This window comes from Strongylocentrotus purpuratus, unplaced genomic scaffold, assembly GCF_000002235.5.
Source record: "Strongylocentrotus purpuratus isolate Spur 01 unplaced genomic scaffold, Spur_5.0 spur5_scaffold_19, whole genome shotgun sequence".
Lineage (NCBI taxonomy): Eukaryota > Metazoa > Echinodermata > Echinoidea > Camarodonta > Strongylocentrotidae > Strongylocentrotus > Strongylocentrotus purpuratus.
Window position 1 is genome coordinate 31,070,835 of NW_022145604.1, and position 132,651 is coordinate 31,203,485.

At 38.1% G+C, this 132,651-nt stretch overlaps 8 protein-coding genes across 8 annotated transcripts; 4 read left to right on the forward strand and 4 right to left on the reverse strand.

Moving 5' to 3' along the window:
• Positions 1 to 11,415: 11,415 nt before the first annotated feature.
• LOC581028 (cyclin-dependent-like kinase 5) lies at positions 11,416 to 23,916 on the forward strand. The gene is made up of 8 exons (XM_030990878.1): positions 11,416 to 11,587; positions 13,611 to 13,699; positions 16,573 to 16,758; positions 17,512 to 17,607; positions 18,930 to 19,101; positions 20,209 to 20,339; positions 20,798 to 20,878; positions 22,661 to 23,916. Exons 1-8 carry the CDS (start codon positions 11,551 to 11,553, stop codon positions 22,751 to 22,753), a joined length of 885 nt encoding a protein of 294 aa, XP_030846738.1. The 5' UTR covers positions 11,416 to 11,550; the 3' UTR covers positions 22,754 to 23,916.
• A 4,508-nt stretch (positions 23,917 to 28,424) lies between these two features.
• Positions 28,425 to 43,453, forward strand: LOC115918797 (SH3 domain-binding protein 5-like). The gene is made up of 7 exons (XM_030990879.1): positions 28,425 to 29,052; positions 35,668 to 35,730; positions 36,604 to 36,732; positions 37,366 to 37,551; positions 38,592 to 38,722; positions 39,218 to 39,474; positions 41,322 to 43,453. The coding sequence occupies exons 1-7, from the start codon at positions 28,996 to 28,998 to the stop codon at positions 42,011 to 42,013; spliced, it is 1,515 nt and encodes a 504-aa protein (XP_030846739.1). The 5' UTR covers positions 28,425 to 28,995; the 3' UTR covers positions 42,014 to 43,453.
• Positions 43,454 to 53,505: 10,052 nt separating this feature from the next.
• Positions 53,506 to 61,996, forward strand: LOC100892376 (methyltransferase-like protein 27). Its single transcript, XM_030990880.1, has 5 exons — positions 53,506 to 53,709; positions 54,786 to 54,908; positions 58,735 to 58,870; positions 60,582 to 60,674; positions 61,640 to 61,996. Exons 1-5 carry the CDS (start codon positions 53,587 to 53,589, stop codon positions 61,825 to 61,827), a joined length of 663 nt encoding a protein of 220 aa, XP_030846740.1. The 5' UTR covers positions 53,506 to 53,586; the 3' UTR covers positions 61,828 to 61,996.
• Positions 61,997 to 62,361: 365 nt separating this feature from the next.
• Positions 62,362 to 66,258, reverse strand: LOC100892504. Its single transcript, XM_030990882.1, has 2 exons — positions 63,146 to 66,258; positions 62,362 to 62,406 (listed from the first exon to the last, which is right to left on the reverse strand). Exon 1 carries the CDS (start codon positions 66,056 to 66,058, stop codon positions 64,124 to 64,126), a length of 1,935 nt encoding a protein of 644 aa, XP_030846742.1. The 5' UTR covers positions 66,059 to 66,258; the 3' UTR covers positions 62,362 to 62,406; positions 63,146 to 64,123.
• On the reverse strand, positions 66,134 to 67,810 carry LOC100887877. The gene has a single exon (XM_030989920.1). The coding sequence runs from the start codon at positions 67,808 to 67,810 to the stop codon at positions 66,134 to 66,136; it is 1,677 nt and encodes a 558-aa protein (XP_030845780.1).
• A 133-nt stretch (positions 67,811 to 67,943) lies between these two features.
• On the reverse strand, positions 67,944 to 70,644 carry LOC105444782. Its single transcript, XM_011679477.2, has 2 exons — positions 70,411 to 70,644; positions 67,944 to 69,684 (listed from the first exon to the last, which is right to left on the reverse strand). Exon 2 carries the CDS (start codon positions 69,551 to 69,553, stop codon positions 67,970 to 67,972), a length of 1,584 nt encoding a protein of 527 aa, XP_011677779.2. The 5' UTR covers positions 69,554 to 69,684; positions 70,411 to 70,644; the 3' UTR covers positions 67,944 to 67,969.
• Positions 70,645 to 76,746: 6,102 nt separating this feature from the next.
• Positions 76,747 to 83,911, forward strand: LOC754331 (methyltransferase-like protein 27). Its single transcript, XM_030990883.1, has 5 exons — positions 76,747 to 76,998; positions 78,540 to 78,662; positions 80,363 to 80,498; positions 81,704 to 81,796; positions 83,383 to 83,911. Exons 1-5 carry the CDS (start codon positions 76,870 to 76,872, stop codon positions 83,568 to 83,570), a joined length of 669 nt encoding a protein of 222 aa, XP_030846743.1. The 5' UTR covers positions 76,747 to 76,869; the 3' UTR covers positions 83,571 to 83,911.
• Positions 83,912 to 99,529: 15,618 nt separating this feature from the next.
• On the reverse strand, positions 99,530 to 99,937 carry LOC100126188 (bursicon subunit alpha-related polypeptide). Its single transcript, NM_001110249.1, is given in 1 exon segment — positions 99,530 to 99,937. A coding segment is annotated over 1 exon segment (408 nt).
• Positions 99,938 to 132,651: the final 32,714 nt, after the last annotated feature.

Consider the following 132,651-nt stretch of genomic DNA (forward strand, 5'->3'; position numbering starts at 1 on the left):
ACGATGCATTTTATATGTACATGTACATTTCATATCATGGTGGTTGTGAGATATTAAAGAAGAAGAAGAAGAAGAAGAAGAAGAAGAAGAAGAAGAAAGAAGAAGAAGAAGAAGAAGAAGAAGAAGAGAAGAAGAAGAAGAAGAGAGAAGAGGAAGAAGAAGAACAACAACAACAAAAAGAAGAAGAAGAAGAACAAAAACAAAAAATAATTTAGGTCAACAATGCATTATTTCACAAGTACGGGAGTTTTCTGTAGACAATATTTTAAATGGTCAGATACAATCTCCTTACCTTCGAATGAGAAGACTGCTCGGCCATCGTGGTGTAGAATTCTTCTCCCAGCTTCACTCCAGTCATACATAGCTCCTTTAGTTTCGGCATCGAGAAGAGGGCTTTCGCAAGGTGTTCGGACGCAGTTTGGCTGATGTCATCGTCCAGATGGAAGACCTTCTCGATCTGCGCGATGGGGATAAGATGGAAAACATCTGTTTTTATACTCAATTGATGAATAAGAAGCGGTTCAGCTGAAAGTAGAAGGTTAAATTTGCTCCTGATATTAAAAGCTTATTACTTGACTGGATTTGATTTGATTTGATTGGAATTCATTTTCAGATGTAAAAAAGGAAATAATAATGTAACAGCAGGCACAAATGACACACGAAGAAGTCATTTAGAATTTTATGTGGTATTTATTTTGAGGATGGATCAACCTCCTCTTGAGCTCTCGAGGAGAGACTCCTACGAAGACACCAAGACTATTAAGACCAACTAGCTAGTGCACCATCTCCAACTAAATGCCATCTCCAACCAAATGATGAAGTAAGAACTCATATATGCTGCAGAAATACAGTTCTACTCAGAGTTAGCTTCTCTGTCAACTCAAACCTCCTAATTCATGAGTGGATGCATGGTCTATGCTCATCCCTCTCAACCTGTGATGTGGCAAGAAATCCTTTCTCTGTATAGTACCCTATACCCTCTCTGACCCAAGGTCAAAGTGCACTTCCCCTGTGATGTGGCAAAAAATCTATTCTTCTCTCCAAGTCACCCCATACCCTCTCTGACTTAAGGTCAAAGTAAACTTCCCCTTTTTGGGACCACCTCAGAAGTACACTTAAAGGGATCTCCTTATTCAGAGACATGGATCCCTTCATTCAGGGACCTCCTCAACAAATAGAATTAAGAAACATTTCGACCTGTCACATTATCCCATGTTAAATAGTTGCTGTCTCAGCAACAAATATTAAGAAACATTTCAACCTGTCACAATAACATGATTGAATCATAAGAAACAATATGGATGGATAGCCATTCTCATCAATTTTGTGCCATTAAAACAGAGCTGTTCTACAGACGGGTCCAAATAAAAATGAACAAAATCATTACCCAATGAACCTGTGATATATACTACAACTTGCAAAGTATTATTTACCCCCAGTAACATGGGAGAAACATACAAGAATTAATTGCTCATTGGCCAGAGATGATTTGAAGTTATAAATTATAAATTGGAGCTTAATTAGAATTTGCTACTTCAAATTTAGTCGATTAAATGAGGAACAGAGAAATTGGCATAATTTGTTTTCGATAAGTGAGAATGAAACGGCGTTAAATGAACGCATCACTTCGGACAATTGATAAACCCTCCATTTTTCGCGTAGAATATTCTTTTTTATTACTACAAAAAAACGATATTTAAATATTTCTTGCCTCTGTAGTTGTCGATCTGTTCGCCATGGTCGAGATAAACTCATCACTTCCCGAACCACAATCACGCAAGGCCAGACTACGAATCTTCGGTGACGACATTATTCGTTCTGCCCCCTTCCTCAGAATTGCTCTTCCTTTTGGTAACGCATTTAGGGTGAAGATGTCCTGTATGGAAAATAGTTTGAAAAAAAAATCAATTGCAACAAAGAATTGTCACTAGTTTTAATGGCAAAAGCAGGAGGTTTAGCACCGAGCACATTCAATACATGGCCACAAATCGAGAAGGTGCCTCTCAGGCGACGGGACTTCTGTAACGAGAAAATGCCTCTCCCACATCCATGACATTGAAGGGGCATTCACCCTCACCTATTCACCATTCTATATCGAACATTCCTGGCAACCACGGGCTCATTCTTTCCCAAGAAAAATGAGCTTCGATGTTGTTCTCTAACTCCTCTATATATGATTTCAAGTGCTTTCTCCCCTCGAAATAGGAAACTGTTCTTGATAAAAGAGGGACTATCAACATAACAAGCATCTCTCCCATTTCCCTGATTTTATGATGTCTTAGAACTCTGTCATCGCACAGAAACGAACCACCTTTTTGGGCCCCTCCGCCTTCTCATCAAATCAGCTCTCGATTAACATAAGAAAAAGGGGACCATGGGGACTAATGGTCACCGATTAGGCATTGTTTGCTATATAGAGGGCGCCAGTAGCTATAAGTAGTGCAGTGGGGTTTTAATTAAACTCAAAGAAATGCACGTACCAGGGTTTCCACGGTGTCAAGTGAATGGATATGAGCAGCAAAGGATCGCTCCTTCGGGACACGAAGTGAGTTGTTTTTTACGGCAGCTCTCGTGATCGGAGAAGTGATCTCCTTGTCCTGGCACTCGAAGGCCACACGGAAGATGAAGTCCGTGTCGTCAACCGTCTCGCTCAGGACTCTAAGCGTGGTCGCACCGACCTCTCGTCCCCGTGACACAGTGAAGTACCAGAGATACTCGAACCGATCTGGGTGCTCCTCTTCAAGAAGCTCGTGTCGAAGCCTCCTTTCAAACTCGTCAGGGTCATCATGGTGGAGGGACGCCAGGTGAAGGGCTGCCAGGTAATCTTGGAACATCATATGGGGGAACCGACACTCCACTTGGTAGCGCTTTCCATCCTGCATTCGGAGGTGAACAGGTGCAACTCGCTTCTCCCTTGTCAGTATTCCCATTTCACACGCAGTTGAGACGGACGCTCCGCAGTCAGACAATACCTCTTCCTTGAAGACAAGCTGTTTCTTCAAGACACCCTGGTAGGCTATACCTCCAACATCTTTGAAGCATCTGGCAACCTCCTGTCTGCATTCCTGGTACCTCTCTTCCGACGTGTCCCCATCCTTTGAAGCGTAATGGTCCTTGAGAGTCTGGGCCATCAGATCAAGAAGTTGGGAGACAGTCTGCAGCTTCATGACGTTGTCCCGCCTCTCCTTGTATCTCCACATGTGACACAACATTGCTAGGTAGATCGGGAATGATGCCATGAAGGTCGAGAAGACACCCTCGTCACTTCTGTCATCCTCGAGGAACTCCACCAAGCTGTCCGCAGATTCTTCTTCATCGATGAAAAACTTTCTCACGTAGTCTATTGTTTTGTCCTGATCGAACCCTTCAATGGTTACATAAGTGAACAGTTTCCGTAGCTTTTCGTCGCCGAGGATCTGGTCTGCTCGCCATGGTCGTGTTGTTATGACAACCACAGTTCTCTTGTACTTTTCACCCCTCATGATTTGAACGAATTCATTTTGTGAGTCCCTCTCCCTGATGTCAACCCCGAGTTCATCAAGACCATCAAGGAGAAGCAGTGCTCTACTCTGATTTCTTTTGACATGTTCCCCTATGCGAGATCCATACTCGATTTCATCTGAGAGGTTGTCTTGAACGACTTCCCCGAAGGTCTGTTCTCTCGCAGCCTCTGTAAGTGGAATTCGGAACAGAAGTTGGATATTCTTCAAGTCTTTCCCTTCTCTCCAGTCATGCGCTAGTTTCGCAAGGAACGTTGTCTTCCCAACACCCGCTTCTCCAATTACCAGTATTCTGTAGGGAGGTTGTCCAGGAGTGATCAGTCCTCGAAATTCTTCATCAGGCAGAGGTTTCTTGAACATCTTACCGTAATGCGTTTTAGGACTTCGTCGGAGACCTATCACCTTACCTCGAGCATTCCTTCTTCTGTTATAATCCTCTTCTTCTTCTTTGAGCAGGCAAAGGTTGGTGTAGATGGAATCAAAAGGAACCTGTGACTGAGGATCTAATGGATCTGTCTTCAATTCCCCGATGTCTTCATGGTAGTGTTGCATCAGATCTTCTCTACACTCCTGCTCTTCTTCAACGGTCAGTACGTCTTTGCTTGGTTGAGAAGATTGGGATACCTGCGGGATGGTCGGCCCTAAGTGAAAACAAAAATCAAAGAAACCGTTTTCAAATTTCGATTTCCAATCACAGATATCTTGATAATTAAACAAGTGATTGGCTTGTAAAAGTCATGGGATTCCTGACCGACTTAAACGTTTATAATTATGACTGCAGCATGAACTGAATGAATGATTTTGCTTGGGATCCGAGGCACAGTTACCCACTACCTTTAAGACACGCATGAACAAGAAATACATGCATATTTCTATTGCATTCATTTATATCACAGTGTTGAAACAAGGAAAGTCCTACAGAATATAAAAACGCAGAATATAAAAACGCAGTAATGACCATTTGGATTTTTTTTTTCTTTTTCTTCAGAACTTTCATCAAAGAGAAGATTTGTTACACTGTGTGGTTTTCAGATTCATCTCATACAATAATATTCTGAATGTAGTGCTTCATCATTGTTCATAAAAACCTAATCACAATTACAATTCAATCGCCTAACGATGCTATTATGAATATTGCTTCACTTTTTTTCTTCATATTTTTCTCAATCAATATCAAGTCTTATACCTTTAATAACAAGGCAATATTTGTTATCCCTTTACCTTTTTCTGAAGGCAGAGCGTCTGACAATGGTGACATAGTGAAGTGTGAGCCAGTGGGATAGTGATGATGATGGTGGTGGTGGTGGTGGGAGGAGGCATGACCCAGAGTATCATCAGATGATGACGATCCTGTATGATAATCAGTAATATCAGTCTCTAAATTCATTAAGTATTTTTATATCGTGGTCATGCAGGAAAGCACCTAAATATTTTGAATTTGTCTTGTAATTGAAAAAAAAAAAAAAAAAAAAAATCCGTGAAGGGTTTAAGAAATAGTCAACGTTTAATAAAAAAAATTGTAAAAAAACAAAATGCATTTTTAATAACAGTAAAAGGTCGTTTAATTTAACCTCGGTACAAATTATTCTAACATTATATGGGCCTACGTGGTATATATTATCATGAAATAGAAGAATAGTTTCAAATGAATTACATGAATTACACAAGTTGAGGACCAATTAAATTTCTTTCAAAATTCAATAGAATGGCAGCACTCAACATGATATTCAAAATGTTTCAGTAATCATGAAAATACACTTTAAAATATTAGGTAAAATTTTGCCACGAAGATAATAAATGTGTCCGACCAACTTAGGAAGTATTTTGCCTATTTTGAATTAAACATTCTTTGTTTTGACCGTACTTGGATACTAAATTACTCAAGTTAAGTAACATGCCCAAAGTTTGTTGGATAGATATTAGCTTCTCTCGTGCAGGATATCTTTTAAACTCTACCTGTATCCGTGGAATAGTCACATCTTGATGACTTTGGTAATGATGTGAGAATATCATCTAAATCCTTCCTCGTTCTCTCTTCTTTTATATTCCAATCGTACAGCATCTTGATAACACCTTCAGGACTAGGGAGATTCTGTTTGTTGTGAATCATGTACCTCTCTATGGCAGTCCAGTTGAATCCCAGTTTGAACCCCAGATCTGGTATTTGGGACGGGGATATTTGTTTGGAAAGTTCCAGCAGATCGGTTTCTTCGATTTTCTCAGACAGGTTAGAAGATGGTTTAACATCATCGTTGCTAGGAGATCCCTGTGAGGAGCTTTGAGGAAGTACATTCCCATGATCTGTCAACAAATTAAAGGACTTGTTGAAATCGATTCGGTCCATTTTTTTCCGGGGGGGGGGGGGGGGTATACGTTGTTGCTTTTTCCCAACTTTGGGCTGACATTTTTAGTTTTTAATGCTTTAAAGGGACTTGGTAACTTTGTTCAGATGAGAGAAAATGGTGCTAAGGTAGTGACTTAAATGCGAGATGTATATACAATTAAAAATAATCTGAAATTTTGAGCGAAAACATACCATTATTAATGATAAAAATAGGGAACACTGATCTGATCGATTCCTTAATTCTCCCAACTAAATTATTACAATTTAATAACATTTTAGGAGAATGTAAATCATCACAAAGAAATGTACTGGCTCTATAAACCATTTCAGACATTTAAGTGTCGACATATTTTAAAAGGCTGTCTTAACTCTTATGTCTTATTTTCATGGAAAAACGGTTGGAAAAGTTCAAAAATGATTGGAAGAATTTGACGTTAGAGGGTGTCGTACAGTGACACCTTCAAAGAAAACCATAAACATCTTTGTGGTTTGAGAATTTTTTTTTTTTTTTTTCTTTGCATGTTAGAGGTTTAGTACAGTAGAAAGAATATAATATGTAACATTTCTGAATTGTTTTTGTCTTCAACCTTTAACAATGTTACCGAGTCACTTTAATACATATTTTTTAATTCATTGAACTTTTTCTTCTAAAAAACGGTAACAAAAAAAAAACTTTAATAAAAAGCTGACCGTAGATTTAAGGATTTTGGAGTCGGTCGCAAAGAGCAATACAATAATTTTTTTTGTTTAGCCTCATGGTTACTCAGTAGAAGTAAAGTAAAGTTGAATTCCTGAATAAGGTCTACATTTTACTGTAGAAATCTCGTATAAGCAGAAACAAACTGGACCACATTAAGGTGCACCCTGCTGATGTTTTAAGAGATGTGACTGATACAAAACTGTCTTACCAAGGTCCTCAGGTACTCTGCAGTCCAGTCGTCTTCTCTTGGAGTCTGGTGAATCTAGACTAGCCATTTCTTATTCTTCCCTCATCTATTATAAACAAACAATCTCAAGCTTATATCACAGATCATCATCTCGTCTAGAAGGGGGGGGGGGGGAGAAAGAGGAGGAGGAAGAGGGAGAAAAGGAAGAAGAACAAGATAATGTAAATAAACAAATATGATTGAGAAGAAGAAGATAGATCAAGTAAAAAATAAATGGATTTAATATAAGTTTGATATATCTGATCATCACCATCTCGTTTGAAATATTTTGTTTTACAAAGTCCAGGGAACGAATAAAAGATTAATACTACATCAATTTCATTTTGGCTGAGGTTATTACAGTTGAACATTTGAAGGAAAAAAGGGTTCCTTTAGGAGCCCTCCATTGAAAAAATATATGCCAAGCAAAACACACAAGCAGTAATACAAACATTGTTTCTTTATCTGTTATTTTCATATTTGTTTTTATACAATGTTTCATAAAGCAAATTATCATGAATCATGAATCAAACGAAGAAATAAAAAAAAAAAAAAAAAAAACCGCTACTGATCGCGACTATTAATCACCAACATAAGAAAATAACATACTCGCACTGACATGTTTTTTGTTCATTCTGAGTTACAGACACGGAACCTAATCAAGAAATACATTCGGATTCTTCCCAAGCAGGTGCGTAAGCAGGGGGGGTGGTTTTGGTGTTAACCCCCCCCCCTCGAGTTTTTTTTATGTGTTATGTTTTTTGTATGTTATTTTGGAAAACCTTCCCCTTTCGATTTTTTTAATTTTTTTTTTAAAATAAATTAAAAAAAAAATAATAATAATAAAAAAAAAAAAAAAATTGCCAATAGGTGACCTTAAAAAGGTGACCTTACCCCCCCCAACTGGACAAAATGTCAAATTTTCAAATTTCGAGACCCCCCCCCCAAAAAAAATAAAGTAAAAAGTGTCCTCTTACCCCCCCCCCCCCCCCCCCCCCCCCCCCCCCCCCCCCCCCCCCCCCCCCCGCTTATTCAGCGGCTGGCTGAGTCGTTGGGATTTTTTTTGGGACTCGTAAAAAAAAAAAAGTGTACGCTTACCCCCCCCCCCCCCCCCCCCCCCCCGCTTATTCAGCGGCTGGCTGAGTCGTTGCGATTTTGAAAACCCTCCCCTTCAAAAAATCTTGCGTACGCCACTGTTCCCAAGTAAATACATGTATGTAGGCCGAATACATTGGGACATCTTGGCTTCTGAATCTCTTAATGTATTTTTCATTTCCGCGTTTGTCAATTAAAAAATGCATGCTATATGAACTTTGATACTTGATATGTGAAATTTCGAGAGATATATTTGGCATGGATGACAATTCAATAGGCATGCATACGTCAACTATGATTGTATGTTTTTATATTCTATCAATAAATGAAGTAAATAACAGGTTATTTACTTTGCGATCAAACATCTTTTTATTTCTCTTTTCTTGTTATTTGTGAAGCTACATGCAGACACAAACACTCTACATAACGAGTCAATATGGAATGTCGTGCAGATAGATTAATACGTGGTGATGATGGTGGTCATATTCACATTAGTATTACTTAAACCGTATAAAAGAAATTCCGTATACATTATTTGTAACGCTCAATAAAACTGTTTGAAATAACATGATCTTTAACAAAAGTAATCCAACGATAAAGTACAATTTCTTTTCTTTTTCTTCCTAAGCGCAAAATAAATCACAATAATTAAATGTTTCATTCGCTATTATGTCAAAAAAATATTATTATCATCATTATTATTATCATTGTTATTATGATCCGACAAAGTATATACTTGCTTTGTATTTTAATGTGATCTATATGGTTTAATAAATTCAATTCAATTGGCATCAGCCAATGCAGGCAAACTGGAATCCTACACAATTATATCTATGGCGTAGCGAAGACCCAGACATCGAGGGGTCCCCCCCGTCTTACTCACTCGATTTAATTCAAATCTAGACTGATAGAGAGGGTGATGGAGAGTGTCGGAGGGGCCAGATTATCTCCTTTTTATGTTGCCTTCTCATCTCCTATCCCCAATTTCTTTCTCATGTTCTCTTATTTTCTTCTTCTTATGTTGTGGGTAGGGGTAGGAGGGTGCGGGGCTACACCACTGTTCTGAATGTTATTTCATTTATTCAAATGAAATAACATGTTACAGGAGAATGCAATTCTTTTGGACGAAGTGCCCGCACCTTAACAAAATTACACTTGTGGACTGGCCCTGTGACCGACCATGTTCGCCTATAGCTATATCGAAACTAAATAATCGTGTATCGAAATTTGTTTATGGAAATTCGTTTCCGAGAATCCTTGGTGGAAAAACCGACATTCGTGATCAGATAAAAATAAATAAATTAGAAATGAACGCCCGGTAATATCTGAAGTGAAAATTCGTTTGGTTGTCTGAGAGCAAAACCTTGGCAAGTTTCGATTCTTCAAAAGCAATTTTAGGTGTTTCCTTGATGATGTGTGAGTAGCAATAATTATGCTTTAAATTATAATGACATACAAAGTTGCATTGATTGATGATCAAAGTGTTATGAAATAATGACTCTGAAAACACCAGCAGCGTCCTACTTACCAATTAGAAAGAATCTAATATGGCGTCACATTACTGAAGAGGCAACGGAACAGAGCGACCAATGAGCATTGAACAACTGTTGAACGTGAACATGGCGGATTCTAACATGGCGTATACAATCTCTCTTGGTGTGGGTCTACTGTAGACGAACGAACCATAATAATCACATTAGTTGTGTCGACATTGTTAGTATTAAAACAAGCAAGTTATATGCAGAAGAGATAGGGGATGAATTATCAACAAATCATCCAACTCTAGTGAAATATAGTCCTCACGCCCACACACCCTCATGAAGGTTTAATGCAATTATTGCAATATAACGACAACTCTGGTATTATATTACGTGTACGTTACCTGAAAGAATTATGGCGTCGTAACGTAAGGTCAAAGTGAGTCTGGGATTCCCCCTTCTTAGCATAATCATAACAAATTCAATGCATTGTGCTTCTTGCCACCTGCTATTTTTGTTTGCCTTTTATTCAGTTTAGTCTATTGTGTTTTTCTTGTATGTTCCCCAATCCTCCTTTCAAGTATTCTTTCAATTCTAGTATTGCGCTTGTAAGTAATATCATATCAGCCCAAAATGATAATGCTTGCAGTGGTGTAAGGGGGGGGGGGGGCATGTGACCCCCACTCCCCCGGGGAGTCAAACCAAACTTGACGTACACTTTGTGAAAGGAAGGAGGAGAAAGAAAGAATAAATATTGTTAAAAAGGCAAAGAGAGACAAAGTGTTTGATGTGCACCAGACATGCCAGAGGAAAACGTGCAGAAATTTAAGCTCGTGTACTCCTTACCATTTTTGTTTCAACTTCAACTTTCATTTTCACCTGAATTATCTTAAGTCACATGCAAGTTTTTTGGATTTGCAATAATACGGAAATAACTATATCGTAATTGTTGGAAGTGGAGAAATACATTATTTGTTCTGAAAGAAAACATTACCATCAGTTGATTACGGTGATACAGATTACCAACGGCTGGGGGAGGGGCGGTGTGGGGGGGGGGGCAGGTCCAGGTTTTTTTAAATTTTTTTTTTAGGAAAGGCAGAATTATTCCGAGAAGAAAAAAAATCCTAACAATATAAGAGTGGGCATTTCATGTTCCAAACGGCGGGGGAGCACGGGCGGGCTATATGTCGCAATATATCATTAATGTTTATAAGGTGGGGATTAATGTCAAAACGATTTGGGGGAGAGCTAATGCAAAGTTTCCACTCATGCCTTATTCCTTGTGATCAATAAATTAGCTTAAAATATATATTTATTGTTTTATCATGCCTATATAAAGAGCAAGACTGGGCTCAAGTTTAGTATCATTCATGTATACTGTTTCCATCACTGCCTTTGTAAAAGGTGAGCGGACCAGTCTGTTGTAGAACGATTTGCCCATCGAGCGTCAAACATTTAGAAAGGCTGCTGATAACCTATAATAAGCGATTGTTCAAGGATTTCCTGACTTTTGGAACAAGATAATATATCAGCTTTTCATTGTTTGAAGAAAAAAAATACACAATGGTGTTGTGTGTGATTTTTTTCCCTCCTGCCTCTCCTTTGAGAATTATGTATTTGTTCATTGTTAAGTGTTTATTAGGCCCTATTATAAGTACCCTGTGCATAATAATTCAAAATTTTCTCCATCTTCTTCGCTTGTTTATTTTTCTCCTCCTCCTATTCTTCTTCTTCTCCTTCTTCTTCTTCTTCTTCTTCTTCTTCTTCTTCTTCTTCTCCTCCTTCTTCTTCTTCTTCTTCTTCTTCTTCTTCTTCTTCTTCTTCTTCTTCTTCTTCTTCTTCTTCTTCTTCTTCTTCTTCTTCTTCTTCTTCTTCTTCTTCTTCTTCTTCTTCTTCTTCTTCTTCTTCTTCTTCTTCTTCTTCTTCTTCTTCTTCTTCTTCATTCTCCTCTAATTCCTGTTATTGCTGTTTTGTTGTTTTCATACTAGACTATATATATACAAAAACAATAAAAAAAGAACACTTGAGCTGACGACGATCTTTCCGCGCGCGCGAGATCCGATTCCAACGGTAAATTTATGCGCGCACCGATGCTCATAGATCTGTAAAGCTAGTGTAATCCGGAGGCTATTTTCCACAGCAAAAACCACGGTTTTCTATAAACGACCGTGGGTGAATGCTGTTTTCTGGTGCCAAGAGATCCGGAAATGCAAAAATATGAGCGACTTGAGAAAATTGGAGAAGGTAAGCGTTATGATAGCTGAAAATAACTCGTATTTTAATAGGTGTATTTGTGATGTAGTCCCATTCATAGGTTCCAGTGTAGTTTTAGTGTTTATTTATTTGAGTTGTTTTTGTTTTGAGCCAATTCGAATCATATAGATCTACTAGTCAACTGAATTACAATGAATCGAACGACACAACCAGGATTAATCCACTTATTGAAAATCTTGTTCTTACATACGTATATTGGATAGATAGACCTAGATGTAGATCTAGATTATATTAAACTTGAACTGAAGTTGAGTGATGTCTGATGATGCAATGATGAGTCGAAATTTGAATCGGACACATCAGATTTTTTTTTCTCCAGATTTCAAATGATTGAGGTTGTTGAGTTATATAAATGAAATTGAGTTACAAGATGAAGTAGCCCTACTCGCAAAAGTTGCCAGGCATGTAAACGATCTTCATAAAGTTGCTTGTTACTTGGTAGGATTCCTCCTAATGACGCCTTAAAGCTAAAGGTGTTTAAATTGTGTCGTCATGTGCGGCCACCAACTTAAAGGGGCATGTTCCCCGTATTCCAGAGGGCGTTCAAAATACGTACCCGCTGGCGGACGGTGCTAGCTGCCTATTGACACCAACAGAATACGGCTCTTACGCAGATGGCATGTTCCGAATGCCCGCACAATGCCGATTATCGCATACATGTGCCGAAGTAATAATACCAATCGCAGTTCGGCTCTAAGATTCGGCTGCTGTTTCCGCCCACTTTCGTGACGTCACAATCGGCAGCGATCAGCTGGCTTGGCGAAGGCAGACCAGGACGCGCGTACTTTGATTGACAGCTGTATGCAAATAAGAAGTCGATCTTCGGAACCAAGATGGCGATGACTAGAGCAGCGATAACTACACTGGCGGGAACGTGCCCCTTTAAGGTGCTGGTTTTAAGTTGATTTTTTTATCGGCCCAGTTGACCAGGGTGTTAGGGTCTGTTTGTAGTATTTCCTCATCTTTGGGTGATCTTATGGTGTAGTACTTGTTGATTAAGCAATCATCCGCAAAGAGTCTGGTAGGGGTAGGACTCTTACTTACTTTGGTTTACTTTGGTGTTGAGGCTTGAAGCTTCAGCTTATGTGCCCCTCTTTACTGCATCGGATTCGCCTTGGTATTGGTGGTATTTCAGCGGATGGCGCTTCCAATGATTTTCGAGTTCTGACTTGAACTTATTGATTGATGAGGCATTTATGGCAATTTCAGGAAGGTTATTCCAATTATTTATGCTCCACACTGAAAATGACATCTGCCTCATCTTAGACTTGCAGTGGGGCTTCCTTATTTTGAGCCTGTGTCCCCTTGTTCTGGATTCCTCGATGATATCAAACATATCTTCAGTCGTTAAAGCGTATAAATACTGTAGGAAGTCACATTAAAGGTCTTAGATTTTTGTAGATTTGTACTTTATGTTGCAAAAATATCTCTTGTGAAAAACGATAAAATCATCCACTCCTCCAGGCCATGTAGGCCTATATGACTTTGCGGTTTGCACAATATAAATATAAAAAGAGCAATAGACATATTTTCATTACAGAAAATGTGATGCCATTGTTGAAATCTTTCTAGCTCTATAGACTTTTACAGGCTTGGTTTATGTCTGTAGGCCTACTCAATGAGAGGTGACAGAGATCTATTTCACAAGATGGTCGCAGAAGTTATATAAGAATTCTTTGCAGTACTTAGACTCTAGACTGAAACAAAAGATGTGAAAACAAAGTTCAAAGGAAATTTGGAGAAAGTAAGGGAAAATGAGGTTGAGACGCCATGGGGTCTCCCACAAAAGGAAGGGAATAATTCAGGAGAAAAAAGGATTTGAATCTTAAATCACGTAATTCAACAACATCAGAGAATGCAGCTTTTTTAGGGGTACTCATTTTTCATCTATGAACTATTACACTTGGACTTTGTAGTTTGGGTACCCTGTAATTGAACTTGTATCCTTTGAAAATCATGAATTGTCTTTTTTGTCTTCTAACTTTTTGTACAGGAACATATGGAACTGTTTTTAAAGCGAAGAATCGTGAAACACAAGAGATAGTAGCACTTAAGAGGGTGCGACTAGATGATGATGATGAGGTAAGTATAATTTACAGCAATACCAAGAAAAATACAAAAACAAATAATAATTAAGCATGAATACTACAGATTATACAGAATGATAGACCTGGATCATGGTAGCATTATTCTGAAGAAAAACATTTAAAAAATATTGACTGTTTAGAGCCAGGGCATCATTTTACGAAACCAACACAAGTACAAGATCACCAAAATCTTGATAATTTTAATGATATGCATTTCAACAGATTGTCCGCAAACTTTATAATTTTTTTTTACTTATGACAGTTTCTTAGAGTGCCCTGATACCTTGATATAATATGGTAATCCCTTTTAGCAGCTCCTAGAAGCTGATATGCTCTGGATCAGAGTGAGATGCCAAGGTGAAGAAAATAGAAGTATTTTCACATATATCGTCCTTGTTTTCACAAAGTTACGGTAGTGAGGAAAATCGTCACGCAAAGTGAATGCAATTTTTTTTCACTACCGTCACTTCATGAAAACAGCGACGATATGTACAATAAAGTGTGAGTGTGCACCATGCAAGTCAAACATGCCTCTGTGCTTATAGCATTTGGGACCCAACAAGAGGTTGCATTTCATGTACGACTGGTAGTGAAGCCTCTCTGAATGCAGATGGGTTGGTGATTCTAACAACAAATTGCCTTTTATACAGTAGGTTTACGGTTGCACCATGTTAGAGAGGGGGGAGGACTACACACACACACACACACTCAAGAAAGAAAGATTACAGACAGTCCTTTTCAGTACTCCCCAAATCCTCCCCCTCTTTCTCACATGGAGCAACCATAAACCTACTGTATATCTACAGTGTGTCTCTAAAAAAAGTAAACCCAACTTCAACGGCAAATTTTCAGAAAACTATAAAATATTTACACATTATTTTGTCATGGTTAGATAGTCCAATAAGTCCTCTGTCCAATTATATCACTTAGGTTATCTGACGCTCATGCATGACTGAGCATGATTCAACTTAGTGAACTGGTGTCAAATCATCACTGTGGCAAGTTATTTCTTGCTATTGTCATGCATTCAGGGCCTATTTGAAGTTAAATCTTTGTCACATGTTAGGCCTATGATTACATAACAACTTCAGCAAAGGTTGTTCCTAACACAGGCACACTTCACATGCTTTCCAAACATGGTACAGTTGACAATTGAGCAGAGAGTATTCCTGGTAACTCGATACCAGGAAACAAGAAGTTTCGTGGAAGTTCAAGATGCTTTTCGGGTGCAGTTCCCCGAGAGGCAGCCTCCAACAAAAAGAGCCATCTGGTACAATGTGAGAAAGTATGCTGATCACGGAACCAGTTTGAACAGGAATAAAGGACACTCTGGCCACAGACGAACTGGGAGGTCTGCTGAAAACATCCAAGTGGTAAGAGAGGCCATCCAAGCCAACCCACGCATAAGCACCAGGAGAAATGATACTGGAATACCACGCGCAACTTTTAACAGAATAGCAAGACTGGATTTGCATCTCCATCCATATCATGTTCATGTTCAGCACCAACTTCTACCAGCTGATTTTCCCAGACGACTTCAATTTTCACAATGGTTTGTGAACCGGTGCAACCGAGATCGACAGTTCCTCCAGTTTTTTACCATCGGGGATGAAGCAACGTTTTCCATGGATGGAATGGTAAACACCCACAATGAGCACGAGTATGCTGAACTCCATCATCCACCGGGATATGCTTTTAATAAGAACATGAGCAGGGAGAAAGTGAGTGTCTGGATTGGTCTTTGTGGCAATGGTTCATTGGTGGGACCTTACTTTTTTGAAGGCAACATCAATGGCAGGGCGTACCTTGACATGCTGAACAATTTTATTGTGCCTGAGATGGAACAGATCTTCCCCCGACAACGACGGGGAGCATTCCGCAGGGCCTGGTGGGCTCAGGATGGGGTCCCAGCCCACAGACTTATTGCTGTGAGGAATCGTTTGACTGAACTCTTTGGCAATCGCATCATTGCTCTTCATTTCCCAGTTGAGTGGCCTGCACGTTCACCAGATCTGACACCATGCGATTTCTTTCTTTGGGGGTATCTTAAAGGAAAAGTGTTCCAAACCCCACCGGCCACAATTCAGGAGCTGAGGCAACAGATAACAGGTGAAGTGAACCGATTACGACAAGATCAGGGAATGATCAGGCGTGCTGTCAGGGACATGAGGAGGCGTTGCGAGCTTTGCATGGAAAGGAATGGCGGTCATGTCGAGGGTACACATCCCTAAGCTATGCTTGTAAGAAATCAGACATTTCCTATGTCATTTGATTGATGAACTTCCAGTGCAATTCTAACTTGCCACAGTGATGATTTCACACCCATTCACTAAGTTGAATCATGCTCAGTCATGCATGAGAGTTACATAACCTACGTGGTATCATTGGACAGAGGACTTATTGGACTATCTAACCATAAAAAATAATGTGTAAATATTTTATAGTTTTCTGAAAATTTGCCGTTGAAGTTGGGTTTACTTTTTTTAGAGACACACTGTACATCACCAGGCAAGCCGATACTTATAAGCAGCATCTGAATTGCCTTTTCGTCGGCCGGGTGGCAGAAGGACGTTGCGCGAGCGACTCATAAACTACTTTTTGAATTATTCGCATTTAAAGATTTGTGTTATATTTAAACTGCTTTCCGTCCCGAAAATTGGTTTAAAAGATAAAAGACTAATAGAAATGTTGTAGTAGAACACGGCCACAATTTTTTTGTGGAAATAAGTCAGTTTTATAAAAGTTTGAGGTGATTTAGTGCTAACGCCCTTCTGCTTAAAGTTTCATTATTGACCTAAAATTCGAGCTAACGCCCTTCTGCCAGCCAGGCGACGTTTTATACTCACAGTCTTTCTTTCACTTTCTCAGGGAGTACCAAGTTCTGCGCTGAGAGAGATCTGTCTCCTGAAGGAGCTGAAACACAAGAATATTGTCCAGCTGTATGATGTCCTTCACAGCGAGAAAAAACTGACCCTCGTCTTTGAGTACTGTGATCAGGACCTCAAGAAATACTTTGATACGTGCAATGGAGAGATTGACCCTGATACTGTGAAGGTATTGATGTTGAGATGATGAAGATGGAATGATGGTGGTAGTGATGGTGGTGGTGATGGTGGTGGTGATGATGATGGTGATGGTGATGATGATGAAAGTGGTGATGATGCTGCTGCTGGTGATGGTGGTGGTGCTGATGATGATGGTGGTGGTGCTGATGATGATGGTGGTGGTGCTGATGATGGTGATGGTGATGATGCTGCTGCTGGTGATGGTGGTGGTGCTGATGATGATGGTGGTGGTGCTGATGATGGTGATGGTGATGATGATGAAAGTGGTGATGATGCTGCTGCTGGCGGTGGTGGTGGTGCTGATGATGATGGTGGTGGTAGTGGTGGCGGTGGTGGTAGTGGTGGTGGAAGTGGCGGTGATGGTGATGGTGATGATGATGAAGATGACATTATGTTTATACCTGTTATGTAGGGTGAATGTCATAGTGGAGATGATGATGATGAAAATGTTGAAAATGCTGCTATATCATATGATAGTGGTGATAGATATAGGAAACATTGTAGTTTACGGTGTCAATAAAAGTCATGATTAATGCGTTGATAGTATTGCAATATTTTGTGACAATGATGATGACATGTAGGAGATGATGATGATGATCAGGATAACAATGACAATAATGATGATTGATTGGATCACATTCATTTATTCCTTTGCTCATGTTTCGCTACTTTGTTGTGAGACAGTGTATAGCCTATGAAGTTTCCATGCTAATCTACCCCTTTATGTCTTTCTTCTAAACAGTCATTCATGTACCAGCTGTTGAGAGGCTTGGCTTTCTGTCACAGTCATCATGTTCTTCACCGTGATCTCAAACCACAGAATCTCCTCATTAACAAGGTAAGTCAGCGATCAAAATCAAAATCGGTTCAGAGACGGCTGAAATATCAATAAACGATTTCTAATATTTGTGTACCACCACAAATATTCGATAATTTGAAAAAGCCAATGAAAAAACGAAATAGCGCCTTATACGTTGTGTTTCAGCCAATGCTGTTGTTGGATTTTTCATTGGCTTTGTCGTGTTGGTTATATTACACACAACCAGCCGGCCCATGTTTTGTTATTATTAATTAATTAATTAATTAATGGTCACCATATTTTTTTGAAAGTGGAGCTGAATTAGTATGATCGTATTGGCTAAATTGTACACATTTTGGGGTCTAATATTACCTTCATAGCAATTTAAGGTCCCAACAGGGCACTAGAAATGTCATAGATAAGAATAAGAGCAATAAGCATCCACTTTGAAGGCATTTGCGGTCTGAAACGGAACTCAACTATCCCTTTAAGATTGATTCATTACAATCAATTGTGACATTTGGCCAATTTCCCTATTATAAACGTCCTTGGAAATCAAGCGTAATGTACTCTTAATTTGAAGAGATATGCTTGATTTGTCAAAGTTACGCTTGATTTATTAATCTTACGCTTAATCGTAAATCTTTATAATGCGGGCCCTTATGTCAGAGACTGCTTATGATTTACTTAGGTCTATTAGAGAAAGACACTTGTCTAGCAAGGCATGAACTTCCAAAGATTGTGGAAAATAAATAAGTAGACAAAAATATAACCACAAACAAACTTGCCAAGTCAGTGGGAGTATGCTTGACTTAGTAGTATATTAGAGTCAAACCTGTCTATAGTGACCACCCAAGGGAAACTCAAAAAGTGGTTCTTGAAGACAGGTAGTCTTTGTAGACAGGTTCCTTTAGTATGTGTTTCAATGAGAAACCATTTTCAAGGGTAACACAATATGTGGTCTTTGTAGAGAGGTGGTCACTAAAGCAGGTTTGACTGTATTTATACCCAGTGCCAGTTGATAAGAGTATGTAATGACTGTAATGAGCAAGGAAAGATATGGAAATGGAGCTAGTACAGTCTTCCTGACCAGATGTTTGACATATTGTATTCCATGTGCATAATCTGATTTGTGTCTTTCAGTGAATGAATTTCAAGCAGGTTTTTGTAGAAGTTTGTTGTACTGGTAAAAACAGACCTACTACATAAGAAATAATTCAGAGTTATGTTTTGTCTCAAAATTATTATTACCATGAGACAAAATTGGTTGTAAATTCAATTATTTTCCTTTGATGCTTCACTTTTCCAGTATAGACTCTATTAACATCTCACTACATTTATCTCAACTTCATGCCACACAGAATGGAGAGCTTAAGCTAGCTGATTTTGGTCTTGCCCGTGCCTTTGGCATTCCAGTGCGTTGCTACTCCGCGGAGGTCGTGACCCTGTGGTACCGCCCACCTGATGTCCTGTTCGGTGCTAAGGTCTACACCACCTCCATTGATATGTGGTCTGCTGGATGCATCTTTGCAGGTAAACGATAGTTGGCTCATTATTCTTATCATTGCGGGCCATTCCTAGGACAACCATTTCAGTTACGAAAAAAAAAATACATACACTACCTTTTGTTAATTCAGTTTCAGAACAGTGCAATTATGGTGTGATAGATTTTCCTACAATTGCTGGCAGTTTCTAAAATTAACTATTGTGTGATAGAAAAATGACTTACATATATCAATACACTCGATGCTCTTATGGATGTAAAATAACAAAACTCATTTAGAGTTTATGGAAGTGAGATCAGTGAAGCCGAAGTATTGGCCCGAAGGGTCATCAAATTTGTATAGCATTAAGCCTGCAGACTCGCATGACAATGACAAGCTTGCGTTTTCTACAAGTTAAACCTTTTGCAAATCTTGCTTGATTCCATTTTTTCTTATATATGTTGTGTAATTGCAAACAATAGCAAACAACAGCTAATTGTTGACAGCTGGTAACACCAGCAGTCCCTGTACTAAATGAGAGACCGAATAGACCAATCAGATTGATTCGCTGCTGCTCAGATGATGTAATGTAATCTATCAAAAACAAAAGGTAACTAATCAATTTTTAACATTTATGTAAAATGAGAAATTTGTGGAATGCACAAGGTAATGGTATAAAAGTGTACACTTATATCGGAGAAAGGTAACATTGCATGAAACAAAAGCAACTAGATTTAAAAACTAAACTGACCCTACCGGAATAATAAAATGAAAAAATAATAAATGAATTAAAAAATAATAAGGAAACAGCACCAGGGGAGTGTTTCACAAAGACTAAGATCGACTTTAAGTCATACTTAACTATGGCAGGCCATTAATGCCACTGTTTGCTCTCACCATTATGATCTTTAGATAATATTCTTTTCCTTCAATAATGAATTAAATAAAAATGTAGATTTGTGACCACGATTATTTTGAACATCCCTTGAGAGACCAATGCCAGTAAATGGTGAGAGCAAACAGTGGCATGAACAGCCTGCCATAGTTAATTTTCGCTTAAAGTCTATCTTAGTCTTTATGAAACACATTACCCTGTTCCTGCTCCATTCATGCCAAGTTATCACCATTACTTCCTGTATCTTTGTTCTTTATTCAGAGATGGCTAATGCGGGGCGCCCTCTGTTCCCTGGTAATGACGTCGAGGATCAGCTCAAGAGGATCTTCAAGCTCCTTGGTACACCCACAGAGGATACATGGCCAGGAATATCAAAACTCCCTGATTTCAAGGTAAGCAATTTATGACCTAGTCTACCCTCTAACCCTCCTTTTAGATGAGGACAATTCAACATACAGCTATGCAAAAAACATAAATGTAGATATCATAATTGTTTCACTTATTTCTCATATGTAAGTCTCGTAGTATATCAGAGCATCCTCCTGTGAGCAAACACAGAGAGAAATAATTAATGAACAAATAGACTTTGAGCGCAACTGATCTATAATTGCCTCTTGTTGAAACTTGCCTTCAATTGTACCAGCCAGCCATTAAATGCAATTCAACAGCAATATTGTACTTTAGGATAAACTTTGGGGATCTTTTTGTGTGATTTTTCATTTGTTGATTGTATTTAGTTGAATGAATGAATGCATTTCATTGAATGATAGGAAAAATGTTTTTTTTTCTATTTATCAAGGCTCATTCAGTTATTGACTATAATCCATTTATAATCTGTTCTCTCTCACAGCCATACCCTATCTATCCTGTGACCACACCCCTGGCCTCTGTCGTGCCCAGTCTATCAGCAACAGGAAGGGATCTCTTGCAGGTCAGATATGATGCGTTTTTGTTTTTTTGCACAATAATATTAAAATACACTGCCACCTATCCACCACAGACTGTTAAATGATTTACTAATAATAATTATCCTTGCTTATATAGCGCCTAACACCTACTTTATCAGAAGTCTCTAAGCATAAGCGGGACTGCACTACTTGTAGCTACTTGCGCCCTCTATATATCCAACAAAACTTAAGTGGTACCCGTTGACCCCCCATGGTCCCCTTTTTCTTATGTTAATTGAGAGCTGACTTGATGAGATAACCACCTGTCAGTGACCATGCAGGGAGGTCTAATTCCTCCATTCCAAAGTATGCATATAGGCTTTAAATGTTGTACTACCAGTAAACATAATGCTTCACCGTTTCATTATATTTTATTTGGCGAAAGGATGATGATGACATATCACCCTTAACCAATTGACTGCATTAGATTATTTAGATATTCTCTTATTCCCATAGACTCAATACAGTACGATCTTTTTCTAGTCAGCAATTGTAAAGTAATTGTAATTTTGATAAAACAATACATCCTGAATGATTTTTTGAGATGGTGCATATATTCTAAGCTTCCACTCCATGCCTTACCCCCCCCCCCTCCACACACACACACACACACATGACCCTGAAGATGAATCAGTTTTCTGAGTCCAGATTTTTGTTCTTTCCAGCATTTTACTTGTATGAGCGCAAGAGAAAGTTGTTTGAACTCCAATGCAGGGTATTCTTTGACACTACTTCAGATTATGCTGCTATCTGCTTCTCACAATGAACTGATATGTTAACAGCCATGTCCCATAATGCATCACTTACTGAAACTTAGGTAGAAGACCCTGGAAATCATTCTATGTAGCCCTTCACGGAAAGATGGTGCAATTGAAAATACATTACAGTTGTAATATCAATGTTGGTAAAATACCCTGCCGTAAAAGATTTCTTCAGTTCTGGGGCCCGTTTCATAAAACTTTTTATCAATAAAAAATGCTAAATTTCTATGACAAATTTGCTCTCAGTCAATCAGATGCCATGATTTCAGTAGCTTATAAAAGTAGCTTGTAACTTGTTATTGATATCAAGTTTGCTCTCAGCCAATCAGATGCCATGATTTCAGTAGCTTATAACAGTAGCTTGTAACTTGTTATTGATATCAAGTTTGCTCTCAGCCAATCAGATGCCATGATTTCAGTAGCTTATAACAGTAGCTTGTAACTTGTTATTGATATCAAGTTTGCTCTCAGCCAATCAGATGCCATGATTTCAGTAGCTTATAACAGTAGCTTGTAACTTGTTATTGATATCAAGTTTGCTCTCAGCCAATCAGATGCCATGATTTCAGTAGCTTATAACAGTAGCTTGTAACTTGTTATTGATATCAAGTTTGCTCTCAGCCAATCAGATGCCATGATTTCAGTAGCTTATAACAGTAGCTTGTAACTTGTTATTGATATCAAGTTTGCTCTCAGCCAATCAGATGCCATGATTTCAGTAGCTTATAACAGTAGCTTGTAACTTGTTATTGATATCAAGTTTGCTCTCAGCCAATCAGATGCCTTGATTTCAGTAGCTTATAACAGTAGCTTGTAACTTGTTATTGATATCAAGTTTGCTCTCAGCCAATCAGATGCCATGATTTCAGTAGCTTATAACAGTAGCTTGTAACTTGTTATTGATATCAAGTTTTATGAAACAGGGACCAGAAAGCACACATCCATACTATCCTATGTCTACATTGCATTGAATTTTGTCTCTTGTTTTTTATTTGCTTTTCTCAGCGTCTGATGATGTGTAATCCAGCCCTGAGGATGTCAGCGGAAGAGGGACTCATGCATCAATACTTTGCGGATCTCAACTCTGTTGTCAACTAGAGGGGGCAGTATTTTTATTGTGCAACTCGTAAATCAATTAATGTCATTCTCAAGAAGCAGAGCAGTAAGAGAGTTTATGAGATTAAGAACTAAGAATATCCTAGTGAAAACAAATGCAGTCAGTAATATTACTCAAAATGTGAAAACATTGGAGTTGAAATTAAGGGACAGCATGGTTTATGTATAAAAGATTATACATATGTATGATAATTATCGTAAGGTGTGTCAATATTTGAACTTTCCTGCCCAAACTATTGATACACCCTATAATTAAATATTTGTGAGTAAAAGAGATGTCGCAATGTCATATTATGATGGTATACTTGAGATATTCAATATTTTGAAAAGGAGAATATTACTATTTAACTATAAAGATGCAGGAAACCCTATTGTGCTTTAGTTTTTAATGTAAGAGGAGACGCAACACACTGGCTCCAGAGGGCTCTAAACTCTCCGGTCACCGGAAGAAGAACTCGCGGGAGACCCAGAAAAACTTGGAGGGAAACCATAGAAGAAGATGCTAAAACATCAGGCTTTAGTTAATAGCTACTTGGAAAGCAGCCATTAAGGAAATGACATGTCCAACCCCACAAAGTGGGACAAATGGACTCTTAACGCTGATGATGATGATGTGACTTTTGTTGAAGGCAGATCCCTTTAAAATGCTGAATTTAAAGAGTCATATTTTGTGGATCCTACCAAAGTTATCCAGTGAACCCGAACACCATCAAACATTTCCCATCAAACTTAATGAAGTGAGCCAGAAGGTTTAAAACTCACATATCTAAATTCCTTCTGACTCTCAAATTGAAAGTTTTTTGACGATCGGTTAATTCATCATACATTCCTGCTGTTCAGTTGAACATGGACGTTAAAAAGTGGCAAGATTAGACAGATGTATTAAAATGCTGTGTGTATCTTTGTTGTGGTTTAGTGAATTTGATCGTATAATGATGTCCTATTTCAAACCAGCACAGCGTTAAGCATTATTTGTTGTTCTTAGGATTGTGGTCCTCATGGTGGTCATTTAAGATCTTAGGGGAGTATGAAATGTTTATAAGTGGGGGTAAAGACATTTGATTGAATGTATGTACTACATACAAGTATACATCTGTAATAGATCTGTAAAGCACTTAGAGGCACCGTCGATGTATGAAGAGAAATATAAGTCCAGAATATTATCAATATTATGAGATGAAATGGGGGGGGGGGGGGGGGAGGAGGGGAGGGGTGTGGTTTTGACACTGACCAATATTTGTATGTTAGGGGTCACAGACTTATCAGGAATGACCAGAAGGATAAAAGGTTCAATAATATAGAGAACTGCTTGCCTGAACTCTGATGCAGTATTGTGATGGTTAAACTTTTTTGTTGTGGTACTTTTGTTGTTGTTGTTGTAATTCACTTGAAATTTGATGTTTATCTTTTGAGTATTTGTATTTCCTGAACTTTAGTGAAGTCATTTTATGTTTTGCCTGATCCTAACTACAATCAGTGTTCAGATGATAACAAATGGCACTGTGTGCCTGACTGAGAAGATATTGCTTAGAGAAGTCAATTTTATTGTATGTTGTGAATGTTGCACTGTGCCCAGTTTGTACAATATATCAGAGATAGGTGTATGAAGGAGCTCCCTATGTCTGTGTACCTAACATATCATTTAAATCTGATTAAAATTATCCTTTGTATTTCCCTTATGCTTTATCTCATCTTATCCCTTACGCTCTAGAGAGTAAGTGTGCCGAAAATGTTGTCAACATTTAAGCAAGAATGAAGTCATTTTCACTGGAAAATGCTGTGATGGCATTTTATGATATGGTACAAAACAAAGAACATCCCTATGAGAAAACAATGTTCTTAACAAAGATATTTGAATGTGATTAGAGGTAATTAAACTGAATCCTTTGATTGAGCCGCAATGGGGACTACAACTCTTTCTATTTCTCTTTCTTTATGTCTATATGTTATGCCCTATTTTGGCAAATCCATTTTCATTTGCAATGTTATTGTCATATACATGGATCTCTGTATAAGTATGATCTATATGTTCCAATGTCTATTTCGATTATGAAATGAATGCTGTTGCAATGGCATTTGTATATTCAAGCATACGATTTCCAACAAAGATAAGTTAAGGGCATTTTTTGTACAAAAAAAAAATACCTTGCACTTTACAACTATTTAAAAGAATTAAGAGGAGAGTAAGAAGATAATGTATAAAACAAGAAATGTATTTATATTACATCAGGAATCTGCTGTAAGCACCTATGCTATTCCACACTAGTGTTATAGTATTTTAACCAGGAGAGATAAGGATATCGCTTTATGAACATGATTGCAAAGATTATAAAGAAATCTACTTGAGGGCTATATTTCCCTATTGTATATCCCATAGAAATCCTGCTATGATTATGTAACACATCATTATAATGTGGCATTTTACAATAGATCACAAACGAAGCGATTGAAATTGCCTTGGGGTGAGTTGTTGAACGTCTTTGGGATCGTGTATATGAGAATACATCAGCCAAAAGGATGTAGGCTCTGTCAACCCTTATGACTCTCGTAAGAAACTAAAGGGATTGGTTTTGTATCCGCTATGTTTTGAGTGTATTTATGTGAATAGAATATACAAGGGCCAGCCAGACATGGCTGTTGATTGTATTGTTGTTGTTTGTTGCTATTAAATATTAAATCATCTGTGAAATTTTAACAGATAATATCTGGAGACAGTGCTTGTTTGTTTGTTTATTTATTTATTCATTCATTCATTCATCATCATCATCCTCATCATCAACATCATTTTCATCAATATCATCATCATCATCATCATCATCATCATCATCATCATCATCATTCTCACCATCATCATCACCAGCATCATCATCATCATCATCACCATCATCATCATCATCATCATCACCATCATCATCATTCTCACCATCATCATCACCAGCAGCATCATCATCATCATCATCATCATCATCATTCTCACCATCATCATCACCAGCATCATCATCATCATCATCACCATCATCATCATCATCATCATCACCATCATCATCATCATCATCACCAGCATCATCATCATCATCATCATCATCATCATCATCATTCTCACCATCATCATCACCAGCATCATCATCATCATCATCATCACCATCATCATCATCATCATCATCATCATCATCATCATTCTCACCATCATCATCACCAGCAGCATCATCATCATCATCACCATCATCATCATCATCATCATTCTCACCATCATCATCATCACCAGCATCATCATCATCATCATCATCATCATTCTCACCATCATCACCAGCATCATCACCAGCAGCAGCAGCATCATCATCATCATCATCATCATCATCATCATCAATATCATCATCATCATCATCATCATCATCATCATCATCATCATTCTCACCATCATCACCAGCATCATCATCATCATCATCACCATCATCATCATCATCATCACCATCATCATCATTCTCACCATCATCATCACCAGCAGCATCATCATCATCATCATCATCATCATCATCATCATCATTCTCACCATCATCATCACCAGCATCATCATCATCATCATCACCACCATCATCATCATCATCATCATCACCATCATCATCATCATCATCACCATCATCATCATCATCATCATCATCATCATCATCATCATCATCATCATTCTCACCATCATCATCACCAGCATCATCATCATCATCATCATCACCATCATCATCATCATCATCATCATCATCATCATTCTCACCATCATCATCACCAGCAGCATCATCATCATCATCACCATCATCATCATCATCATCATTCTCACCATCATCATCATCACCAGCAGCAGCATCATCATCATCATCATCATCATCATCATCATCATCATCATTCTCACCATCATCACCAGCATCATCACCAGCAGCAGCATCATCATCATCATCATCATCATCATCATCACCAACATCATCACCAGCATCATCATCATCCACCACTATTATCAGAATTACTGGCAATTGCTTGTTCTGCATTCTATCATCTCTAAAATTGATTTTGTTGTTGTTGTTGTTGATTTTTGTTGATTTTTTTTTTTTTTTTGGGGGGGGGGGTCGTTTGATTTGATTTGATTTCATTTATTGGTTTCTGCATCTTTTTTCTTTTTTCATCAACATGCTCATGAAAATAATATGGTTTGGTACAATATTTTAAGTGTATATAATTTTATACAGATAATAAACAAAATTAAACAAATATATTGAATGCATAATTAACATACATTAGATGCAGGAGGGCTACAGAAATAAGCAAAGTAGCTTATGATCCCTGCAGTAATACTATATTCTTTTTTTGCTCCTAATTACGTATCTAACAATGTAACAACGATATTTTTATGACACATTATTTATTTAGTGAACCCCTCATGTTTGGTGCTTAACTCCCTCCCTCCTCCCCCAGATATCATGAAGTGAATTAATTAAATGTAATACAAAATAGTGAAAAACCCAAACAAATTATCAGATTAATATGGTTTTGAATTTGATTAATCAAAACTACAATGAGGTATGAAGAAATCAAAGATAGAAGTATCATAGTTCCATAACAATTTCTTCATATTCCATTTCCAATTCAATGTATTTGTGTTACATTACAAATCAATTATAAACATTTACAGCAATTTAGGAATGCATATTTGAAACGGAGGGTTTCACTAAAAAGCAATGCTTGCACAATTGTGGACCCCTCATATTAATCTCCAACTTTATAACTTACCTGTCGACTCCAATGTTACATGGTTCTTTGGATATATTAGGTTGGGTGGGGGTAGGGGTAGGATCTAGAAGAATATGTATATATATATATATATATTTTTTTTTTAAATTTATTTATTTATTTATTTATTTATTTATTTATTATTATTATTATTTTTTTTTTTGGGGGGGGGGGCTGGTGCTTGGGGATTCTTTCATACATTTTCTACATGTACCTTGCTTGAATTAATTTACAATCAAGATAAATGTGGGGGGGGGGGGGGTTAAGTACCGAAGGCCCCCCCCCCCCCTCTATCTCCCCTAGAATCGACCTGTACAACTAGCCTATTTGTCACCCATGAATTGTTGATAACAAATAGAAAATAAACTCTTACACCCGGAAAAACACATGTACCAGGCAAACGAAAAAAATGAATAATTCATGTAACATAATAAACCGAAACAACAATGAAATCGAATTTCATCATGAATGCAATTTGAACATAGCATTACTTTATTGTTCTAGTAGGTGTAAAAATCCTGATACCAATTGATCTCTGACAGGGTTTGTGCTCATCGATAAGGACAATATTTCCCTAGCTAAAGTGTGCGATTTTATTTTTTGTTTTGAGAATATTAATTACCGATTTCTTTATAACTTACAGCTCACTCAATATATTGCACCTCTTGTTGTTTTGATGTTATGCATGAACGGTACACCAGTCCGAAGTCCATACGAGGCATGGACCATGATAGAGGCATGGACACCAAAAGGGGCGTGTACGAATAGGCAGAAACAAAAGATTGTCTATAATCAACGGATTAGGGAATCTAGTGTGAAACGTACAATTCTGACAATTGTCACTTCTGTAAAACAGTACTGTCAAGAGGCATCCATAGCGTTTCTCTCCTCATTTAGCTCTTGCTTACAGACATGAAGATAAGATAAGCTACGAAATTAGCCATCGAAGTGTACTTTGATGGATCAGAATTTTTGTTAAAGAGGATTTTATTGTGGTGCCAATCTGTTGTACCAACATCCCAAAATAATATGTTAACCAAACATAACGTAGAGCACAGTGCTACATCCTCGCTGTGTAGAATCCTTTGTTCTCATTTTCGGCGCACAAAACAAAGTTCATAAATCTGGTACAAGCCTATGACAGTCACCTACCGGCGAACTTGCTCCGAAATCAACTTCTGATCAGTGTATCTGGAAAATCACTTTGTCTACTTCAAAGACTAGTTGACATTGGGATCGCATTAGAGACGTCACTGGTCCGTCCCCAAGGGGTCCGTCTCCCAGCTCAACTCCCCCAGAAAACAGAATTCACTACCTTCCTACAAGAATATATTAGTACAGCATATATTCTTGAACGAGAGGAAGTTTTTGGAGGTATTTCTTGCTGAGTAGACTCTTACCGGAATCATTGATGATTGTATTGTTGATGTAGAGAGTGAAGAGGAAGGAAGATGTCTGAGAGCAGTATGGATTCAAACAATGGGGCAGTCCTAGATCCAAGGATTAAGGTAAGTTTATATTTAATTGTTTATTTCGTTAGTTCTTGGTTTCGAAGACAAAAGAAACGATGCTTTAAATTGAAAGGTGACTTTGATTAAGCATCAACTATTCGTACAAAAGCTTAATAACAAAATTCCAAATTTTAGTTCTTTGAAGAAGAAATTTATTCAATATTATGAAGACGAGAGATATATTCATTCTATATCTGGTATGTTTAACAACATTTGTTTGTATGTAGAACAAGGAGAGAAATGTGAAAGCATTCTCTTTTGTTTGACTTAATTTCATTGAATCGTAAAATGTTATGTTTGACTCAATTCATTAGCCTATGGAGGGCTAAAACGTTAAAAATATATTTATCCTCATCTTATGACCTTTCGAATAGTAATGGGCAATATCATAAGGTGCACCTTGAAAGACTTGGGCTAATTCTTGGCGATGTCTTTTATAATGTAGATACACCCTACCTCTCTCTCTGTCTGAAGGTTAAACATTCATTTATATCATATATCTTTTTATATTATTTTATATTATTTATATCTTTTTAGACATGCAGTGATACGTTTAATTTGTGTCACTTCTGGTTATTGTCATCTTTACTCTTACACTCATTTATCTATGTATGATTTATTATCCAATGTATAACAAAACAATAATAGAGAATGATCTTATTTGTGTGGATTTAAAGCAATACAATTTAAATTGAATTAGATCTTTTAAATTTTACGGGGTGGGGGTGGGGAGGAGTCTTCAACTTTATTAAGTGTCAACATTTTCTGTAATGTATTTTATACTTTTCTATACTTTTCTGTCTCTTTCTGTCTCCCCGGCTATCTCCCAAGCCCTTCTCTATCTTTCCCCCATTTCTTTGTTCCTAAAGTATATTTTTTTCCCTTTATCATTACAATGTGCTTCTTTAAAAGGTCTTACATTCAAACGTATGTTCAATATAATGACCTCAGTAATGTCTGTTACCTATTTCAATGCATTTCGCGTGAAAGGGTTAATGGTAACGTATGATGTGCATTAAAAAAATGAAAACAAAATAAAAATAAAAAGAATACTTCGTACCAAAATAAAGTAACTGTCAAATTCATTTTAATATGTGAATGCTAAAAATAAAGTGGACTATCGTATAGTGCAATTGATTTTTCGTTATATGTTTTACATTACTTCGCGGATAACATGGGCGGAACTTGAAAACCAATTAGGCTAACTGTACACGTAGTGTTAAGAGGAAGGTGGTAAGAGCAATACTTCCTATATACAAGATTCATTGACCCATTATTTCCTTGTAACTTTACATTTCATTCTAGTGCGTGACACTGAACATACTGTTTTGTCTACGATGTCGTCATAATATACAACAAAAATCAGCATGTACTTAAACGAGGGGGGGGGGGGGTACGGCAACCAAAGATAAGAAAGGAAAGAAAAAAGACCGCTATCATTTTTTCAGGACTCCCCAATTCTCCCTCTCTCTCTCTCTCTCTCTCTCTCTCTTTCTCTCTCTCACACACATGGTGCAACCGCAAGCCTACTGTATATAATGAAATGTGTTATAACATTTTACGTAACATATTGTCATCTACATGTAAATTAAAGGAAGTGAGATTATATTAAAACAAAATAGATCGAATGTAAATGTCCCAATATCAAATGGTAGATATATTGGTCAAAATTAACGAGGAAATGTAAGAAAAGATTGTATTGCCACAAGTGCAGATTTGCTTAATCGCTTAATAATTGGGTAACATGGAACGTACAATTTTACGTACCATACAGAGATGTCTTACACAAGCATTAATTGAAATGGTCACGTAGCTATCTTAGCAATGTCACTTACATAACGTTAAACTTTTATTACCCAAATATTTGAAATCTAGAGGTTCGTATGACCGAAATAAAAGCAGAAAGGTCACCACGGGTGTCATTAAGTAATGACCTTTGAAATTTGAACACATCTTCTATTTTTATCAGTTTCTTGCTTCGTCAACAAATACTTGTCTAGATAATTATGTGGGACCAAAGGAACGAAGGTCAGATTTGCATAGACAATGAAGGTTAATTCAATATTTGCTAAGGAGATGCTGAAACTGAAGAAGTGTAATGTTTGCGTATTTGTTGGTGTACACAAAAGGGCAATCAAGGGGTCTAAGAGGCTTTAAGATTATTCAACTAAACCTCATAGAGGTGCACACTACCAATCATGTCAGTACATTTATAGGCCTATGTTATTTATGAGAACTGTTATTTTTTTCTCTCATATATGGCGCGACAGTTTGTCATCGTGTTTAACACTCATCCCATATCTCATTCTAGCTCTAGTGATGCAATACAGGCTTTGGGCATGAAGTGTGTGCGTGCGCGTGCGGAAGTGTGTGGATGTGGGTGGGTGGGTGGGTGCCTGCGGGGGGGGGGGGGGGGTTGGGGTGGGGGTGTACAGCCTGGAACAAAATCAGTGGCTAACCCAAAGAGTACATTATGAAAATAAGTGTCCCCTTTCAAATATTGGACGGGGGAGGGGGGTAGTGTGGGACAGCCGATAAAACTATGTTGGTATATACCAGAAGTACAGCCCCTGAAAAGATGTACCCTTTTACAATATTTGATCCCAAATGCACTTTAAATATTTTAATTCCCCTTTTTGCTTGTCTGCGGAGAATCTTTTCAAGTTTCAAATTTCAAGTTTATTTCCATAATCTGATAAGAATACAAAACAATCAAAAGACAAACAAGAATACACCATAAATATAACATAACATATATGGTGGGATCGACAATAGGCCTACAGGCCTGTCTATGGTCAATCCCTTAAGTATATACATCAAAGTCAAATTTAACCCCAAAAAAATGAATAAGATATAACCGAAGGAATGTGTGCCCCCGCCCTTACGAAAACCCGCATCCGTCTCTTCCCTTGGATGATATGATGAACAATGAAGGTATTGAAATAAACGTTAGGTTTGATAAGTAAAGCTGATTTACACCTTTACGAGGACATGTTTCAAAATTAACGTACAGTTGATAGGATTTCCGGCTCAGTTCGTGCTCTGTTATTTAATCAAGTATACATCAACTGTTTTAGAGGGGGTTTGGGGCTCAACCCCTACCCTCATCAATATTCAACATCCAAAAATTGACCATACACGAATTTAAGCGAGGCAGAAATGAATTCGAGAACATCATAGTGAAGCCCCCTCACGACTGTTCTTCTAGAGCCGCGCCTGTATGTACGCGTTCACCACTTGCTTTGATGTTTTGATGTAAACATTTATTCATTTTTATATATTTTTCCCCATTTTCTATGTTTTATTATATATATATATATATATATATATATATATAAATATATGTTTTTGAATGATATTTTTATATGATTGTATATGTTTGCTGTAAACTTGCATTTTTAGTATTTGGACTTTTTGACAAGTATTGAATAAAACCTCATTTGAATCTTGAATCTTGAATGTCAAATAAATGTTAGCTTATCAAAAGAGAAGTACAATTCACTGGTTTATTATTTGCGGATACAATACACTGTGTGTTTAAGTAACTTGAGTACTAATTTCTTCATAAGTTATGCTTAAAGCTGCATCCAATTTAAAAAGCATTCTTTTAATCTCAAATATTATATCATGACCGAGCATATAACGAATGTCCATAACAAAGGACGTTTACAAGTATTAGTCTAAATGAAGCACGAAGCGATATCATCTTTTCTTTATGTTGCCAAAAATTATGTTAGCGGTTAGCCGAGTGTCATGATTATCAGGGAAAGGACGATGTTAAAGATTAATTGCTTAACAAATGTGGACTTTCGCGCTGTCACCTAATTTAGGTCGGTACTATCTATGATCAAATATATATGTTAAGGGCAATAATATTGATAAATGCTCTCTTCCTTCCATTTAGGCTATTACTTAAACAGATCAGAGTACATGTTGATCGTTATCTTGGCATGATTATTTATTTAATAATGTACACTGTGATTGTTCAGAAGCAGAATATTTCGGAATACTGGCGCAGAAATAGAGGGGTGGGGGGGGGGGGAGCTATGTGACCCTTTCATATAATTAAACAAGAAAGAAAACGAATACAATAGAAAGAGAGATGGAAAGAAGTGGGGAAAAGGATTAGAACCGTGTAAGACTGAATAACGATCCTCCCTCTCACTACTTAGTGGCTTTGTTCCCTCTCGTGACAGTCATCACTCCCCCTTTCTTAACTGAAGTGGGCGTTCCCCCTCAAAACTAAATCATTGTATGAAGATTTAATTGCGTTGTGACTTTAATAAAAACATCTCCTACTTTCTGTCTGGTTCGAAAAAGCTCCCTGAACTCGCCGATTTGCTGATAATATACTCTCTCAAAGTATTATATATTCATCAAACAACGCTTTCTATGTGTTTTAAGTCAGGCGCGGATCCAGGATTTCTTAAGGGGGGGGGGGGCCCAAATTTGAAATTATGCGAGCCAAATATTGGTACGTAATGGCGACCAGCAGTGACGTAATTGGGGAGGGGGGGGGTGCAGGGAGGGGCTAGTTTCCCCCTCCCTCCTCCGCGAAGCGCGGAAAGCTTTGACGTTTTATTAAATTATTAGAGAAAGAAGACGTTTCGTTGTATTGGGACCATCCCACCAGCCCCCCCCCCCCCCACCCTGACTACGCGCCTGCGGTCAGATGAACATGTGTTGATACCTTGTCCGCCCCCGGAAGCTTAGGAGTTTAATGCAATGATTTACGGTCAGATTAGCATTCAGGGGTCCGCCTTAGGACCCTAGGCGGGGTCCAGGGGGCAGAGCCCCGGAAGTTCAGGGGTTTTAAGTATTTAATTACGGTCAGATGGGCATTATTTTGATAACTAATTGTGACACCGGCAGGTCACTAATTGGCGTGGGGTTCAGGGGGCGGAGCCCCGGAAGCTCAAGGGTTTTAGGCACTCAATTACGGTCAGATGAGCATCAAGGGGCCCGCCTTAGGGCTCTTGGTTGGGTCCAGGGGGCAGAGCCCCCGGAAGCTCAGGGGTTTTAGGCGTTTAATTACGGTCAGATGAGATTTTTTGATACCTTATTATTTTGTGACACTGGCAGGACACTATTTGGCGTGGGGTCCAGGGGCAGAGCCCCCTGAAATGAGGGGTTTTAGGCATTAAATTACCGTCAGATGAGCATCTAAGGGCCCGCCTTAGGGCCCTGGGTGGAATCCAGGGGGCAGAGCCCTCGGGGTTTTAGGCATTTAATCATGGTCAGATAAGCATATTTTGAAACCTCATTATAATGTGACACTGGCAGTTAAATATTTTTTCTTTCTTGCTCTCTTTCTTTCTATTTCTCTTTAATATACTTTTTTCAAAACAAGTGGGGAGGGGGGGGGGGGGGGAGGGGGAGGGCTCGATGATCCCGATTCCCGTCGTTCCGCGGGCCCTGACATGTAGGCATCTCAAAAAGCATTTTCTTGACTGGCTGTAAATTTAGGAATTTGTCATTTTCCAACAAACGCATATAAAAGTATAATTTACTTAAAAGTGAGGAAAAATCTCGGAAAATTATGTCATTTCAGCTTTTTTTTTTTAAACGACCGTTATGGAATTAGAAGTAAGCCACGTTTGAATTTCCCAAGGCCCCCCCCCCCCCTCTCTATAAGTACGCCAGTGCCGCCCCCGATCTACACTTTGTTGGCGGGAAAATTGCAACTGATATCCCTTACCTTTCTTCATTCTCTTTTTTTCCTTCTTCCCTTTCTCTCCTATTTCCCTTCCCTTCTCTTTTTTTTAAAGCTCGGACGGGGTGGGGGGGGGGGGGTGGGGGAGGTAAGGGCCTTTTGCCCCCCCCCCCGATCCACAACTTGTTGGCGGGAAAATTGCAACTGATATCCCTTTCTTTTCTTTTCTTCTTCCTCTTTTTTCCTTCCCTATATCTCCTCTTTTTTCTTTTTTCTTTCCCTTCCTTCCTTCTCTCTTTTTTTTCGATGGGGGGGGGGGGGGGGGGAGGCAACAGCCTGGGAGGCAAGTCCTTTTGCCCCCCGATCTCCTTCTTCTCTCTTTTCTTTTCTTCTTCCTCTTCTTTTTTCCCTTTCTCTCCTCTTTCCCTTTCCCTTCTTTTCCTTCTCTCTCTCCTTTTTTTTTTTGCGGGGGGGGGGGGCAAGGCCCGCTCGGCCCCCCTGGATCCGCGCCTGTTTTAAGTAATACAATGTACCATTAAAGAGAAGGTTGAGTTCTGGGGAAAGATGAGCAATAATTGTGAGCGTTATCATTGTTATTATGTAAGTGTGGAAGAACATCAGAGAAAATATTCCCTGAAAAGCATGGCTCTTCAAATGCCTTCATATTTTAAATATGACAAGTACAACAGCTAATGAATGAGGCCAGATTTTTATGCCCACATGTTTGTGTATTTCCATATACATCTTTCTGTGTAAAGTGCTTGTGACTTTACCAAGACTGGGCCAAATTTCTCTTCATTTTGAAGTCTTTAGTAACTGCACACGAATACTTATATGCTATATACATAATCGGTTCCACACCGTTTCTTTCACAATGCAATCGCATAACCAGAACTCAACTTTATCTTTAAATAAAGATTACCTCCTTTTTTTTTTTTTTTTTACTTCCGTCTACACAGGATGAGCTTGAACTATTGAATACAGCCTCTGCGGAAATCAACCGGCTAGAAAAACAATTAGATGTAAGTATATTATTGTATGCATTACGTTTACTGGTTTACGTCCTCACTCTTTAAACGTTATGCGGATATTTTTGTTTTATGATCTTTAAAAAAAAAAATCGTCTTGGTGCGCTATTTATCTTTTTGAGGAGCTGTATATGTTACATCTCCGGAGTGTTGGCTCAGTCAGTAGAGCGTCCGCCTCGCAGTCGGGAGGTCGTTGGTTCGAACCCCGGCCGCGTCATACCAAAAGACGTTAACAGATGGGAGTTGTTGCTACCTTATTTGGCGTTCAACATTAAGGGATAGAGCAACGTCGATCTGGCGCTGCTCAGTGGCTGCCGGGCTCACGATCAATTGGGCAAAAAGAATCTCCGTTTCGGTTTAATAAAATTTGGAGTGGACTATTAGGCTATTTTTATTATTATTATTATTATTATCTAAGTCTTAGAAAAGTAGTAAGCGATTCTGTCGGGTTTGTATGAGCCGAATTTATTTTTCCATGTATTTGATTAAAAAAGAAAACTCTGAATTAATATCATAATAATATGAGTTCAAATTTGTATCCATTTCATTTATGATCATCATCGGGAACTGAATGTGAATGCACTTCTTTGATATAGTTAGGAGGTTTGACATTGAGGAGACGTGATGGCTCAGTGGTAGATCAGTGGTCTAAGAAAACCGGGAGGTCTCGGGTTCGAAACCAAGCCCGCTCGTGGCCTTTGGTAAGGCATTAATCCTCAATATCAAATCCCTCGCAGAGGACTTAAAGCCGTTGGTCCCATGGTTGTTTACATCAAATCATATGAAGGATTTCTTAGTAATCAGGTGAAACAATCATCATCAAACATTAACATTAACATTAACATTCAATGAATTTCTCTGTGGTAGGAATCTCGGCAAGCATTTCGTCAGACATTAACGGAATCAACCCAAAGCCTAAACGAGAAGATCAAGAAATGTCGCAAGTCAGCTCAGAAGGCTCAGGGTTACTATGCAGCCAAGGAAGAAGCTAGAAAAGTGAGTAGAAAGTTCAAGTGAAACAAAATCATTATGCCCTGTAATTAGTCCAGAATCTGTCATTTTGAATTTAGATCTCCACCACACCAACGCAATATGCGACCTCCCCTTTCTTACTTTCTGCCAGCCGAAGATTGCGTGATCGCCCGGCGAAAAAAAAAACGTAAGCTGAACTGGTGAGCATATTATAATGAGTCGTTGATATCAAACGCCATCTTCGGTGGGGAATAATAATATGAAGAACCAGCCAGATTCTGGACTATATGATTATGTGCACGCTGATCCTTTGAAGGGGCGAGCAAGATAGAGAGAGAGAGAGAGAGAGAGAGAGAGAGAGAGAGAGAGAGAGAGACAAAAAAGAGAGAGAACGAAAGAAAGGAAAAGAGAGAGAGAGAGGGGGGGGGGGTATAAATAGTCATTTGAATAAAAGACATTACATTTTGCTTGGGTCATTCGTCTTTACATTATTTTGTCAGTATACTCTTCCGATTTGTCTCCACTTATTTTTGTGTTTCCACTCTATTATATATCTTGCATACTCACAACTCTTCCCCTCCCATCCCATTTACTAAGCTTTGATTTTACTCATTCCTGTTTATCGCCCCTCATCCATCTTTCCCTCAACTCACGCAGGCTCAGGAGCTTGCCCAAGAGGCGGCCCTTCGCTATCAGCGAAGCTCAGGGATGTATTCAGCAGCCAGAGAAACCATTGGAATCGCTGAAGAGGCGGCTCTTAACTCCAAGAAACAACCGATGCAGGATTCAAGAAGAAGATTCGATTCGGCTCTTCAAGAGATGCTTAATCTATCCACAGAAAAGGTATGTTAAAGCCTCACTGCACTACTTGTAGCTACTTGCGCCCTCTATACAACAAACAATGCCTAATCGGTGACCATTGGTCCCCCATGATCCTCTTTTCTTCTGTTAATTAAAAGGTAATTTGATGAGATAACCACCTGTCCAGTGACCTTGCAGGGTGGTCTAATCCCTCATGTAAACTAGTACAGATGGGCTTTAAAATAGTAAACAATGCTTGCAGACTGTCTCGAAGGTTACGTCCACTGCACACGAGGCGTTATGGTCGTTATGACAGCGTCATTGGTGTACGCAGTCTCCCGACGCGCCTAGTGAAAGTGATAATATGTCCATTGAAATGTTGCAAAATAAACAGAGGAACAATGCGTTGAAGTATGCGCTAAAAGCCTTCATATTGATTGGCGCATATAATACATAAATGGCCCAATCGAAACAACGCCTTGTGCACAATTGGCATAATGGATCAATGAATATCTTGCTTGACGCTTGCGGTAAGAAACGAGCCATCTTTCTCTACAGTTGTATTTGGGTTTAATGTCCAGTCTTACAATGATGTGTTCTTTGGGGTTGATCAATAGACCTAACTAATATTGATACTCAAATCTGTCTATACTGATTTAATAATATTATGTTTTCCATCTGCTTCCCATTTTTTCTGCGAGCTATGTCGATGAGATGACTCGTATTCTAGGTCGGTACAGACTTGTACCACATTCGGCAAAGTGTCGTATTTCCTAATGAATCAAAGGGGGGGGTTATATTTTATGTATATAATGAAAATATAGAAGACCCAAGGTAGCCTGTTTTACTATTACCATAGTACTCCCAGGTGCCCATTTAATTCACCTGGATCGAGAGGGACACTTTTTGGTAAAACACCTTGTCCAAGGATGTAAAATAGGAGCGAGGAACGTACCCAGATCCTTTTGTTTGAGTGTCAAGAGCCTTTACCAAGTATACTATTCAGACTTGATGTAATGATATTGTCATGGTATATACAAATATGTCAATGATAACATTCTTTGTTATTCCCTATTTTTAAGCTCAATGCTGCCGAGCGAGAGAAGCGAGAGAGCCAACATGAACACGAGAAGCGATCCAAACATTACATCACGACTCAACAGGAAGTCGACAAGCTTGCAAAGAAGTTCAAGAGATCCATCGGCAAATCAGCGTGAGTAATGACTGTCCAGTGGGGCGTTTCACAAAACTTGTCATCAGTGACAAATGACAGTTTTTATTAAAAGCTACTGAAATCCTTGGTTCTGATTGGTTATCAGCAGATTTGTCACTGGTTTTTGTCATTTGTCAAAACATATACACGGGGACGGCGGGGGGGGGGGGGGGGGGGGCGGTGGGGCGGGGTTGGGTAGGGATCCTTGTAGGCGTGAAGGGGAGGGTAGAGGGGTATATTACCTGCTTGATCCGTAGCATATATATAATGCACAAATGCAAAAAATGCACACACACAATCAAAACATTTAATGATTCCTTTTCTACAGCTGTTTCAAACTGGTGACAGGGGAAGGGGCTCGAGGATTCACCGTATCCTTGATACCCCGTTCCTGCCTATGGTCTGTTTTCCATTAAGATGCGTTAGGTTTGGGCGTATGTAAAGATTTCCCTGCTCAAAGACCACTGTTCTGACTATTTCATTTCTCAACAACAGCGATTACTACGATCTCAAGAAGTCCTTTTTCTACGAGCTGAATGACCTGAAGATACGAACAGAAGCCTTACAAAGCGCCCTCACCGAAAGCAAGGCCAAGTATCGAGGAGCTCTGAAGCACTTAGAACAGATCTCAGACGATATTCATCAATCTCGTCAAGTAGCCGTCATCTTGGCTGGAAGTCGACAAAGTGGAGTCGGTGCTGAGACAGAGAGGGATTCGGAACACGAGAAACTGGACATCACATTCCATATCGGTCAGTTGGGTCTGTTAGTCTGTTACCTTTACCGTAACCACGGACCTGTAAAAGGTCCATGCCGTTATTCAGGTTTATAAGATGATGACGTGGATCCTAATCAAATGATTGGTTGAGAGCGTACACGTGACTACGCATTTATTTTGCCTAACGCGTAATTTGGATAATGACCAGTCATTATCAAAATCATGTTATAAAACATCATTTTATAAGACAAATAAAACATAATCTTATAAAAAAAATAATACACATCATTTTGTTCGGGCATTATTTAAAATTACCCACACGAGGTACCTTTGGAACAGTCTAACACGCCCGAGACGATATAGATGTGTATTATTTGTATATTACCCTCGACTGTATACTACATGTACTTCGCGTTGGTCCATGGAAATCTACCTAATAAGCCATTTTGGAGATACTAGATAAAGATAAATGTCATTTGTACAAAACTGTAAAAATCCATAGAGACGACTGATGGATACGATTTCATGAAAAGTTTTGTAATCATTATTCATTTATGCGCAAGTATTCTTTTTAAGAGGGAACACAAAAGGTTTTCATGAAGCACCTTCATTACTTTGGCAGTAATTATTCTAATTTGCACTATTAAAGTGGGACCTCTCCATGTGTGGAATATCTGTGAATGTGTTAATCATTTATTTGGTTAATTTGTACAAATGCTATCTCTAAAGTGGCTTATTCACGAACACAAATAAGTTGATGGACAGCTGCCCATACCGCAACGGGATGGCTCCTGTTTTAAGCCTCTTGAAATGAAGAAAAGCTATAAAGGGGGGGGGGGGGGTAATAATAATAATAATAATAATCATAATAATAGTGGGTTCTTGTATAGCGCTCATGTCTGTCAGACTTGACACTCTGGCGCTCCCGATTATATATGTTCCAATTGATCTTCATACTCTGGGCCCTCGGGCGATAACTTGCTTGTGGACCATGCGACTTCATCCTAACAGTGACGCCAACAATTCCAACATTAATAGTAAAATTTGTGCTAATTCTCAGGCAACCAGGGACCCACGGTGCTCGAATTCAAGTAAAATGTAATGGTGAATAGATTCAGAAAAAGTCTAGATCTCAGCTAAAACACGCCTCTGGTCTATATTACTATAACTATAAAGACCAAAGTGTTAAGTACGAAATTCAGAATGGCTGAGGAGGAACTAAATTTTCAAAATGGTAGATGAACTATTTTTACATGAAAAGATATTGTGAATGAAGAAAGCAATAAGGGAAGTCTATAAAATGAGGAAGATATTCGAGACAAAAAAGGTGGAAGGAGGGAGTGTCATCATGATGCCAAAGTCAGTGACCCCTGGTATGAAGGAAAATGCTGACTTTAATCAAAATTAATGATGATAATGAACATACTGGATTATAGTTTTTGACCCATCTTGTTAAACGTGTAAATCTGCCATTCTGTCACTGTTGTCTGTCACTGTCTTCCCCTCTAAATGGTTAGTCATGTTTTTAGAGGGATGCTCTAGTATTTACATTATATGATGGATACACCTGTAATCATTCCAAGTTGTGTTTTTTTTTCAGGGGAAATATACCGAGTTCAGAAAAACCCATTCCGTTCTATTAAGCGGGACTGCACTACTTGTAGGTACTTGCGTCCTCTATATAGCAAACAATGCCTAAGCGGTACCCTTTGGTCCCCATGGTCCCTCATTTCTTATGTTAATTGAGAGCTAATTTGGTGAGATAACCACCTGTCAGTGACCACGCAGGGAGGTCTTATCCTTCCTGGCCAAACTAATGTAGATAGGCTTAGATATATTTTTAGTAAAATCTTCCAATTTATATTCTCTTATTATCCGCAGATGATAGCACTGATGGTGAGAGTGTTATCACTGATTCATCGGAACCCTCAAGCTGTGCCTCATCGACCTCCCGAATGCAATCGAGGTCAATCTCAGGTTCCAGCCTTCCATCTCCTGCAGAATGGGACAATGACAATACGAACAACCGTTTCAACTTCGCTGTCGGTTCAAATCCCGAATCAAACAACGGCCATAATGGAAATTCCAAAAGAGATTCAGTTCCCAAGATATACATGGAAACAGTGGACGATGTGGAAGACGACGACGATGATGACGATGATGGAGATATTTTTATCGGCGTTGATATTGACAGTGATAGTGACAATGATACCAAAGGTAGGCTCGATGTCACCCGTAAGCTAAGAACTATTAGCATCGGCGACCTCAAGTCCTTCAGCGTCTACGATGATGGTGAAACCATCGACATCAATTCTTCGACCACGGCTGATGAATCGAATAGATCTGACACTACATCAAATCAAACGACATCGGAACAGGTTGGAGATCAAACAGTCAATGAATCTTCCAATACTCCCGTCCATGACGCCCTCAACGACAGTGTCGATGAAACCAACGATGAAACCATCACTGAAATCGTTGACGGCGATGTGCCGTCTCAGCCGGAAAAGAAAGATGACGTCGCAGATACAGCCGTCGATGATAAAGCGAATGACGAAGTCGTCTGGATATGAACGAGGGGTTTAGCATAGCTGCCGTAAATGATTATTGACTTGAAAGCGTTTCAGTATTTGAATCAAGAGACGATCATAAGCGGGTCCTTTATGGAAGCTGTGGTATATAATCGATGAAGGCTCTGAAGTCTCTGTTCATTGTAGGAAAAGATTTTTGCCCAAGCAAACCAGTCCCTCTCCACCCAGATGTAAAACGTACCCTGCGGGATTAATATTAAATGTAGGGCCCTCAGAAAGAGCAGTATTAATACTGATATTGTTACCTTGGAAGACCGAATTGTTATTAATCATTATTATTCAACGAGTGAATTCTATGCAAGCACTGACGGATGGATGAGTGGCGAGTTCATTAGAATTATCAAATGTCGATTATGTCAATATAAAAAGGGGAAATTATCATTAAAGTTCTTATTTGCCCTATTTAATGATATGTTTTTTTTTTAATAACAGAAAACTAATTCGATGTTCAATAGAGTGGTCAGAAAAAGTTATTGAGGGGGATGGGTATCGATTCATTGGGCATTGAGTTGGATTTTTTTCTTCTTCGAGATGTCCATGTTTTCAAATCTGCTGAATAATGTCGAAGCCTTTGATAATACGTGCCAAAGATAAGTTTGAATGTGACTGTTAGACCAAAGTAAGGAGGTGTTATTTTACTACACTATCGTCAAATCATGTCGACCTGCAGGGATAAACATATTATGAATATTAATGGAATCACAGTAGTGATAGAAGAAGAAATTGTAAACACTGCTGACTTTCTGTGACGAAACTTTACTTGCATTTTTCGCACAACTTTAACACTCTGTGAAATCATGTTTACGTTCTAGTTTTTATATGAAATAATATAATTCTGTTCTTTTGTGTATATGAGATTCTGTTAATGCTTTATGCTATAGCTAAATGAAAGAAATTCAGGTTACGGATTTTTTTTTAGCCAGATAGGTCAGTCATTTTATGGACCCCAAATAGTTCCCCCCATCCATTGTACATGGGAGTGAGCTAATCGGAGCTCCATAATTTGAACTATGACATCGCTTGTGTCACAACTCTCCCTCTCAAATACGCTATGATCTATGCAAATGCTTATACTACGTCCTCTCTCGTTTTGTTTATATTTGTATATTTACTATTTTACTTCGGAATTCGGATATTTGCTTTTAATGAAATCATTTAACCGCAAATATACTAATTATTTTAACCAGCTCGAAGAAGAATACATCCTGATCAACTTTTTGTTGTTCATACATACACTTTTAACATGAATTACAATATGTAGACGATGCTTATAATGTTGTTGATGATGATAATCATAATGATTTTAATCATCATTATCATTAATATCATTATTATTATCATCACCACCATCATGATCTTTATGAAGTATGAAGGCATGTATATCATAATGGTGGAATCACGAAATAAAATGTAATTGTATCTCCAAATGATTGTGTATTGAGTCTGCTTTAGAGTTTACATCCAATACGATTAGATATATGTGTATGCGTGTGTGTGCGTGTGTATGTATGTGATTTTTTACAGACGTGTATCTATTAGATATGATTATTTACGTCTGTGGACCGACCTTTAAACGTCACCGTCCGAAAGACGTGACTCAGTTTCGAACCTGCGTCATCGGCTGTGGTTCCTTTTTTTAGGTTTTAAACAATCAGCTCCCATCGACTCTCATCAGCTCTCATCGGCTAAACACCTGCAACCAGCCAATAAGGATTAATTTACCGAATAATCCACATGCAGTATCCATGCAATCCCAGCTATACTACGGGAGTACCCCAGTGGGAAGCTATCGACAACATAATACAAGCTTTATGGATACTACTGATGTGTGCTTAAAGGTAATACAAAGTTTTGGAATGGGGTCATGAATCTGGTTCAAATGAACATATTGGAAGCATATGCGATCCTACAATATTCAGAGATCGTTGTCTCGGTTGAAATCGAGTCTAAAGTGATGAAATTGTAAATAATAAAGTCTTTATGTTGTATAGCGCCCTCTCAAGGTCAAGATATTGATTTAGCTATAAAAAAAAATATACAATTAATATTTTTAAGACTTAGAAAGTGCACATTGAATAGTAAGCTTAGAGAATTTCAATTTAAAATGCTTTATAATATTATATATACTAAATTACATTTATATAAATTTAAAATGGTTAATAGTAATTTATGTTCTTTTTTGGTAAATATGAGGAAACTTACGAGCATTTATTTTGTCTTTGTGAGAAAGTAAAACCAATTTGGGAAGAGTGTGGGAATTTATTTAATTTAGTAGAAATTACAAATATTAATTGGAAAGGTATCCATGTAGGGATGGTTGAGTTTAACATAGGGAAGGAACAGTTACTAAATCATATCATAATTTTGATAAAATATATGATATTTATAGATAGTAAAAATAGACAAAAACCACCAACTTATTTAGAGATTAAGAAAAGATTATTAGAAAATAGAAAGGAGGAGAAGAAATTAGCTGGGGACCGAGGTACACTCACATATCATTTTAGAAAGTGGGACAATTTTAGAATAACTTCGTGCAGAATAAATAAAATAAGGAAGGCGAATAGAAGCAATGAAATGGACATGGCTGATATAATGGTCGAGATTCCCACAAAATGTAGGCATGTTTTATTAAAGTGGGTGTTTGTGTGGGTGTGTGTGCACGTGTGTGTATGTGGGTATGTAAGTATTTTTTTCCCCTTCCCTTAATGTCTTTTTATGTTCATGCCTTCTTCATGCATGCATATTTCATGCTTTATTTGATGTAAATAGTAAAAGTTCATTTGTATTATTTAGATGTGAATGTAAAATCATATTCTATATAATAATATTAACATGCAGATTATTATATGTATTGATTTTGTTATTGTTTGTGAAAAGCAATGGAGAAAATAAAATATCATTGAAAAAAAAAAAAAGTTATTTGACTAAAATCGACCGATTTGCTATTACCATTTGGAATATATATATCACAACTGCATATTCTGAGATTTTCATGGTCGCAGCTACCATCGTATGGCCGTAGGCGCTATTTGAAATTTATCAAAATTTACCGGGAGCACCGGTAAATTTTTATATTCAATTTTTCTCGAAAGCAGAAGTGTTTTAGGGGCCCATTTGTTCAGTGCTTATAATACATCCACAGGGGCATCCAAATATATCAACATTGTAAAGAATCACTATCCAGCCACTTTTGCTGGCTGAAAATTTGAAATCATGTAAATCCTATGGTAAACAAGAGATAATACCAACTAGACATTCCTCTTAAACGATTAGAACTAGTAATTGCCTCTATGTGGAATTATATCAAACCATATAATGCATTTTAAAAACGCGTTGCGAAAATACGTCTAGAAGGTAGTTATATTGTTAGACCCTTGTATCGCAAAGTATACGTTTTGTGCTGGGTAAAGACTCGATAACTTTAATTTCGGTCATTATAAGAAGCGAGTTATCGATGTGTATTAACGATAATGTACCCTTAACATCTAATTTTATCCATGTTATTAACAAATTAATATAAGTAAATCAGTCACTCAGCAGCGTCTGACAGTGAAGTCTAGATAGTAAACGGTTTCCCTTGCGTAACTAGTGACAGTAATTTCACTGATAGGACATGACCTACTTGACCGTTCTCATGATTCCTACAAAGTTCTACAGATTGAATTTGATGTTGGCTGCAAAAGGGATACACTACCTTTAAAATAGGACCTGACGTTTACCCGTTACGCGGGAGGTGTTATTGACTGACGCACGGGTGCGTCACCGACTGACATGGTGTATGACGTTCGGGTGTTAGTCTACAAGCTCAGACCCTAATTTGACACTTTATCAAAAAATCATTGTGCCTTGAGAGAAGCCTAGCCCAGCTACCTACTGGTTGTGTCAATATAGGTCAGGAGCAGCTACAGTATGGCCTATGGTAGTCTTATAGTGCAGACTCACTTTTACGACTGTGCTTGCAGACTATTCGGGTGTGACGTCATACAAGTGACTACAAATTGAGCAGTGTAAATATTAGCCTTCATAGGCCCCTTACCCTTATTAGCGCAGGTAACATTTAAAAGGGAAGTCTATCCTGATATTAGTTGGTTTTTAATAGAAACGGAATATAAATATAAAACGAAGAGGTCAGTGAAAGTTTTAGCGAACATATTTTTACACAGGAAAATACAACTATTTTGCAAGATAATGGATAAATTAGGTAGTGCATAACGTGTACAATTATTTCCTAGATGATATAATGATACCTTTTGCTTCTCATTTTCTTACAGTTGTATAGTATATCAATTAAGTCAGGACTTGACTATTAAATAAACCCAGATACATGAAACAAATGCATACATGTATTCTAAATAAGCTTTCGGGTATGGGAAGACAATCTTATTGCTCATCAATACCTAAATTGCACAAATTATGTTTAGTCATATTAAAGAAAAAATATTCATGCCAGGAAACTGTCACATAGACTCCATCATGCTCTTTGGAGTAAATACTTGCCAAAAAATGAATAATTTCTGGTGAAAACTTGTCAAATCAGTTGTCAAATCACGTCATGTATATTTCGAAAACAAGAAAGCCCGGCTGAGGAAATGAATATACAAGCATCAATTATCAGAGTGAGGAATTGTCTTTGTGTTGCGCCGTTCTTTGTTGTGTTGTCCTGTGTTGTACCGTGTTCTGTCACTATCCATGTACTAAATATATTTCAATATTCTGGGCTAGGAAAGCTTTTCTAACAATGTTGAGAGGCAGTCCATCTACACCATAAAATTAATTTGATGTTTCTACTTTCAAGTTTATTTGTTTCACATTTCACAAAAAAATAATTCACATAATTGACAAAATTAGAACATTATATGAAATGAAATATACTAAAAGTGTCACATTATATAATTAATATTATTTTGAGCAAACTATTGCTCAAAAACTAAATGAGTACTTTGTCAAAAAAACATTCCTTCTGCAAATAATTGTGTTAACGAGGCTTTAGTAACACCGGCACACCATTCTTTTCAGTTTAGACAAGTGGATTCAAACGCTGTTTTAAAGGTATTAAATAGCCTATCGTTGAAAAAGGCAATAGGGTGTAAGCTGATTAGAATGGCCACCCCGTACATTGTGCAGCCTCTGACGTCTATAATTAACTCGTCTTTGCACACAGGAATTGTACCTAATACGTGGAAAAAAGCCCGAATTGTTGCGATTCACAAAGGAGAGTCTAAGGAATTGTGTAACTATAGACCTATTTCGATTTTACCCATACTATCAAAAGTTTTAGAGAGAATGGTCTTCAATCAAATCTATGACTACTTAAACGCCAATACATTGTTGAGCATTTACCAGTCAGGATTTCGACCCAATCACTCTACAGCTACTGCTCTACTAAATGTAACAGATGACTGGTTAAAGATGAAGTTGAGTTCTGGTCATGCGATAGCATTGTGAAAGAAACGGTGTGTAACCGACCAGAAAAGGTTGATCATCTAGCATGTAAGAATTTGTGTGTATTGCAAGGTTCTGGAATCATCAAAATGATAAGAAATGTGACCAAGTCTTGGTAAAGTTACAAACACTTGCACAGAAAGATGTATATGGGACTACACGAACACATGGCGTAAAAAGCCGGCCCCCGATTTTTACGATGTTACATGCATATTTAGAAGATGAAGGCATTTGAAGAGCCATGCTTTTCAGGGAACATGTCTTAACTGATGTTCTTCCACACTTGCATAATAAGAATGAGTAATGCTCACTAATTATTTTTCACCTCTTCCCAGAACTCAACCTTCTCTTTAACAAGCATAAATGAAGGTCAAATTGTATGTGCGGTAATGCTAGATCTAAAAAAGGCTTTTGATACCGTTGACTATTATTTATTTATTTATTTATTTATTTATTTCACATCTTTAAAAAGGGTAGCCCGATCAGCATGAGCTGGTTTTCATCAGGGCCCTTTACAACATACATGGTTCAATAATAATGTCAATCAAAACAACAATAAATGCACATTATAATATGAGAGATAATTCGGACATGCAATAAAAAGGCGATACAGTACATTTCATAGTATACGAAGTTCAAATTAAGATAAGGTATGCTATAGATATTTATAAAATTGTTGCGAATATTTCAATGTTAAAAAAAGTTTACCGTCACCATTGAGTAATTATAAAATGTATACAATTAAATACTTTCCCAGTTTATAATTAAAACTATTGTAAACAAACAACAACAAAAACCCACAATTAAAATATATATATATATACATGTAGTTGACATTTGTACGCAATAACACATAGTATTAGGTTAAAGTTAAAACAAAGTATGGTATAAATATCAAAACAAATTATTGCAATATATTTCAATGTTAAAAAAGTTTGCCGTCACCATTACGTTATACCATATATACTATTAATACTTTCCCATTTAATAATTTAAACTATTAATTATAAAAACAAATAGTTGACATATTATGCACATAAATATAATAACATGCATATGTTAGTATCATAGTCAATTCATAACATGGTATTGCTTAAGTACATGAAATACAATTTCAAAGATTCCTTGATTGAGGTTTAAAAAAAACAACAAAAAAAACATCAATGATAATGTTGTTTAGCATATTGATAAAATAAGTAAGCAAGATTCATTATTGGCGTGTGCTAATTAAAATAAAATGTTAAAGGAGATTGCAACATTCATATTGCACGGCAATGAACAAGAGCGTTCCAGACTCAGTGTGATAAATTGCTTTTGAATACGTTCAGATTGGGGGAGAACCTGGTTTCTATGGGTAAATTATTCCAGAGTGTTATTGCAGAGTTTACAAAGGAGCGCTTAAAAAATTCTGTATTGCACCTATTGGATTCCAGCTTAAGTTGGTGGGAATTACGTGTCATGCGTTGTGCTACATCATCATGTAAAATAAATTTGTTTGCCAATAAGGCAGGTGCAAGATGGTGAACACATTTAAATGCCATAATCCCCATTGCTCTTGAATACAATGCCTCAAGTGTTGACCAATTAAGTTGTAATAAAACCTCGTGTGAAGGAGTTGACCACGAACATCCAGATATAATATATGCTGCTCGTTTATGTAATTTATTTATAGTTTCATAATTATGCAGGGATCTATTTGTCCACACAGTGCAGCAGTACATAGCATGAGGTAGAATATAGCCCCAGTATATCATACTCAGATAATGTTTATTGAACGTGCCTTTGAGTCTTCTTAGAATACCTAATTTCTGTTTCATTTGTAAAGCTACTTTTTCGACATGCTTCGAAAATAAGAGATTGCTGTCTACTATAACACCGAGGCATTTGTACTGTGTCACACATTCAATCGGTGTTGTCTTTATACGCACATTTAAATTATTTTCGTTTAGCGTCTGTAACTTTTGCTTCGACCCAATAACCATTACCTTTGTTTTAGTAGTATTCAATAGAAGTTTATTTTTTTGCGTCCACGAATACACTTCATCTAAAGCAAGATTTAGTTTCGTTTGGATCTCAGATAATGTTTTGCCTTGTACCGACATGGTCGCGTCATCTGCAAATAAAAACATGGCCGCACTATGAATACTAGTGGGCAAGTCATTAATAAATATCAAGAATAACAATGGCGCTAAGACAGAACCTTGGGGTACACCGTAATTAATTGTTCTCGTTGATGACTTTTTACCTTTAATAGACACAAACTGGCTCCTGCCTCCTAGATAGGACCGAAACCATTTTATGGCTCTATCCGTGCAACCAACGTTTTTTAACTTCATTAATAGAGTTGAGTGATTCACTGCATCGAATGCCTTCCTCATATCAATATACGCAACACCGTTTAAGTTGCCTTTGTCCACGTTTTGGGCCCATACATCTACCATACAAAGCAGGGCAGTTTCGCATGAATGGTTGGGGCGGAAGCCAAACTGCCTTTCTGTTAATATCTTATTTACTTTTAAATATTCTTGAAATTCCGTGTTCACAGCTTTTTCCAGTATTTTGGATGGTATGGACAATAACGAAACTGGTCTATAATTTTCAACGCTGAGTTTACTTCCAGCTTTATAAATAGGTTGGACTCGTGCGATCTTCCATTCATCAAAAAAAATTCCCTGATCCAAAGATGAATTAAGTATATAAGTAAGGCTTTGTATTACATTTTGAGAATTGCATGCAAATTTTAGTAATTTTATTGAAACATCGTCTGGGCCGGTGGCTTTTTTAATTGGGATACGTTCGATTTCCTTCATAACAAATTCATCTGTTGTAACTGGGAGATCAAACGAATTGACTGGAGGAACGGTATCAACAGTATCGCTGTGCACAGATGGTTCACTAGCTCTATCAATGGTGGAGTTGTTAACATCATTTTCAAAGTTAAGAGGATTAAACATAGTATCAACTGCGTCCACAAAGTAATTGTTAAAGTGATTGGCTATCTTCTCGGCATCAATTACTTCTTCACCATCTACTTCCAGTTTAAGGTTACTCTCTTTTTTAGATGATGATATGAGTTTCAAAGTTTTCCACATGGCGTTAGGAGTTCCGCCGTTCTCATGGAGTAGAGCATTTATATAATCATTTGTTACTATTGAGAAAATTATGTATGTACGGGTTGGATGAACCATCACATGGTTTTCGAACTATTTACATGATCGAGTACAATCTACATCTGTTAACGATATAATGTCAGATTTTTTGCCAATTGAATGTGGAATTCCCCAAGGATCCATTTTAGGACCCCTGCTCTTCATATTACATGTTAATGATTTGCCACGTGGCCTCACCCACTGTAAAGTAAGCATGTATGCTGATGATACGTTAATATATTGTTCGGCAAATGATACTATAGAATTGAGTGAGAAGATAAATGAAGACCTAGAATATGTTATAAAGTGGTTGATACAAAACAAACTAAATTTGAATATAAAGAAAACTGAATACATTGTATTCGGTACGAAACAACGTCTGGATAAAGTTAAAGATAATGATTTAAACATTACTATAGACAATACTGTGTTAACTCGAGTTAGTAAGTGTAGACACCTTGGGGTAATTTTAGATGAAAGGTTATCATGGCAAGAACATATTAATACTATTCATAAAAAAGCAAGTAACGGATTATATATGCTGAAATCTATAAGAAATATAGTCAATTAATATGAAATGAAATTGGTTAATAATTCACTAGTATTGTCTCACTTAAATTATTGTGATGTATATGGGGTGGATGTGGAAGTACACAGAAAAACAAATTACACAAAATTCAGAATAGAGCAGCACGAATAATTAATAGGTCCTCTTGGTATTCCTCATCAGATGAAAATTTAACAAGACTAAATTGGAATACACTTGACAATAATAGAACAAAGAATGTAGCAATTATGATGTATAAGATTGTCTCAAAACAAGCTCCTGAGTATTTAGTAGAAAGGTTTATATTTGCTGACCATACATACAACACACGTTCAAGTCTGTATAATGTGAAAACAATAAGACAAAAGACTGAGACTATGAAAAGATCTTTTAAATATAGAGGGGCCTTAACATGGAATAACTTGCCACATGATGTACAAGGTGCTAAATCGTTAAATATTTTTAAGGCAAAGCTGACGTAATACGAAATAAGTGTGTGGGAGGGGCTAACTTATTAGCTTAAGAGAGCTTTGTTGTTGTTTGTTTTTAAGGTTTTATAGTTGCATACATATCTTCATACTTTCAACCTATTCATCATTCTTATTTATGTTATATTACTCCTACGCATTATGTTTTAAATGTCTAATCGTGTGCAATATGATCTTTACAATACGATATCAGTTTTTGTCTCTTTAAAAACAAAAACAATTTAACTGATCCATATTCATAATGCTCTTAAATATTTATTATCATTCCATACTTCATTTTACTTCTACTTAATATGGAATACGCATTCGTCTTAATTTCATAATTATTACACATTCTACATTATGTGTGTTTTCTTTTGTTTATTGTTTTAAAGTTTGATTATTTAATATTTAACATGAATACATAATATGTTCTTAACTTATTTATAATCTTGTAAAACTTCTTTTTGTTTTTATTTTATATATATGCAAACAGATTATGATGATCATAACTTATTTCAATTGTTTATCTTTTGGGTCTACCAATATAGTTCTAATTAAGTAAAGTGTTTTCAGCTTATTTCCTATATATTGTCATGTTATGGTTGTGAATTTGTCAGTGTTATATTACTTTTGTAAAACTCTGCTGCCAGGCTTGTAACACGCACGCGTTCTTGTGAACACATCACCCCAGTACTTCGCGAATTGCATTGGTTGCCGGTGACATACCGCATTATGTACAAAATCTTAGTTTTAACTTATAAATGCATTCATGAATCGGCACCGATTTATCTGCAAGAATTAATCGAGGAATACAAACCCTCACGCAATTTACGGTCTTCTTCACAATTAAACCTCGTATCTACTTCTGTGTCAACTCTCTCTTATGGTAATCGCTCCTTTCGCAAAGCTTCTGCTGAACTTTGGAACAGATTACCTTTAAATGTAAAAAACTGTCAAACCGTTAACCTATTCAAAACTAGTCTCAAGACACATTTATTCAAAATTGCGTTCGATGATTAATTAACTCTGTTCACTTTGATGTGCATTCCATATGTATTGTAATTTGTATGTCTATTTGCATTTTTAGTTTTGTATAAGATGTAATTGTATATCATTCTATTTTGTTTGTTATAGCGCTTAGAGACTTCGGTGGTAAGCGCTTTATAAGTAACGTTTTTATTATTATTATTATTATTGTTTATATGTCATGATTATGTTGTTTTTTTATCGACACGGCCCTGATTGAAACCAGTCTGCGAACTGTTTCGGGCTTTTACCGTGTATAAATAAAATAAACTCAAACTCAAACTCAATTCTTTAAAAAGACGTCGAAATTAATTGTATTGAATAGAAGGTTATACAGGGTGAATTGTGAGGAACCTATTAAAAAGCTTAGCTTGTAGATTATAGGTTCCCATAAATAAAACTAACATTTGATTGAAGTGGTTGTAATGGTGTAGGACGTAACAATAATAATAGGTGGGCAAGAAGGCCTTGACATAAGATGATATACAGCGTGAAACAAGCAAAAATAGCAAATAAAGCAAACAAATTAATTTGTTACCAAAGAAATGACTCGATAGTCACTATCGAGTTTCATCAACATTTGTCCACCGACAACTGTCAGCCCTGGAAAATAGACGCCCCCCCCCCTGATCGACCGTGACCCTTGCCCTTATCAAAAACATATACATACAATATCCACTCTGTTTGTGCTATATCGCATGCTAAACTACTAATTACCATGCCATTTCTGCCGGCTATGACGTCATAGCCGGCAGAAATGGCAATTACAGCGCAGGACGCGCGGAACGAGATTCTCTGCGAACTGACTTAGGGAGCATATAGTTTAGCAGCCCCAGACCAAGTCCATGCTCAGAACATGCCAGTCAGCAGCTGTTGTCCTCAAGCGCTTTATTGGAGAATTGGATATATCACAACACAATGTCAATGGCGACTGGTGAAGATGATTTACATTGGAAGAATTTGTATTCTGCAACCTCTGGGGATCTTGATCTAAAGCGCCTTGAGGAAGCCTACAAGGGATGGTCAGAGACATATGATGAGGTATATATTTTTCATTTATTATTCATCTCCGATAATATAGCATGCAAGAAATCTATGCTAACGGCTTGAAGAGCTAGATGTCATAGCATAACGCATATCTAACTCTTTAATTTTCAATTATTTGATTTGTATTCTTCTTTAATGGTTTCACAAGCCAGTTACATTTTACCTAGCGTAAAGGGTTCGGTAATAAAATGAAACATGATATTAGTATCACCTAGCTATAAAGAGTAAGTCAACCATGATATTAGGTTGGTTAGAATAGAAGCAGAAAAATAATAGAAACAGGTCAGTCCTAGTTTGAGCAAATTCTGATTGAAATAAGAAATATTATGAATTTTTGAAGTTGCGATTAATCAAACACAAATTGGCAACTCTGTGAATATCTTACGAGCTCCCCTCCGATTTGCTCTGTAATTAAAAGTCCATAAACTTTCATATTCTTCGTTAATAATGACAGAATAGATTTTTTTCACTCATGGGTTGTATAGAAATTATGTAGTGACATACTATTTATTCATTGTAAAATGTAATTTTAGCAAATTTCGTTTAAATTTAATTTCATATTATCACCTTATTATACCTACTTTTCTTTGGATTAACACTTCTCGTATGTCGTCATATCTCAAAATCATCATTCACCCATTGTGTAAACATGTACAGAGCTCTCTGAATATGATATACAAGTACTATGTAAGCATTTATATCAGCAATGTTATATGTTTTGATTGTTGTTTGGTTTGTTGTTTGGTTAGTTTGGTTTGTATTTTGCTTTTGTCGGTGAAAAGAATCTTATTAAAACTCCGATAATGTTATTCCCTTCCCGTTGTCCTGCTATTCTCACTAGCGCTGGACCTAATATATAATGATGATGATGATGATGATGATGATGATGAAAATAATGAAAATAACAACACCAGTAACAATAGACATTAAAGCAGAACATATATAGAACACGTACTAACGTTAATACTAATACTACTATTAATAATGATAATGATGATACTACTACTACTACTACTACTACTACTACTAATGATAATACAAATAATGATAAAACCGTCTTTTCGTTTCAGGATCAGGTCAAAATGAAATTTAACGGCCCTCATCAAGCAGCACAAAAACTGTCCAGCTTGATGGCAGATAAAAGCAAGAAGATCCTAGACGTGGCTTGTGGAACTGGAGGGGTCGGCAAAGAGGTAAATAATACAACCCATCTTAAAGCCCCGCTGCACTTCTTATAGCTACTTGCGCCCTCTATACAGCCAACAATGCCTAAGCGGTACCCGTTGATCCCCATTCAATTCAATTATTTTTATTCATCCAAATTCACAAGAATACATGGGAATTTTTTTTGGTCACACATTGTACAAACACGTAATATATATCGAAAATAATATCGTTAGTGACTTTCGTTTGTCTCGCAATGTATGGTCAGCAAGGGATCAAAAGATCATATATATATATATAATAATAAACTATATCGTTGTGTTTATAATCAAAGAAGAACCATCAAAATAAAAGATAGACAAGATAGAAATATTCTTATATTCTAGTATTACACATTGAAAGTGATGAGAAGAATAGAACATCAGTGTGAAGGAAGGAAGGAAAACCACGCCAAGCCGATACTTGGGCCCACATGCCCTGTTCATTATGTTAATTGAGAGTTGATTTGATGAGACAACCATCTGCCAGTGACTTGCAGGAAGGGATAATCCATCCATGCCAAATTAGTGCAGGGAGGCTTTAAAGAGAAGGTTGAGGTCTGTCTAAAAAGATGTAAAGTAATATGTGAACTTTCTCGTTTTTTTTATGTCATTTTGGAAGAATAGGCCAATTATTGAACAAACATCACTGCAATGGATTGCTCTCCCATATTCAAAATTTGACAACAATCATCTGAAATGCTTGGATATTGTGAAAGAAACGTTGTAGAATTGATCAGAAAAGTTTGATCATCTAGCATATTGGTACGTAGTATTGGTGTATACTGCAAGGTTCTGAAATCATCAAAATGATAAGAGATTTCTGCCCAGTCTTGGTAAAGTTACAAGCACTGTACACATAGAGATGAATATGGGACTACGCGACACGTGCGCGATATCTATCCGGTCCAGATAGATATAATAATTTACCAAATATATCAATTAGTAGGCGGATTCCCGGAAAAATGTGTTTCATCACGAATTATTCAAACATATTCTTTCACATGATTGGTAATACGAGCTTTCATTTCTTTTCTTTTTTGAGAGGGGGGCGTTTCAAAAACTGGTCTATACCTTAAACTTAAAGATAAACTTGAGTTCTGGTTTAAAAAAAGAAAGAAATGAATTCTCACACAATCAAACGAAACTTACACTGAATGTTCAAGATTACAAATAAATGTCATTTGCACAAAAAAATTGGTAGAAAATGTATACTGGCTGAGTAATGAGCACAGAAAGATAAGGAAATCAAGATACTGTAAGTAGGCCCGACACCATTTGTGACATCTTTCTGTGTACAGTGCTTGTTACTTTACCAAGACTGGGCCAAATTTATTATGATTTTGATGACTCCCCTTGCAGTACACACCAATATTTACATGCTACATGATCAACTTTTTTTCGGATCCATTCCACACCTTTTCATTCACGATGCAATCGCATGACCAGAACTCAACTTTATTTTTAATCGTATCAAGTTGGTACGAACAGGAAGAAGGTCCGAGTAAGAGGGTGTGAGCAACTAGTAATGGTGTAATTGAAACAGGGGCGTAAATCCCGGGGGGGGGGGAGGGCTGCATCCCCCCTGGTTTGAAGTAGGGGGGATGACCTGTACAATCACCCCCCTGATATTACCAAAAAAAAAAGAGAGGAAAAAGAAGGAAGAAGAAGAAGAAGAAAAAAAATGTGATTTTGTTCAGTTGCAGCATAATGCATGAGAAATGAGTTATTTTGTTTATGTATAGCCTACACGTATACAGTATGTCACGATAAGGAAACGTCAAGGCTTCCGCGCTTCGCGCGAGAGGGGGAAACTGAGTTCAGATGAATAGGGCTTATTAAGAGTCAAAAACGGTGCAACGAATCGTCTTCTTTCTATAATAATTAAATCAAACGTCTAAGCTTTTCGCGCTTCGCGCGGGAAGGGGAAACTGAATTCAAACGAGAATTAAGAGTCGAAAACAGTACACTCAATCGTCTGCTTTCTCTAATAGTTTAAGGAAACGTTAAGGCTACCGCGCTTCGCGCGAGAGGGGGGGGGGGGGAACTGAATTCAGATAAATAGGGCTTATTAAGAGTCGAAAACGGTGCAACGAATCGTCTCCTTTCTATAATAATTAAATCAAACGTCTAAGCTTTTCACGCTTCGCGCGGGAAGGGGAAACTGAATTCAGACGAGAATTAAGAGTCGAAAACAGTACACTCAATCGTCTGCTTTCTCTAATAGTTTAAGGAAACGTTAAGGCTTCCGCGCTTTGCGCGAGAGGGGGAAACTGAATGCAGATAAATAGTGCTTATAAAGAGTCGAAAACGGTGCAAAGAATCGTCTTCTTCCTATAATAATTAAATCAAACGTCTAAGCTTTTCGCGCTTCGCGCGGAAAGGGGAAACTGAATTCAGACGAGAATTAAGAGTCGAAAACAGTACACTCAATCGTCTGCTTTCTCTAATAGCTTAAGGAAACGTTAAGGCTTCCGCGCTTCGCGCGAGAGGGGGGAACTGAATTCAGATAAATAGGGCTTATTAAGAGTCGAGCACGGTTTAGCAAATCGTCTACTTTCTCTTATAATTTAATGAAACGCCAAAACTTCCGCGCGGGAGGGGGGGGGGAGGGGGGGAACTGAATTCAGAAAAGGATTTACAGTCGAGAACGGTACAGCAAATCGTCTCCTTTTTATAATAATTTAATGAAACGCCAAAGTTTTCGCGCTTCGCGCGGGAGGGGGGGGGGGGGGATTCATTCAGACAAGGGTTAACAGTAGAGAACGGTACAATAAATCTTTTACTAATAATTTAAGGAAACGTCTAAGCTTCCGCGCTTCGCGCGGTAGGCCTATCACCCACACACCCCTAATGAGCGAGCGTGTGTGTGTGTGTGTGTTGTGTGTTTGTGCGTGATTAACTTACGCCGACTAGCAAGCATCTGTCTGAACATGGCTAATGTCAGACATGCTGTAGCATCACCAGGGAGAGAAACACTATCACTATGAACATGACGGACAAAGAAAGAGGACAAAATATACAGTTCCTCATTCTACCCTCAACAATTGCTCTGGTAGACAAAGGAACATCCTTTACCGCTATTATGTAAAAATGTGTAGAACAGGTGTCACATGCATATTCACCTGTGAAAAATGAAATTCTTTTGTGAGCATGTGCTGAGCGGCGGAAAGTTACATAGCACTGTCTCTTGTTAGCTCACAGATGATGTCACAAGATGAATGAGATCTGTAGCATTTTTTAAGGGTGGAGCTTAGCAGGTCGGAGCAAATTATTAAAAGCAGTATTTAAATAAATATATGAAACATACTTAGATGTTTAAATAACAAAAATATGAGTTGAATGCAGCCCTGCACATTAACCGGAATCAACTTATATTTAGATTTCACCCAACCTTTTAAAGGTAAAGACCAGTATTGGAAACGCCCCAATTTCAAAAAATGAAATGGAAGCTCTCATTACCAATCATGTGAAAGAATATGTTTTGACTAATACATGATGATAAAAAATTTGCCGGGAAACCGCCTACTAATTCATATATTTGGTAATTTTTTTCTCTCATGGTCTGTGAGAGATATAGGGTAGTCCCATATACATCTTTCTGTGTATAGTGCTTGTAACTTTACGAAGAATGGGCCAAATTTCTTATCATTTTGATGATTCCAGAACCTTGCAGATGCTAGATGCTAGATGATCAACCTTTTCTGATCGATTCCACAACGTTTCTTTCACAATGCAATCGCATGACCATAACTGGTCTTTACCTTTAATGGTGTTACTAACTGTTTTTTCCATTACGATTCCCCTATTATATTAGCTTCATTCACAAGGCTATGTGAATATAGATGGTGTTGATCTGGTTCAGGACATGCTCACTCATGCGGAACAAACAGGAGTATATTCCCGACTCGAGGCTTGTGACGTCATAGGTCAAGGGATTTCTTGTCCGGATGGTGAGGCTAATCTGGAGGAAGCAATGACGTAGAGTAGATCATGATCAATTTATTCGTTGAAAAGGAACAGATGACTTAAGCCCCTTTCACACTGGATCTGCGTAGTGTGGAGTACCGAGTACGCCGAAATTAGGCTGCGTATTCATGAACAAAATGTTGCTTCGGCGTAGTACCTGCCGGTTATGCATAGGCTGGCGTACCATTGCGTATATGGTTACGTACCCTGTGCATATAGACCGCGTACCTAACGCGTATGCAATTGGCGTTGGCGTACCTACGCCTATCATTGAGTATAACAGACGTAGGGTTGCGTATGTTTACGTAGGCCTGGCGTAAAGGGTACGGAGGTTAGCTTAGGGTAGCGCACGGTTGCTAACTGTATGCGCAAATAGGATCTAGGACACCTTAATTAATTTATACGCTTTGACTGCTTTGTCACACTGGCGTAGGGAAGCTTACTATTGCGTAGGCATGGCGTACAGTAGCGTAGTGTTGCCTAGACTTGCCTACGAAATGCATACGTTTTGGGTCTAGTGTCTACGCCGAAAGTACGCGATCCATATCGCTACCCCTCTGCGTCCATCAGCGTATAGTTACGTAGGCCAGCGTAAGACAACGTACGCTCGGCGTAGTCGGTACGCAACACTACGCAACTAAACGTATGGCCCGGTACGAAAGGGGCTTTAGGATTGATTTAATTCGTAATGCGTCACCTGTTAGGAATGTCGGGGAATAACGTTTTCTATTGGCTGGTCAGTTCATCATCCAGATCCAACTTTGTCCGTCGACCGTTTATCCATTTTGTGGGCTTTAAGATGTGGTGATTAATTGGCAAAAAATCACTTGTTACTTTATAAAACAAATATTTCTCATACTGTTCTGGAAATTATATTTATCCTCAATTTCATCCATCCTCGGCGTCTTCAAAACAGTCCAAGCTTCCTTATTTATTGGCGAACTCGGTTCTGTATCGATTTCCAATAATTTAAAAGGTAAAACTTAAAGGGACTTGGTAACATTGTTCATATGAGAGAAAATGGTGCGAAGGTGATGACTTCACTGCTAGGCCTACAATTAAAGATAATCTGAAACTTTGAGTGAAAACAGACCATTATTAAAAATTGGTTCAAAACTGATCTGATCGATTCCTTAATTTTCCAAACTATATTATTACAATTTGGTGAATGTAAAGTGTTGAAAGATTTTTAAAAGTCTGTCTTAAATCCTTTTTCATAGAAAAACGGTAGGAAATATTCAAAAATGGTTTGGAGAATTTACTATTAGAGGGTGTCGCATAGTGACGCCTTCATAGAAAACCATAAATATCTTTGTGGTTTGAGAATTTGTTCAGGATGTTTTGTATGTTAGAGGTTTAGTACAGTAAACATTTCATGCACAAATTAAGCATTTCTTTTGTCTACCTACACCAATGTTACCGACTCACTTTAAACTCAAGTGGAAGTTTGTTTAGGGTGTTAAATTTTTTGAGAACAAGTTGAATGACACTAACATTTTTGAAATATTGATTTGAATATTTGATTAGATTATTTTACAATTTTTACCAATGAAGGCCATGAAATATGTTTAGGCCTTTATTAACAATCCATTCAGAACACGACAATACACTATGCATCGCATCTGAAATCCCAATTCCCTCTAATAACCAATCATGTTCTTGCTCATAATGTCCTCCTTCGTGGTTGTATTACAGGTACCTATGACGCTATCGTGTGTGTAGGGGCATTCAACCAGGGGAATATAACACAAGCAGTGTTTCCAGAACTGCTCCGGGTAGCAAAGAAAGGTAAACACGATTTCGGTCGGAGTAAAGGTCGTGTTAAGAGCTCGTCTACTTCAACCCAGCTTCCGCATCCAAAACCACGCGAAATCTAATTTTCATTTTCGATTGTAAATTAACAACCCTTGTGAAAGGTCACAGATACTCCGAGTGCCAAGTGAGAACATCCACACGGTTAACTTACGCTATCCTCTAGTCGCGTTAGCGCGTCACTCATGGGAAATCCAGGAGTAAATCAGTCGGCGTAAAGGTAGGCGTAGCTAACACGACTATCATTCAGACGATCACTACGCCGACCTTTACGCCGTCCTTTACGCCGACCTCACCATTATGTACGCCGACTAGCTCTAAACACGACGTTTACGCCGACCAAAAGATACATCGTGTTAACACAGCTATGTTTGATTAACCAAAACGGCATATTAATTTGTATGGATGGAAGTCATTTTGAATACATTAGTCTTTGCGTTGTCGGGCATGCCTCTGGCAAGCTTTTCAGTAGTAAAAAACTGCACAGTATAGGTAAAGTGCAACTGTAATGTTTTCCCTACCTATATCAACAACTAATGCATGCAATTCGCATTCTGACTATCGAAATAATACATGGTAGGTGAATGTAATAACTCGTTGCCAATTACTTGTTCAAGTAAGAATGCATTTTGAATCGAAATTGGCATTAATTTGGTATAAGGAGTAATTGAGTATTTGAAAGCTGAAATGTCTAGTTTAACCCGAATCTTTACGTTCAGGTATAATGTTGTAATATTTTATGCTTTTTTAATTGCACAGACAGGACCCCCTGGAAGATCAATATTCGTTGTTAAAAGGGCTATCCATTTTAAAGAAGACTTGAATAATTCCCCCCTTCTTTCTTTATATAATTCTTCATCTCTATCTCCATTCCTTTATTATTATTTTTTTCCTCATCCCTCTTCCATTTTATTGATATTTTGTTTCCTTTTCCCCATCAGGTTGTATCATTTTGATTGTTATGCGAGAGGCATTCGTCTACACCTGTCCCGACTTCAAGAATGGTCAACTCGACACGGACATTCTCATGCGTGCTCAGAACGGAATCTGGAAATATACCCTACGTGAAACAGTCCCTAAATTCATTGGGGATTTATCTGGTCTTCTTTATGCGATGGAAGTCCAGTAATATCTTCGTGTTCCACAGTTTATAGATGAGGCTACCCTGTATAAACAAGACATATTATTATTATTATTATTATTATTATTATTATTACTCATGTTGCATAAAGAGATGTCGATTGCAAATAGTATTCTATCAACAGGTTTCAATAAATGTGTATAGAATAATTTTGTCATGCGAATACTAGACTAGGTATCGTACCGATTTATCCCTATGCTAAAACCATGGATCTAGGTGGACTTAGGAATTCTAACCACCTACACATTCCTTATGCAAGAACTGAATGATACAGAAAATCAAGTGTCCCCACACTTGTCAAACTGGTTAATGCTCAGTTGTAGATCATGTATAGTAATGTATCCTATTTGTTTTTCTTCTTTAAAAAAAAAATATTAGAGTTATTGTTTTGTTACTTTGTTTAATTGAACTCAAGATCGATCCAAAATTCAAAATTCGTGCACATATTTTTGAGTGCTCTTTGTTGGGGACACTGTGACGATAAATAATCAAGCAGGAAACAAAGTTCTAAACCCAGTATGCGACCACGCTGACAAGATACTTCAGCACGTATCAGCACGGTTCAATCTGTAATTGAACAAAACAAATAAAGGAAACATCCAATCAATACTGGAATACATGTACACATGCTTATCAATGACATTATTTGTTACAATAATTATCCATCTTGTCTGGTCTCAATCAATAAATGCATAACTGAATATGAATTAACTTGTTTGTGTCAATTATTTATGTGTCATATCCAAAAACCTCTCCTGAAACAATATCTGATCTTAAATACAATTATTTGATACAAAAGGCTTGCTTGCTTCTATCCTAGCACTGACTTTCAAATATGTAAACAATAACCGGTCAAAGCAATGCTCTCAAAACCCTAATTTCACAACACAAGGCCCAAGTTTAGCTTAGCAAAATACTTATAAACAATGTATTCAAAGCCTAACTTTTATCTCCCTAAATGAGACATTTATTTATTATTCATCACTAATAACCAGCTTGAACATTTATATCAACCTTGTAAGAAATAATATGCTTCAGCTATCATACAGCCTTATTTATCATGGCTCACTTCATAATCTGTCAACTAACAAAAGAGGCGTGACTACTTCCGGTCACTAAACGTGTACAGTGCATGCATGCATGCATTACTTGCACGTATTATGTATACCACTGCTACATTACGTTCTTCAATACAAATCTTTCGCAACAAATTTACATTACTAACCATCAACATAATTAATAGAAATTATCACTGATTATCATTCAACAACTCTTTAAAGGAATAGCAATGTAATTGTCTACTTACAACGTTGGGCTCATCAAAAAGAATTAATTTATCATCACAACCTCACGGTCGTCCGACCGTTCCAAACAAGGAAAATCAGTGGCATGCGAAGAAACGCCCTCAATAGTCAAATACATGTCAATTCCCCAAAAAGCCTCGTCTATGACGTCAGCATTTCCCGACTTATCGTTACATGATTTTATCAAACACAGGAGAAAACTTCCTGTCAGTAACATACCGGCCCCTTAAATGTGAGCTAAAAGCAATCATTTATAACATCATATATCAAAAAGAAAATATTTTGACAATTTAAATGCTCTGTTACACATGACTGTCTTTACTTGTACCTGAAACACATTATCAATATGTTAATTTGTTTGCAGTAAATGTGTATATACTGGAAGACAACACAGATCTAAAGAAAATTCCATATTCTCAAATATTTTACTCCTAAGAATCCCATAGTTTAGCAATTTCTTGCAATGTCAGAAAACATCAATATTGATAAATTCTCATCTCCTTTTAAATAATCTCCCTCTTTAAAAAGTAAATCTCTGCACAAAATGCAATTGCATGATAAAATAGTGATTTCTATCTTGAAAACAACCTGTTGAATAATGTTTATACATGTATATAAAACAAACATCACAACAATATACATGCACATTAATACATGAATTTGATATTGATGTGTTGTCTGTACGAAAAAGAGTCCGATAAGGCTCCTGTTGCTAAGCAACCAGTCCACTAGTCTGCTATACAGGTGAATACTTGAAATGTCCTCTTTCAGAGTAATAAATGAGTCCACTCTATGCAGAATTATTAGTCCTTTCAAATAACAGTCCATGGTGTAAACTGTACTTTGATTTCTCTGTTCATTTGTCAAAATGTCTATTCATCTTGAAATGTCTCTCTATCGAATTTCAGTTCTGTCAAATAGAGTGCTCTAAGAAACAAACACAGGGGTAAAACTTGTACCTATCTGGGGATAGAATATACCTATCTATGATTCACTGATTCCAAAAGACACAGCTTGTGAATTGGCCTAACAAGGGTCGATGATTTGGTTTGCACCCTAACTGACCTAACTAGCCCATCCTTGCCTGGGAAAATCTCTACAACGCGACCGACAGCCCAGTGGTTTCGTGGTGCTTCTTCCATGATGTGAACGATGTCACCCACGCTAACATCACGCTCACGCTCGTTCCACCTTTGTCGCGCTTGGAGTGTAGGAAGATTCTCTTTCCTCCATTTCTCCCAGAAAATGTCACTAAGGTACTGAACCTGTCTCCATCGTCGCCTGCTATACACATCTCGTGCCTCGAAGAGGTCAGGCGGCCCAGTACCATTACCCCGCAGCAGGAGCAAATGATTCGGAGTGAGGGGTTCTGGATCCACCGCATCATCCGACACTACTGTCAGAGGGCGCCCGTTGATGATGGACTCCACCTTACACATCAGCGTTGATAAGTTCTCGTCAGACAGCACTTGCTGTCTCATCAAGGTACCGAGCACCTTCTTCGTCGTTCTTATCTGGCGTTCCCAACATCCACCCATGTGCGAGGCCGCTGGTGGGTTAAACCTCCATTCAATGCCTTTCTGGAGTAGATGGTCATGAATTCTCTGCTGGTTCCATCTACTTAACCCCTCTCGCAGCTCTCTCTCTGCTCCGACGAAATTCGTGCCGTTGTCAGATCTGATGAGCTCTGGTCTTCCACGGCGAGCCATGAATCGATGAAGAGCGTTCAGAAATGAATCAGTGTCCATAGAATGCAAGATCTCTATGTGCACGGCTCTCACACATAGGCAAGTGAAGATACAGCCATATCTCTTCACTTGGCTTCTGCCCTGTTTGACAAGATAAGGGCCAAAACAGTCCACTCCAACATTAGTAAATGGTGGCTTGTCAAACGCCACACGATCACTAGGTAAATCAGCCATCTTCTGCCCGAGAGTTGGAGACGACAGGCGTTTACACTTAAAACAGTCCCGTTTTACCTGTCGCACAGTAGACCTCCCTCTGATCAACCAGAATTGCTGCCTCAGCATCGATAGGACATGCTCTCTGCCTAAATGTCCCACCATGTCATGAACATGTCTCACTAACAGTGTTACCACGTGATGCTTGGGTGGTAAGATGATGGGATGCTTCATCTCGTCACTCAGCTCTGCATTCCTAAGGCGGCCTCCAACACACAGCAACCCAGTTCTGCTCATCATAGGGTCTAACTTATAGAGAGGGCTGGACTTCTTCAACTTACTAGCCCTCTGCTTTCCATTCAAGGCTGGCTTCTCCTCAATTGCCTGGTATTCAGCTGGGTATGCCAGGCGCTGAACATATTTCAGGATTGCCTGCTCAGACTCTCTCATGTCATCCACTGTAAGAAGCACCTTACAGTCAAATACCTCCTTCCGCACCTTGCACAGAAGATATTCCCGAAACTGCAAGATTCTAGCTACTGCCTTCTTAAGCTTGTACCAATCTGAGAAGTAGCTCAACAGTTCATCAGTAGCCGCAATTGGTACATCAACATCAGTCTCAGCGGCATAAGCCTTCACAGTCTTTACTTCTGGATCATCGTCTAGTAGGATATCATCAGCTTCTGGATCTTGGCTCTGCTGCTCTTCAGTCAACAGGATGAATTTTGGCCTATGAAGCCATCTCTCACTAGCCACGAGATCCCTAGCACTCATGCCTCTACTGACGTCATCAGCCGGATTCTCTTTCGTGTTGACATGATGCCACTGCTTCACATCACTGGCAGAGTGAATCATAGACAGTCTATTGGCAATAAAGGTGTGAAACCTTTTGTCTTCATTCTTAATGTATGCCAATACAATCATGCTGTCAGTCCAGAACACAGAGTCCTTTAGTGGTAGATCCAGTTCTCTCCTCACTAAGACATCTGACTTCACCGCAACAGTAGCAGCCATCAATTCGAGACGAGGAATCGTAGTCTTCTTCACTGGAGCGAGGCGAGACTTGGCAAAGACAAGACTGCTACAGACTTACCCTTTAGAGTTCCGTACCACCAGGTATGTCACCGCTCCATAGGCATCTTCGGATGCATCAGCAAAGTGATGTAACTGATGCTCTGTCTTGGCACTATATCCTGCAGGAACCACACATCTTGGTACCTTGAAGTTTTCTACTTCAGGAAGTTGTTTTACCCACTGCTGCCATAACTGCAGTCCAACATCTGAAATTGGGTCATCCCATCCTAACTTCTTTGTTGCTAACTTCTGCATCAACAGCTTAGCTCTCAAGATAAAGGGACTCAGGTAGCCAAGCGGGTCATAAATGCTTGACACAATGCTAAGCAAACCCCTTCTTGTCAGTGGTTTCTCCTTTATCAATGTCTTGTACTCTAGACGGTCCTCTTGCACATCCCATTTGATCCCCAGGGCTCTTTCAACTGGTAGTGCTTCCTTGCTAAGATCTAAGTCCTTAACTTGTTTACTTCTATCCTCCACTGGGATGGCTTTCACAACTTTGCGGTTGTTACTTGTCCACTTGATCAGGTTAAAGCCTCCCTTCTCTAGCAGGCTTTTCAATTCTTGTGCTAGTCGTATGGCATCTTCCTCATCCTTAGTGGAGATTAAGCAGTCGTCCACATAGAAATTCCTAGTCACTGCCTTTACTGCTTCAGGAGAGAATTCACCCTTGTTGTCTTCAGCTGTGCGTCGTAAGGCATAGCTACAGCAGCTGGGACTCCAAGTCCCACCGAATAAGTGCACACACATTCTGTAGACACATGGATCTTCCTTCAAGTCACCTGTTGGCCACCATAAGAATCTCAGTACATCTCGGTCTGGTGCTGGCACACGAACTTGATGAAACATCGCTTCAATGTCTGCCATCAAAGCCACTGGCGCAGTTCTAAACATCAACAGCACTCCGATCAGCTTGTTAGTCAGATCTGGTCCCTGATTAACCACATCATTCAGTGACAAACCTTTCCATGCTGATGCACAATCGAAGACTATTCTCACTTTTCCCGGTTTCTGGGGATGGAATACCGGGTGATGTGGCAAATACCATTCGCATTCCTTCTTACTGTCAAGTTCATTGACCTCCTCTGCATATCCCTTCTTCAAAAGGTCTGCCATGCCATCTGTATACTTCTGAAGGAGACCATCACTCTGACTAAGCCTTCTTCCAAGACTTTGGAGTCTCCTTTCAGCCAACCATCGGTTATTCTGGAGATCTGGAGGTCTCTTCTTGAACGGGATAGGGAGCTGATAATGACCTTCCTCTATGCAGATGCCCTGCTCCCATTCTGCCAAGGCCTTGACATCATTCCTTGACATAGCTCTCTCTTCCTTGAAAGGATCAGGGGTCTCAAGCTTCCAGAACCTCTCTAACTGTCTCTCGAGGCACAGATCTCCTTCGATGAAGGTGTTCGTAGCATACACTGGAGTGTTCATTTCACATGCTCGGCTGAGTGGACCATGGAGTGACCACCCAAGGCACGTCCTTACTGCGTATGGTCCTTTCTCTCCATGTCTAACCTCTAGAGGCATCAGAGCTTCTGGGACGTCTTGACCGATGACCAGTCCCACCTCATCTTCAGTGGCCACAGGGATGCCAATCCCTCTTAGGTGGGTCAGTCCTTCGATGTCATCGACTGTGGCCATGTGTACACCCTTGACGTTGATATTTTCCTTTGTGTACACACATAACATCTTGATCTGCTTGCTGTAATCTCCGGAGTCCACAACCAAACTGACGGCTTCAGTGTGGACAGTACTTTCTTTACGATCAAGGGTCGTTAGTAGAAGCTTCCCTTTGACTCCCTTAGCACCGAGTGACCTTGCTAAACTTGCTGAACAAAATGTACCTGTTTACCCTTGGTCCAGCAATGCATATGTCCACAGCATAACTTGGCAGCCTTCTGCCTTCACCCTCACAGGCACTATAGGGAGCACACTTTTCCTGCCGGCCCCTGTGGAACTACAGGAGGCTTCTTGCTCCACATTTCTATTTTGTGTGCCGCCATCAGGTTCTGTCATATGGAGAAGCTTATTGTGCTTCCTTGTGCAACCACCTACTGAGCAAGTCCTCTTGCTACTACATGCTCCTACCATATGACCTCGTCTCAGACAGTTAAAACACAGTCCCTTATTCCTTGCTAGCCGCATTCTATCCTTAGGAGGCAAGTCCTTAAACTGCTTACAATCCCACAGCCTATGGTTACCCTTGCACTGGAAACACTCTACATGTAGTTCAACAGGCTTTGCAGTGGAAGATGTAGAGAAGGAGCCCTTTGACTTCCCACTTCGAGAAGGCGTGCGTTGCTCACTCTGACCAGACATCAGCTCTCCATACACCGGGTCATTAACTTCCTGCGCAGCCTCCTGCACAAAGTACATCAGATCTTCAAATCTTGGGATTCTCTCCTGGCGCCGAATCGCTCCAACTCTGCTCAGCCACTTTCCTTTTAAATGGAAAGGCAGTCTCTCCGCCAGTGGGAGAAGCACCTTCTGAGGGGAGAGTTCCTGTTCGAATCCTATTGCTTGAAATGACATAAGGCAGACACTCATGTCATCTGCCAGCTCTCTTAGACCTTTCTTGTCACGAGGGCCAATCTGCTTCCCAGATGTTATCTTCTTCATCCAGGAGTCTGTGATGACAACTGGGTCTCCAAATCTTTCAATCAGAAGTCGCTTTGCTGTTGAATATCCTTGTGATGCGTTCATTAATAAGCAAGGACTCAAACGTCTCTTAGGTTCCCCTCGACAATAGTATAAGAGGCGAGTTAGCTTCGTCCTATCTCCGCACGAACTAGAGTCAATGTTGTCCTCGAAACTCCGCCAGAACTCCCAAAATTCTAGGGGATTTCCGTCATAAGGCGTCAACTCGGCCTTAGGCAGCTGCATCACCTCCCAAAGACGGCGTTGCTCCTGTTTTCCTTCCTTCAGTAGGGTGACTACATCGGAATCATCACTCATGGTCAGCGGTTGTCCATGGTCAGACCTATCTGCTGTGATAGGCTTACACTTCGTAGACTTAGTAGGAACAACAGTCTCTGTCACCACCTTGCCAGGAGTGTATGGTAAGGTTTCATCCTGTTCTTTCTCAGGAAAGCTTATTCCTAACTTCTTATTCTCAAACTCAAGGTATATCTGTTCTTCTGCTTCTGCAACCCTGAGCTTCGTCTGCATCGATAATCTCAACTTACGCTGCGTTAGTTGAAATTCCTCAAGTTCTAGCTGTTGGCGTTCTTCTATAGCAGCTGCTTCAGCTGCTAGGGCTGCCTTTCTGGCCATAGCTTTCAACATGGCTGACGAAGCAGAGCTAGTATGGCTGACACACTGACTCACCGAGTCTTCAGGATTCACCTCCAACTGTTTCTTTTCCTGTTTTTCATCTTCCTGTTTGACCTCAGACTGCCCACCATCAGCTTGAAGTTGACCTGCTGCATTCATCCTGATGAAGCGTTATTGAACTTGATGTTGGGGACACTGTGATGATAAATAATCAAGCAGGACACAAAGTTCTAAACCCAGTATGAGACCACGCTGACAAGATACTTCAGCACGTATCAGCACGGTTCAATCTGTAATTGAACAACACAAATAAAGGAAACATCCAATCAATACTGGAATACATGTACACATGCTTATCAATGACATTATTTGTTACAATAATTATCCATCTTGTCTGGTCTCAATCAATAAATGCATAACTGAATATGAATTAACTTGTTTGTGTCAATTATTTATGTGTCATATCCAAAAACCTCTCCTGAAACAATATCTGATCTTAAATACAATTATTTGATACAAAAGGCTTGCTTGCTTCTATCCTAGCACTGACTTTCAAATATGTAAACAATAACCGGCCAAAGCAATGCTCTCAAAACCCTAATTTCACAACACAAGGCCCAAGTTTAGCTTAGCAAAATACTTATAAACAATGTATTCAAAGCCTAACTTTTATCTCCCTAAATGAGACATTTATTTATTATTCATCACTAATAACCAGCTTGAACATTTATATCAACCTTGTAAGAAATAATATGCTTCAGCTATCATACAGCCTTATTTATCATGGCTCACTTCATAATCTGTCAACAAAAGAGGCGTGACTACTTCCGGTCACTAAACGTGTACAGTGCATGCATGCATTACTTGCACGTATTATGTATACCACTGCTACATTACGTACTTCAATACAAATCTTTCGCAACAAATTTACATCACTAACCATCAACATAATTAATAGAAATTATCACTGATTATCATTCAACAATAAAGGAATAGCAATGTAATTGTCTACTTACAACGTTGGGCTCATCAAAAAGAATTAATTTATCATCACAACCTCACGGTCGTCCGACCGTTCCAAACAAGGAAAATCAGTGGCATGCGAAGAAACGCCCTCAATAGTCAAATACATGTCAATTCCCCCAAAAGCCTCGTCTATGACGTCAGCATTTCCCGACTTATCGTTACATGATTTTATCAAACACAGGAGAAAACTTCCTGTCAGTAACACTCTTCATTTTTCTTATAAAGTTGTTCTTAACACCGTGTATAATTCTGCTGCAATAACATAATTGTAACTCAACTTCATTTTTGTGACTGACTGAATGCTGATGTTTATTTATCTATTCATATTTATATTGTTGTATTGGGCCTTCCTCACCATTATAATCATTTTGAAATATTACATGTATCACCTTTAATAGAAGCTACTTTCGATTTTTCGAATGTATAACGTATGCCTACTTGTAAGTTTTGATTATAATTATATGTAATTATTTCTATATATGTCTTTATTTCTATTGTCTTCTACATTTGTAAAGCGCATTGGTATTACTTTGGTCCAATATTTCAAGTAACTGTTATAGGTTGTTCATCCATCTATTATCATTTATTTATATATGAATATAACTTAAGGTATGAACAATAATGATACTTTATCTTTTTTCATTTGTATTGTACATTTATATTATCATTCCTGTTTTTATGCACATTCTATGTAAACATTGCATTATTGGTCCCTGGACTACTGCATTGTACATTGTTTATGTTGATATTAATAAACCGAAATCGAATTGAATTGAATAGTATGTCCACGTTAAAACATTTGAGGGGAAAAAAACAGATATGAAAAATAGGGGGAGTCTTGATATCTTTGTAGATAATTAATTTGGTGAGGCTGTGAATGGAAAAGAATGTTGATGTAGTCGATGGTATTCACGCTGATCTATTTATATAATAAGTATGAAATATTTGATACAATTTTGTTGTTGTTTATTTATGAATGGATATCATACCAAGGAAGCTAAACTGTTTAAAGAGAGTGAGAGAGAGAGAGAGAGAGAGAGAGAGAGAGGGAGGGGGTGGGGTGGGGGGGGGGGGAGGGTTGAAGTAGGTGAGCAAACTATGGTGCGAGTTGTGAAAACTCTAGGTGCAAAGCCGCGCCCGTGTGCGTTTGTTGATGCGTGCGTGTGTGTGTGTGTGCTCGTGTACGCAGAGGCGTATCTAGACCCTTTTCAGTAGGGGGGGGGGGGGGCGTGTAGTGGCTAGCGCTGACCGACAAATCTCCGAATGTCTACAAATTTAACCCTATTATAAAACAGGGGCCGAGGGCTAACATATATTTTCTATAAACTTTCTATCTGTCGGGCGAGAACAAGGCGAGCCGAGTCAACGGCCCGTTGATTGGTTGATCAACCGTGTGCTTCGACCAATGGGCCTTGTCCGTTATTTTTTTAATCATTGATCGAATTATTTGACCGCCGGTCCAGCCGTAGAGTATAAAAACGCGTTGTGGCGTGCGCCCGTAATCCAGCTAACAGTGGAAGTTACAAACTGATTCAGCCGAGGACGCAGGTTCGAAACGTCTTTCGAATTTTCGAATAAATAAGATGATTTTTACAAAGCTGGGTGGCAGAAATTATGGGAAACTGCCGAAAAAGGCAGATATCTCTACAACATACAACGAGATGTAAAATATACGTGTATGATAAAAGGTTTTTGTCGTAAGGATGAAAGAATTTACACCAATTCCGTCTTAATTATTACAATTACTCATTAAATAGGCATGATATTGGCCTTTCTGACAATTGTCATATTTTCGAAACTATCGAACATTTTATGCTATCATACCCTAAATATGAAAGACAGAGGAATCGTATGTATCGCAGACTTCACGCGACGAATCCTAACCTAAAAAAACTATTCGGAAAATAAAAAACTGCACAATCATTTTAGCCTTGATAAAAGGTACTGGAAGATATAAATAATTATAAGGGGGAACAAGTGTATTAATGCATGTTTGTGTCGTTAGCATTCTTGTGCTTTTCATGCCTTAAGGCATCCAAGTAACCGTAACATAAGTAACATAAGAGTAACGGAGGAGATGATGGACAAACGAAGCCTGAATAAAATTAAATATGGCAGCCGATTATTACATGCGTATACTATTATTAAATTTGAGGCACATTAGTTAGCATTAACTCTATAAATTGACATTAAAACTTCATGTTATCATCATCATCATTATGAAGTATGAAGGCATGTATGTCATATGGTGAAATCATATAACTATCCCGAAACTATACCGTTCGGGATAGTTATACGATGAATTTGCTGTGTGTGGACACGGGGTAGGTCACTGTTAACTGTTAAACGTTTACAGTTCACAGATAGGATAAATGTGACATACTCATGATTCTGCAAAGTTCTACAGAATTTGATGTTGGCCGGCTGCAAAAGGGATACACTACCTTTAAAATAGAACCTGACGTATACATGTTGTGCGTTAACACTTGTCTGCATTAATTAATCTGCTCCTGGCCCTGATAAGCGCAGGTAATATTTAAAGGAGAAGTCCACCCTGATATTAAGTTGGATTTAATAGGACCACAAAATGAGAGGAAGAGGTCAGTGAAAGTTTTAGCAAAATCCGATTAAAATAAGAAAGTTATGAAATGTTGAAATTGCGATCGATCAAACACAAATGAGCAACTCTGTGAGGTCTCGGTTTTACTATTAGCGTTGAGGGTGCTTTATTTCCTCAGCTGGTTGGGTGGGCGTGCGCCATGGGAATTCACAGTCCAGGCGGTGGACTATGGTCGGCCATGCGACAATAGTACAACCCGTTTATAAGCAGATTTCAAAACACGAATGTTATCCCGTCACAAAAATATAAAAGGAGCATCAGAGCAAGGAGTTTTAAAGGTATTACAAAGTTTTGGTATGGGGTCATGAATTCGGTTCAAATTAAAATATTGGAAGCATATGCGTTCCTACAATATTCATTGATCGTTGTCGCGGTTGAAATCGAGTCTGAAGTTATGAAATTATAAATAACTAGATGGAATTCGACTGCGCGCAGTCGAAAATGATGCCTCCGTCATAGAGCAATTTTACAAACCAAAACAGAACACATTTTTCGAATTCAAGTTCAATTGTAATCCATTAACAGGTTCTCAGAATATCGTGATTACAAGCAATTTCTCATATACATATATGACCCTTTGATCTTTGACCTCATGACCCTAAAATCTACTCAGTTCATTGGCTCTGCAAGATGTCCTGAGTTAAATAGTAATCCATCTGTCAGTTCTAATGAGAATGTGTTCACAAGCTATTTCTGCATACATAATGAGCCCATGACCTTTGACCTTATGAACCAAGAATCTACTCAGTTCATTGGCTCTGCAAGTAACATACATGACCTAATTTTGGCAGGAATCCATCAATCGGTTCTTGAGAACGCGATCACGAGCTGTTTTTGCATACATAATGTGCGTTGTGGCCTTTGACCTTTGACCAAGTGACCCCAAAATCTAATCAGTTCATCTGCTCTGCAAGTAACATACATGACCTAAGTTTAGCAGCAATCGATCAATCGGTTCTTGAGATAACGCAATCACGAGCTGTTTTTGCATACATAATGTATGCTGTGGCCTTTGACCTTTGACCTCGTGACCCAAAAATCTAATCAGTTCATCGGCTCTGCAAGATACATACATGACCGAAGTTTGGCAGGAATCCATCAATCAGTTCTTCAGATAACGCGATCACGAGAACGGGACGTACGTACGGACGGACGGACGGACAACCCGAAAACATAATGCCTCCGGCTACTTCGTAACGGAGGCATAATAAACTCTTTATGTTGTATAGCTCCCTCTCAAGGTCAAGATATAACTTTAGCTATGAAACAATGTTTCTTGACTAAAATCGACCGATTAGCTATTCCCGTTTGGAAATTATATATCACAACTACAGATTCTGAGATTTTCATGGTCGCAGCTACCATTGTAAGACCATAGACGCTATTTGAAATTTATCAAAATTTACCGGGAGCACCGGTAAAATTTTATATTCAATTTTTCTCGAAAACTGAATTGTTTTAGGGGCTAATTTTGTTAGTGCTTATAATACATCCCCAGGGACATCCAAATATATCAAAATTGTAAAGATTCACTATCCACCCAATTTTCAAAATTTCCCCAAACTTTGTATTACCTTTAAGAGATGGAGGCCTATCTGGCAACAAATTATTCCAAGCAGCTGCCGTTTTCTATGGTTGCACAATAAACTCTACTGTTGTACTGTTACCTTTGATGTCCGAGGTTCGTAGCCGCCAATATCATTGGAAAGCTTGATTAGTGATTTTTGTCACAAAGAAATCTACTTATTATTCCACTTTTTATGTGAACTAACAAGGGGAAAAACGAACAGATGATAAAATATGAATACGAAAGCCTAATTGTGTCCAGGAAATTTGCTTACATGGTTTAATTTGTGAAAAACAGTAAATATTTACAGTCCTAAAAGCTGCAATTTGACACTTTTCCGATTACTTGCGGCTCACATAAATAAAAAGTGAATTCGTTTATGTAGAGTTCTTTATGATGTTATATGTCAGATTAGTGCCCACACATGCCCAGTCGAGTAATTTTGATTTATATTTCAGGAAATTTTGCTCCATTTCCTTTCGCTTGCCTCCTGTAAAGACACACATAGTATCAACTTGTAGTGAGATTTTAACTTGCACTATTCATCTGGGCACTCGACAAGCACAAGTACGATAATACGCCGGTCTGGAAGAAGAAGAAGAAGAAGCAAAGTGTACTTCTCGTATTATCAGACGAGTGGTAGCGAAAAGTAATTATCGTTACAAAAGCATATTTGTCCCGTTAGTTTGCAGCTAGGCAGGAATCTTTGTCTACTTATATTTTAAAGGTACTATGTCCCATTTGCAGGCCAAAAAATGAAAAAGTTAAATTCAAACGGCATTTGAAAGACAATACTAATTTAGAACTTCCCTAAAAAAAGGGGGGCTTGAAAATGTCTTTAAGTGGAAAAATAACGAATATTAGTTGTCGAATCGACTTAGGAGCTACAGAGGCAGTAAGCAATAGTATGATTTTTCAGACCATTGTACTGAATGGTCGTACGTTTTATGCTGCTCAAAGATTCAATCAGTTTAATTTTGGCCATTTCAAGAAGTGGGTTATTGATGTAGACAAATGCTCATGTACCCTTTACAGCTCATTTTATGTATGATATTACCAAAGATGAAAAAAGGCCAGTCAGTCACTCAATAGTGTCTGACAGTGAAGTCTAGCAAGTAAACAGGTTTCCTTGCATAATTTGAATATTAGGACACTGCTAACGTTTAAATTTCACAGATAGGACATACATAACATATTCATAATACCTGCAAAGTTCTACAGAATTTGATGTTGGCTGCAAAAGGGACATGGTATCTTTAATATACGCCAACGGCTGTCTACTTAACTGGAAGAAGAAGAAGAAGAAGCGAAAAGTACACAAAAGCATATTTTCCTTTGAAAGTGTCCCGTTAGTTTGCAGCTAGGCAGGAATCTTTGTCTACGTTTATGTTAAGAAGATCCAGTTATGTGCTTAATAAGCACATGCCTCACATATTTTGTCCTGGCGGCTTCGAAGATGGTACACAGGGAATGAACTAGATATGACTCCATCTCTTAAAACTTCTTGCTAAAAATCAGCCATTTTTAAAATCAAATGTGTGAAGAAAAAAAAAATCACATCTCAATGATATTTATTATTCAAGTTTGAAACTACCTCCTTATATTTTCTTCTCTCTCTCTCAAAATAGAGAAAGCAAACCATACAAGCACACAACGAAAATAGCGAACCCATGTGTTGTATGTTCTTTGTTTGACCAACCTTCGATTACGTAATGGGATGTGAATGTGAATACATTACGAAACTGGCCTATAGTACACACAACACAATGTAACATTATGTAATTCTATCTGAAAAATAGAAGATGAACATCTGAATAAGATTAGGGACTACTATAAAGCAGGGCTCCCACTTAGCCGAGTTGGAGCCTCGAGTTGTGGCGAGCTGACGCGATTTTATGGCAAGCAGTTTTATCATTAAAACATATTTCTTGATATCAAAAATTTAATTCTTGATATCACGGAATGGAATTCCTGATATCACGAAATCGAATTATTGATATTAAGAATTAACATTGCTTTACACCGTAAAATTATTTCTTGATATCAAGAATTGATTTCTTGATATCAATTAATAATAAAACGGCTTGCCATAAGATCGCGCCAGCTCGCCACAACTCGAGGTTCCAACTCGGCTAAGTGGGAGCCCTGCTTAAGCGTATCAGCCTCAGACCACGTCCATGCTCAGCCCATGCTAGTCGGAAGTTGTTGATGCACTCATACACTTGACTTATTCTGTGTGTTAATTTGATACATTACAAGACAATGTCAATGACAACAGGAACTAGTGAAGATGATTTACATTGGAAGAATATGTATTCTGCATCCTCTGGGGATCTTGATCTAAAGCGTCTGGAACAAGCCTACAAGGGATGGTCAGAGACATATGATGAGGTATACATTTTCATTTATTATTAATTTCCAATGATATCCTAAAGCATGCTAGAAATTTAAGCTAACGGTTTGAAGAGTAAGAGGGCATAGCATGGTGTTGCATATCTAACTCTTCTATTTTGAATTATTGAAAAATCATCTTTTATTATATAGCTTTCACAAGCCTGTTGAATTTCTACCTACCTTTAAGGGTTAGGTGGTGAAATTAAATATGAAATTAGTATCACGTACCTAGCTATAAAGGGGAAGTCCGCCCTGATATCTAGTTGGTTTGAATAGAAGCAGAAAAATAAGAGGAACCATAGATCACCCAGTAGTATTGAATAAAAGAATGCTTTATACTCTTGATAAAAAAAATTACTTTTAAAGAAATAATAAATAAATTGGCTTAAATTGGCATTAATTGACCGAAATAAAAGCATCTATTGAATTTTTTTTTGGAAAAGATATTTACGCAGTCTGTCATTTAGGGTTGGGACATGTCACACTTTCAAAATTTGGACTCGGATTGATTGTTATATTTAAATTTCAATATAATAGCTAATGGTGTAAAAAAAAAAGCTAAATTCAGCGAACTTCATGCGTGGGCCTCAGTATCCTAAACTACCCGCCTTGATCGTAAAGTAAGGGAATTCAGCGTTTAAACAAAAATGTAAATTGCATGATAGCTCACTGTCATCAGAACCCCGTGGACATTTCTGGTACCAGCTTTTAACATTTTCTTTTAATTTTCTTGACCAATTTCAAAGTGCTTAGTCCACAAGAGAACTCTGAAGGTAGTTTGTAAGTTTAGTCGGGTGCGGGAATGGATGGTTACGATCGTATTTGGGGTTTCGTTTACCTCTCTCTTCACGCAGGGGTATGGGTGCTAAATAAGTCTAGGTGATATATTCCATATTATCACCTAGCCCACTGTAGCTACTTGCTCCCTCTATATAGAAAACAGTCCATAAGCGGTGACCATTGGTCCCCTATGATCATCTTGTTCATATGTTAATTGAGAGCTGAGTTGATGAGATAGCCACCTGTCAGTGACCACGCTGTGTGGTGTAATCCCTCCTGGCCAAATTAGTACAGACGGCCTTTAAGGCTTAATTTACTCACTTTTCCTTGGGTTAGTATTTCTCGTATTTCGTCATTCCTCACAATATATCGTTGTTCACTCATTGTGTAAACCTTTTTAGAGCTCCCTGATTATGTTATACCAATACTCACTCAGCAATTTAAATCAGCACTGTTAAATGTTTCTTGTTGTTCTGCCCATGGTTACGCTATTCTCACTTGCACTGAACTAACAATAGTAGTATTAATAACAATGATGATGATGATGATGATGATGATGATGAAAATGATGATAATAACAATAAACAATAACAATAACGTTAATAATAACAATACTATTACTAATAGTAATGATGATAATAATAATAATAATTATATTAACAATAATAATAATGATATTAACAATAATGATAATGATATTAATAATAATAATAATACTAATCATACGAAATAGTTATAAAACCATCTTCTTGTTCCAGGATAATGAACAAATGTTATACAAAGGCCCTCATCTAGCTGCACAGAAACTCTCAAAGTTGATGCCAGATAAAAGCAAGAAGATCTTAGACGTGGCCTGTGGAACTGGATTGGTTGGCAAAGAGGTACATAATACAGCTTAAAGGTCTGTGTCTGTGTCTGTGATAGGGTGTAATATTGAAGCCCTCAAAAAAAATTGCGCTTCAGAATGATCTTGAAGTGCTTCAAAAAAGTAAAAATCTTTGAGTGACCGGTTTTACCATACTCATTTTCCCCAATGGACTGTAGTGTTATAAACAAAACTGTCCAAAACTGTTTGGCAAACAGTTTTTGACATTTCTAATTCCAATCATAAATATCTTGATAATCAGAAAGGCGATCGGCTTGTAAATTTCATGGGATTCCTGACTGACCTAAAGGTTTGTAATTATGATTGCAGCATGAGCTAAATCTAGGATTTTGTTTAGAATGTGAGGGCAGTGAGGCAAAGATACCCAATCCCTTTAAAGCGAAGGGTGAGTTCTGTCTAAAAGGTGTAAAGTAATATGTGACCTTTCTCGTTGCTTTTTTAATGTCATTTTTGGAAGAATAGGCTATTTTTGGAATAAACGTTGCTGCAATGGATTGCTCTCTCATATTCGAAATATGACAACAGATATCTGAAATGCTTGGACTAAACAGGCAAGCCACATGTGTGCGTAATCTTGCACAACTCTCTGTGCGGTGCATGTGACTTATTGAACTTGAATTGAATTGAACTTTATTTCACTCATCATTAAAACATCATAACAAATAGCGTACAAGTCACACATAGCGTACAAGTTAAAGAGAAACATTTACAATACAATACAACAACAAATATATATATGAATGTGGAGACAGCTAGGAAAGCCAAAGGCTTTATTGGTGCTGCCACCAAAACAGTAATAAAATATAATACAGTATTATATTGTTGTTTGAGAGGGTGATTATAAAAAAAGAAAAAAAGAAGCCTACTAGAGAGGGGGGGGGGGGGGGGGGGACAAAAACAAACCCAAACCAAAAACCAGACCGTGTACATAATCAATCTTTATTTATTTTGTTGGATTAAAAATGATGTATATCTCCTTTTAAAAACGTTAATCGATGGACTAGATTTTTTATCTTGAGGTATATTATTCCAAAATTGTGGCCCTTTAAAAAAAAAAGATTTCTTAGTTATATTTAGTCTTATTTTATTTAAATGAAAATTAGATGAACTTCGAGTATTATATGAATGTAATGCAGAATTAAGACAAAATTTGCTGGAAAGACTAATTGGTATGAAATTATTAAAACATAAGTACATAAATATTGCAAAACTATAATTACAAAGATCTAGGCACTTCAGCAACACTGAGTCAAATTCTTCTCGTTTTGGTAATTTCAATACCTGGCAGCATCCACCAATAATTTGTACCAGCGAACTAGCCTTTCCCAATGGCTTCAGAACGGTTTAACTTCATTAGCAGTATTGTGTTTAGTCCAGAATCTGGCCTATTTAATTTTGATCTCCACCACACCGACGCTATACCTCTCCCTACTTACCTGCTACCAGCCGATGATGGCGTGATCATTAATTAGGACGGCTTGAATCCAGTGTGTAGGGAAATATAAAGGACCAGGCAGATTCTGGACTCTATTGGGTTTGATAAGGACACTTCGAACACTTGAGGTGTGTCATGAAACAAGGATTTACCAAAAATGCATTACACACCTAGATCTTCACTTATCATTTATAAATATGTACAAAAAGCTTCTTACGGTGTTAATGATTTTCATAATAATAATTCCCCTATTATATTAGCTTCATTCACAAGGCTATGTGAATATAGATGGTGTTGATCTGGTTCAGGACATGCTCACTCATGCGGAACAAACAGGAGTCTATTCCCGACTAGAGGCTTGTGACGTCATAGGGCAGGGGCTTTCTTGTCAGGATGGTGAGACTAATCTGGAGGAAGTATTGACGTAGATCATAATCGATATATGCACTGAGAGTGGACGGATGACTTAAGATTGATTTCATTCGTAACACCTCACCTGCTATTAGCAAGTGCTAATGACAGGGGAATAGTATAAACATGTATATATATATTAAATATATATATATATATATATATATATCTATATATATATATGTATCGACTGCTATGAGAGGACTGGCTGTTTTAAAGGCTCAAGGGGACGTTGCATCCTGCCATGACCCGAGTCGATATATCTTTTATATACCGAATTGACACAATCATTTTCTTGAGTAAATATTGGTTAAAACATCACATACAATCTGACACACTGTCTGTTAGTCTTCGCTGGAAAGATAACTGAATGTTACAATCATTTAGGAATCGCAGACAAAAAGCACTGTATGGTATCTGCGCTGGCAAAAGAAAATTTTAACACGTAAACCAATGGGGATCTCATCAAAATTTAACTATTTTCCCGGTACCCGGAATCTTTAGGAATCTCACTCATGAATTATTGACCGTTACTGGCATTGTTCGTTTCTTTACGGGAATGGCTAAAATCGCGACTCTAATTTCGACCAATCAGATGGCAAGATTTCTAAAGAGAGGTGTATAACATTTTCTATTGGCTAGTTATTTAATCATCCATATCCAACTTTTTCGGTCGACTGTTTATAAATTTGTGAACTTTGAGATGAGGGTAATTCATTGGCAAATTATCCCTGTTACTTTATAAAACAAATATTGCAGATAATGTTCGGGCATTATATTTATCCTCAATTTCATGCATCCTCGGTGTCTTCGAAACAATCGAAGCATCCTCGTGTATTGGTGGACTCGGTTCTTTATTGATTTGTAATAATTTAAAAGGTAAAACTCAACTCAAGAAGAAGTTTGAAAAGGATGTTAAATTTTTCTGGAACAAGTCTAATGATATTTATACATGAAGCAACTTTGTCAGATAATAATGGTTTTGAATTTGTAAATTAGATTTTTTAAATTTTGACGAATGAAGGCCATAAAATATGTTTAGGCCTTTATTAGCAATTCATTCAGAACGGAACAATACAATTTGCATCGCAGCTGAAATCCGAATACCCTTAATAACCAATCATGAAATATCGATGACACTTGGTAACACATTCTTGCTCATAATGTCCTCCTTCATGGTTGTATTACAGGTACCTATGAGGCTATCGTGTGTGTTGGGTCATTCAACCAGGGGTGTGTAACACAAGCAGTGTTTCCAGAACTACTTCGGGTAGCAAAGAAGGGTAAGCACACGACATTTACCAACTAAATTATGTATAGGTCTTTCCGGGCCGCATTTAAAAAAAATTACAAGGCAGCCTGTGATTTTTACGGCTTTAATTTAAATAAACGCGCTCGCGAAGAGTCTAGCTAGCTAGCTAGCTAAACCTGCGCATGCGCACATGGTAACCATTAGGGTTAGTGGTAGGGTTATAATAATCATTCAAATCCACCTTTAATCAACTCATCGTTATCTCAATCGGTAAGGACAACGTAATACAACTTTGGAGTTGTGGATTCGAATTTCAGTATTTATTCAGTTTTTGTTTTACCTTTATAAAATAGTGAGGCAAAGCAATAAATAATCAGAGTCTAATTGTTTTTGACCTCTTTCCAAGCTTGCATTACTAGCTCGACTCGTCGCGAGCGGGTTCTTTGAAATTAAAGCCGTAAAATCACAGGCTATTGTGTAAATTTAAAAAAAAATCACTTCCGGGCCACATCATACATAGTAATACGCCCTTTTTGAATGGGCCATTTTCATAATGTATTCTAATTTTATGAGTACATCTTTGTAAAGTGTCTAGTCTCGAATTATTTCATTTTGCATTAGCTCGTTAATGAAATAGTCAGAATGCAAGCCATAATGATTTTCCTACCTATATCAACAACTGATGTATCCGATTCGCATTCTGACTATCGAAATCAATTAATATATGATAGATGAATGCAATAACTCGTTGCCAATTACTTGTTCAAGTATGAATACATATTGAATCGCAAATTAGCATCGATTTGGGATAAGGAGTGATTAGGTATGTTTAGTTTAACCCTTGTCGGCCCCATTGCCTCGCCATCGGAAATGGGGTCTAACACTCTAAAACTCATTATCTTCAAAACCCATCTAGAACACAAATCAACAAAGAACCTTGTTCTTAACAACTTTTCCAGGTCTGAAACAAATTGTACAGGACTATAAGCAAGTCGTATTGTCCGTGTTTTTAGGCTTCCTGGGTTGAGATTAGCAACATTATTACATATTGCACATATGCTTATTAGATGATTATGCTAATATGGCTATTAAAAAAGTTGCCCAAGGTTGCCGAGCTGACAGCCAAGCTGAATTTACTTCAATACCCATCTAGAACACAAATCAACACAAAACCTTGTACTCAACAACTTTTCCATGTCTGCAAAACTTCTACAGGAGCACTCTGAGAAGCAATTCGTATCTATTCTATCACGTTAAATTTCAATGTCCCTTTTTTCTTTGGGGGGGGGGGGGGGTGGTAAACATTCTTTAGGAGTTAAGCTTAATTTCTGTTTTTAGCTTAACCATGTATAATTTGCATCCTTTCTAAATGTTTATACTTTTGCTGAATTTTTATGTAATGTTGTAATGTTTTAATATGTCTGTTTAATTGCACAGACAAGGCCCCTGTGAAGAGCAACGTTGGGTATTGAAAGGGTTTTCCATTCAAATAAAAACTTGAATATTATCTTTTTCTTTCTTTTTATCTTTCTTCGTCTCTATCTCTATTCCTTTATCATTCTTTTCTTCCACATCCCTCATTTTATTATTATTATTATTCTGCCTCTTTTCCATCAGGTTGTATCATTTTGATTGTTATGCGAGAGGCATTCGTCTACACCTGTCCCGCCTTCAAGAATAGTCAACTCGACACGGACATTCTCATGCGTGCTCAGAACGGAATCTGGAAATATATCCTACGTGAAACGGTCCCTAAATACATTGGGGAGTTAAATGGTCTTCTTTATGCGATGGTAGTCCAGTGATGTCATCGTGTTCCACAATTTACTCCTGCTTCATACAGAGATGTCGATGCCGACCAACATGTTAAATTAATGTGTATAGAAAAATGTTGTCAAACAATACAGGGGCAGATATACTTTCACTATGTTAAAACCTAGGAGAAGAAAAACAGACATAGAAATAATAATAACGATAATAATGACATTTATAAGGCGCTTAATTATATGTGTTTCTTAGTGCACATGTGGTATTGTCTAACTCAGTTTAATTGTTCAACATGTTCGATAGCTTAAAGAGAAGATTGAGTTCTTGAAAGAGGTGAAAAAATGATTTGTGAGCGTTATCATTGTATTATGCAATGTGGAAGAACATCAGATAAAATATGTTCCCTCAAAAGCAAGGCTCTTCAAATGCTTTAATATTCTAAATATGGCTGTAACATCATAAACTTCGGGACAGATTTTTTTGCTACATGTTCGTGTAGTCCCATAAACAACTTTCTGTGTACAGTGCTTGTAACTGTACCAAGACTAGGCAAAATTTCTTATCATCTTGATAGATGATCAACCTTTTCTGATCGATTCCACAACGTTTCTTTTACAATGCAATCGCATGACAAGAACTCAACTTTATATATAAAGTAAGATGTGAAACTTAAAAGATAAAACCAGTTATGGTCATGCGACTGCATTGTGAAAGGATTGTTGTGGAATCGATCAGAAAAGGTTGATCATCTAGCATATAAGTCTTGGTGTGTACTGCAAGGTTCTAGAATCATCGAAATGATACAAAAATTGGCCCAGTCTTGGTAAAGTTACAAGCACTGTACACAGAAAGATGTATATGGGACTACGCACAAGTGCGCGACACATGCGTTATATCTATCAAGTGCAAATAGATATAATAATTTACCAAATATATCAATTAGTAGGCAGTTTCTCGGCAAAATTTGTATGATCACGTACTAATCAAAACATTGTGTGCGGGCAAGCACTGAATCAAATGACCGGGGTAATAGTATATTTGTCAAGCGCGTAGAGACATTACTGTTATAGATACTTTTCTTTGGTAAACTTATCTACACATTGCCTATAGAGAATGTCAAGTTTTTATGAAAGACACAAGATAAGATGTATATAAATAAGCAGTAACTAATAAGTAACAAGACATGGTGGTATAAAAATAAAGTATATTGCTCCTTCTTAATGACGACGGTTAAAGTTGTCATAGCGATAGATGCTAAATAAAAATGTGCCTTTTTTAATACACATGATCTGTTTGTATGCAATGGTTGGAATCAACATCACATTTAAATATTGCCTTCAGTACAGCAAGTATAATTTGTATTCATCTGAATAATGTTGTGTAAATTTAACTGTTAGTTATGGCCGAATAAAGCTTTCAATGTACACCATAAAAACATGTTATGTATCTTCATTTTAGCATTACTATAATTATATTAAAATATTATGTCTTTACACATTTACAAGTTATCACGTACTGACGTAGGTCATGCAATACACAGGCACTGTAGAACACAACTTATTTACAAGAAGTTACAATCACTTTTTTGTTAAACTTTACAATTGCATGCAGTACCAAAATAAGAATACTGAAAAACACTGCATTATGGACAAGTATGAATCAAGTAAGATGTTAAATTAATTCACTACTGTCATTCATTATAGTATACTAATACAACCATTTTTTAATATTTTTTAAAATTTATTTCTTTTTATTTCTCCACTTTCCCTTTAGCCATGTACCTTCATGTTGTTATATACAATATGTTAAAGGTGTCGCCCTGGACCTATATGATAAGACAAAAAATTCACCAGTTATTTCTGATTTCTATCAAATTTTTAGATTTTGTGGATTTAGTAATTCCTTTTTGAATGAAACATGGACTCTAGCTTCTTTTGGAATTGAAAGGATTTAGCTCCTTTTGGAATGAAACTGTAATAATGTTGTTTGCTTTCTTTTCGAAAGGTTACTTTTATGTGTGATTTCACTATTATTATTTAAAAGGAAAGGTTTGCTGCTAAATTTGAATAAAATTTCAGTGACTTTATTGAGAAAATATGATTTATTTTTTTATTTTTTAGGTACAATAACATGTTTCATTCCAAAAGGAGCTAAATCCACGAAAATAAAAAATCTAAAAATTTAGTAAACATCAGAAAAGCCGAAGGGAAGATTTTTTCTTATCATATCATATAATATAATATTGTTGGCAGATAATCAGGTCCATGCAGGCAGGGGCGTCGCCAGACCTTTTTCAGTGGGGGGGGGGGGGGGGGGGGGGGGGGTGTAGAGGCCAACGATTACCGACAAAACTAGCCACCAATTACCGACAAAATTAAATTATTTTTCCTATGGACTATCTATATATAGTACTTGCGTATGCGCAAAATGGTTATGGTTAATGGTTATGGTTAATGGTTATTTTCCTCGACGACATAAATACATGAATTATTTCGTCAACTTAGTCAGCATAGCTATATTTTAATGCAGGCGCGGAGCTAGGATCTTATTTTAGGGAGGGGCGGAAGAGAGCAAGCGAATCACTTAAAGAGCGCGCGAAACGCGCTCATTAGGGGGTGGGTGGGTGATAGGCCTCCCGCGCGAAGCGCGGAAGTTTTGGCATTTCAACACAATATAGAGAAAGGAAGACGATTTACTGTACCGTTCTCGACTGTTAATCCTTGTCTTAATGAAGTCCCCCCCCCCTCCCGCGCGAAGCTCGAAAGCTTTGACGTTTCATTAAATTATGAGAAAAGCAGACGATTCGGTGTACTGTTCTCGACTCTTAATCCTTATCTGAATTCAGTTCTCCCCCTCCCGCGTGAAGTGCGGAAGTTTTGGCGTTTCATTAAATTATTAGAGAAAGTAGACGATTCGTTGAGCCGTGCTCGACTCTTAATACTTTGACGTTTCATTAAATTATGAGAAAAAAGCAGACGATTCGGTGTACAGTTTTCGACTCTTAATCCTTATCCGAATTTAGTTCTCCCCCTCCCGCGCGAAGCGCGGCAGTTTTGGCGTTGCATTAAATTATAAGAGAAAGTAGACGATTCGTTGAACCGGGCTCGACTCTTTATCCTTCTCTGAATGCAGTTTCCTCCACCCGCGCGAACCGCGGAATTTTTGACGTTTCCTTTAATTATTAGAGAAATAAGACGATAGTACTGTCTCCACTCGTCTACATGAAGTTTTCCCCTCCCGCGCGAAGCGCGAAATTTTTGGCGTTTCAACACAATATAGAGAAAGGAAGACGATTTGTCGTACCGTTTTCGACTCTTAATAAGCCATATTTTTCTGAATTCAGTTTCCCCCTCTCGCGCGAAGCGCGGAAGCTTTGACGTTTCCTTAAATTATTAGAGAAAGAAGACGATTCGTTGTACCGTTCTCGACTCGTCTAAATTAAATCTTCCCCTTCCGCGCGAAGCGCGGAATCTTTGGCGTCTCATTACAATATAGAGAAAGGAAAACGATTCGTCGTACCGTTGTTGACTTTTAAACTTTGTTTGAATTTAGTTTCCCCGAAAATGTTAAACCTCTGATTTCTTTAGCTGATATTATAGGAAAGTGAAACTTTGAGAAAAAAATACAAGTATTGTAGTTGTAGTCACTCTCGAAGTCGTCACAGCGGATAAAAAGTCACAGTTCGTAGGGAAAAAAACTTGTCAGCCGACTGACCGACAATATACATCTCACCGACTTCAAACTTCTGCATTGATATTAGTACACGAGGATCGAGCAAGAACACCGACACAGCTGACCCGACACAGCAACATATTTGACCGTGTCTTTCTTGCTCCCTCGACGAGACGACTCCACACAACAACCCCCTTCTCTCTTTTACTCCCACTCCTCTTCTCTCAGGCTCTTACCTCCCCTCTCTCTCCTCTCTTTCATCCGTTTCTTTTGTTTCCCTTTTACTCTTTTTCTTCTTTTTTTTCTTTTCTTTTTTTTCCTCTTCTCTCTCTCTTTCTTCTCTTTTCTTTCCTTTCTTTTCCTTCTTTCCTTTCTTTTCCTTTCTTTCTTTTCTTTTCCTTTTCTTTTTTCCTTTCTTTCCCTTTCCCTCTCTTTTTTTCCCTCCCCCTTTTCTAATTTTTCCCAACGGCAGCGCAATTTTACCGACAAAATCCTGACAGGTGGGGGGGGGGGGGGTGTCGCACCCCCACACCCCCCTTTGGCGACGCCCCTGATTGAAATCCCATTAAAGTCTAATAGGGCCAATTGAAACCAATTGAAACCAATCATCTCACGCATATTCATTATTACTTTACACGTGTGACAGAAAAATACATTTATCATGATTTGTTAAGCAAATTAAGACAATGCACATAATTTTTGTGATTTCTATTTTCCTTTTGCCATTATTAACCAATAGATTATTTTGTCTGATCATGTTACAATTACATTCACGTTTTAGCAATAGATTGATAGATTGATATTGATTATATGATTACTAACCAAGAAACAATATACATATTTAGTATATATATTTGTGTACGAGCCTGTGTCACTTTATATGTTACTCTTGAATACACTTCAAATGATCTATGTGATGAAGTTAATACAATTGAGAATAGAATATACCTAATTGGTAATATCGATATTGCCAATATCGATTATTACCACTGGTTCTTCTACAGGCATACTTTATTGCCACGTTCTAGATATGAAAGAGTATGCGGCAGGTCTGCAGCAGGTCTATATAAGATATGAATATTCATGATGAAGAGTCTGCGGCAGGTCTGCAGCAAGTCTCTTCATCATACTGAAAGAGTATGCGGCAAGTCTGCGGCAAGTCTGCGGCAAGTCTGCAGCAAGTCTGCTGCAGATCTGCCGCAGACTCTTCATCATACTGAAGAGTATGTGGCAAGTCTGCAGCAAGTCTGCGGCAGACCTGCCGCAGACTCTTCATCATACTGAAAGAGTATGCAGCAAGTCTGCAGCAAGTCTGCGGCAGACCTGCCGCAGACTCTTCATCATACTGAAAGAGTATGCGGCAAGTCTGCGGCAAGTCTGCGGCAAAACTAATTTGCATGTGAAAAAGATGACTGTCTGCGGCAAGTCTGCCGCAGGAGTATGCGGCAGGCTCATTTCTTTCCTATGGGAGAGAAGAAAATCTGCCAATTAAAGCCCCATGGTTATACTAATTAGTAATATTATCAGGTTTTATCAAGTCAATGAAAAAGTATAATTTCTATTAATATTTAAGCTGCATGTTTTGACGTTCCTACAAATGTATCTGAGGCTGCTGTTAAGCCGATCTTGAAATTGCAACTAAATGAGTGCGAAGACTGAGGAGAGACGCTTACAAATGCTTTAGTGATCATGTGTAATACATGTAGATAGAACATAATTATTCAAGTATTCAAGTATTCAATTTTATTTCACATCTCTTTAAAAAACACCATTAAAAGATATACAAACAAATCATCATTTAAACAATATAAATACATTATTGTGTTCTAGTATCTTGTTGTCATCTTCTATCTTAAAATTTCAGTTGCCTTTTGAGTGTGGCTACTATCAGGTCATGCGGAATGAACTTTCCCTGACCTTCAGAGCTGATCTTGAAGGGGCATATTAGAAATGAGTGCGAAGATTGTGGCAAGCTAGAGACCAAGCGCAACTTTATAGATCATGTTTCAGAATAGAAAGTAATTATAAAATAGTGAGTGTCTTGTTGTCATCTTCGATCTTTGAATTTGAGTTGCTTTGTATTTTGAGTGGGGCTAAACATAGGCAGTGGAATGACAATATGTGTTTATTTCATTTTAAAGCAGCTCCATAAAATATGGTTAGTTGCTTGCACATAATATATCATTACAAGTGGCAAAGAAGAAAATCTGCCAATTAAAGCCCCATGGTAATACTAATTAGTAATATTATCAGGTTTTATCAAGTCAGTGAAAAAGTATAATTTCTATTAATATTTAAGCTGCATGTTTTGACGTTCCTACAAATGTATCTGAGGCTGCTGTTAAGCCGATCTTGAAATTGCAACTAAATGAGTGCGAAGACTGAGGAGAGCCGCTTACAAATGCTTTAGTGATCATGTGTAATACATGTAGATAGAAAATATGTGTTATAGTATCTTGTTGTCATCTTCTATCTTAAAATTTCAGTTGCCTTTTGAGTGTGGCTACTATCAGGTCATGCGGAATGAACTTTCCCTGACCTTCAGAGCTGATCTTGAAGGGGCATATTAGAAATGAGTGCGAAGATTGTGGCAAGCTAGAGACCAAGCGCAACTTATAGATCATGTATCAGAATAGAAAGTAATCATAAAATAGTGAGTGTCTTGTATTGTCATCTTCGATCTTTGAATTTGAGTTGCTTTGTATTTTGAGTGGGGCTAAACATAGGCAGTGGAATGAAAATATGTGTTTATTTCATTTTAAGGCAGCTCCATAATAAAAGGTGAGTTGCACATATATCCTTACAAGTGGCAGAGAAGAAAATCTGCCAATTAAAGCCCCATGGTAATACTATTAGTAATATTATCAGGTTTTATCAAGTCAATGAAAAGTATAATTTCTATTAATATTTAAGCTGCATGTTTTGACGTTCCTACAAATGTATCTGAGGCTGCTGTTAAGCCGATCTTGAAATTGCAACTAAATGGCCCGAATTCACAAAGCAAGGTTTGAGGTCAAACCTCCTTTTGTTTCGCCAAACCTCCTTTTGTTCTTACAAACCAGGTTTGTAAAAAAAACGCGTAAAACGCGTCATGCCGCACGAAAACCAAGGTTTGTCGACAAACCTCCTTTGTGAATTCGGGCCAATGAGTGCGAAGACTGAGGAGAGACGCTTACAAATGCTTTAGTGATCATGTGTAATACATGTAGATAGAACATATGTGTTCTAGTATCTTGTTGTCATCTTCTATCTTAAAATTTCAGTTGCCTTTTGAGTGTGGCTTCTATCAGGTCATGCGGAATGAACTTTCCCTGACCTTCAGAGCTGATCTTGAAGGGGCATATTAGAAATGAGCGCGAAGATTGTGGCAAGCTAGAGACCAAGCGCAACTTTATAGATCATGTATCAGAATAGAAAGTAATCCTAAAATAGTGAGTGTCTTGTTGTCATCTTCGATCTTTGAATTGAGTTGCTTTGTATTTTGAGTGGGGCTAAACATAGGCAGTGGAATGAAATATGGATGAGACATCAATGTCAATGTGTAATGAGGAAACGAATAGCGCCACCTTGCGGATCTGCATGGCCCTCCTCTCATTACCATGTTTTCCCCTCCATTTTCTTTCCGTCCCCCTTCTGTCTCTGTCTCTCTCTCTCTCTGCCTCTCCCTCTCCCTCTCTCTCTCTCTCTCTCTGCCTCTCCCTCTTTCTCTCTCTCTCTCTCTCTCTTGCCTCTCCCTCTTTCCTCTCTCTCTCTCTCTCTCTGCCTCTCCCTCTTTCTCTCTCTCTCTCTCTCTCTCTGCCTCTCCCTCTTTCTCTCTCTCTCTCTCTCTCTCTACCTCTCCCTCTTTCTCTCTCTCTCTCTCTGTGCCTCTCCCTCTTTCTCTTCTCTCTCTCTCTCTGCCTCTCCCTCTTCTCTCTCTCTCTCTCTCTCTCTGCCTCTCCCTCTTTCTCTCTCTCTCTCTCTCTCTCTGCCTCTCCCTCTTTCTCTCTCTCTCTCTCTCTGCCTCTCCCTCTTTCTCTCTCTCTCTCTCTCTTTGCCTCTCCCTCCCCTCTTTCTCTCTCTCTCTCTCTCTCTGTCTCTCTCTCTCTCTGTCCTCTCTGTCTCTCGCTCTCTCTGTGTCTCTTTTGTCTTTGCCTGTCTGTCTTTCTCTCTCTCTCTTCACTCTATATTTCTCTTCTCCCTCCCCCTCTCTCTCTCTCGCTTGTTCTCTCACTCTGTCTCTGCCCCTCTGTCTCTGTTTTTGTCTGTCTGTTTTTTTTTTTTTTTTTATCTCTCCCTGTCTCCTTCTCTCTCTCTCTCTCTCTGTCTTTCTCTTCTCTCTTCTGTCTGTCTGTCGTCCTCTCTCTTTCTCTTACTCTGTCACTTCCCTCCCCCTTTCCTTCACACTCCCACACCCAATTGTTAAACTTTTCTCCACTCTCTCTCTCTCTCTCTCTCTCTCTCTCTCTCTCTCTCTCTCTCACTTGCTTTTTCTTTCCACTGTATGTCTTGTTTATTATTCTCATTTCCTTGTATTGTTTATCTTTTGTTGCTATAAGGGCCTGATTTACTCCGGGGATGTAAAGAAAAGAAAATGAATGATATTATTACCAAACCAACCGTAATACTAATTATCATTAGGCCATCATCTATGTCATTATATAAGATCATTATTTTTCGTTATCATTACTACCACTACCACCACCACCACCATCATCATTATCATATTCATCTTCACCATTATCGTCATCATCATACTCATATTCATCATTATATTCAATTCATGTTTATATATCGGATTAATATTCTTATCCACATTCATATTTGTATTTATTTTTTTGTTCATATTCAATTCAGTCATCATCACCCATGTGATCATCATCTTTGTTATCTTCATCATCGTCATCATCGACAATAACAACAGCATCATCTCAGCTCAGTCGGTAGAGCAGTGGTCTCGTAATCCAGTGACCCACTTTCGAAACCAAGTCAACGCGCTAGTGCCCTTTGGTAAGGCATTAATCCTCATTACCAGGTCCATCGGAGAGGACCTAAAGCCATCGGCCGTCTGGTTGCTTACTTACAAGCATTTATGCTTTCTTAGCAGTCAGGTAAAATAAACACCACCATTCAAATATATTCACATTCATATTCTTATCCACATTCATATTTGTATCCATTTTTCATATTTATTTCGGTCATCATCACAATAAGATCATCATCCTTGTTATCATCATCGTCAACAACAACAACAGCATAATCTCTCTTCTCCCTCATTCCCTCCTCTCCCCCTCTCCTCATCCCCTCCTCTCCCCCTCCCCTCTCCCTCCTCATCCCCTCCTCTCCCCCTCTCCTCATCCCCTCTTCTCCCCTCTCCTCATCCCCTCCTCTCCCCTTCTCCTCATCCCCTCCTCTTCCCTCCTCATCCCCTCCTCTCCCCCTCTCCTCATCCCCTCTCCTTACCCCTCCTCACCCCTCCTCATCCCCTCCTCTCCCCTTCTCCTCATCCCCTCCCCTCCCCTCCTCATCCCCTCCTCTTCCCCTCTCCTCATCCCCTCTCCTTACCCCTCCTCACCCTCCTCACCCCTCCCTCTCCCCTCTCCTCATCCCCTCCTCTCCCCCCTCTCCTCATCCCCTCCTCTCCCCCTCTCCTCACCCCCTCCTCATCACCTCCTCTTCCCCTCCTCTCTCCTTCTCCTCATCCCCTCCTCTCCCCCTCTCCTCATCCCTCCTCTCCCCTCTCCTCATCCCCTCCTCTCCCCCTCTCCTCACCCCCTCCTCTCCCCCTCTCCTCACCCCCTCCTCTCCCCCTCTCCTCATCCCCTCCTCTCCCCCTCTCCTCATCCCCTCCTCTCCCCTCTCCTCATCCCCTCCTCTCCCCCTCCTCGCCCCCTCCTCTCCCCCTCTCCTCATCCCCTCCTCTCTCCCCTCTCCTCACCCCCTCCTCTCCCCTCTCCTCATCCCCTCCTCTCCCCCTCTCCTCACCCCTCCTCTCCCCCTCTCCTCTTCCCCTCCTCTCCCCCTCTCCTCATCCCCTCCTCTCCCCCTCTCCTCTCCCCCTCCTCTCCCCATCTCCTCATCCCCTCCTCTCCCCCTCCTCCTCATCCCCTCCTCTCCCCCTCTCCTCATCCCCCCTCTCCCCCTCTCCTCATTCCCTCCTCTCCCCCTCTCCTCATCCCTCCTCTCCCCCTCTCTCCCTCCTTATCCCCTCCCCTCCCCTCCTCATCCCCTCCTCTCCCCCTCTCCTCATCCCATCCTCTCCCCTCTCCTCACCCCCTCCTCACCCCCTCCTCTTCCCCTCCTCTCCCCCTCTCCTCATCCCCTCCTCTCCCCTTCTCCTCATCCCCTCCCCTCCCCTCCTCATCCCCTCCTCTTCCCCTCTCCTCATCCCCTCTCCTTACCCCTCCTCACCCCTCCTCATCCCCTCCTCTCCCCTCTCCTCATCCCCTCCTCTCCCCCTCTCCTCATCCCTCCTCTCCCCCTCTTCTCATCCCCTCCTCTCCCCCTCTCCTCATCCCCTCCTCTCCCCCTCTCCTCATCCCCTCCTCTCCCCTCTCCTCACCCCTCCTCTCCTTCTCCTCATCCCCTCCTCTCCCCCCTCTCCTCACCCCCTCCTCACCCCCTCCTCTTCCCCTCCTCTCCCCCTCTCCTCATCCCCTCCTCTCCCCTTCTCCTCATCCCCTAACCTCCCCTCCTCATCCCCTCCTCTTCCCCTCTCTTCATCCCCTCTCCTTACCCCTCCTCACCCCCTCCTCATCCCCTCCTCTCCCTTTTCCTCACCCCCTCCTCTCCCCCTCTCCTCATCCCTCCTCTCCCCTCTCCTCATCCCCTCCTCTCCCCCTCTCCTCACCCCCTCCTCACCCCCTCCTCTCCTTACCCCTCCCCCCCTCTCCTCATCCCCTCCTCTCCCCCTCTCCTCATCCCCTCCTCTCCCCATCTCCTCATCCCCTCCTCTCCCCCTCTCCTCATCCCTCTTCTCCCCTCTCCTCATCCCCTCCTCTTCGCCACCTCCCCCCCTCTCCTCATCCCCTCCTCTCCCCCTTCCTCATCCCCTCCTCTCCCCTTCTCCTCACCCCCTCCTCTCCCCCTCCTCTCCTCATCCCCTCCTCTCCCCTCTCCTCATCCCTCCTCTCCCCTTCTCCTCATCCCCTCCTCTCCCCCTCTCCTCACCCCCTCCTCACCCCCTCCTCTTCCCCTCCTCTCTCCTTCTCCTTATCCCCTCCTCTCCCCCTCTCCTCATCCCCTCCTCTCCCCCTCTCCTCATCCCCTCCTCTCCCCCCTCTCCTCATCCCCCCTCTCCCCCTCTCCTCATTCCCTCCTCTCCCCCTCGCCTCATCCCCTCCTCTCCCCCTCCTCTCCTCATCCCCTCTTCTCCCCTCTCCTCATCCCCTCCTCTCCCCCTCTCCTCATCCCCTCCTCTCCCCTTCTCCCTCACCCCCTCCTCTCCCCCTCCTCTCTCCTTCTCCTCATCCCCTCCTCTCCCCCTCTCCTCATCCCCTCCTCTCCCCCTCTCCTCATCCCCTCCTCTCCCCCTCCTCTCCTCATCCCCTCTCCTCATCCCCTCCTCTCCCCCTCTCCTCATCCCCTCCTCTCCCCTTCTCCTCACCCCCTCCTCTTCCCCTCCTCTCTCCTTCTCCTCTTCCCTCCTCTTCCCCTCTCCTCATCCCCTCCTCTCCCCCCTCCTCTCCTCATCCCCTCTTCTCCCCTCTCCTCATCCCCTCCTCTCCCCTTCTCCTCATCCCCTCCCCTCCCCTCCTCATCCCCTCCTCTTCCCCTCTCCTCATCCCCTCCTCTCCCCCTCTCCTCATCCCTCCTCTCCCCCTCTCCTCACCCCCTCCTCACCCCCTCCTCTTCCCCTCCTCTCTCCTTCTCCTCATCCCCTCCTCTCCCCCTCTCCTCATCCCCTCATCCCCTCTCCTCATTCCCTCCTCTCCCCCTCTCCTCATCCCCTCCTCTCCCCCTCCTCTCCTCATCCCCTCTTCTCCCCTCTCCTCATCCCCTCCTCTCCCCCTCTCCTCATCGCCCTCCTCTCCCCTTCTCCTCACCCCCTCCTCTCCCCCTCCTCTCCTCATCCCCTCTTCTCCCCTCTCCTCTTCCCCTCCTCTCTCCTTCTCCTCTTCCCCTCCTCTTCCCCTCTCCTCATCCCCTCCTCCCCCCTCTCCTCATCCCCTCCTCTCCCCCTCTCCTCATCCCCTCCTCTCCCCTCTCCTCACCCCCTCCTCATCCCCTCTCCTCACCCTCTCCTCACCCCTCCTCATCCCCTCCTCTCCCCTCTCCTCATCCTCTCCTCACCCCCCTCCTCATCCCCTCCTCATCCCCTCCTCCCCCTCTCCTCATCCCCCCTCTCCTCATCCCTCCTCTCCCCCTCTCCTCGTCCCCTCTCCTCACCCCCTCCTCACCCCCTCCTCTTCCCCTCCTCTTCCCCTCTCCTCATTTATTCTTTTCACATTATTCAGCATCAATGCAATCACTCTACGTCATATTTCCTTTCGAACATGCATGGGAGACACACTCAGTACGCTGGAAGTGATTATTCCAATTTTTTTGTAAGAATTTTAATTGTCGAAACAAAACAACAACTATATCGTCAGTTTTTCCTATTTTTCGTATTTTACATCGAGAACCATAATTATACGGTCACTATCATCCATTTTTGCCTTACTCCGTCTTCGCAGATCAGCACCTGCTATGTTTTTACCCCCATCTAAATGTGCCGTATACCACATTAAACATACCCACTATACTATACTGATTTCAAAGACTGTATGGCATATGGTAAATGAGTGTGAGAATGAATAGAACAACACCTAGTCGAGATGAAAGGCTCTATTTACAATTGGACATAAAATGTCAAGTCGGCTATCTACATCATCTATGTACACATTGCAAACTTATCATATTCATTTTTTTGAATAAATTAATATATCTTCTTTGTTTTAATTATAATGCTAACAACGAGCTGCTTAGAATGAATAAATAACCTAAAAGGTAAAACTCTAAAATGGGGAATTCTCGACCCGATTAATCGGGCACTGCATGAATGCAAGAAACTACGTACATGTTCATGCATTTGAAGACTCAATAACTATGTGGCAGCACATGCTCGTAAACTCCAACCGATATACGAATCTCCTCTCTTTAAGTTATACCCTGTTATAAATATTTAACAACCGAAACAAAAATTGACAATGGGTGTTAACGATATATAGATAAATAGTAAATACTCTATAATGTAATGTTAGTGCAGCAGCAGCAGCAGCAGCTTAAGTGCAGGCATTATCATAAGTTAACCGATATATTAAATACCAACAAAATACCAATGAGCGGATGACACAATCAAACATTTACAACTTTAAAATGCACAGTAAAAATTCATAGGGGATAAAATGTTAACTTCCACATGAACAATGTAATATTACAAATATTGTGAAGATATATTCAATGGCTATATTTAGGGCTTTCTCTATGTCTCTGAACGCGTTGCAAAGTACCCTGGTCATCGAATATCATAATCATTATTTGTATTCAACCATAATTTTTTTACCTTTCAGAATCAGGCGTTTCACTAGTAACGGGCGAACGAGTGACCTAAGATGGACATTGAATCTGTTAAAGGTACTATGTCCCTTTTGCAGCCAACCACAAATTCTGTAGAACTTTGCAGGAATTATGAATATGTCATGTATTTTATGTCCCATCTGTGAAATTTAAACGTTAGCAGTGTCCTAATATTCAAATTATGCAATGAAACCTGTTTACTTGCTAGACTTCACTGTCAGACACTATTGAGTGACTGACTGGCTTTTTTCTTCTTTGGTAATAACATACATAAAATGAGATGTAAAGGGTACATGAGCATTTGTCTATATCAATAACCCACTTCTTGTGATGGCCAAAATTAAACTGATTGCATCTTTGCGCAGCATAACACGCATGATTATTCAGTACAATGGTCTGAAAATCGAGACTATTACTTATTGGCTCTATAGCTCCTAAGTCGATTTGACAACTAATAGTCATTATTTTCCCACTTGAAGACATTTTCAAGCCCCACCTTTTTAAAGGAAGTTCTACATATATTACTATTATCTTTCAAATGCCGTTGGAATTTAACCTTTTCATTTTTGTTGGCCTGCAAATGGGACATAGTACCTTTAAACCATTTGAACTGAGAAGGGTATAGTTTAAATCTGTTGTACACACTTACACAATGAAAGAATGAACTCCATTCCTGACATCACACATAATATTCGTTTTACTGCTCGGAAATATTCGTTATCACTAGTGACCTCATCTGTGAAAATGTATAACTTTTTCATACTTTGTCTCATTTTTTGTATTTTTTTTCTCACACATTTAGCGATTATGCTTGTCTGGGTGTTACGCCTGGACAGAAGCCGATATTCTATGAAGGGTTAATTCTCCTTTTAATATTACAAAATATGGAATGTTGACTATAAGCCAGGCTGTGCCCTGAACCATATCAATCTTTCGTGGTGTAATGAAGATTGTTAAAGCATCAGAACTTATTGCTTTGACACCGAAAACTGTGCACTTATCACGAATGAAACCATTCGAAAAGGATCTATTAAAGACTGCATCAACGAGCCGATTAGCATGTCTGACTAGTCATCTTCGCCTCATGATTGTCTTTGTTTCGCTTGAGAATAGTGCACAAAACCCTGCAAGTTTGTACATCACTATGCCCGAATACCCACCAATTGATTCGTTTGCATGTGTAAACTATTGAATGCATCTATACGCCCATTGACTTAAAAAGTGGAAAACACTTGAGGTTTTGTTCGAATGAATGTCCTGACTTTTACTTGTAAATTGGGCGGGATTTACGCTTGATATACCAAACGGAATTCAGCCTGTCTACTTTGCGTGTAAATCGATGATAATACGAGTGTAGTCGAGAAGCAGGTGGAAAGTAATTCATTGGAGGAAAATAGGGGCTATACACAAAACGTCAATCGTCAACTTTGGGGCAACTTGAAGGAACATTTGAAACAAAAATGGATGGTTGCGAGAAAAAAAAATATCAAGGATTGGGCACAGAGATCATATAGATGATAGGGAAAGTCTTCAACAAAAACACGTGATAATAATCGTTTCATTATGAAGTTTGTAAGATAAATCATGTCATTTCAAATTGACAAATATCAATACAACGACATGGTAATTCATCATATCAGCAGTCATTTCCGAAAGTAGTTTTTAAAAAAATCGTTTCCTAGATTTACTTTTAAGTAAAAGCTAGAGATAGGTGTATCCTGAATAGCCCTTTGGAATAAGTATAATCATATCATGTTTGTATGTCCGGCATTTGCTACTTGCCCCCCCCCCCCCCCCCTCTATGAGGAGATCTGCCAATATTACTTGGACAGAAACAAGGGGCATTGTTCATAGCCCCAGGAGAGAAATAAACCAGAACCCCCGTGTATTTTTAGAACATGATGTACATGAATATAGACGTACGTACATTAACATGATGAAACGTAAATGCTTAAACATTCAGATGAAAGAACTTTCTTTCATGGAAGCTTGGGCTCCGACATACGTAAGTTTTCATGCTGTAGGGGCGTTCGGTGACCCTAGATTTAATACGGAAATTGTAGCACCTTTCTAGAATCAATATTACACTCTTGAGACCTTTACTGGCATGGGGGAATGGAGAAAGGACCATTCAGACGTGAGAAAATAGGAGGAAACTCTTCTACAAGTCACTCAATGGTAGCTATTTTATTTATCTGTTTGTTTACCTGGTGGTGGAAGGAGGGGGCGGCCCGGGGTGGGGGGGGGGGGGGGCGGCTAAGATTCTATTTCGCTCTTGTGATCATGTAACAGCAATTTTTAAATTAAATCGACTCGCATCAAATGACTTTTACTAAATCCACCTGCGCTTGACTTTATTATCATACATGTATCTGAAGATTCGTTCATATATTTCTAAACTAAAAAAGTCTCACGAAATTTAAGATAAAAACGAGTCAGAAAGCATTAATATATCCCGAACCTACAGATGAACCCTATCCAGTAAACCAATTTCACGGTTCAAAGTAAATTTGTTTAGGTTTTGTCTTAAAAACCGCAACATACACATAATTAATATCTCAAATCGTTAATATCGAATAAACACATAAACTCAGAAAAAGAAGAAGATATGATTAAGGTATGTGCACGATTTTTAAAATCTTTCAATTTTTTATCACACTGGATGTGCAATTCGTCATCAGTGTCACCATTGCCGTCGTCGTCGTCTTCGTCATAAAAATAGTACTCTGTAAATCTGACATTTGGACACAAGTATTATAGTTCATATAAGAGACCTAGGTCCTAGACCTCAACCCAGCCGTAGATCTTCTAGCGTCTGAACTCGACTCACACTCGCCACTGACCGGCATGGACGACACGAACAACGCCTTGGTATCCTATATGTGACGTCACGAAAGGGAGGATTAAGGGTGGGGCATTGTAACCGTTGAGTGCGCTCTAGGAAACCCATCTCTTGACAACAGGTGCAGGATCGTTCCACCTCGAGGTAATTATTGGGTGATATCCTTGTGTAGCCGCTACAGGTGCCTCTACAGCCTACCGAGTCCAAGGTGACTGGTCGGCAACCTGGTCTGGCGAGTTTGTACTGAAGACCAAGCTTACGGCAGTCAGCCAGGACCAGTGATGACGTAGTCAGTGAGAGGAGAATCAGGGCCAACATCAACAATGAAGATTGTGTCGTGGTTAGTGTTGCCATGGTGATCTAGTGATGGAATGTATCGTGTGACGTTGATATCACCTTGATCTTTGGGGTTGTGACGTCACAGAGATCTGAGAATGAATGTAAGAAGAAACAGAAAATGTATTATTGTTGTTATTATCATTATTACGAACAAACATCATCATCATCATCATCATCATCATTTATCATATCATTACTATTATTATTATTATCATCATCATCATTATTATTATCCTTATCATTATCATCACCATCACCATCACCATCACCATCACCATCGCCATCATCACCATCCCCATCACCCTCATTATCACCATTACCATCACCATCTCCATCATCATCATCATCCCAATCATCATCATCTTCATCACCACTACCACCATCACCATTCTTATTCGCTTGTGTACCCTATTGACCACTGCATTCTTTTATTTATAAAGTCTTCATACATGAAATAATTCGGTACCAACTTCTCTTCGTTCTGAACATTATCGAAATCCCTTAAAAAAAGACCGCATGATTTATGAAGGTAAAACCCTCGATTTCATAAAGGAAATGAATATGTGAAGACATAAATTTAGGGCTTAGGCATTAAAAATGAAATGTGGAAGAAAATGACAATTTTATGTAGGATACAAAAGCTGTTCAAAAAGAAATAAAATGCTTACTGCACAACGAACCGATGTGGTATTGATGACTGCTATCAAACTTAAAAACTCTCTCGTGCTTAATAGGACCCCCCCCCCCGAACTATCACAGATCAGTTTCGTATTTTCCGTTTTTATTATGACAAAAATGATGCCACAGGCTATGTATCAAAATGAAACCGAGTGCAATATTCTAAAATTGAAAAGAAGTGGTCAATAATTGGAGCGACTTTGTATTATGGTGTTTGCTGAGCTGGCGGGGACAATAAAGACATTATAACCTCTTTTACACAATTATTTGTATCACACACCTCTTGTTGCTATGGGCAGGATGGAACGCATACGTTCTGAATCATTTTATGATGAGTGATAAGTGATTCGTGCTTTAATAGATCAGCCGCATATGTCTTTATAAGAAAAGTTTATGGATACTTATAAAACGTTAAAACCAATATCAAACGAGATCATTTTGTACATTTTGAAAGTTATAAATAAAGCAAGAAAAGGTCGTTCTGCAAAAATTCGAACTTTGGATAATCATATAATGATATAAAAATTGTCGATGCTTCTTCAATCAGATCGAGCCGTTTCCTTCCTTACCGACATCCTACTACAAAGATTACATTCCAAGGAGTTCATTCTAAGAAGTTATTCAATGACTTTTCCATCCTTTGTATAGTAACACACTTGTGGACTTCCCATTATTAACGGATGTTTTGTCTTCCTCTAGCACTTACCAATCTTAATCTAAAATACTTTGCCACTATGTTCAATGAAAAGGTTAAGCGCTAGGAAAACTGATTTCCCCCTTTCTTTAAGATGAGCTTTGGCTTTCTTACCTTCATATTATTAGCTCTTTCTGTTGGAACAGAACTATTATGATTGAATACTCACTCCGCTCTTCATTTGATTAAATCTTAATAGCTGGTATTTTGTTCGATAACTCCCATAAAACAACTATCATCGTTACATTGTCACACAAGTTATTGTTTCGTTAAACAGAACAACTGTTAAAATATCTTTAAACACCAACGGAAGTATCATAGTGGTTTATTCCTTTTACTCTCAATCAAAGGGGTGATGGTTCGAATCCCAACGTCCTTTTGCAAGACATTAATAACACATGTGTGCTTGCCACTTCCATCCAGATGTCTACACCGTATATAACGGATAGCCTATAAATATAATGCGCTGTATATTTTGCCACTCACCTATGAATTGGGCAATAATAGTGGAACGCCAGGAGCCTTTTTAACCAATAAATTTATATTAAACAAAAAGATTTATAGACGATACCCGCAAGCGAGCATGAAGAAAGTCATCTTTAACATCTTGTGTACTTTGTGGCAGGTTAACCTTGTGCTAATCAAGTTGTCCAATAAAGTCTACAGCTACTTCTGATACTAATAAACGTTTTCATAAAATTAACACAAATTTGGGAATGTACTGAAATCCACTTAGATTTACCTGGTCATATCTCTATTAGAATACTGTTAATTGGATTTTTGATACAGACAATAACAATTACTTTATAATTAAATTTGATTATCCTGTAGAGGCACTGATAATACGTTGTATATGTTATATGCTCTTCACCATCATCAGGCAGCTATTAGTTTAGTTAGTGCATAGCTGATGGTAAGCTTCTGAATATCAGGTTTCATTTTGAAGTGCTTGTGCCAGCACGCAAGCTACCCACTTCAATTAAAGACTTATGGGATATTAAAATGTCTATCAATCCCTTTCACATCTGAGAGTGCTTTAATTAATAACAACCTCTGTGTGTTAGTCTTAGTCTCGCCCACACATCTGACCTGATTCATATTCCTCGTCCCTATGTATGTATACATAAACCAGTAAGGTATCTGCTAATGATGGTGGATTTAAAGATTAATTAGTGATTGATTAACTCATTAAAGGAGGCCTAACCCAAGTAGGCGGAAATTTCCCTTGACACAGAGCCAACCCCAGCCTCTCACTTAAACATTCTATATTTCCCTTTACTCTAATATATATGCATGTAATACTAATCATGACAATGTTTTTAGGCGAACCTTAAAGGCCCACTGCACTACTTGTAGCTACTTGCGCCCTCTATATAAGAAACAATGCCTAATCGGTGACCATTGGTCCCCCATAATCCTCTTTTTCTTATGTTAACTGAGAGCAGAGTTGATGAGATAACCACCTGTCCAGTGACCTTGCAGGGCAGTCTAATCCCTCCTGTAAACTACGGCAGATAAGCTTTAAGTTTTCCAACCGCCCTTAAAAAACCCCAGGCAATTCAGGACGTAACTAATGGTACTAGATTGGAATTATTAAAGCAAACTACAATATCGCATTAATTAGAGAAAAATTGCGTCAAGACACTTCTGACAGGCGTTTATATTTTAGAGCTTTTAGAGCTTTAGAGCTTTATATTTCAATTATATATTCATTTGTATTTTTTTAAAGGTGGCCAGTATATCTGTAATTATTTTCCAGTAGCCTAACAATTTCATATAAAACTGATCATGGATAATAATTGTTAACATGAAGGTGAAGGTCGGAATTTCAATTCATCTTGCGATTACATTAAAAAGCCTTTCCCTAATCACCACTACCACTACCACCACTGCCTGGGTTACATTGGTTACCATACCCCCCTTAAGGAGACCCCTTAAATCAATAGCATCTCTGCGTCTCTTAAAGACCACCTGCTAGAGGAATGGTTAATCAAGTGTAAACTTTAAGAATAAGATGTCCCTCTCGAGACTCTACTCCTAGATAGATACGATGAGTTGGTATAGGTCAGGGACGCGACTACATCCCAACCCAGCCGAGCACGGTACGTGTCCCGGCTGAGCATGGCTCCTTTCACGGATTCGGTATCGTCACCAAATCCTTCCCTTTTGGATGCTCCCGATGCATAACACGTCTCTATCACTAACAAATAGGGATCGATGAGCCCGCGAACTCTGCTTCAATTTTGTTTCCTTTTATTTCACGGCTCCCTTTATCACCGCTGATAAGCCCATTCTGTGATTATTAAGACGTTAATCGTGTATTAAAGTGTCATGTTTTCTGTTTGTAATGACCTGTATGGCATATACTTCCATGAAAGTGTTGTGCTGTCACTGATGCTAACTCTATCATGTCTATGTAATGAAAGTGATGTATTATTTATGGACAATAAAGACATTGAAATGCAAAATCAATTACGAGTAGAAGAAAAAATCTATCGGGCGAAATTGGTGCTCTTGACGGAATAATGAAGCAACATGACCAACTCTGCCTGGTAAATTTGAGGAGAGTAAAATCCGTCACGGAGCCGTGTTAGCCAATATAACGACCAGGACTGTTCCACCTTCATGATTCAAATGTTCTCCATTTTGTAAAGACCCAATTTGAACATACGCCATCTTTCGATCTTGGCCGGGATACTCATGCTTGTTTTTTAAATTTCGTTTTAATATGCTATGGTTGAATGCGGGGTGTTTCCATTGGAAGAATATGGCTATGTAAAAATGATCGATCAGTTGTTGTATTCAAAATCAGAGAGAGAGAGAGAGAGATAGAGCGGGGGGGGGGGCACCGTTATACAAGCGACAAAGCGAGAGAGAGAGAGAGAGACGAAAAGAGGGGAGATGTCGGTATGTCATTTCAGAATTTAATTTCATTGAGAATTGAGGTACAATGCAAAAAAAGGAAAAATCTCGTTAGATTTATCGGCACTTATCAAATGAAGAAGATGAAGAAGGAGAAGAAGGAAAAGAAAAAGAAGAAGAAGAAGAAGAAGAAGAAGAAGAAGAAGAAGAAGAAGAAGAAGAAGAAGAAGAAGAAGAAGAAGAAGAAGAAATATTGATTATTCATAAAACTGATTCATAAAACGGACTAATTTGTTTCTCGATCGAATTCGATTTAAAGGGGCCTCTGAAGAGGCCTTTTTATAATAGTACAAACCTCCTGTTGATATTATTTAATAACTGACTCATTCTCTCGTCGATTCGTTAGTCAAATTTTGTTCGATGTTCTCAGTTTAAAGTACATGTGTAACCCATACATTACTAATTAGTTCTCTTTTCACAATCAGTGGAAGAAAGAAATTATGTTCGAGTTACATCACCGATCAGACGAACCTCTTCTGTGATATACTATCAATGTCTACTGGGCCCAGGGATGTGAGATTATCTATCCTCCCTGCTGCGCACAAGCATGGGCCGTTTCAGCATTGAATCACTGAAATCAAACCGATTTGGCTCCTGATTGCGTCTTACAAACGAGAATATGTTTGTCAACATGTAACACTTTCTTCTTTCCATTGATTTAACCCCTTTTTTACGTTGAGTGAGAGAAAATGAAAGAAAGAAAGAAAGAAGAAGAAGAAAAACCCCACTCAAATCATTGCAACCACACTATTGTAGATGTGCTGTCAGATTATACACTCTGAAGCTTGTGCTCATGGATGATATTCCAACCCCTTATGGGAATAAAGTATATCGTTTTAATATAGACTCTAAAATTACTCGTGAAATTGAGTTTTATTTTTGTATAACTGTTCAACAAAAATATTGGCAAAGACGGGATATCCTACATAACCGTTATCATAACAAATATAATCATGGAAATATTTAACTTACTACATGATATCGTCTGTCGTTTAATTCTTTTTATGGCGGTGTCTTCGAAACTAGGTTATGATTAATCATTTAATATATAGTGGTGGTTAATTTGATTTAACCCCTTTCATGCATAAAACGAAGAAAAAAAGAAGAAAGAGACCCCCCCCCCCCCACTCAAATCATTGTAACCACACTATTGCGTACAGATAATACACTCTGAAGATCGTGCTCATGAATACTATTCAAACCTTTAATAGGAATAACATATATCGTTTAGTTTCCTTTGTGATAATTGTTCAACATGTTGGCAAAGACGGGGTATCCCCAATCGGATAGACTACCCAACAAAACAATATTATGACGATCATAATCACGGAAATAATTTACTTAATACGACAATATTGTTTGTCGTTTAATTCTTTTTATGGCGGTGTCTTAGAAACTAGGTTATGATTATGCATATATTGTTCCACTTAGGAATTTGCATGTGATGTTAAGTATAACATTCAATATGAGAGTATGAATGAAGCAATGTAAATATCTGTGGAGAGTAATAATGTTCTATACAGATTTGTTAAGAAACTATATTTTTACATTATCATTTTGACAAAAGTTGAACTGTTTGGTATCAATAGAAGATACATTCATCTGTGTTATTCATTTCTATACAACATTTTGTTATACATACAGGCCTAAGAGAGTTAGACATCTTCAAATCATCGGCAAGAAAGCATCGTTTGTGGTTTTGTTAAATCTTGAAAATATATATCAACGATGATATATTATATTTCCTATATAGCGCATATCACATTACGATATAATATCCTGATGTGCCTTTGACATTGTCTCAAGTGTTTAAAAAAGTATCCGCCTTTATCAACTAGCAACCATTGCACTCAGCGCATTTATGGAAATGATTTGTATTTCTTTTTATATGGTATACAATTTTCTTTGTAGGAAGATGTAGTCCACGATGATTTCTGTTTTTCATTTTCGAGTACCCCTTACGCATTTGCGCATGTTCTTAAAAAATACCTTCATATTTGTGCATGTCTTTTTAGATAATGTTTGTTCGTTTCGCATTAGTGGATTGAAAATTGAAGTAGATTTGAAATGAAAGGTATTGTAGCAGAGATTCGAACCCTGGAGCTTTTTATGCGATGTTGGGTGATTTAACAACAAGACCACATCACCTTTACAGGCAAGACTCATTTGTAACAGCAAAAGTTAAATATTGCACACCTATCATTTGCCGGTGATGGTGCATTATTCAATGTGTTAAGCTGCGTCTGTATAATGGTCATTTATATTGACCAATGGGTGCATGATATTTCAATATAATTCCATCAACTGGACAGGAATTTTTATGGTGAATATTCCGGTAATTTATTTGAAAGAAAGCCTTTTCTTCTTCAGTTTTGTGCATCTAAATTATCAATTCGCCATTGTATGTAAATGCATATTTGAGTTGCTGTTTTGTTATCACTTTGAATCTACTAGGAAATCTGTCATAAATAATCAATAACGAAACACTGTTTAATTCACCTCAGAAAAAAAGAATATTCCAAGTAGTAATAGGAAATTCAAGAAATATCCTTTTATTTATCTAACATCGTTCTTATTAACCCAAATATAAATATCCTTAATGAATCATATAATCATATATCTTTAAAGATAATGATATTGTGAGAAACCGGTAAAAATTACGCACCGAAATTATGCTTCCGACCCTCCATGATGCGGTGATGGTGGTTAAAACCGCGCGACGCCTCTTTATTCTTCATGTTCATCAAACGAAAGCAATGCATCTCATTCTTTTCAAATCACACGCACGATTAATTCTTAATAAAGTTGCGGTTTTTTCGCTAAGCATATTCACAAGAATCGTACTGTACAATCTGGAAGTGTAACGGACACGAGTTGTTTATAATTTTATTTCGGAAAAAATGTTTTACTTACGGTTGATGTTGTTCTCGACTGCACGGGTTGTATAAGGTTGTCTTCAGCTGTTGTTTGCCTCGATGTGTCTGATCTTGTATGCCTTCTTTAGGTTGACACTGCATGTGTTGCTGCCGCCCTAAGCAGCCAGCGATCCCAAACAAACTCTTTCAATTCAATTTCTTCTCATCCATGCAGGGCAGAATAGAATATCGACGAATATAATGACATCAGATCAATGGCAAAGTAACAAAATCTGCGATCAAAATGATTTAGCATCGCATTTTGATTTCTGTGCGGAGTTGAAATTATGATATTGAGGAAAAGAAGACGGTCGCCTGTTTGAATTACGAAAAAAACTTGAACGGAAATGCGAGCAGGCGATGGTCAGTGACATTGGAATAATAAATTGGCGGGCGCGGGAAAGGTGTCAGATGCAAAATTCGGCTGGCAGACGACCATTCTGTGGCTAGTGTGTTTACGTCGCGTCTCTGTCTCTCTCTTTCTTTTCCTCTCTCTCTCTCGTTCCCACTCGATGATGACAGCTAAACCTAACGCATCACGCTCGCGATAATTGCAATTTGCATACCTACAGGATTTTTCGTACGTCAGTATGTCGGCAGTAGGTTGCTGATGGACTGACGGACGGACGGACGGACGGACGGATGTACCGACATACGCAGGACCATCCAGCCTTCTGACAGAGTCCGCGCATAACGTCCTCCAAACAGCCATACGTTAAAAATAGATTTTCTTTCTTTCTTTTTCATTCCTAAATGCTGTAGTTCATGAATTATCATGTTCTCTTCGCAAAAACCGCGTCCTATCAGACAGTACCAAAATGAGTGAAGAAAAAAATAGCACGGTGGCTGAGCCAATCTGCAGTAAGAACTGCAGGGGAGGGGGGGGGGGGGGAGGGGGGGGGGGCTACGTCATAGGGCTATACCCCGATCATCCAATATGAAGAGCTCTTTGCATTTTGCCTTTTAGTCAATAACTTCGCATTCTAGTGAAGTCTTTGGTAAATCATATATTATTTTTCGGGATCGCGAATAATTTACGTGATTTAGGTAAGAGCTTTGCAATTTAAAACACATTTTGGTCATCCTGGCAAATCGTACTATGATCTCTTTTATTTTCTCCTCACTTTTTATAGCGTTAAATTATCATTTAGACAGTAAAGAGTGACTTTCCAATGCTTGGGAACGATCCATTGAACATTAACAGGGTATATAAATGGTTATTCCGCTTCCGTTGAAGAAAAGAAAAAGAATCACAAAAAGTGCAAATTTTAGCGTTCAAAAATTGGATTTTAACGCTTATAACGAGTTTTTAGAGTGACGGCAGGCTAAGTGATGCTAGCGCCAACGCAGGTGCTACCTTTTACAGCAACCCTAAACAATAACAAAAGAAAGAAAACAAAAGTATGTATTAAAGGTGCTGTTTTCCGCACTTTTCAAGTGATTTTATACAGCGGTGACGGCAGTATAGCAGTGCTGATTTAGAACCAGTGCAGGTGCTGCCTGCTTTTTTACCTTTATTTTACACTTAGGGTGCTGACGAACAGACCCAGGGGCTATTAACAGCACCTAAAATACGCATTACATGATATTCATTTATTTTTACAATTCGTATTGTTCGTGATTAAAAATGGCTATTAAATCATAAAAGGTAGTAACTTAACAACAATTAGAAACTCACCATTTCTGAATTATTATTTTTGCTGTTTGTTTATCAACTGAGTGTCGATGCTGACTGAGATAATAGATCATTACATTTGTATAAAAAAGACTAAAGCCAAATTGTTATAATTTTCTTCAAAAAACATACAAACAAAACGCAAATTATTATAGCTCTTCAGTTGCTAATTCATCCGTCCCATTGTTTTTAGCACCTTTTTGTCTGCACAAACAAAGCTTGTGTCAGGTACTGCGCTTGTAGGTGCTAAATTGACCACTGCAAATGCAAGTCCTGATGCAGCACTTGTTTTTAACACTTCGTTTTTTATTATGTGTTGTATCTTAAGCCCTCTCTTCATTTTAATAATTCTGGTCGCAGAAACGGGGGGGGGGGGGGGGGGGGCTCACATGTATAACAAAATATATGCCCTACTTGAAGTTTTGCAACAATTCAGTGCGGTTGTGTCCTCGTCATTTACATTTCAGAAAAATATTTTTTTTTTTATCTTCTGCATATCGGTTTTTCAGGACCGCATGGCTACATAATGGAATCTGAAAAAAATAATGCATGGGTAATAAAGCAGATTCTGTCATTTTATTTTGAAGACATCAAGAACTGAATGGCACATCCGGTAAAAAAGGAAACAAATGGTCACTCAATGAAAGGCGTTGAATATTAATTAAGTGGGCACACGTAACCAAAAAAAAAAAAAAGAATATTGCAATTAAAACCACGTCAATGACCTTGGAATATGATTTCATTACCACTATATCATTGTTATAGGCATTTATCAATCAATAGGTAATTAATTTAAACGAAGATTGCCGAGAATCACGACCATGTGCTACACTTGGACACTCAAGGAAAATACTGACGTAATATCCTCATCCCGGAGAAAAAATGAATAAGTAGATCACAAATAAAAAACTTACCACAATCAATTGGACCTAAAATGACGAAAATGGTAACTGGGCTGGGGTTGCTCCGTTTCTAGGAATCGATACCAGTACTAAATACTGGAAGCAAAGGCGTTTCCTGACTGTATGTAGACATCATGAAGCATTCTGAAAAGTAATATATCACTAACAAATAATCTCCTAATCATACTATCTGATTGTGTATTGCAATGGGTATTAATATACATGTATGAAATATTTTCCTAGCGGCTTTTCACATTTTCATCACCTACATCAAATAAAATAAGTATCCTCGGAATCTTATTCCCCAATATAGAATCTGAATAACAATTTAATTTACTTGGAAATAATCATGCATTTTCAATCCATTTTCTCCACCCTTTTAATTTCCGGTGTTTTTGTGTATCTTCAGACATGGACCCATGGTCAGACGGTGCTTGTGCGGATATGGAATTCGTTCTTGGGTCTTTTAGCAACAGGAAATTGTAGGACGGAACAGACTCTGTGAAATTTGTTGATTTCTTATTTGACTAACCTCAGAATTATGAATGCGCAATACTCAACAAAAGAAAAAGGCTGATTGGCACGGTCATATATTATCTGCGGCTCTGACCTGAGCTATGGTATATAATTTGAGAATACCATACTATCTTTCAATGAATTAAACATGTTATATACAAGTGAACAGACACCATCATATTCTTTACCATAATCATTCTCTATTACAACAAAAACCCTATTCATTCGAATATTTCCTTCTTTTTTTTTACATTAGCTGTCTTTAAGCTACAATCAAAATTCGTTGATTTTTCGGACATTTCTGTGTTTTGCAAATAATCAACTTACTACGTGTAAACACGACGAAGAACCAAAATCTAAAACCCAACTCTGGTGCGTGGTACTTTTTAAACGTTGGCAGAAATTTCACAGATTTTTGCAGTGTTAATGCTCGCTCTCAAAATGAAATTAAAGATTCCGGTTTTTGGTCACGTGACTCTTTTCGCATCCGTGGAGTCGAAAACGCTCTACTCGCCCCCCCCCCAAAGAAAAGGATACATCGATGCATTCTTATTAGTTTTCCAGTAATGTTAATGGCAGTCTAAACAAACCAATGGTTTTTCAATATGGTTTGGGGCTGTGCCAAAAAAAGAAGCCTACTATCAAAAGCTAAAATCTATTTTCAATTTTTGTTTGTACCTTTTCGTTTCGTTGATGTTATTAAATAATTGCTTAACTTCACCAACTTCATCATTTCCATTTGTCTATTCGTCATCCGTACATATATGCATATCTAGTCTTAGATGATTCAATTCACTCTGGTAATTGCATAAATATACTTCATTTTGTTATCAGATTATAGTTCATTGATGATCATCATTTCGCCTCCTCTATTCCATTCACCCATTCACCACTAATATTCTGATTAGTATTCAGAGTCAATGACAATCATTCATAAGTTAACATCGAAATTCCCATCACGTCATTCTTCAATAAAAAAAATATTTACTATTCATTTTTCCTTATTTGCTCCTCAATTTGTCTTGTAACTGTGGACCCCCCCCCCCTTAAAAATAGTCCCTCATATCGACTTAGGCAAACTATCATCATCATCATCATCGCCATCGCCATCACTATTGCAGTACAATGAATGAACTCGCATGAGCGGCTATTTTTAGATAACGTTGACCAAACTTGGTAGATATTTTTGCCTTTCCCCATCTCCTCCCTTCAGGAATCTCCGAATCCTCCTAGGAAGTAGACGTTTCCAGTGTAGCGCAATAAGCGATACAGGTGTGTAGAGTTAAACGCGATAAAATCCGCCTCGTTACACCTTCTTAAGTTACCTGAAGACAAATTATTCACGATATTGCTTCATCGGTTTGGTGTTACGCTCTTTTTCACCTGCATCATCCCTTCTTACTTCATCCATTCATACCCGAGCGATGGCCTGAAATAATGCGTCCAGGAATTAGGTCAATGTTTCTCCACGAAAGAGAAGGGTAAAGAAGATGATGGCTCCGGGTAGCCCGTATCCGCCTTTACGCTCTTATGGTACGTTTAATATCACACAATATTACAACGCTGGTTTAAAGAGGGGCTCATGTCGAAAAATTAAAAGCTGTGGGTGGGTCTAATTAAAAAAATAAACACACACATAGACCCAAATAAAAACAAATGAAAAGAAAAGAAATGGGCCTCCACTGGATTTTCGGAATAACTTTCAGTCGAAAATTTGAAAAGCACCGTGGCAGGAATGCAATAGAGGGGAATACTTGTTGCTAACATGCGATAGTACGACTCGGAGAGTGCAATAAATCATGTTTGAATCCGTGTTACGTTGATGCAAAGTCCAGTGACATAATTCACTAGACCATAACGACATCATCATGATATAAATCATTACAGGGAAATTTAATTTGGTGGCCTGTCGTGGTATAGTGATTATCTAGAGTGACGTTTCCAGCTCATTATATCCCCCAACGTAATGACGAAATTAGTCCTGTTGGGAATGACGACGGAAAGACGAAAGTACAAGGTTTCCCCGCAATTATAACAAATATAGCCCTTCTATGACGCAACACATGTCGCATAATGGAACATTGACTGCATACATTTGCAAGATGTCATCCTGTTAATATGATCGTTATTCTCACCTAATCCTTGCAATCAGCTAAGCTGTCACAGCCTCTAAAAACAAAGCAACTAGAAAGTATAAAGACTTCCTTCAACCAGTGTATTTTAAAACTTCTTGTAAATATTTAAAAAAAAAGGATTACATTAAAGTGTTAACTTTATAAATACACTGTTTCGTTCTTATGTTCATGTATATATTTCTCCTACCTGGATCATTATCCATCCCCCTTCATTAAGTGATTTATTTACTGATTCGTTTGTTTCTGTGTTCATTAATTAATTGATTTTAGTTCATATAGTTAGAGAGAGTTGTAAAGTTTGAGTTATATTTATAGAGAGAATAAATTGAAAAAGAAATGGTTTCAATTTAGAAAATATTTTGAGAGTGTTGGAAATGTGCCAAAATGAACTTGATCATGTATTTCATGTTTGGTATTTTCTTATTTATTCAAAATACTAATTGTGTCATAAATGTTTGTTTTTATCTGCCACAAAGTTTTCGGTCGTTGTGATTATTATCTGTGTTAAGCCATTATGTATGGATATTATTTTCTTTAATTATTTGTATATAATGTATGGATAAAATGACCGCTCCGCAAGGATTGAAAAAGGAAATGGCAATCATAATAATCTTATATATGCTCAAAATCATGGTATAAATTTTACATCTATTTACACAGTTTTCCAACATTTTCTTCCCTCCATTTATGTATAAACTGTACAATACCTCTTTAGGCATGTGATTGTGCATGTTGCTGTTGTTAGCTTATGATGTTTTTCGTTTGTGTAATACTTTAAATGAGTGAAAGAACACAATAAAGTGGAATTCATTTTTGTCATCCCAATTTAAACAGGTAAATGTCGTTCATAAGATGATCTACGTCACAATTATCAATCAGTGGCAGACCGACATCAAAATAAATGGATTATAAGTCATCAATTTGAATGGATTCGAACCTAATTATAATTTTAAATTGTAGGAGAGTAAGAACAGGTCAAGAAAAACATAAATCTGAGACATAATGAATTAAAATAAATGTACGTTAATTGATAAAAAGGTTTCGATATTATTGATAACGGCCATTTAGAGAATGTCCTCATATAGCCATGTGCATGACATTTTTCAAAGTTCTATTTCAATTAGCTTCGATCTATCAGGGTTACTGAACATTCATACATTCATGACGTTTCTCTTTCGAAAACGAGCAAGGATTTTTTCATATTTTTCCGTTTTGGCTGATCGAGCTAGAATGTTTTGAGTTAGTTTTTTGTTTGTTAAAATATATCATGATGTGGTATAGACGATGACATTTTACTCATGCAGTTAGATTTGAAAATGTTACAATCCATACGGGATTTTCTTTTTGTAATTGATCAATTTCTTGTTAAAGTTTGCATGGCATGGCCGTACTGTCTTAAAATATCAAGTGGATCATTTAGCATTTCATATAAATGATAATTATATGATTTGAAATCATCAACAAAATAGTGATGTATGTTTAATAAGTCCAAAACATGCAAGACCAAATGTGTATTACAAATATTATGTCCTAATATCAAAAGAAATGATACAACTACCAATTATGGGTATTAAACATTTCATAAAATGCTTTTGCCGTTGTGTTCAGTTAATACCGTAATTATTGTCTATAAGTAATGTATTTGTTTGTATTTTGATCTATGCGGACTGGAAGTCAGACTGTGTATGGTTGCAATAAACGAAAAAGCGAATAAGCGAAGGATGATACATATTGGTCATATTGGTGTCACTAGCTTCATCGAGCGTGTTGTCTGTGATGGCCGCTTTGTTATAATGGCATTCTGTTACTGGTTGTAAGTGAGTTGTTTAGCCTCGTCTATCGGCACGTCGACACACTCCCTTCGCCCTCTCTGCTCCAGTGACAAAGGCACCGCTTCAAGTTCATAATCACGTATATTGGGAGGTCTTATAAACAATTCACTATCGTTTTACACGTTTTCATTTTGTTTCATTTGTACTTCTGTGGATACTCATGTCGGCCTATCTGCCTTATCATATCCAAATGCTGTCCTGGTTTTTATTTCATTTCACCCTCATTGATATTTTGCTCTTGTTCTATTTTTTTTTAACTAGGCCTATATTTCTTGTGTTCTCTTCACCTCCACCATACGCTCTGGATCGATGTAATATTTATGTTGTATAAAAAGTGTAGCTTTCTATCTATTCCTACAAAAATTAAAAAGGATGAAGAAATACAAAAAGAAAAATAGTTATCCTTATATATCTGAAGAATTAAACCAGAGAAGTGTTAGTAACAAAGATGTCACATATCTGATAAAAACAAAACTTAAAACATTTGTAACTTTTATAAATTCACTGACAGTACTGAAGAACACCCCTCCCTCCTGCCCCATATAATTAATACATTCGGAGGACGCCTTGATATTGTATTACATCACTTTCCATTTTTATGCTAATTATTGGTGGCAGCGGTGGGATATGCTATGCTTTCCCTATTGAGAGATCGTCGTCTTGATTTATATCGGTTTTGAGGACACCATAATGCATTCGACAGGACAAGCTTACATCGATTGATGAAAACTTTCATTGATAGTGGATTGGTGCTCAGGTAGAATGATAAAACCGCGGAAACGTTAGACTTGTAGTGATTGATGAGAGAGGGTTCGGAGAGGGAGGGCTAGTTTTTAAAATTGACATCATAATTGGAGGACGGTTTTTGCGATTGTACCAGATGAAATGCGAGCATTGATGTAGATGGATATTGGAGAAAACAGAAAACGAACATAGATAAAAAGTGAATGAGAGAGAGAGAGAGATAGAGAGAGAGAGAGAGAGAGAGAGGGGGGAGAGATAGGGAGAGAGAGAGTGTGAGAGAGAGATAGAGAGAGAGAGAGAGAGAGGGAGAGATAGGGAGAGAGAGAGTGTGTGTGAGAGAGAGAGAGAGAGAGAGAGAGAGAGAGAGAGAGGAGAAAGAGAAAGGCAATGTCTAATAATGACAAGACAGGTATACCTAAAAAAGATCTAATATATAGGACAAAATAATAAAAATTGTTCAACAATGGAAGCGAATTCAACGGACACACAGAATTGCAAAAAGGAGGAAGAGGGAGAGAGGATCATTGAAAGAGGGGGTTCGGAAATAGAGAAGGAGAGGAGGCAGTACACACCTCAAGAAAAGTGAATAGGAGGAATAGTTACAAGGGTTTCTTTTTGTTTAAAGGGAGAGGGGATAAGCACTTTGAAAATAGGTAAATAGATAAATAAAACGACAATAGATTTTATTATCAGTTCAAGCAGTTTCTTACTGTGCACAAATGTCATCACACGTCTTTCTCAAATGAGAAAGAAAGATACATGCAGTAGACATATATAAATAAATAGATAGATAGATAGATCGAAAAAAATTGAGGGGCAGATACATAGATACAGAGAAAGAGAGATTGAAAATAGGGATTGGTAAAAGGTGATTCATAATCGAGTTTGAATTTACATGGTTACCATGCAGACACTGACGACACGCTTCTTGAAAGTAACGAACCAGTAACGAGTCGACAGGTAGCTGTTCTTCAGTCATGTATCAACATGATGCTAGATACAAACATCCTAGTAGACGGACAGCCCACGAGACCGATGCGAACATCCTAGTAGACCGACAGCCCACGAGACCGATGCGAACATCCTAGTAGACCGACAGCCCACGAGACCGATGCGAACATCCTAGTAGACCGACAGCCCACGAGACCGATGCGAACATCCTAGTAGACCGACAGCCCACGAGACCGACATTGTCCGTCTTTTTGAACTTTGCGAGGAGTTATCAAAAGGTCAGCGATTCGGTTTTACGGTTTTGCAGGCCGTTCGTAACTTTCCCGAAGGCCCACGAGAGCGACATAAAAAGCTCAGTCTCGTAAGCCATCCATCTTTAAATAAGTAATCAGGAAAATTGGAGCAAAATATGTAAAGTGCTGTATCGTAAAGCTTTTTTCAGCACAAGTGAGAAGAAAAAAAACAAAAAAACAGCACACCCCCACAATACAGAAATCAGTATGAAGACAGGGTAACTTGATTAGAAACCAATTTACTTAATAAAATGATTACTCTAAATGATTTAAAACTTAATAACAGTTAACATTATTCTGACTTTCGCTTTATTATTAAATATAGAGATAGAAAAATAGAAAATAGAAAATATATAAATAGACAGATAGACAAATAGATGGATATATATAAAAAAAAAAATAGAGAGATGAGTAGATAGATTACTATTTAGAAAGAGAGATAGATAGACAGATGGACAGATATATTTATAGATAGAAAGAGAGATAGATATACATATAGATAGATAGATAGACAGATAGGTAGATATAAAGATAGATGGATGAATGATTATATAGAAAGAGAGAGGGGAAAAGAGAGAGGGAGAATGGAGGGGATATGGGGTGGGTGGGGGTGGGTGGGGATGGGTGGAGGAAGGGGAAGAGTTGGCGGCCCAAGGCCAAGGGCACATGAAGGTGACCTCATCGAACGAGAATGAAATTTCATCCTTGATTAAGACGTCCAGGTGAAATGAAAGGACACTGGCAAAAAAGAGAGGACTGTGAGTAGGTAAGAGGGAGGGAGGGAGGGAGGAAGAGGGATAGAGATAGAGAGAGAGAGAGAGAGAGAGAGAGAGAGAGAGAGAGAGAGAGAGAGAGAGAGAGAGAGACAGAGAGAGAGAGAGAGAGAGAGGGAGAAGGTGAGGGTTGAAATATATATAATGAATGGGATGTGCGTCGATGTAGATGTGATTACATCGCACTGGTTTTCTTTGGCTATGTTCAATTTTCACAAATGACGATTGTGATCAGGAGAATCCAATTGGTTTCTATTCTGTCAGATGTGATTATGTTTCTCTCATCGAATTCACCTTGTACATAGCTACACGCTTTCCTTTCCAGTTCTCAGGTAAAAGTTCAAGACCATATCTAAACAGAAGTACTCTGTCTCTCTCCCTTCCTCTCTCTCTCTCTCCCCCCTCTCTCTCTCTCTCTCTTTCATGGGACGATATTCCACTTTCCATCAGAGAATTTACTCGTATTGCCTCTTTAAAACACCACCTTAAAACATACTTCTTCCCTCTGTACTAGATATATTTTACTTATTTAGTTATCAGTCTATGTATTACATGTCTTTCCTCACATTCTATAATGTTGTAATCGCCATGGTACTTGTTTGTTTGTAGCACTCTTAGATGATCGATATTATTATTTTTATTATGATTATTATCACTGGGTAAGCCCCATTTATATATTTGTATAAATATACCAGTGTTGGAACATCTGCACAAGAAACATGAAGGCGTCAGAAATTTTATCACGCACCTCTCCCCAACGCTGCGACAAAAAATAATGACATTCATTTGAACGATGCGAAGTTAGAAATAAAACTTTAGGAGCTCAATAGACAACCATTGGCAACCGTGAACAAATGATAAAAGGTTATTGATAGTGTAAATATAAATTAATTAAGATGTATTGAGATAAAGCATTTCTATAAAAGAACTACTGATGAGAGAATAATTACATGAAGGAAAAGCGGTTATTTAAGCATTATATCAAAGTCTGGAGATTTGTTCAACATATTTGTCTCCCAAGAGGAAAAAAGAAGAAGAAATCAGGAAATGCAAATAGTGTATAGCTCAGTCGGTAGTGCAGTGGTCTCGTATCCGGTGACCCGGGTTCGAAACCAAGGCGATGCTCTAGTGCCCTTTGGTAAGGCATTAATCCTCATTACCAGGTCACTTGGAGAGGACCTTAAGCCGTCGGCCGTGTGGTTGCTTACTTACAAGCATTTATGCTTTCTTAGCAGTCAGGTAAAATAACCACCACCATTCCATTCCATTCCAAAATTCTTTAAAGACACTGATAAGAAGATGAATTTAAAGTAACCATGAGCAAAGTAAAATGAAATGACTATATAAATCATTGAACAAAATGGCAATGAGTATGATAAAAACAGAACTCAACTGGGTCAGTTGATTGACAGAATGTATGAACTGGAGCAAATTATGTAGTCAACTCTTGTGTCATTAACCAATGGACCTTCATTCGACTCCGTGTCTACAAACTATTTGACAAACAAGAGAGAGAGAGAGAGAGAGAGAGAGAGAGAGAGAGAGAGAGATAGAGAGAGACATAACAAAAGTCGAGCAGAAGTTCGCCCGTTCCTTTCCCAGCTCCGTGCTCCAGCCACGATTTGATGGAGATTCATGTTAATGGAATATAAACAAAATTAGTGGAGAAAATAACAAAAGATGACAATTTTTTGTATCTATGTCGATCACGTTGGCGCCTTCTTCCATGGCCAGCTGAAAGTGGTTAATGGTTAGAAAATGTCAATAGACATTCCAAAGGATTCTACCAACCTCATGCGTGCAATCAAAGGGAAATAGATTTGTAAAAGGTGTTGATTTGATTGACACGAAACGTCATTCATCTTGTGCATGAGAACCAGGGCGATGTTTCACAAACTTCATATCAATAACAAATGCTAAAACTCTAAGACGAATTTACTATCAGTCATACAAATTCATTTATTTAAGTAGCTGATACCAGTTATTGCAACTTGTTTTAATAACAAGTTTTTTAAGAGTCGGGACCCAGAATAGTCTCGACTCAAAGGAAGGGAACATACTGTGTATTGGTGTCGTCAAACGTGCAATGTACTTGCCTTTTATAACAAAAGGGGATCATGTCTTGGCATAATTTAATCTTAACGTTCGAGTCCTGAACTTGTAGAGCGAAAGAGTATTAACACGTGGCGATATTAATGTCTTTCTATTCTAGTTTTTCTCCCTGCAGTATTACTGTAAATGTATTAACTATTCTGAGTTTTGTCACTGCCTTTTGTTTGTTTATTCTGTTGATCATATCATGTAATTTGATGAACCATGCATAAATGCATAAATAAAAAAAAGAATAAATAAACTACCAAATAAAAATACATTACAAAAAATGTCATGACTGATATGAATCTGGTAACAGCATAAGATATATCTGATAAAGGTCAACAGAGACTTTGATTATATGAAGAAGAGGGCTGGAAAGGAAAGAAGGAAAGATAGAAATGATGATGGATAAAGATGCGAAAAATAAATTGGTAAATCAAAGAAAGGAAGGAGGATACAGTCATACGTCGATATGATGCTGAGGGTAGATGTAATCATACGAAGGGGTAGAACCGTGGCGATAATATTGGAGTAAATGGGAGAGTGTTTGTAGGACATGAGTCAGCTAGAGTGGATAGAAAGTTCATGTTACCTTTCTCCGAGATTCACCGTCCCACCCTTGATGGAAAAAACAAGCAGAAAAGGACTAGATACATTAATTTCTTGACGGCGCTCAAATTGGATATGAAGCTTTAAGTGAAATACCAAAATACCACCCCTATTTTGGTGAATGGCTACATAGGCAACCTAGTACCGCTAAAGTTCAAGATTGGAGAGGCGACGACCGGTAATGTAATCATGGGCGTACGTACAGGCATAACATCACCAGGGATATGTCCTCTCTCTTATTAGCTTTCCTTGGTATAAAACTTGCAAGTGCGCAAAGCGAACGAGCAAGCAATTTTTTAAAATGAATTTTCAATTCTTTCTTGTGTTCTTTATTTCATTACTTTGATTTATATTACTTTTTTCGTGGTAGCCAGTTTCAGAGTATTTTGGATAAGTTATTCAACCATTACAGGTATAATAAAGATACCAACATATTGTCTAAATATTAGAAGACGGTTGCCCCAAAGTTAGATTCAAAATTCTGTGCAGACGCCTATGATGAAGTCTGGTAACGGATTGCTGAAGAAGTCCAGTCTTTTGTTTCATGCGCAAACAATATAAACTGATATTGTTTGTCTCTTCATTGCTGATGACGTTAAAATATTCGATTTTGAGAGCCAACGCAAATCTTAATGATCATTGTAACTCGTAATTGATGAAGGGTTTGAATAGTTGAAAACAAATCAAGCGTCAGATGTTATGCTTATCTGACTCTGTTACTTCATTTGATTCATGTAGGCTATATATCCCTACATATAGGAACAGGATTATTGAAATGAGATACAACTATATACGTTTATAACAAGACAGAGTCCTATAGTTCATGTTAAGTGATTTAAAATTTAAAAAATCAATGAATACATATAGCTTTTTAATAAACATTATTAAACTGGATTGTTTTTTACTTTAGGTTTCCATGACAAGCATGTATCAGAAGTGATGATGCAACTTGATAATATGAGTTGGAACAAATCCTTTTTTAATGAAAATCCATATTATTTTGATGTCGGAAAAACTTGTAAGTTTGCCAGGTACACGGATTCTATTTTCAGTAGAATATCAAGCTCCATATGAAAGCCTAAGCTTAAGCGGAGGTGTAAATGATTTACATATTTCATCGAGCGCACGACTCTAAATATTGTCTTTTCATAAACACCGAGTCTCAACGTAAATATACTTGACACTTTTTTGACCCGCCGTCTGACCCCGAATTGTGGCGAAATTTGCGGCAGACGATACGAATTTGTGGCATCTGAATTGGCGCGCTGACTGATGTCCGTGACGTAGCAACAAGTAGAGGATCCGACCACCCTACTAGACAATAGAAACGGTGGAACATGAATTCTTTCTAATTTGAGAATCAGGGTTATTCTTTAAATGATTCGAATTAATAGATATGTTCAAGTCTAACTATCAATTCATTTCTAACTGATTCTTCTCAGAAGTTCGTTATAATGTCAAACTTGAATTGAAAACAGGGCTGGATGAAACAGTGAAACTTCAGTAAATTCAACAGATGGAAACAGGGTTCAAATCAAATTAGAGAAACACACGAATATACATTTTTTCTTATTTTTTGTTTTATTTTGTAGGTCTTTGTGAACATGATCGCAAAGATTCCTTTCAATAGTTCGTTATAATGTCAAACTTTAATATGAAGCAGGGGTGGGTGAAACGGTGAAACCTAATGAAATTCAACAGATGGAACGAGGTTCAAATTAAATCAGAAAAATCCACGGATACTCATCTTATTTTTTATTTTGTACATCATTGTGACCGTGATCCCAAAGACTCTCGAAAAACAGAGAACAACCCTAAAATAGTAAATATCAATAGCACTGACCATCGCCTTTCGAAGTGTGCGAACATTGCAATTGCACCTTACATGCCAAACGTAATCCAAACAGGATTCATATATTAAAATTCTCCTATAGAGTTAATATTTGGTGGTGATTATTTTACCTGACTGCTAATAAAGCATAAATGCTTGTTAGTAAGCAACCATTGAAAGGCTTTTCGATCGTGATTTTGTGAAGAATAGTGTCTGACGTCAATAGAAAAAGACTGACTTGAAACAGTAAAATTGATACATACTATTTAACGGGAGAAGAATAGTTTTCTACATCCTTATAAATCATTGACAGAAACTTGTCGACCTAGCCATATTATACAAATATTACACAACAGTGAGAGCATTAGTAAGAATTACCCACGCAAGGTACGTTCGGAACAGTCTAACACGCCCGAGGCGGTAGCCGGGGGGGTGTTTAGACTATTTTGAAGGTACCGAGTGTGGATAATTTGACTAATGCCCGAACAAAATGATGTGTATTATTTGTTTTTATAAGATTATGTTTGATCTTTTTTTATAAAATGATGTTTTATAACATGATTTTACTAATGACCGGTCATTAGAATTGGATAATGACCGATCATTATCCAAATTACGCGTTAGACAAAATACATGCCTGGTCACGTGTACGCTGTCAACCAATCATTTTATTAGGATCCACATTATCATCTTATAAATTTAAAATATTATCTGAATATCTTTGTAACTTAAAAAGTAAAGAAAATTCAAGGAAGATTGAAAACGTAGAGTTTGAGTTATTTTTCGGTAATTTGAGAAGGATGGTTATCTACCTGGCATTTTATTTGGAAAAGTCACAGTTCAATTTTCGTATCAATTTCAAATACGAATGTAAAAGAATGATCGATTATATAAGGATACTATATAATATTTTTGCTTTAAAAACAGATTATTTCTAGATGAATTTAGAGGGAATATTATCCACGTATTCCCCTTTACATATCATTGTGCAGACTTCATAAGAGTTGACGTCGAAAACACAAAACAAAAATTCTTTTTCACAAAAATATGAGCCTTTAGCTTATTATTCTTTTTCACTGTCTCTACGTAAAATATCAAAAGCAATATCTAATAACTTTACACTATAGCTTAAAAGCAGCAAAGAGGACTTTGCAACAAACTTTATCTCAGGGTTGATCAAAGTATATTTCCATTTGTTGTAATCATGGAATTTAAATATATTTCTTTTGTTTTTGCTAATTCATAACATTTATTTGATATTATTATTATTTTTTTGAAAGGTCGGCTTAACTATTACCCCCAATGGGCATTAAGCATTGGTCAAATAAAGCTCACATACCATTGCATCTACGATCTGCATGTGTTTAACTCTTTATGCGCCACTTAAAAAAAACCCCTGTGCCACTTTTTTTTAGGGTCACACATTTTGAGGGAATCTTTATTGACTCTGCTGAATCAAGAGGCTATAACTCTTCACTGGATGATCATGATGAAAAATACTGTGCAGCAAAGTTGTAGACCGGAAAACGTGCTTTTCGATGAACCGTCATTTGTTATATTTTGAATTATCATTTTTATAATAATCATAATTATATAATGTTTAATTTTTCTTATTTACGGCAGTTTTTTATCCCTCTAGAATTTCTTATTTAGCAATGATAAGACATCTTCAAATCGAATCTATTAGAAAGGTGGACTTCTTACCTTTCTTTACATACCTTGCTCAAGTATTCTAACAATTCAGAAGGTTAGTATTTAGGTTGTTGAAGAAAAGAAGTTCAATAGGGAGAGACTTGAAAGTACCCCGCTCAGCCACCCTTGACAATGGGCTAATCTGCCCATTGAAATCCCTATTACCCCAGGTTATTGTCAATGTCCGGTTTAGCGGGGCATGAAAAGGGACGTCGTGGGGATGTTTTTCTTTGTTGTGCCATGATAAGTCAATAAGAAATAAGAGAATGTTATTGATTTTGCCCACTGGTATGAGCATGTAAAAATGGTATAGGCATAATATATTATATGTGATATACATGACATAATCAGCATCTTATTGAAATGTCTCATTATGAATGTTCACCGCATCTGTTCTCTCACCTTCTTTACCCCTCAATAAAATTGATTTCAAGTACATTTATCACAGCCATAGATATACAAAGAAAGAATGAATCAATCTTAAAATATAAACTATATTGCATTGTTTTCCATTTACTTTATTGTGAGAGAGCTTATTATCAGAAATGATTGACGAGTGGAGTATGCAATGAATAAAATATGGAGAACGGACGTGAGAGACATTATGAGAGAGAAATAGTGATATGAAATGAAAGGACTTTACTGTGAATAAAGATTATAAGAGAAAGAGATAAAGATGACGGCAAGACAGGATACATATTGATACGAAAATAACAATAATAATGAGATAGAGATGACGGAAAGAAAGAGAGTAAACACTGATAGCATAAGAATGAATAAAGATAATAAGAGAAAGATATAGAGATGACGGCAAGACATAGGGTACATATAGATAGGAAAATGATAATAATAATAAGATAGAGATGACGGAAAGAAAGAGAGTAAACACTGATAGCATAAGAATGAATAAAGATAATAAGAGAAAGATATAGAGATGACGGCAAGACATAGGGTACATATAGATAGGAAAATGATAATAATAAAAAGATAGAGATGACGGAAAGAAAGAGAGTAAACACTGATAGCACAAGAATGAATAAAGATAATAAGAGAAATATATAGAGATGACGGCAAGACATAGGATACATATTGATAGGAAAATAATAATAATAATAAGATAGAGATGACGGCAAGAAAGAGAGTAAACACTGATAGCATAAGAATGAATAAAGATAATAAGAGAAAGATATACAGATGACGGCAAGACATAGGGTACATATAGATAGGAAAATGATAATAATAATAAGATAGAGATGACGGCAAGAAAGAGAGTAAACACTGATAGCATAAGAATGAATAAAGATAATAAGAGAAAGATATAGAGATGACGGCAAGACATAGGGTACATAATTATAGATAGGAAAATGATAATAATAATAAGATAGAGATGACGGAAAGAAAGAGAGTAAACACTGATAGCATAAGAATGAATAAAGATAATAAGAGAAAGATATAGAGATGACGGCAAGACATAGGGTACATATAGATAGGAAAATGATAATAATAATGAGATAGAGATGACGGCAAGAAAGAGAGTATTACACTCATAGCATAATAATGAATAAAGATAATAAGAAAAAGATATACAGATGACGGCAAGACATAGGGTACATATAGATAGGAAAATGATAATAATAATAAGATAGAGATGACGGAAAGAAAGAGAGTAAACACTGATAGCATAAGAATGAATAAAGATAATAAAAGAAAGATATAAAGATGACGGCAAGACAGGATACATCTTTCTTTCATTAGTTTTATTCATTCTTATTCTATCACTGTCTACTCTCTTTCTTGCTGTCATCTCTAGCTCTTTCATTAATTTTTATTCATTCTTATTCTATCAGTCTACTCTCTTTCTTGCTGTCATCTCTATCTCTTTCTTTCATTATTTTTATTCATTCTTATTCTATCACTGTCTACTCTCTTTCTTGCTGTCATCTCTATCTCTTTCTTTCATTAGTTTTATTCATTCTTATTCTATCACTGTCTACTCTCTTTCTTGCTGTCATTTCTAGCTCTTTCATTAATTTTTATTCATTCTTATTCTATCAGTCTACTCTCTTTCTTGCTGTCATCTCTAGCTCTTTCATTAATTTTTATTCATTCTTATTCTATCAGTCTACTCTCAGGGAACACTTTTATCACTAGAGTCTTCGTCACTGCTCGATTCGTCGGAATCAGAGTCCATGCTCCATGCTTCCATAGTAACAAGATCTCGAGCCTCCTCTACACTAAACACACGTTGACGTTTTCCAGCAGGTGCCATCGTAACATCAGTAAAAAAAATCCAAAGAAAACCGCTAAATACACGGTAATTTCGAATGTAACACTATGAAGAAAAACAGTTTACCGGAAAGTGTGCGATGTATACAATGTAAACAATAGTAAACGCAACGCGTGGCTACACACTGCGAGCGGTATTATGAATGTCTAATTGACTCGTATACATCTGTGCAAAAATGCGAAGTTGGCACGCCTACGTCCGTGCAAATCGGCGAACAAAGCAAACAAAGAGTTAAAAGTAGAGTGCAAGAATTTCAATCAATCACTCTTGCGAAAAAGAGCGGTTAGAACTTCGCGGTTTTAACATTCTCAGTACAGTAATGTCAGGAGACACAATGATTAAAATGTGATTCATGAAGGTCCCCGTTTAGAATGTGATAACCCATTTTACTTATAATACTTCTCTTTCTCTCTCTCTCTCTCTCTCTCTCTCTCCTAGCTAACGTCGGTATATCGCGGGAGAATGTGAGCTTGAGGGGTGTGGGCGGGGGGGGGGGGCGGATCTAAGTTTTGGCGTTAACTTATAATGACCTACCGTGCAGTTTGTGTGGGAAGGAGCCATCTGAGTCAGAAGGAAATAATTCAGTAGTGTATCCAACATTTTCACCGCAAATTTTCCAGCCTTTTAAATAATTAATCAGCCTGCATTTCCTTTCTTATTCACTCTCTACATTCCCAAACCGATTTCTTTTTTCCGTATGCGAACTGTTTTTCAATATGCAAAGGGAGAAATTAAGGAGAACTAAAAGTGTAGAAAGCATTCTGAAAATATGATCACGCATGTCATAGTAACAAGGACAGCAAATTGCTTAAACTGACACCATAGTTTTCAATTGTTGTAAGACCTCAGTTGCACAGTATGGATTCTTCCAACTATCCAAGGCGTCGATTTGAGTCATCTTAACGCCAAATTGTTATGAGTACGTGCCGAAAAAGATGTAGTTTTGTCTTGTGGTTAATTGAAAACATGATTTTGTGTTTTTGTGAAAGGAACGCATTGTAGTTTCCTGGATTTGAGTTGTAGTCATTGTTATCCCTTGATGCTCTTGATAAATAGAGGGGGTGTACGGAATGGATTTGGGGAAGATCCTTCTTGAAATCCATTGAAAACATAACCTTTTAAAGATTTGTTTCTTTTTTTGATGCCTTAGCAACGTTATACAATTAGAAACAAAATGCTGATATACATAGTGACCACTTTTCCCCTGGGCGTTTTAAAGATGGTATTTCACGGTGAATCTATATTTCCAAATCATTCCAGGAATAGGCTGTTGCTATTGATCTGCTTTAACTTAAGGCCAAGGCTTTTCATATTTTAATCTCCTTTTTCATTACAAATATGTACAGCATTCACATTCAAGGGAAACTCCTCCTATAAACATCTAATTTTCCCTTTTAAAGAAATATTGTACTCATATTAAGCAGACATCTATTTCTAGCATGATATTTCTTGGATACTATGTAATCATTTGATTGTAGCCACCAAATAGTTATTCATGTATGCATGTACCACTTACTTTGTTTGACACACTCTCTCTCTCTCTCTCTCTCTATATATATATATAATGCAGGAGGTGAGATGGCTCAGTGGTAGAGCAGTGGTCTCGTAACAGGTCCCGGCTTCGAAACCAAGGCGACGCACTAGTGCCCTTTGGTAAGGCATTACCAAGCCTCTCGGAGCCGTCGGTCACCTGGTTGCTTACTGTCAAGCATACATACGCCGCGTAAGCAGTCAGGTGTAACAAAAAAATAAATAAATAAATATGAGCTCATTGTGTAAACTATTTCAATGATTATCTTATTTTTCCTTATCGCTTTGTGTTTATATATATATATTTTTAATCCAACCTTTTAATTGCAATAAACAACTAAATAATAATAATGATAATTATACTGTTGATAACAACATTAGATGGGACGAAGGAATAATGGGGGTACTGTTACCCCTCTTTACACTCCAACCCTTCATTGCTGGTAGGCTGCACCTTATAAAACATACCTTACCGTGACCGGGCAAGGATGGAAAAGAAGACCGAAAAAAAATCTTTCAATACATTGAACAAATAGCGATGACGTGTGAAGGAAAAAGGAAAGAGATAGGATAAAGTAGGGAGGATGGAGATTAAAGGGGATTTTTTTTTACCACGGCACGTTGTGATATAAAACTGGTGGGATATGCACCTGTAGTGTCTAATCTAGCGGCTCGTGTTCACTGCTCTGTTGGATTGATACTGGTATCCCTTCAACCTTTGATGTCATTTCAGTAAAACCTAATAAAGACAGCGTTGAAGTCATGTTATCACGTCATCGCACAATACGATCAAAGAACGGCTCTACATGCGCGCACGTAGACCCCCTCCCCCACACGTACACACACGCTCAAAGAGACCCATCCCGCCATCACTCCCTCTCCCACACACACGCGTATTCACGAACACATCACAAACGTAAAGAGTAACAACACAGAGTAAAGAAGGGATAATGATGCGTAATTCACCAAATCAAGGATTAATTGGGACTGATAATTCTGCATTCATTGTTGGAGATATAATCGTCTCTATGGAAAACTGAGTATCCGAGCTCGTCTTCTACAAGATGACCTAATTAGATTTGAGAAAGCCTGGACCAGAAACATAACACTTCACATGTATTGTAAGATATCCGTCCTTCACAATACACTTTGATATATAATATAATAAACTCACTAGGGAGGAAATGGTCTTCTTTTGTAAACGTAGAATCGGAAAGCCTATGATAATTTCAGGGGAAACCAATAATTTGGATGACATGGCTTAATTTTCTGGATGATACAATACAATGTTGCTATATTTACCTTTTGTCAAAACATGAATATGAAAATTCAATGCCCATTAATACAGCTTTAGCAGGTTCCACTTTACTCTCTTCTTATACGTTCTAGCATATTAAATGAATAATAGAGATGCCATAGTATTGGAGTTTCATAGAAGTTCCCGAATATTTTGCAGCCAAAAGTTCATTGCACAAGACAATCGAGAGCAGATATTAAAACAAGCAAAAACAAATTTAAAGAAAAGAAAAGGGAGTTAAAATATTGTATCCTCTCAATCGTTTTCACTTTAGATGGGCATAACTTTGCAGGTCATAGTGATCCAAATATTATTGTTTGATAGGAATTGTGTACTATCATGTATACGTATAGCATGCCAATATTGTGATAATAAAATAATAATATATGAGATCTGTTAAGCGCCAAATCCACTTGAACATGAGTAAGATAGAGGATAGAATATACGAAAAATGAAAGTGAATAATACATTATTATGCCGAATCAGAAAGATACATTAAAATATTATTTGCAAAACTTCACCTGATCTGCTTTTACGAATCTCTCGAGGGAGATCATTCCACAGTGAAGGCCCTTCATGAATAAAGGTTCTTTTCCTGCACTTAGTGCTGAGTTTAGTGCGTATACAAGGAATCCGGAGTATTGAGAGCGTAGAAATCTAGACGGGAATCTAATGATTTATAAAAGTAATGTTGTACTGTAGACCAGTACCTTGGACACAATGAAATAAAAGAAAAATAATTAGCAAATAATGAATTCACTAATGGCAGTCAATTGAGTGTGTTGAGAACGGATGTGATGTTACTGTGTTTTTTTGTTAGAGAAGGTCACTATACGAGCAGCATCATTCTGATATTTTTTGTCATAACTAATTTGTAGATTTTTATGAATACGGAGTCCAATGCGTTAAAACATATAAATCTTTTAACGAGAAATGAACTTACACTTAGAGAAGAGAGATAAGGAGTGGATGAGAGAGAGAGAGAGAGAAAGGGTGAGAGGGAGAGAGAGAGAGAAAGAGAGAGAGAGAGAGAGAGAGAGAGAGAGAGAGGAAGAGAGGGGGAGCTGTACTGTATTACAAATGTGGTAAATTAGGTGTTCCTGACGCTAGCATATTATGCTATAACTGCAATCCTCTCTTTTTTCATACATCACTGAACCATTAAAAAAAAAGAAACATTTTTTAATTGAACTGAACTGAGATAAAAATAAAAATACTGTCATGGTTGGGAAGGGGGAGGGTTGCTTAGCAAATGACTCCACAGTCTTCCAGCCTTTCACATTTCCTACGATTGATCGACTGATTCCCTTCTGATGACATCATCGTCTTCATTCATGAAGAAGTCCTTCATTGCATTGATCCACTGACGTATCCAAGCTCACCCATCAACCATCGTCCTCGAGTTCAACCTTGATGAATGACTGTTATCGAGATGGACGATGATGACGTATGAAATCAAGGCTAGGTAATGTACGCTAATAATGTCAATAAGCCTGTCATGATTGTAGGACTTGGTGATAGGGTATGATCGAAATACAGTTTAAGGGAGGGAGGGAGGGGAGGGAGAGAGAGGGGGAGGGAGAAAGAGAGGGAGAGAGAGAGAGAGAGAGAGAAAGAGAGAGCACGGATACAGGGAGAGAACGAAGAAGTATAATGAAATGAGAAAGTTAGAAAGAGCCAGAAAGGCAAAGAAATAAAGATATGTGGTAGTGAGAGAGAGAGAGAGAGAGATGGACCACAACCACCATCATCATCATTGTCATCACACCGTCTCTTTTTGCGACCGTTATTATCATCACTGTCATGGTAATATTGTTGCTTTCTCATCTTCATTATCATGATTTTAGGGATTTTGCGAAAGGTATAAACAAAACATGTCCATGCCATATTTGTAAAACTATATAAACTTTATTCAATAACGAATTCATTCTGGAAATTATCATGAATCGACCAAGGGGGTGTTTCACAAAACTTTTCATCAGTAACAAATGACAGTTGATGTTATAAGCTACCGAAATCCTTGCTTCTGATTGGTTATCAGCAGATTTGTCACTGATATTTGTCATTTGTCATTTAAAAAAGGCTTTGTGAAACGGGTCTCCGGTTTGACGATTTAGTGCTGTACCACTAAAATGAATTAAGAATAAATATGCGTAGTAAGGAAATCAAATTGCAAATTGCTCCTTTAAATTACTGTAAGTGTGTCAGAAAGTGTACTGATCTCTCGCTCTCTTCGGCAAATTATCGGAAAAGGTAATACATTTTGTAAATCTTAGAACCAATGATTACCTTGTCGGCTAATTTGGTATGCTGCGAAAGTATGTAGGTTAGTTCTTTTTGTATGGATATGGCAGCTATATTTTGCCATTTTCTTCGACACCCCTCCCTCCCTGTATAAGATGGCTAGCTACTCCCTAAATATTGAGGCACGAAATTGAAAAACAATTAAAAAAAATCAGAGAAACTAACTTTATTTCAATCTCCTCTCCCCATTGAAATGCCAAATTATTTTGTATTTCTTGTATTTTATTTTTTTTTCAATTAAGGTAATTTGTACGCGCATCATGAACCGTTTCCGAATGACTTGGGGAAATCAATTGAATTATCAATTTGCATTATTATTAATACTTGTTAACTTTTCCCATATATGGGAACTGTGAAGGAGTGATGATAAGTGAATTCCAATTACAGATTGAGGGAGAACTTATTTGAAATAGCATTCACGAGTTATGAAATAATGGAATAGGGAATACTGATGTTCTGTAAACATGACTGAAATTAATTAATTTGGTTCCTTTTCTATACATTTACCAAATATGCAGACATTATGTACAGATGTAAGACATAGGAAGGCCATTTTCAATCAAATTTTATCAGGTGCTAATAATTAACCTTTCCCTATCGCTTCCAGAAAGATTCTTTGACAATGCAACCGCATGACCAGAAGTTAGCTTTATCTTTTAAAAAAAAGCCTAATATGCTGATTACTGTAAATAACAAGCACTCATGTCATGTAATTCAGCATGACAGTTCTGGGCAAAAATTTCGACTATACAGATTCAACAGCCTTTCAATATTCATAATGATTAATAACACGTATTAGAATGTTTTTGTTATTATCTATTTCCATCATTTCAAGACAACAAATGATTTTCTCTTACATATTAAGATGTTGCGCTCTTGTAAGCTTTACAACAAGCTTCTGTAATTTGCATTTAATTGTAAAATATTCGGGTTGATATTTGTTGACAATGACAAAGAATCAGGGCATTCTACATACCCAGATGAAGTTTTTAAAGTAGCCGTTTTGAGTTTCGGGAATAAAAAACTCGGTACTGTGTCGATGTGGCAATTGTAAATTCCTTTGGAAAGAAATAGATTACCGAAGCTGTGACGTCATAATTAACTTTTGTGGAATTTCTCATTTTTTTCTTCATTTTCCGAAAGAGCATCAAAAATAATGTCCAAATGTCGAAAACCAATTGAATATCAAAGTATTGGCTGAGATATGACCACCTGGATAAAATGATTTCATATAGGAACTCAGTGTTATAGTGCTCTGGCTCCTAATGTTATAATCTATACTTAACCTATTTAATTGTTTTGCAGCGTTTGGACATTATTTTTGGTGGTCTTTCGGAAAATGAAGATAAAATGAGAAATTCAAAAATTAGATTACGTGATTACGTCACACTTCACCACTCTATAACACGACTGGAAGTTAATATCTCGGGTGGTGATTCTCGTCCCTTAGTGTACCATGGCTGATACTTGAAGCTTCATAAGCATTTTTTGTCTCAAACTAACAATTAGTGCTATCTTGAAGGTGAACAGGGTATATGAAAATGTGTCAAAGTGTCGTATGTCCTGTTACGTAATCATCACACAGATTGGCATCAGATTGACATTGGAAAGTCAATAGTGGATGCATAATTGACGTTAAAACAAAGACGAGCGGGTGCCCCAATTAGCGTTAAAATTGCCCCAATTATCTTGCCCAAAACGATTATTGTCTCAAATTAGAGGCACGTGTAGATATAATTCCCCCTTCGATATTGAACACACAGTTGAATCAGAAAACCAGCGAGTTCATAATAACATCGGTATATTGAAAAGCCTTAGCTCACATGTGATGTAACATATGCTTTGAAGGAGTATACCAGATGTCTTCAGTGCCCCCCCCCCCCCCCCAACAAAAAAGGAGACAGAAACGATAAATTCAAAAACAGTATTACAATGAGTGCGTAATCCAGAATGAACTTCAGGTCAACAATTAATAACGAAACACCCACACGCACACGCACACCCACACCCATCCACCTTTCCTAACGCTCACACTCGGAAGATAAGAACACACCC

Excerpts from the sequence above, each read along its gene's own strand:
- LOC581028 (XM_030990878.1), top strand. The coding sequence starts at position 11,551 with ATGCAAAAATATGAGCGACTTGAGAAAATTGGAGAAG. Across the intron at positions 16,759-17,511 it reads TTGACCCTGATACTGTGAAG|TCATTCATGTACCAGCTGTT; the intron begins GTATTGATGTTG and ends TCTTCTAAACAG. Across the intron at positions 20,340-20,797 it reads CAAAACTCCCTGATTTCAAG|CCATACCCTATCTATCCTGT; the intron begins GTAAGCAATTTA and ends TCTCTCTCACAG.
- LOC115918797 (XM_030990879.1), top strand. The coding sequence starts at position 28,996 with ATGTCTGAGAGCAGTATGGATTCAAACAATGGGGCAGTCCTAGATCCA. Across the intron at positions 37,552-38,591 it reads TTAATCTATCCACAGAAAAG|CTCAATGCTGCCGAGCGAGA; the intron begins GTATGTTAAAGC and ends CCTATTTTTAAG. Across the intron at positions 38,723-39,217 it reads AGATCCATCGGCAAATCAGC|CGATTACTACGATCTCAAGA; the intron begins GTGAGTAATGAC and ends TCTCAACAACAG.
- LOC100892376 (XM_030990880.1), top strand. The coding sequence starts at position 53,587 with ATGTCAATGGCGACTGGTGAAGATGATTTACATTGGAAGAATTTGTAT. Across the intron at positions 53,710-54,785 it reads GGTCAGAGACATATGATGAG|GATCAGGTCAAAATGAAATT; the intron begins GTATATATTTTT and ends TTTTCGTTTCAG. Across the intron at positions 54,909-58,734 it reads CTGGAGGGGTCGGCAAAGAG|CTTCATTCACAAGGCTATGT; the intron begins GTAAATAATACA and ends CTATTATATTAG.
- LOC100892504 (XM_030990882.1), bottom strand. The coding sequence starts at position 66,058 with ATGGCTGCTACTGTTGCGGTGAAGTCAGATGTCTTAGTGAGGAGAGAA.
- LOC100887877 (XM_030989920.1), bottom strand. The coding sequence starts at position 67,810 with ATGTTATGTGTGTACACAAAGGAAAATATCAACGTCAAGGGTGTACAC.
- LOC105444782 (XM_011679477.2), bottom strand. The coding sequence starts at position 69,553 with ATGAATGCAGCAGGTCAACTTCAAGCTGATGGTGGGCAGTCTGAGGTC.
- LOC754331 (XM_030990883.1), top strand. The coding sequence starts at position 76,870 with ATGTCAATGACAACAGGAACTAGTGAAGATGATTTACATTGGAAGAAT. Across the intron at positions 78,663-80,362 it reads CTGGATTGGTTGGCAAAGAG|CTTCATTCACAAGGCTATGT; the intron begins GTACATAATACA and ends CTATTATATTAG. Across the intron at positions 80,499-81,703 it reads GGGGCTTTCTTGTCAGGATG|GTACCTATGAGGCTATCGTG; the intron begins GTGAGACTAATC and ends GTTGTATTACAG.